Source organism: Nesoenas mayeri, assembly GCF_963082525.1.
Source record: "Nesoenas mayeri genome assembly, chromosome: 1".
Taxonomy (NCBI): Eukaryota; Metazoa; Chordata; class Aves; order Columbiformes; family Columbidae; genus Nesoenas; species Nesoenas mayeri.
In genome coordinates this window covers 195533827-195678005 of record NC_137541.1, presented here as the reverse complement: position 1 = coordinate 195678005, position 144179 = coordinate 195533827, and the positions used below count along the sequence as shown (strand labels likewise).

Genomic DNA, 144179 nt, shown 5'->3' with positions numbered 1-144179 from the left:
TCTGCTTTCTCAGCATCTTCTGGTTTCCATATACTTACACTTTGTCTTTGATAGATATAAACAAAAAGTGTGGATCTTTTTATACTGATTTCAAACAGAGTCGGCATTTCCACGCTAGCATTAGTAATATATCTATTACAAACAATTATTGTTCTTTCTGCCTAGGAGATACAGGAATCTTTGTCTTTATCACAGTGTAAAAACTTCAATTTTCTTACTGTCTGCACCATTGATTTCCCATGATTCATATCCTCTGGTTGTTATGGAAAAAATGAAGCTTTCAGTACCTTTGCATATTTTGCGATACAGCAAATTTTTCCAGACTTTGATGAAGGAAGACAGAGTTCCTTCATTCTTTCCTAGTTTCTCTGGGTCAGCTTCCTTGCTGAAAGAAATATAATTTCTGTTTCCAAATATTGAATGAAAATATATCCTCCACCTTTTTTCTATTACTCTGTTTATTTGCATCTTGTTTTTAATTATTGAGTTATTTGGTTTGCTGCTTTTAGAAATAGCCTGTATTTGTCAGTAACTTTTTGTACTGATTATACCATTGCACTCTTTGAACAAGAAATCAGAAAAAAGAATGCCCTGCCATTAGTAAACTGAAGGTCACTTAGGATGTCCTGCCACAGAAAATCATATCTTCCCTTGGCAAGCTTTACCAAATTATTAGAATACTGGGAGATGTTTTGGTCTTTTTATTGATCAAGGATTAGTGAAATGAAGAGTTGGCCATGCACTAGTTCACTCTGCCCATAAAAAAGTGCAAGCAACAGCAAGGCTAACCCTAATTGTTAATCTTGGCTGTGTAAGAATTTCTTGATTTGTATTTTTGCAAGCTGCATATTTTCCAGTGTGATCAGAGATATACCAGGCATGGATCAGCAGCTCTCGGGCACTCCAGGTAACTTTTATGTCATTGTGCTCCATCTGGGCCATCCCAGAGCTATTGCTATGAGGAGAACTGAAGGTTTGAATCTCTCAGACCAAAGAGGACATGGTCTCTTGTCTCCGTCACCCTAATTGATGACCCTTTTTCCCATAGGGAATGTTATGATTGCCTTGGTCTAGTTTGGGGCTGTAGGCTGTGACACCTGGTCTCCCATACACACCTCACTCAGGGTGCAAGGATGGGGTCTCAGCTCTGGAGAGAACAGAAATACCAGGCCTGGTCCTCAGCAGTATTCCTCTTTGGCTGATTTAGCCATCCCACATGTCAAGTGCTGGCTCATGGGAGTCTCTTGCAGTCTCCTCTACCTCCTCCATTGGTCTCTCCTGACTGCAGATGTCTTGTATTTAGATGTGGCAAAGAGGAATGTGGCAGTGCCAAAGTCCTTCTGTAGGTATAGCCCTTAGAACTTACGTGAGTTTAATTATGTAGGGGTTTTTTTTCCCCATACAGCTTAATTTAAATGCATGATAGCTTTTATTTTTGTGTTCATGTAAATCTGTGCATGTTCAGCTTCTAGTTTGCATCCATTTCCCACAAATCCAGTAGGAAGTGTAGGCAGCTTTCTCCCAGCCACGCTGAATTTCAAGTGTTTCCGTATCATTTGCTTCTACTCATGATAACGATTCAGATTTTTTTTTTTATGTTGATTTATGGCTGTTTTCTGCAAGTAGCCTAGGTGAACTTGAATGGAAGTAAGCTGTTAGATCTTATATTTGATTCTTGGAAATAAAATTGTAATTATCAATTTGGGAAATAAATGGGAATTTTTTTAAATGACTCTCACTGATGACACACTCTCAGCATAAAGTATCCTGCTCTGAGAGAACCTTCAGCCTTGCTGGAACATAGCTCCCCTGTGAACTTGGCCACGAGCACCAGGAACACATAACTAACAAATGAAAGTAACTAAATGTTAAATGGCCATGGCTGCACACTTAGGTGCTGTCATTTCATCTTAGTCAAGAAACAAATGGCCTCGAAATGAGATGCCTGAATCTAGGATCAACACTCACCACTGGCAAACCTTGATTTCTGTCTATAGGCTTGCAGTGTGAGTAATCGGTTAGATTAAAACTGTATTTTTTTTAGGAAATAGAGGGTAAGAAGTTCATGTTAAGACAAGATTTTAAGTGAAAAGGGAAAGTTGAGGTGACATCTGCAGTGGGAAAGCTGTGTTTATTAACTCTGCCACTCTGATTGTAATCTGAAAATACAAAATTGGGGCTGCAGTGACTGTGCTTTTTTTTTTTTTCCCTTTTCACTTTTTGATAGATCTTGGTGAAAAAAGCAAGCAAACAGCTCAAATCATAGAAGCAGGCAGCTGATTGTGAATGTAGTGGTTTCTGAGGGTGAACTGATGGGCTCCACTCAGTACCTTCAGCTTGTTACTATTACCTGTGCTTTACAGACAAGAGGTACAGTGCTGCCATTCCACAATGATTTCTGCCTTTAGTAGGTAATTTGATTTATTTTACTTCTCCTGTCAATTAGGATTTTGACTTTCAGGTGTTGGGCAATCATGTCTTCAAGAATTTCCTAGAAATTATTCTTTTCTTTGGGTTGTAACATAATTCTTAACACTTGGGGGAATTGTAGCATTCTGTAAGCTATTTGACTTACATTTTCCCCTGTAATGTGCTAAACAATAGCCAAGAAAACAGAATCACTGTTTTTCCTTCATGCTTTTCCTTTCCTAGCTATCCAGGCTTTGCCAAGCTCAGTGCACATAGCTGTATTTAATTTAAACACAATGCAAATGCAGATGCACATAAAAGATCAGCAGAATTAATTAGGCTCGGAGTGCTGGGAGAGCCATTGGGAAGGTTCTCACCAGGCTGATACTCCCTGTCAGCATTTCCTACGCACTCTGCTGGGTCTGTAAGCTCTGTATGACATCTGACTCAAGCACTCCTCTAATTTATAGCATTGACAATTAAATGACAGTTCTCCAGACTCTGCCTGAGGGAACAGAGCTATAATAGGGTTTAGAGGTAAAGTTACTGTATTGCAGGATTAATTTTGTATAAAACACTAATGTTAACACATTGATGCCCTTCAGCACATATAGTTATTCAATAAGTTAAAGGTTTTTATGATATTCTCCTTGACATTTAATAGCATCCTTTAATAAGTTAATGTTCCCATGCGGATCTTTTTCTGCTGGCATCTAGCAATTCAAAGTAGCTCTAATTTGCAGGTGTTCTTTGCTGTGTTTGTGATGAACTAATAAAATTAATCCATCAAAGGCTCCAAACACATTGGAGGTTTGAATGGTTTTTTGATTTCTGTAATCACTTATTTTAATGGCCGACAAACCAGAGCTGAAACAACATTTGGTTTTAGTTCAGAGAATAGTGATTATATAACTGTTTTGTTGGTGATTTGAGCAGTAGTCGCTGTTGTTCTTTATGCATCTATAGCTTAGCTAATTCACTGGGACCATTTCAGCCATTACTCTGAACATCCTCTAAAATTTAGTGGACTGAAACAGTTTGGTGTGTACAGAACTGTTACATGATTCTGCAGCTGATAATGGAAGAAGAAGAGTTTAGGACAGAGTGATATTCCTATGATAGTATGGCAAGATCTGCCAAGGTTCTTAACAGAAAGGGAGCCTTGGTGCAAAATTTTATGTATTTATCTGGGAGGAGGGCAGGAGGTGTGAAAGGAAAGCTGTACCTGGGACCTTTTTCTTTATTCATAGAATCATAGAATCATTTCAGTTGGCAGAAACCTCAGGATCATTGAGTCCAAGCACAACCTAACTTAACTCTAGTAATAAACCATATGCCTAAGAACCTCGTCTAGTTGCTTTATTCAGTTAAAAACATGAACAAAAAGTGATATTTGATAAAAAGGTAACATCCCCCATTTGTGTGGCAGACTGCAAGCTGAAAGAGGAAAATGCTGTTACTGCTGCTGCCCCACAGTTCTGTGCAGGAGAGGACAGGTTGAGGTTCTCCTCACGAGCCCCACTGCTCATGTTTGCATCAGGCAAGTATTGCATATTACCTCACTGCTTGCTTTTAAGCAGTCTCTGCCCAGCAGTCAGATTGCAAGTCGCTTTTCTGAGTGACTGGATTGTGCTGCAGTGATGGAGTCTCTGCTAATTTCTTGTGAAAGACACCAGCTCTCAAGCCGGTATTTGTCACTCGACTCATGTCTCAGAAACACTCATCACCACATCGCTGTTGTGTGTCAACATGTGGGGTAAGCTGTCTCCAAGATGCTCTGTCCCCCAGCACTGGTGTGTCTGGTAATAGGAAGTACTGATGAGATGGAACCATACTTTATAGTGGCTGATGGCAAGTATCCAAAGGAAGAGTTAAGGATTTCTCCTTTGTGCTTTTCATGTCCTTTCATCTGGCACAAATGTGACAAAAGGTCCTTGACAGGGTCAGAGGGGCTACTTTTAAGACACCAGACTCTGCAGCCTGGAGAAGTTTGCGGCGGGAATTGGCTAGTGTGTGGTCTGACTGACATTTCTTTGGCCTCTTTCTGCTTAATTCCCACATGCTTTACTTTGATTACACTACGCTGTTCCTGTTCAAATGAAAATGCGTTGAACATCTCTCGTGCCAGCCCAGAGTGACACCCACAAAAAAACTCTGCTATGAGAAGGGGGCAACACCTTTAATAAAAAAAACTTTCCCATTCTGGGGCTTTATCCTGAGGTTCAGATTTGCTTGCCAGATTTAAGCAGCACTAACTCCTGTTTGAGCTATGCAAATGGAATCAGGGCCAAATGATCTTTCCCAGCATTTATTAATTTTTGTTCTATTTCTAACTATTGATTTTTGCAATCAAATACCACGTGTGGCCTTTTGTCCAGTCAGCACTGCCCCATAATCAAGTTGTTCATTAAAATTCATTGTTGCAATGCCAAAAAATGAAATGTAATTCTTTATCTGAAGTCAAACATTTTGGCGATATAACCTTCCCGGTCAAATGAATTCTTCCTGTTGGGGACAGCAGGAATGGGTGCCAACAATTTAAGTCTATTTCAATTTGCTTTAGTTGGATGTATAATTATTTTTATACATCTAATCAATCCCCATACTGTAATTGCAATTATCAAATAATGGAAAGACTGTTCAGAAATTTTGGAAAGCAAGATCTTGTTAAGATTTTGTTAAAGAAAAGTCTCTAAATGGTTTCAATTTGTTTTCATTTCACCCCAGAGGATTTTTACTTCCCACCATCCTAAGTCAAAGGGTAAAATGCACAAAGGCAATTGGTAAAGATAAATATCTTCAGGATGATTCATAACATTCAGGGAAAGGCATATTCTTCTCTGATTCAAAACATTCCCCAATGTCTTTTAGTTGCAGAGTAAGCACAGGCTCTTAGACTGTGACTGCAGCTGTCAGGGCATAAGGAGGGAAAACCTGTTGACTTTGTCAGCAGTGGTTAGAGAGGGAGGTGCACAAGCCAGAGGGAAATGCCTGAGACCAGTTTCAAACAATGTGAGAACTTGCAAACATAAGTCACCTCCATGGGGACATAAAATCTGCTGGATCATAAGAGGACAATGTGTCACTCTCATTCATTGGACCATTGCTTTTACATCTAGACACATTTGAGCACAGACCTTAGGCTTGAATGGCCTGACCAAGAAAAACATTAACAATAAAAACCCAAAGAGGTGGTGCTCAGCATTTTACCTGGTGCAGTAACATCCCACCCAGCTGAAGAAGGAAGCTGGCACCTCTTGGGGCTACTGTGGCAGATGGGGTCAGAACAAGGACTCTGCATTCTTATTTTATTTGTGATCAAGACTGGTTATATGTATATTTACAGGACAGCAGAGCCTCTGGGCTGTAACGTCACCACAGGAACTTCCCAGAGGTGGGTAAGACCAACCAGGGAATGTGAGTGATGCGGAAGACGTGGTAAGAGAGCAGAGGATCAGCTGAGCATTCTCACAGACCCAGAGCAGAACTGCAAAGAAGGGCTGATAACATATTTGCAGCCTCAGACTGGCTGTCATGTGGCTCAGAGCTTCTGCATATCCCTGGTGTGAATTTGGGTTTGGGTAAGTCATAATGCATCAATCGATCCTCTTGTAAAATGAACCCAACTGACTGAAAAGAAGGATGCTAAAAGCATTCAGTCTGTTTCTCTTGAAATATAAGGGAGGCCCAGTAAAGAAAATATCAGATGATATGAAGTGTGATAATACTGTTGTTTTCTGTGTGGTAATAATAACAACGCAGATCACAATCCTGTCATCACCATCTCTATTTGATGTGGAATAATGAAGAAACAGACAGAGAAAAATCCTGTCCATACAATTTGTATCACAGCCAGCAAATCAACTCAGAGATTCAGCCTCCATGACTTGACTACCCTGCAATGCATTTGTTAAAAGCTAGATCTGTCTGCATTTTTTGCTGCTACAAATTGACATTATTTTCCACATTTCTCCATGGATGTTGAGCTTCCAAATGTATCCCAACAAAACAGCAATTAACATCAGCACAGACTGACTAATACCTGCCAAAAATTGCAAGAAGGATAACCTGCATCCAAATGTGTAGATAATAAACCTGTCACCATGGTAATCCTAAGCTCAAACAAGAGTTTTCTTATTCACAGTCAGGAAGACTAGAAAGAGAGTCTTAAAAGACGCGTCATCTGCATGGCAGAACTGAAAGAGAAAAGAGCAGTTAAATGAAGTTCTGTCTGCAGAGCAGAGAAGCCAGTTATCCATAACAATCTCATTGCCTGTAAGACGCAAAAGCAGGATTTGTGATGCTGTGAAATAATAACAAACAAGATGGGAGCAAAGGCAGAATCTGGAGAAGACAAATCCTGCCATTAGACTGTGACTATCAAGTGGAACTGGGGAAAAAAATGAACATGAGAGAAAAAAAATCATCCGTGAAGCCAGCAGCAAACAATCACCACAAATAGCTGCAGATGCTGGAAATGAGCTTCTAAGCAATTACCGAAGTAAATTAAGTGACTGTCAACATTCCTATCAGTGGTCTTAGAGCTTTTTTAGAGGGGGAATGGGAAACAAAAATCTTAGAAATTAAGAAAACCGAAATTTCATTTGAACTCTTTCAAGTATAAGGCCTGGGTATTTCTTCAGAGCTTTGTATCTGGATTTGTCTGGATCTGGCCCCTTCCCCGGGCACTGGCCAACCCTGCTGCTCAGGGAAGCAGTGACACATTTGGGCTGCGGAACTGTGCAGCTGTTTCCCATCTCTATCAGTTCTTTTCACAGTGAGTTAAAATGCAAATGTGAAAAGGCAAGAGATGCTCATAAACAGTATAACCTTGTGGCAGCGTGGTGCCCCAATAGCTACCAATGGAGGAGACTACAGGCATTTTGACTGACTAGCATGCCCTTGGGCCCCAGAAACCTCTTCTAGTCTTCCTACATATCAAAGCACCCTCACATGTTGCCAGTTCCTTCTGGTTTCAGCACAAAGTGAAACAACATGAAAAAAAATTTGATGCTTCGGGTAGATGTCAACTGTATCAAGGGAATTTGGTCTGTTTATTTAAACTGTTTTGCCCCTCCGTCAAAACGTGTGCTTTAGAGCTCCCCATCCCAGTCTATGGCTCATCTTGCAGTGTCCTCTGGGAGGTATGGTGGGGTTCTCAGTTCGGCCATGTGGTGCGGGACAGGTTCCCGCTGGCTGCCAGCAGAGCTGCAGCCTGGGGACATGACATGGTCCCTTGCCTCGTTGTACAGAAGGAGCACCCCAGGAGCCTGCCATCTCTATATCTGTGCTCTGCTCACACCTCGTGGCCACATCTTTTGCTTTGGGATATGCGCCTTTTCACTGCGCCCAAACTTCTTTCTTCAGGTTTCCACCTGAAGGAAAAATTGGGTTCAGAACAGCAGCCCACATACTGAGGAAATAATCTAATCAAAACCAAGACACCACTGCTGCACAGACCTGTGCTGTCTACTTATTAGTTTCCTGGTGTTTACAGTGTTTGGTTTGACCTATGCTATAAATCCTAACTGGCCTGGGGGCTGCCTGCCAGCAGTGCCTCTTTCCATGTGCTGCCTGTAGCAGAAGCACTCTCCAGAAGGTCTTGATACTACTAATCGCTCCTCAAGAGAAATTAAAAAGTCCTAAAGCTTTTCCTTGTCTCTAATCCTTTTGTTGTCTCTCTGTCACTCAATTCACTTTCCATGTGATTTTTGAGCTAGAGCTGACCAGAGCTGAAAGTAGTAGATAATGAAAAGATGCTTTGTTGGTTTACTTAATGGCATTAGGTTACGGAGGCCGTAGAGCGTATGTGTTTATTTTCACTGATGGTCAGAATTGCAAAACCAAACTAAAAAGTCTGCCTGAATTAATCATAATATTTTTTTTCCTGGTATTACAGCCAGGCTATCAACAACCGAGCAACCTCTCCTGTCCTGTATCTCAGCTGATTTGAGATATGATAGAAAACAAGCTTCCAGTATTGCTAATAGTGCATAACATTTTAACAGCTGCTGTGTTTCATCATAAATCTATGTATTTGCAGGAACAAGATAAGAGTCAGTGTGTGTGGTGAAATCCCATAATCACTGTTTCTTTAAAATATTGTGAGGCTTAGAGAGGCAAAATGTGCTGAGGATTAAAAAAAAAAAAAAAAAAAAAAGAAGAAAGCTATTGTGGCTTTTAAAACTTACTTTGCAAAGCATTGTTTTGGTTTTGCTTTCAATAATTTGTTGTGCAGACTATGGAAAGGAATGTCTGGCTTCTACCAGTGAGCCATGACTTGCTCATCCAAACCAAGCAACCGTCTATCGATGTTAGAGCCCAAGAGGAATCATGCAAACCTGGTGACAGCAGCCGGGAAAGTCAAAGTGCTAGAGACAGCCGGGCTGTAGTGGGAGGGCAGCGGTCCCCTGCAACAGTCACTGGTCCCCAGCTTGCCCAGATTCAAGAGGGTTTTACTTTCCATCCCTCGCCTTGCTCATCTCCCATTCTGCTGAGCATGGACAGTGATATTTATCTGCCGTGGATGTTTTATGGAAACAAAACACTGATCCTTGTCCCTCCCAAGTCAATCGGTAGACCTTCCATTGGTTTGGAAAGGAATTGTGCCAAGTCCTGAGCAGCCAGCGTGTGTGGTGCATGCTGAAGAGGAGAACCAGGATGCTTTAAGTCTATTTACTTTTGTTGTCTTACCCCAAGGCACCACAGTGGAGAATCAGTCCCTTTCCAAAGAGTGCTGGAGGTAGGAATGTAATTACTGTTGCCTTCAGAACGAAAAATCTTCTAAAAGCTTTTCCATTTCTGGGAACAATGGTCTGTGTCTCTCTAGGCTGATGATTAATGCATCTCCTTCTACATCCCTGTCACTTGATTCAGTCATTGCTCTTTCCTGGAATGTGTGTGCATTTAGCCGTATGCATAAAAGTACAGAAAGCCTGGGCAGGCTCACCTGGCGCAGGCTGTAGGGGGCACCTCCAGGCTGTGTAAACACCTGAAGAGAACTTGCTCAAAACTGTTCACTTTTGGGATAAAGCTAAGATGATTATTTTATTTTTTTTTTAAGAATTTGACCGAGGGAGAGACATATATTATAGTTATCTGAGGGAATCTCAGAGCCGAGTGGGGCCTGAGCTTTGCTGTGCCTGGAGAAGTAGCATTTTTAATGTGTAAGAAAAAATATTTTTTTCATCACTGAGCTTCTCAGAGAAATTCAAGGCAAAATACATAAAATCCTCAGTATTTTTGGCACCTAATCACTGGCAAGAAGTTTCTCACATTACTCATGTACAAATCTCATTTTGATCAGCTTTATGTTGTCTTTTTCACTGTCTTGCTGTCGATGCCTTCTCCACGTGGATTTGCTTGGGCTCTAGCAGCCTTCCTCTGTCGTCCTTCAGAGATTTTATTTCACAGAACGATCTCAGGATTAAATGCTGGTAATTATGCTTCTGAGGTCCTAGTGGTACTGTGGGACATATGCAGACAGAAAGTCTGTACTGATTTTTCCTATGTCATGTATCTATTAGACCTGTCCTAGGAGCAGATGTTAGCTACAGGTTTGCATGAGGAGGCCATTTGTTGGGCTGTCGAGCCTTGTGAGCCTTTCCCAGGAATAACAACTTTATCACCATGACATTGGATGTGCCAAAAATGTTTATTAACACAATCACCTTCTGTCTGAGCAGTTATGCTCTATGAATAGAGAGAACAAAATTTACATTTTTGGTCTTAAAGCAGCTTTTATTTTATATTAATGAAAGCTGCAACCAGCCCGCTCCCCTCCCATGTGGGAGATGCGTCCTCTGCCTGACAAGCTGCAGTGACGTTTGGGAACAAAATGGCTGCAGTTTCTCTGCTGGGGTCAGAAAGATTGGGAACAGGCAATAAGTACACAGGCATCAAAAGCTTCACAGCATTCCTGGGCGTCCTCCACCACACAGGTATCTGACATGTAAAACAGTGTAATTATGTCCATGAGAGACAGGGCAAATTATACTGCTACTAATTTTCTCTACATGAAGCCAAGTAAATTGCCTGGATGAAAAAAAAATATGTTGTGCACAGTATATTAAAGGTAATTTTCTGTGTAAGCTGTAGCACAATGATTTGACTCTTAAAAATAAAACTGCTATTTGTTTTATTGGGTGTCTTGTACATATGAGAGAAACTAGAGGGATTTGTGATCTTTTATATGTAGAAAATGGCATCTTGGGAAGGGGCCCACAGAGTGAAATCTCTCAGAATTAAATGAAATATCTCATGTGGAAAATCTGACCCTCTCACTCTGAGATCTGCCGTGTCTTCAAAGGCAGTGCTCCCAGGGATGGAAACACACACAGCAAAGCATTAAATAAGCAATCTTCCGAATTTTCAAACATGACAACCACTTTCAGCTGCTTGGCCTAGCATGGAGAAAGGAAAATGGAGAGTGCAAAATCCAGCACCCTAGAACCTCTTTTTACTGTTTTTTTCTCTCTTTTTACTGTTTTTTTCTCTCTTTTTGTCTGTGTGCAAATAGAACATACTTGTCCTCTGAACAGCAGAAGTCTGCAGATACCAACTAGAGTGTTTCTGCTTGAGGCAGTAGACCTTATCATGAGCCGTCTGTTCATTAGGTGGAATTTTCTCTCTCTGCTGAATTAAGTATTGCACATTATCCACAGGTGCCGTATAGTGTCACCTGGTGTTTGTGCTGGCCTAGGTGATGTCCTGCCAGTTCTGGTGGTCACTGGGAGCCGAAACAGTGCTTTCTCTCCAGACTGTTCCAGTGTTCCAAGCTGAGCGGCTTACACATGTACCATGTGGCTCCTAAATTCATATGGCTCCTAGACTCCTAAACAGCACCTAAACTAATTTTCTCTGATTTTTTTTTCTCCTTATGCTTTGTCCACAGTCAAGAATTTTTCCAGGTCACAGCTATCACCTGGAAGTTGTTGTTTCTGTGCAGGCTGCCTTGACTATAATGTTTTTCTTAGAAACCTCACTATGTTGTTAGTCCCTCATGATTCCTGATAGTTTTTTCTTTTAGCAGACATGAACAATTGTTGTTTTATCACATGCTTCTGTTCCTCCAAGTCTTCCTTAAGAAAGGATCTGTTACAGGAATTTTCTCCCCTCAAAGAGTTGTACAAAGATCAAGCAGTGAAGTTTTCATGTTGCAGAAGTTTACCTGGGATGTTCCCAAGAGGTTTGGGACCTGCTTCACTTGTTACCATGAGATTGTATATGTACTCACCAAACTCACCTTCTTCATTTTCGAAGGAAAATATTTCATTTCTACTCTGAGCATGATTTTCCAGCGTATTGGTCTGTTCCACAGCCGATCTCCTTCCTATAGCAAGTCTGCTCCAAATGCTGTTGAAAGAAGCTAATGGAAGTATCTTTTGCTCTACAATTTCTCTGATTTCATTGTAATCTTTTTGTGTCCTTCACATTTTCAAAGTACTGATTCAGATCACAACCTTGGTATCACTCTTAATGTGTTTGCTCAGACCTTGGAGAGGTGCTGTGATTTTTGTGGTAATATGAGCATAAATCTTGACAGGCAGGTCACCAGCAAATTTTTTGGAGGCTTATACTTCTAACTATGTTATTAACTATACTTACAGTGAAAGTTTAGTCTGATGACTCCTTTTCCTGAGGTGTGAATAAAACCAGATGTTTTGTACTAATTTGTATTGTATGTTGCTCATTTTAACTTTTACTCCCATTTCTTGTAAGAATTGACCCAAATTGAGAATAACATATAGTAGACCATAAACTGCAATTCTTAGCGATTTTGCTATTTGACACAAAACTGTCTCCTCACTCTACTGCAAATCACTTCTTTGCCTCAGGTCTTGAAAAAAAAAAACCAACTCTATTAACGCCTTCTACTTATCTGGGTCTCTGCCTATCTCTTGTTCCAAGTCATTGTATATCACTTGCTCCAATACACTGTGTGTTTATAATGCCCATGGGAATGGAAAACCAGACAAGACATCGTAAACCAAATAGTTTCCTAATTAACACATTTAATCTAAAACACTCCAGTATCTCAGCTTAGGGGAAGAAAGAGGAAGGAGGAATGCGCTATCCTTGAAAATGCTCTTCCTGTGTTTATCTTGAAGGCACAATTATTTGAATCTATGATACGAGGGCATAATTGTATCAGAGTAGCTGGTTGGTTTCTCTAACTTATACGTCTAGTCCTCTGCAACAGTTTGAAGTGTGTCTTGCTGTACTCATATCCCTTTCAGTCACAGCTCCTTCTCTTTTCCACTGCACTTTGTTGCTTTCTTTTCAGCCTTTTAAGACCAAGCACTATTGTCCTCTTTGCTGCTGCTGAAGCACAGCAAGACTTTGAAACAGTCTCCATGACAATCAGAGATATGCAGCCTGGATCTTAATGGGGGAGATACATGACTGTGATTGCATCCTGTGGAGCAAGTATGTGTATATGCTGGTGCTGGAGGATATGGGTTAAAATCTGCTCATTCCTCTCTCCTTTTACGATCCTGCATGACGGTCCAGGGAACCGTCTTTGCTCTGTGCATCCACCATAACCTCTTTTCTGGAGATGTTCCCCAGGACTGATTTTATCTGGTATGAGGTTTAGAAAGGGATGATAAATATTAATGGATAAATGATTATAATACCTTAGAAAATGAAGCTGAAAGTGCAGTGCATAGAGATAAAAATGAAACACAGTATCTGATTCTGACATTTTGAGTTGTATCAAAAAGGGAATTTATTCCTGCCTTTTAACTTCTTGTTACTTACGGAGCTGAACTCTGGAAACATTAGTTCCTGCTTATTATGGCAGTATGTTGTGTTTTGTTCAGTGTCTTCATGTAAAATGAAGTTTTAAAATACAAGATGTGCTGGTTTTATGGACATCAATCGTGCATACAGAACAAAGTATTCAAACGCTATGATTTACAAAGTACTAGATGACTGTGGACCATTTTTTTCTTTGTCTTAAGATGTACAAATAAGGACAAATGCTGCAGAATGAAAATGAACATGAATTCTCTCTGATTAGTAGGATGTGACTTTTTTTCAGATTGTCCATGCTAGTGTCTTTGCTCATATAAAAGTGATAAAACAGCTTTAGGCTGTTACTGTTTTAGTTATCACAAAATCTCCTTGTCAAGGCAAACTTCAGTCACATTAGGTTGAGATTCTTCTCATACCAGTTTCTTTGTATCACATTTGAGCCAACAAACATAATCAAAGCTTGTCCTGAATACTGGCCATTTGTATGTCAATTTTTAAAGGACCATGTACAAACAGCCGTCTAAAGTTGTGAAGGTGAGAACTGTATAGCATGGCATATGGTGAATAAAATTGATAATATTGGAACAGTAATGAGAGCTATGTGATGCTCATGTATCTATTAATATCTGTAGCCACATACACCCCCATATATTCTAAATATATGTACAGTAGCTCTAACTTTCAGCAAGTAAAATGAGAAGTCATAATGCAGTAGAATGGAAAGAATGTGAAATTAAAACAAAGGCAAAGCCACAATAAACCTGAAACTATCAGGGGGAACAAAAGGAAAAAAGATACTTATTAAAATTCATTCTATAAAAGGAAGACTGGGAATGTAGAGAGCTATTTCCAGTGAGAAAATGTTAGAGAGAAGCTTCTTGGGTTTTCTGCAGTGGATGAAATATCTGATCCTTCATGTGTCCTGTGACCTTAAGTTTGCCTCTCAAGAGAAAGGGAGCAAGATAGGATATTGTTTTAGCATTTTAGGATGAAAAAAACCCATTTTCTTTATCTTTCTTAACATACTCTGGCAATGTTAGTCCTCACCCTTTAGAAAATTCTCTGTGTCTAATTTGACTCTGGCTCCATCTAGATACTTTGGTCACCTTTTCTCATGTGCCGTCCCTTATGCTTACTGACTTGTGCCAAACACTCTATAGGGTTCCTCTATATGTATAATTTCCCTTTTCCACCAGCACATTCTCTGATAAATGTTAATACCATTCTGAGGTTTCATCCATTTATTTTCACCAGACTCCCATTCCTTATTTCGTTAAGAACACAACTTTACCTGTAAATTCTGCATCTTCTTTCATGCTGGAAATATGTTTAGAGAGAACCTCAATGAGGTCTATGTGAGAAATATCCAGAAAAGCCTCTTGAGAGCTTGAAATAATTCTGATGCAGAAATTACTATAAGTACTGTACTGCTAAGAGGGGAATAGATCCTGTGGAAACAGGTCCTGCCGGGAGTGAGATTTGACCTTCACATTATAGCATAGTATCTCAAATAAAGGATATGCACACCTGGCTCAAAGCCAAGAGAGCTGGCTGGGAGCAAGGCCAGGGCAATTGGAGGAAGAGCCAGGACACTAAGAACTGATGCCAAGGTACAACCAAAAGACTGAAGGAAATAGCAAGACTCAGCAACCCACGACTGGCATGGATCTCTAGCCAAGTCCAAGCTGTGTAGCTGTTATATCTATTATACCTATCATGAGATTGGTCCAGAGATAAAAGGCCTCCAGGTCCTGCTCACAAACCTTTTTGTAATGACTTTTTTTTCCTATTCCTGCCTCTATTTCCATTATTTTCTTGCTTGCTGATTGTACCTTTTCAATGTTTGTGTCACATTCATGGTCACTGCTCACCCTATAGATTTCTAATTTAAGCACTCCCTGGGGGCTAGCTCCTCCAGTGCTCTCATTTGTGCTGTGGTTCTTTGAACTCCCCTGTGATCCGTGAAAATCTCACCAGAAATGAAGCAACAATTCACACATCTCAGTCTCACAGAGAATGGTTCTTGCTGCTCTGTGTTGCTGCATATACACATACAAATTACATCAACCATTTCTGCCACCATATTTTTAGAACCTTGAAAGTATCTTGCTGGGTTTTGTCCTCTTAGTCCTTATCAAGTTTCTGTCATCCAAGAACCTCCCACTTATAGAAACCATTTTCCATGCTAATTTTCCTTTCTCTTGTGCTGATGTCCTTCACTGTATTCTTCCAAGGTGATTCTTGTTTAGCTATTTTTGGCCTGTGTTACTAATTACTCTAATTCTTCTGTCCTGTATCTCTGGCCCCCTGTTTTTCTTGTCTCTTCTCAATTTAGTCAACCTTGAATTTCATTAATATGTTGTTTACTCCTCTTTCTGGCTCATTACTGGAAGTAAAAAATAAGGCAAGACCCAAGACCAATTCTTAAATATTTACCTGTTCTTTCTATAAATAGGTATTCTGCCATGTGTTCATTAGCCTTGTTCTGGTCTTTCATTCCAGACTTCAGACCAAATGAGTTTTTGCATAAGCACATTCAGTTGAGATTTTTTAAGGATATTTTTGTGAAATGCAGGAAGCAACCTTCTATTCCTGCACTTCCAGTTTTATGTCAACGTAGGTGCCTAGCTTTGAGGGAGAGGGTAATCAGACCAATTGTTCAAAAATATGGCTTAAATCCAAGAGTATTACATTTATTCTGCTCCATTCATCCATTAATTCAGTAATTTCATAAAAGCGTGCTAGCTTTGTCAGGCAAGATCTATTCTTTATAAATCTTGCCTCTTATTGCTCATCATTGCCTTATTCTCTGTAAATGGAGTGACTATTTCTTAAGACTTTTCCTATTGTTTTTGCCAGGGTTAGAAGCTAAATGTATAGCATTGTAATTAGTAAGATCTTCTTCCTTTTATGAATTCTGAGACAGTGCCACATTTGCTTTTCTGTTCAGTGTTGGAAGAAGGACAGATAAGGCAGCAGTTGTCTCCTTCCCCTCTTTAGCACCTCTACATGTGGTGTGTGATTCCAGCCACATGATGGTGCAGGCGATGTGGTGCAGTGTGGCCATCACTGCTGCTTCTAAATCTCAAGATTTTGCTAAATAATTTATGTTGAATGTTATAGCAGATTTTGGAGAATCCAGGAAGAATTACTTGTATCACATGTTCATTTCCTTAGTGTCTTTGGTTTCAGTTTGTCATGACCAATTGATTTTTGTCAGATGAAGTGCCAAAGGTCCCCAAAAGGTGTTCTACCAGAGCATGGATGTCTTATGCCTATGGCAGAAGCTGCAGATATAAACGATTAGGGTACACTTAGTTAAACACTGCTAGAGTTGCCCCCTAATTTATTACTGACATATTTTGCAGTGTTGTGCAAATTCAAAACATAAATTAAGTAATGATTCTGACATTACTTTGAATCATATTACCACAAGAGCAACACAACTCATTTTTCAGTTCCTCTGCTACACTGCACATTTGACCACTACCAGGCATCAGCACATAAAAACCTCATTTTCCATGTAAGATCTTAGCCCAGCCATTTAGAAAGTGAAATAAGATTGCCTTGAGGTGGGGAGGTGAGGCTGCCTAAGAGGTACAGTTGAGTCCCCGAACTGGTTTAGACTAGTATGTGCTCCAACACATTTCGGAGAGCACCTTTCTCCTCTCCCAGGAGAAATACTGAAAGGCCTAGAGAGCAAGTTCAGCCAGAGCTACATTTCCTAGAATCCTAATCTGGGATATTATGTACTCATCCGACTACCCCTCTGAAAAAGAAAGGTGTACTTTGGAAAACTAGGTTTATCCCCCACAATAACGGCTGATGTAAGAAACTTAGCCATCTGTTCTGTTGTTCTTACTTGGTGGTGCTGAGTAGAGCTTTACACTGCTGTCTACAGCTGTACAACCTGCAGCTGGGAAAGGATGAGGGCTAAGTTTTTACTGGGGTCCTCTGTCTGCGACTATGTCATATTTTCTTCTGGGTTTGTGGGTTCTAGACATGAGAGATGTTTTCTGAACCATGGCTTCTCATTTACCTCACCATCCAACCTTGAAAACGTACTATTACTAAGTTATTTTTCCTTTCCAGTGTCCCACAAAATAAGAACTGTAACAGCAAAAAATGCAGTTAGCCACTGCTGAGCTCACTGGTAATCTCAGGATGAGAAGTCACATTTGACAGTGGATTTAGCTAGGATGGAGAAGTGATGGCTTTACTTTGCATTATAAAGTTTGATCATTCAGAGGTGGATTTATACCTTGCTCAGTTGTACCCTGATGTGGGAAGGACTGGTTATACAGCTAAGGAAAGTACCCACTGTGACAATGCTATCTAAAAATATCACTGTGAACCAAGGCAGACTAGAGCCTTGGCTTTCAAAAATAATAGAAAATATCCTTTTTGTATCTATGGTCTTTCAAATTGCATATGTTTATTTCCACTCACACCTAAGTATATATTTATTTATCTGAACCAAACTGCTTATTAAATTATCATTATCAAATTAACACATTATCAAATGTGTTGCCCACCTCTTGTTCATTGTGTCTGTTACACCATTCTGCAGTCAAACATTAAATACAAGTGAGTTCATTTTTTTCTGGGAAGTGTATGGTCAAAGGAACATCAAAGGAGAATCTGATTTTAGGCTGTGTAGTTTTTGGCTGATGAGACCCAGGTATTTTCCTCTGTGTTGAAACTCAGGTCAAAGGAAGTTAACCAACTGGCTATAATGTTTCTTTCGCATTTTCAATTGGTAGTTCACAGGTATCCTCCCAAATCAGAAATAAACTCTTTTTGCTACCACAGAGCATATTAACTGCCGGCATCCTCACAAAATAATTTTAGTCAGAAATAGATTCATACACAGACCCTACCTCAATCTGATAGCCTGCCTGGGAGTCTTTTTTCTGGCCCAACTGTGTCATCAGACTCCCAGCTAAGTGGATTGAACAGCAGGGTAGGGGCAAAGAGCAACAAGAGCAGAAGTTGCTTGCACTGCTTCTGTGTTTTTGCATGCACTGCTTTCTCTGAAGAGGTAGCTGGATCCTAGCAAATGGTGGGAAGAGGGATCAGATCTATTGTCAGTCTCCTGCAGTCGGCGGTACAAGGTGATTCAGTTGTAAGCATTATGAACTATGCAGTAGGCAGATCATATGGCCCACACATTTGGTATTATTCTAATCTCTGAAAGCTAGATTGTTTTAAGACATGACATTTAACAATTTAACACTCCCCCCTCCCCCCCCGGTAATGTTTTTAGCATTAACTGTTATAGCTCCGGAAATAGTTCTTGTGCAAATAAAAATCTGATTCCTCCTTTAATCTTGCTGAGTTGCTTGGAGCCCAACAGATATGAGTAATCCTAGCATCGTAAAGCAATATGTATTTTGTAATCAGGAAGAAATGTATTTTGGTCAGCAAATATATTGAAGTTTAGGTTTCCAAAGAGGTTATAAACAAAAACACATAAAACAGGATATATCTTAAGATGAACGTGTAACAGCAGCTTATAAAATGAACATTAGGAAGTATATTCCAAATTATCTTCAGAAGTGGAAACAAAAATGGTAAAAATATTTCAGGCTGCACAAATATGAAGACTGATTCAACCAGTTAAGAAAATACTAGAGGACTGCAAGTAAATGAAGGGCCTCTAGAAGTTGCTTTAAATGTAGACAACTGAGATCACACGTACATATGTATGGTGAGAACCCAAAAATTCTTTAGGGAAAATCAACAGGCAGCATGGTTTCCTGAAAGGATTATATTTCCTGGTAAATCCCATCAAACTTCTGAAATCTAATAGAGGCCAGTGACTAGAAAAAGGATAAAACCTGCTTCATGTAAAAAGACTATCAGAAAGCAGACCAGAGCATCACCAGGAGGGTTAATGTTGTTTGCAGAACAAGGAAGGTGAAAATCCTGTATCTTGGTATATAGTAAATGTCCCACAGCTTAAATTTCCCAGAAATGCTAGTTTGAACTGAGTCAGCAATCATTCAACCATTTGCCCTCTGGTGTAGCTGGAGATGGCGCCCAGGCTCTGTTCTGAGTGGTTGCATCTCACACTTAGATGCCTGAGATCAGGTTTGTCTCCAGCAAGGTCAGACTTGGAGAGGCCAAAAAAGTGTCCTTCTCCCATAGTCTGCTCATGGGCTATGGTCTGACTTGCATTCCCATCATGAAGAGGATCCTGTTTACAGTATATTCTGTAGGCATCCAAAATATGATGATGTGTGTTTCCCAAGCAGTCTCCTTCAGACTGCACTCAGGATGAGCAGGTGCAGAGAGGAAGGATTCCTATATTGTCTGGAGCACTTCTAACAGTTCCTAGGAGTTAAATAAGGCCTCATCTGCAATAGGAGAAAGAAAACATAATGTAAGTACCTGTGTTAATTGACACCCAGTGAATGTGTTTTTTAATACCCTTAAAAACAATCACCTGTGCATTTTTTGACATTTGTAGACAGAAAAAGAAACTAAAGCACTTGCTGTGTTCCTGTGACCTCTGCATCACTGTCAAGCATAGACTTTAGCACTTCAGAGAGGGCATTCATTTGTGCCTTCCAGTAGTCAAAGGTAAAAGATTTTACTAAGAAAACTGCATGAGAACAGTATATCAAAAATAAAGCAAACCAAAGGATTCATGCTGTCTGACATGTGCTTCAAGAAGCCTACAGTGGTTAAAATCTATGAAGACTGAAGGATTAGCAATACAGCCAGGTCAGAGCCAACCTGAACTTCAAGAAGGCACTTGAATACAGGACTTAAATTTCCCAATAGAATTTGAAGAGACAAGAGTACTTTGCTTATAAACTACAGGCTCTAATTGAATGTGATTGGGTCCCGCCACTTAATAAATTACAGTTCATCTGCTGAGCCTTCATAAGTGTGTGTGTGCATGCTCTTAGCCCTCCCTGCCTGTAAGATAAAAAATGTGTTAACTTAAACCACCTTCACAGAATTGGAGCTAGTGCTTGTTGGTTTTCAGCTCAGCAAGAAGCATGTGTATGCTCAGTAACAAGTGGTACCTTGACAAAGTGCTATGAGCTGTTCACAGATCTCAGATTATACAGCGACAGGTGTACTAGAAGCTGAAGATGCAGAAAACTTTCAGTGGGCTAAAACCAGTGCAGGTCTATTGATCTGATGCCAGCTGAAGTTTGAGCCTACTGCACTTAGAGAACAGAGATATCTACTTTGGCTTCTCAAATTAAAAACAGTTCAAAAGAAGTAATAAATACAGATCCCTTTTTTGGCTTTCATTCTGAGACTTGGGAAAGCCAGTAAGGGACAAACAGTGAATACTTGGACAGCAACAGATTAGTTAGAGAGTCTCAGCACAGACAGAGAAAATTAGTTCAGACTTAGCCATCTCTATTAATCTCTCCCAGGTGGAGAAACTGAACAGGGTGAATGTGTGGGCATCCTTCACAAGGACTTCTGGATAGCTTTCAATGCCCACTGAGAGAGTCATCTGTAAGGGTGACAAATGAACACCAATGTTGAAATGCTCAGTTGGTTTGCTAACAGAAACCAGAGATGGTAAATGGGGCAGAGGGGTAGAGAGAGACAGTAGGATAAGAGTGACAAGTGGGAATATGTCGAGCCTGTTCTGTTTCTGCTATATATAGGAAAGAGCAGTTATCATACAGAAGGAAATGTAGAACAAGATGTGCAGATTTGGAGATGATGTGGAACTGACAACCTGAGAAATACCATCCATAGAGGAAATAAGTTGAAGATGCAGATAAATCTGCCGTATGTTTAGGAGATGAGGGATGAGCAGGCAGTGCAAAGCAAGATGGAGAGACCAGAATATGGTGGTGTAAACTCTGTTGATTTGCTCATTTAAAATCTTGATCTTGTTGCAGGTGAGTGACTCGTAAACCAGAGGGGCCACTTGGTATGTACACTGAAGGAAGAAAGCCCATGCCCAAACTGTTCATCAAAAAACATTTGCAAAGAACTGAAAAGAGGAGAAATAATCATAGAATCTCATTTAGGTTGGAAAATACCTTTAAGATCATCAAGTCCAACCATTAAGCTAACACTGCCAAGTCCACCACTAAACCGCGTCACATCTACACGTCTTTTAAACACCTCTAGGGATGATGACTCAACCACTTTCCTGGGCAGCCTCTTCAATGCCTGACAACCCTCTCCATGAAGACCTTTTTCCTAATATCCAATCTAAACCTCCCCTGGTGCAACTTGTGGCCATTACAAGTTAGTTTTCAGAGAATAAAGAAAGTTGTTAGAGTTGAAGAATGAATGAACATCTTTGGAGTTCTTATTTGCTTTGGCAGAAATATGTCAAATGGCTTTTCTGAAGAAGCAGCAATGGCAATTAAAAGTGCAAGAGCAGCACTGCACTGGAGGCTCAGGAGGGCTGCTGGCAGCTGGCATCCATACCTGACAAGAGGCTAAGAAAGCATTTCAGCTGTCCATAAAGGGAATCTGGAATTGTGTAGCTAATTCTTTCAAAGCTTTATTTGGACATCAGCATTTTAGGACATTTTCACCTGCACCAGAACATATATAAAATCCTATGTATGAATTGTTCAGCTGGAAAAACAGTTAATATTCCCTTGAGTGCATATATGCCATTTGGATGAATTGTATGCCCCGGTGTAATTTCATCTGACTCCACTGTCTTGAAATTGCAGCCCTTATTTTTCTACAGCTCAACAAATCTGAATGGTTTCCAAGGCTTCAGATACAAAATTTTCAGACTGGAGAGATTATCACTGAAGCGTGTATGAGATCCAGTGATGGGCACATGACACATCCAGCCTACACAGCTCTCCTATTCATGCTGCAGGGATCTGAGCTCAGATACAAGACCTGGAAACTCCTGGGGAGACTTGACAGTGGCAGTGAGAATGATGATGGGAGCAGTCAGGCCAGCTGCCTGATAAAGACACTTGGAAGAAGGTGAATGAGGCTTGCAACAAGAAGAGCAAAATGACTTAGCTGTGATAAGGTAAAGGAGAGCACCAGCCTGGATAGAAGGGACAGTGAATCTTGTGTATGGTCTTTTTTTTCATAAAATATTGACTATGCTCATTTGGATACTGCCCAGCCATCCTCACAAATGAATGCACTCTATTGACACTGATGCTGTGCCTCCTACTCAGCTTTTCTCAGACAAGGAGGGTCATGGCAAAGTGAGGCTGAAAAATGGAAATTTGCCACCTTCTAAGCTGAGAGGAGCAGTGCCAAGATCAATAAAGCATGAAACAATCATTGGACGTGGCCTAACAGCAGTGTCTGTTGCCTTCATTGCAACCCTTCTCCGTGTTTCTGGATTGCCTCTGGAAGCAGGGAAATTCTTTCCTTATTTTTAGAAGAAATACCCATTAAAGTGATTTTAATGCAAAAAAAAACAAACCCAGCAAAGGGGTTCTGAGCAACAAAGAACACGAACTCTTATCTCAGGTACAAATAAGGGAATTGCTGCTCTTAACAATGTGAATTTGGAGTCCTCAGACGTTGCCATAATCCTCACTGATCCACAGGCAAAAATTCTGGTAAACATCATGCTTAGGACAACATCATGAATGGCTCTCTCTTTTATCCACAAGTTTTGTGCTTTTACATTTCATGTTTAACATTGGTTCTGTGTGGGTTTATCTCATTTGCTGTCCTCAGAAAGCTCTCCCAAGATCCTGCTCCCCAGTAATGTCGCTAACAAATCAGAGACATGCAGTACTTTATGTTCAATTAAGAACAGAAAAACAACCTTCACCCATGCTTTATCTGGCCTGATACTAAAACTGGTGCTGAGCAGTTCATATGGATGTTCAGGAAAGACTACAACAGGCAAATACAGCATAATGTCTCCATGAAATAAATTTCCTCCTCATCTTAGTTATTCAGTGACACATGGTCATTGCCTGACGACATTTGGATATTTTTATTATTTTATTTTATTTTATTTTATTTTATTTTATTTTATTTTATTTTATTTTATTTTATTATTTTATTTTATTTTATTTTATTTTATTTTATTTTATTTTTTTAAGAGGAAAGCTGTTGCAATATATGTATGTTCTCATCTACAAAAACTGGAGCTTTTTTTGGTCTCAGTCACAAAATGAAATCTCTCCCAATGCCTGTTTTAGGTTTGGTTTGGCATACCAATTTATGCTGTTAGGCGTTGTCTTTATATTCCATATTTACATCACAGATGCTGCAATCCAGGGCTCCTCTTCTCCCACTGACCTTTTCTGCAACCTTAACTAAATTGCTTTACCTTGCTGTTTCTTTAATTGAATCGTGTTCTTGCAGAGTATGGTCTCTCTTTAATGTTTCAGTATCATGATGCTGAGTTGATGGGGACTTTTAACATCGTAACATAATTAATAGCAATGAAACGTAAGAAGCTTGGAAGAATCAAGCCATTTTCTTATGGCCTTGACTTAAAACATTTTCCATTCTATGATGGTCTGAGAGTTTACTATGCTTTTGAGGAAAATATAAATGGATTTGTAATGTCATGCTCTGGAAAAGCTTTCAGAATAATGTATGCTTATGCAAACACTTACATCTGCACTCTTCATGCTCCTGTAGTCCACCAGTTTTGCACAAATCTCGTAGAATCATAGAATTGTTTAGGTTGGAAGGGACCTTTAAGTTCATCTAATTCCAACTCCACTGCCATGGGCAGGAACACCTTCCACTACACCAAGTTTCTTAAAGTCCTATCCAGCCTGGCCTTGAACACTCCCAGGGATGGGGCATCCACAGCTTCTCTGGGTAGTCTCTTCCAATGCCTCACCACCCTCATAATGAAGAATTTCTTTCTTATATCTAACCTAAATCTCCCCTCTTTCAGTTTAAAGCCATTACCCCTTGTCCTATCACCACATGCCCTTGTGAAAAATCCTCCTCCAGCTTTCTTGTAGGCCTCCTTTAGGTACTGGAAGGCTGCTGTAAGGTCTCCCTGTAGCCTTCAGGAGTAGCCTTGGCCTGTTCAGCCAAGCTGAACAACCCCAACTCTCTCAGCCTGTCTTCATAGGAGAGGTGTTCCAGCCCTCTAATCATCTTTGTGGCCTCCTCTGGACTTGCTCCAAGAGGTCCATGTCCCTCTTATATTGGGGGCCCCAGAGCTGGACGCGATACTCCAGGTAGGGTCTCATGAGAGCAAAAGCAAAATCATCTCCCTCAAGCCACTGGTTATGCTTTTTTTGATGTAGTCCAGGATATTGTTGGCTTTCTGGGCTGCAAGTGCACATTTCTGGGTCATGTTAAACTTCTCATCAACCAGTATTCCCAGGTCCTTCTCCTCAGGGCAGCTCTCAATCCATTCTTCACTCAGCCTATATTTGTGCTTGGAATTTCCCTGGCTCATGTGCATGACCTTGCACTTGGCCTTGTTGAATTTCATGAGGTTCACACAGGACCACCTCTCAAGCCTGTCAGGGTCCTTCTGGACACAGCTTGGTGTTGTCAGGAAACTTGATGAGGGTGCACTCAATCCCACTCTCCATGTTGCTGACAAAGATGTTAAAAATAGCCAGTCCCAGTACCAACCTGTGGGGAGCGCCACTCAGCACTGCTCTCCGCTTGGACAATGAGTTGTTTACTGCAGCCCTTCGAGTGTGACCTTACAGCCAATTCCTTGTCCACAGAGTGGTCCATCCATTGAATCTATGTCTCTCCAATTTAGAGACAAGGGTAATGTGCAGGACAGTGTCAAATGCTTTGCATAAGTCCAGGAAGATGATGCCAGTTGCTCTTCCTTTATCCACCAATGTTGTAATCTCATTGTAAAAGGCCACCAAATTTGTCAGACGTGAATTGCCCTTTGTGAATCCATGTTGGCTGTCACCAATCACTTCCTTACTTTCCATGTGCCTTAGCATATTTTCCAGGAGGATCTGCTCTATGGTCTTGCTGGGCACAGAGGTGAGACTGACTGGCCTATAGTTCCCTGGGTCTTCCTTTTTTGCCTTTTTAAAAATGAGGGTTATGTTTCCCATTTTCCTCTCAGTGGGAACTTCACTGAACTGCTATGACTTCTCAAATATGATGGATAGTGGCTTAGCAACTTCATCCCTCAGTTCTCTTGGGACCTGCAGATACCTCTCATCAAGTCCCATGGACTTGTGCACCTTCAGGTTCCTTACATGATCTTGAAACTGACCTTCACATGCAGTGGGTAGTTCTTCCTTCTCCCAGTCCCCGCCTTTGCCTTCTGCAACTTCAGTTATGTGGCTAGAGCTCTTGTCATTTTAGACTGAGGCAAAAGGTCTTTAGTACCTCAGCCTTCTCTATTTCCCAAGTAAACAGGTCTCCCATTTTCTTCCAAAGATGGCCCATATTTCCCCTAGTCTTTCCTTTATCACCGATGTACCTAGAGGAGGTTTTCTTGTTAACCTTGATAGCCCTGGCCAGATTTAATTCTATCACAGCTTTAGCTTTCCCAAACTGATCCCTGGCTGCTTGAATGATTTATCTGTATTCCTTTCAGGCTACATGTCCTTGCTTCCACACTCTGTGGGCTTCCTTCTAGCCTGGTCTCTTTTTTTTTTCCTATAAACAAGTTATTAACAGAAGACATTTTTGCTGCTCCTCTGCACTAATCATTTGTTTATGATTAGTGTGAAGCTAATATATATATCATATATCATATATCATATATCATATATATTATAATAATATATATATTATAATATATATTATATAATATTATAATATTATAATAATCATTTGTTTATACACAAAGATTACTTACAGACTGTTCTTTCTACTACTGGCTACTGGCTGGTTGTTCTAAAAAACTGGTTGATTATATAAAAGAAAGAGACCGTTGTACCTTTGCAGATCCCTTTGACCTGTTTTGCAGAACAATATTGTGCTGTGGTCTCCAAAGTTCCGTAATCTGTGCATTTGCTTTTCATTCTTCTTTTGAATTTCATTGTTTATCTTTCCAAAGCTACTGTTTCATTTACCTTTCAGCAAGGGAGACTTCACCTTTCTGAACCATCTTATCCATATTTTTACTAGGTTTCTGTTCTAATGCAATCCATTATTTTTGAAGGCTTTCAAGAAGAAGAATATCACTGTGCTCGGAGTAGACATCTGATCTGGTCAGGAAAATGACTGTTGAGGTTATATTTGACCATTTTCAGAGACTTTGGCTGGATAGATTTATAGTATAAGAAAATCTCTAAGTTCACCCATGCTTCAGAAATTTCGCTCTCACTAAAGCACTGAACCTCTTCTCCTTGTTCACATGCTCATGTTCCTGACTTTCATATAAATGCATTGTTACACATTATCTACAAAGACAAGAATAAAGCAAGGCAAGCTGTAGCCAATAGTCACAGTGACAAGATTATTCTGAACTGCCTTTAACGTTTCTCCTGTTAATGACTGGTGAATAGTTAGGTCTTCTTAAAAGCCTGAGTCTTATATAATGTAATGGCAACTGTGAAACATAATGACTTACCAAATAAGCTTTTAAAACAGAGGAGCTGCAGCCTCTCAGATATACAGAATTCATCTGTCTTTAATTTTAAAAGCCAAATGAATGTACAAACTGTGCAAGCTTGTAGTCCCTGGTTAATTATACTTTGTGTTTATATAGCAGCTCTATCTCAAATTTCTCTCCAAATGTTAAGACTCCTAGCACTTCTTTTGTGTAGGTATTATTATCCCTGTCATTATCATTATCACATTTTCCATTTTATAGGTAGTAAATGAGCAAAATCACACTGTGAGTCAGTAGCTGAATTGGGAATAGAATATTGTAGTCCTGACTTTGTCCATTTCTTTAAGTACTCACTGACATGATTGCTATTTGTAGGTTGAAGTGATACAGACTATGTAAAAATCTCTACCAACAAGCAGGATTCTTTTGATTTGCAAGCTTTTTGTTTTTATGGCTTTCATGCTAATATTTTTTCAACCTTTGGTCTCACTTTAAGTAGCTAATAAAAGATGCTGTCATTTCCATTTAAGTAAGTATCAATAAATTTTGTTTAATATGACACAATTTGCATAATATATTGGAGGAGCTTAAATGAAGCTTTGACTATCAAACAATGTAGTATTTAGGTATTTGTAGAATGCCCTGTGTTGGAAGGGACCCACAAGGATCTTCAAGTCCAACCCCTGTCCCTGCATAAGACAACCTCAAAATTCATACCGGTTTTGTCGTATTCTAGTAACAGTAAAAATCTTCATGGAAATCTATGGAGAGATGTATTTTTTTAAAGCAGCTGTTCTTTAAATGACAGCTGTTATTAATTAGTCTTTTTTTAATGTGAAAATACTGTATGTGATGACTAAATGAAGTTAAAGACACTTGTCAAATTATTTTTTTTTTAGATCAGAACAAATTTTTGCTGATACAAAACATTCAAATGTGCTCAGTTGAAATGCAATGCCATCTTCATGAACTAGACAGTTGATCCCATCCTTTGCCAGGACTGTTTTAATCTGGAAAGGCCATCTAATGACTTTATTGGCTCAAACGTAGGTAGCTTAGCTTCAAAACATCCCGCTATCAGCATCCTATTCCTTTGTTTCTCTGTTATCAAATGTCATAAGAAATAGTCAAATAAAAAAATAAAAGCTATCATAAGTGGTTGCTAAGAAGACCCCAAAGTACAGCCCTGTGAGAAACTGAAGGTGTCCTGAGAACAGAAAACATGATCCTCCCATAAAGAACTGCAAGACACTCAATAAGACATCATGATTATATAGGACTCCAGTCAAGGCCACTACTAGCATAGGACATTTAACATCTCAAGCAAGATTAATGTTAGTGAGCAACTATTGACCTTGTGTAATCAAGCTCCTTCCTTAGCCTCCTCTCCAATGCACCTTGTCGCTGTTATCTGCTGGGAACAGTCCTTGGCCTAAACACTATGGTGGCACATTGTTTGTGAGGGTGCTAGTTGTCACAGGACTAAGCTGTGCTACCAGGCACGCTAGCAACAAAGCTGTATGGATGCCCAAGCCCATATCCTTGTCCCTGCCTACTGCTCTGATGAGTAGATTCACACTCAGAGATGATTCCAGCTGACCTGTTCAAAGAGCACCATGCTTCTCCCACTTCTGGATGCTAATGATCCTGTAAACTAAATGCTAATCTCCAACCTCTCTTCCTGCAACCACCCACCTCCTAAACAGGGCATTCAAGCAGGAGCAAAGTGTCTTTTTTTGGTGGTAGTTTATTTTCCCAGTCATTGTATGAAGGGTGCTGGCAGTTAAAGCTGGCTGCTGCAGTTCTGTTCAAGGGGTTAAGTATCTGAAAGTCAGGAAGCTTAGTCCTTCACAGGGCCAAGCCCTTTGCTTTGAAAGCCATGTTGCCTCTTCACAGGGCTGTAGAAATATTTGGTAGGTATCTATCCCAAGTGTTACCATAAGCACATCTTTCCAGCTTTTATGATACAGTGGCCCTTGTCCTTTTGCCAAATTGCTGTTGCATGATGAGTCATCCTGCTTTTTGAGCATATTCTTCATCCCTGCTGTGTAATTCAGTCACACACTCCTTTTCCAGAGTGTCCCATTCCCAGCTAGACTTGAAAGGTCCACAGACCTTCCCATTTGTTAGACCCTGAACTTGTGGATAGAATGAAGCTCTATTAGCTTTTAAGTTAATACTTTCTTTAATACTTTTTTGATAATTTCCTTGTCAATCATTAATATCTCATGTTTATGTACCAACACTATAACGACACAGGTACAAGACTGAAGAGTAGTCACCCTGAAATAACACTTTCTGTGAAGCTAAATAGTGATACTCCGATCATGTTTAGAAATAGTGGGATTTCCCTTCTCCTTCACCTTTGCCTTCACTTTCCCCTTCTCCTCATTCTTCTGCTTTTAAACAACAAGTTTCTGGAGACCTTTGTCATTTTTTAACTGCACTGTAAAAATCCTATCCTCTGCCCATGGTCTGCTTACCTACAGGTATAAAACTCAGTTCTTAGTGAATCACTGTAGAAATCCATACTTCCTTAAATGTCTGTCTTGCCAAGGAAATACATCCCTCAGATAAACATACAAAGCTCCTTTTTCTACCTTCTACTCATCTCATTTATAAAATGAAAAATGCTCGATCACTTGCAAGGTGACTGCTCAGTGCTACATTTTGTGGATGCAGCAGTCATATGCACAATCTTTATACATCTGACAATTGTGAAGAAAAAAATACTATTAGTGCAATTTATCTCATCAGTTTTCTGTACTAACAAGGTTGCAATTCACATTTTGTCTGTGCCATGTTGGCAGTTTACAAGCTGATCTTTAGTGCATCCTCTTTAATTACATATACATTTACTCATAAAAGAGACATCCAGGTTTTCCTCCCTCCCTCCCTGCCTCCCTCCCTCCTTCCCTCCTTCCCTCGCTCCTTCCTTCCCTCCCTCCTTCCCTCCCACCTTCCCTCTCTCCTTCCCTCCCTACCTCCCTCCTTCGCTCCTTCCTTCCCTCCCTCCTTCCTTCCCTCCTTCCCTCTCTTCTTCCCTCCCTCCTTCCCTCCCTCCTTTGCTCCTTCCCTCCCTCCTTCCCTCCCTCCTTCCCTCCCTCCCTCCTTCCCTCACTCCTTCCTTCCCTCCCTCCCTCCTTCCCTCACTCCTTCCTTCCCTCCTTCCTCCCCTCTCTCTCCTTTAATTTCTTCCCTTTCTTTTGTTTATTTTCTTTGCTTTCCTGCTCTATTCTTCTTTAAATAGAACAGACTAAATACAATACAGCTTCTTATTCAATCATCTCAGCTATGTTTCTACACTTCCCCTCATTAGGAAGACATCCTGTTCTCCTTGTGCCTGTCCCTGGGAGTTTACGATGTTCTTTAACACATACTTCATGGTAAATGTCCAACTCTTTCTTGAACTTGTGGAGTAAATATGACAGTCTGGAAAGGACTTATTGGATTGAGAGTAGCACGTGATATATATATACATATATATATATATATATATATATGAGCAATACTATAGCATTTCTCATTTTTTTCATGCTATAACAGTTTATAGAGTTTTTAAATGTGGATTCTTATATGTCTCTAACCAGAGCAGCTGAAACTGCTTTTAGTATTAGGTCCTTATAGGCCTGTGACAAAGGAAGTTTTTATGCTGCATAATTTTCGGTTATATAATTCCAATTTCCTGTAGTCTCTCATCTCACTGTTATGCATTGCTCCCCAAATAGCAGCTACTTACAATTGTCATCTCTACACTGTATCTCCTATGTTCCACCTGCTCTTCTTTATTCTATAAAATGCACTTTCATGTTCACTTTGGCCTGTTCTTCTGTCTTCTGTTCTGTAGACTCAGTCTTGCCTTCACTTTCCAAGCTTCTCTTTTTTGCATTGTTGCTCTCTAAAGTGACCCACAGAGATGATGAGAGGTGGATTAGTTAAACTACACTCCTGCGCCTCTCAAGGCAATCAAAAATGTTTGTTTCACAGCAATGAATTAAAGACCTAATTTTTACTTCTGGGCCATGAAGTTCAGAAGAAGTAGGAAGCAGTTCTGGCAGGAAAGAATGGCTATATGTAGGATTCCTCCATGTTCTACATGCTATAGGCATGTCTTATATAAGTACACAGAGAAAAGTTCTGGTACCAATATTCTGTGTGGGTGAAAAACTGTTCTTACATTGCCACATCCAAATATGTTCTTTTAGGGCTTAAAAAAAAAAAAAAGGTCAGTCTTATTGAGTGTTTATTCCATTTCTTCTTATTTCCAGCTGCTCCTGCAGTTGTTTTTATTTTATTTTGGAGAGAGTTTTATGTTCTCTCAGAGCATCTCCTGATAAAAATCAGATAATTCAGTTGCTTTCCCAAAGTGTTTCCAGTCTAATTTCAGACATGACATGGCAAAGAGCATAACGAAACTTAGTAGAAGGAGACTGAGAGAGAAAAACAAAGAGTTCAGTAATAAGAGATTACATGGTTCTCCAGTAGATTCTGTGGTGAAGTAAGTTTAAAAGGAAAACGCAGTAAACAACTGCTTTCTTGTTGATATCCCTGGGAAAATAAGCACTTCTAAGACAAATGATGCTATTTTTGTACAAATGGATTATTCACAAGCACATCCTACATGGTATCAGGTAAATACCAGGAATAACGAAGTAAAACCTTGAGCTCATTTGTCTGTCGGAGCATTTTCTCTTTTAAAGTCTGTTCACATCATCGTTCATGAGATGGAGGCCTCTCGCTGCGGAAGGGATCATCCCTTTTGCAGCTAGGCAGCTGCATTTGCCACATGGATTTTTGGGAGAGAGCAGAACAAATGCCTGCAAGGGGCTATGCTGAAAGATGCTTGATCCAATCCAACAAACCATTAGAGACATATTTAGTTTTACCTTTCCTATGGGCAGGTGCTTGTATCCCGAGTTGGATCTGACTACAGGACAGGGCATCTCACAGAGTAAGGCCTTCACATTTCTCATCCTAGTTTAGAAAACACGACCATAAGATATTTTGCACTTAAGAAGTTTACAGGTCATACTGTAATTAAAAATGAATATTCCTTTCCCTCTCCTCCAAATTATCAGAAGAAAAAAGCTGCAGTGGTATAAAACTTGTAAAAAAATAGTTTTATGATTAAGTAAAATTTCTAAAACTAATTCAAATTTCTTTCAGAGGAGTGGAACAGAAGACAGTCACTTCTTGACATCCTGGCTACCAGCAAGGTGACAGACAAGTTGAAAGATCAGGGCTGTCCACAAAGCTATGCAACAATACAAGAAAAAGATATTTCCAGCAGCTGGTATTAGGATTTCTTGTACTATTGTCACAGTGAGAAAGCGGGCACAAAACCAGGGGTCTGTTGGGTACTTGGGGCCCAGGAGATAAGAGCAGAACAGAATAATAACGGATGGAACTAGCTTCCTTCTTCACACAGTAGCTAATAAAAAGAAAAAAAAAAAAAAAGAAAAGGAAAAGAAAAGAAAAAAGGATTATGAAAGGCCCTGGGCAAAATTTGAGCTATGTACTTCGCTGACGAACAGCACAGTGAGCCTGGAGTTGACTGAGCATGGATTTTTTTCTGCTAGAGCTAGAGGTAAATGGGTTTGTCATCCATTACACTTTCGCAACTTTCTTAGATTTCCTCCCTGGAACAAAGCCAGGAAGTAACTGGGAGAGGGAGGAGTTGTTATGTGTGTGGAATGAACAAGAAAATCTCCTGTATCAGGCTGTGCCATGTGCTGCCTGGAGATTAAAGACCCAAATTCAAGTCGCTTCCCTACCAGCCTCCATTCTGCAGACAATGGCCACCAGACTGTTAACCCGTGTGTCCCTTTCACATTGTTGCTGGTCCATTTTGTCCAGTTTATCCAAAGGGATCATATGAGCATCTATCAGGACTGCTGTTTCCTTGGCCATAGGATAACTGTGGAAGGTGTGGTTGTTTCTTTCTCCCCCTTGGAGGTTTCCCCCACATCACCTTCTGGTGTGGTGGGAAAGGGGCCTGGATCACACAATGAGGATGCAGCCTTGAGGCCGCACAAACCCACTGGCCTCTGGGGCTGGATCCAACCCTTCACAAATGGAATTTGACTGAACATGTGCTTAATCCCATATTAAAAGCTGAAGTGAATGATTTCTTGAATTGTCCCTGGAATGCATCCAAACTGTGTTAGCGGAAGCAGGTGAGGGGCTATTAACATGAAATCAGATGTAACTTGTGGATCTTTATGCTTAAAACTCTCTCCAGTCTAACTAAGCAATACAAATTTCTTTTTTATCTCTCGGTGATATCCACTGGTAAGGTCAGTTTATGTTTCACCAACCACTAGCCACTCTATTTTAAAAATATAATTAAAGTCTGCTCCTCTGAATTGTCTGCAAACTCTGTAAACTATTAAGAAGAGCAAAAAGATTAAATCTGAAAGGTCATTACCCTGATTCTACCTTTTTAAAATGTATTGTCTAATGAAAAATTAAATAGCAGTTTTAATGTACAGCTACAGATAAAATCCTGTCCTTCTTTCCTCCCTTTGTATTAATTTTACCCAGATCTGCTACTCATTAGCAGATGTACATATGTTGCAGCTTTAGAATTCTGTTGTCGTAATTAAACTGAAGATCTGTGTACTGGCTCATGCATGTCCAATGTTGTCTATTTATTTCTCCATAGTCTTAGCCCATATTCTATTCCTGGTGCCATTTAATACCCTGTTGAATTCAGCAAAAGCTTAGGAACCTTCCTCAGTCGGCATCACATCCATCCTTTTTTTTTTTTTCTTCTCACCATCCCATGTGGTAGGTTCCTCCTTTACCAGAAAAAGAAAATAATATTTTTCTGAAGTAAGAATAGAAATGGAATATGTAAAATTGTCCTTCAGCTTCATAAGGAATCATCTCCTGAGAATGAAGTAATTATGAGTCCACATCATCCAGACATCCCTCTTCTAGAAGGTGTGGGGGAAGGAAAGCAAGGAAGGAAAGGGAAAGGGAAAGGGAAAGGGAAAGGGAAAGGGAAAGGGAAAGGGAAAGGGAAAGGGAAAGGGAAAGGGAAAGGGAAAGGGAAAGGGAAGGAGAGGAGAGGAGAGGAGAGGAGAGGAGAGGAGAGGAGAGGAGAGGAGAGGAGAGGAGAGGAGAGGAGAGGAGAGGAGAGGAGAGGAGAGGAGAGGAGAGGAGAGGAGAGGAAAGAAGAGGAAAGGAAAGGAAAGGAAAGGAAAGGAAAGGAAAGGAAAGGAAAGGAAAGGAAAGGAAAGGAAAGGAAAGGAAAGGAAAGGAAAGGAAAGGAAAGGAAAGGAGGAAGGAACATTTGCTTCGGAGCTAGGTAGCCATGTTCAAGCTATTTCCAATCAAATATCTCTCAAGGACACAGTATTTTTGTAAGATGAACTTTTACATGTGCAGGATCTCAGTTGACCTACCAGTGCATATGAAATACAAATATATTTTATTTTGTTTTTAAAATTCATTCTATTTACAGTGCTAGGCTTTCAGACCATGTTTAAATCACTGGGCTTCATCTATAGTAGTGGGAGTATGTAGAGTCCTGAAAGACTTCTATACAGATGGCCTTAATCCCATGGGGAGACTGCAAATTCATATGAGGGTCATTGGCATTCATCGAGTACTTGGTCTGTCTGGCAAATGATGACATCAATCTTGGTGCAAAAGGGATCATGCATTATTCTATATGCAATCAATGGCTAAATTTAAACAGTGGTGGGACAATAAATTTTTTTCAAGAAGGGTCATTAATAGCCAGGGGACTGAACAATGAAACTTTTACTTACATGAACAGTCTTCACTCATACAGGTTATCTCATTAGGCAATTGTCTTGGTGAACAAGTGCCTTGTAATACAGGGTTTGAGGAATTAGCTTCTGAAGGCACAACTTTTCTAATTAACAAATTCAAAAAATATCAATGTATGAAAGCTCATTTGGGGGATTTGCAAATATGTATCCTGTCTGGTTCTTAACAATGTGAATCCAGAGAAAACTGGGAGTTATCAAGGTTGTAATGAATACAAACATTGTTGTAAAATACGAAAACTATTCCCTTAATATAATATCCTCTGTTGCACAGCAGCCAATCTTACTTAAGCCAGAAACCTAACCTCTGTAAATCTCATACTGCATATATGCTATGGGGAAATTCACTACAACTAATGAGCAATTTATTCTTGAAAGAGACCACTCTTGAAGGTATTATATCCTTTACTTTCATGCTAAATAAAGGACAGGTTTTTCATTACCACATCTGTTGGAGATATATTGTTTTTTGTATTTTTATATTTAAATCTAATTATATCAGTTAATAAGAACAAAGGAATAATGCACAGCTACTGGTCCATAACAGTATAAATTTTTTCCCCCTGATTTCTGAAACTCCCTGTATTCTGATCATGGGTATTTGAATCCATATACTTTGGTTGGCTGGCAGCCAGTATGAACCAGAATGCCAAGGTATATATAATTGCAGTATTGCTATTTGCCCTCAATGCTTCTCTTCTGACTGTCTCTCATAAAAAAGTATAAAATCAGTTGCCAACGAGAGCAAGAATTACCTCTGCTTTTAATTTCTTCTCGCTGCAGTAGAAATATTCCAAAACTGCACATGAACACAAACAGAAAAAGGGCTTAGACAGTAGGAAAGAGCGAAAAATGTGTTGAGGTCTCAATCCTTTCTGCCCTTCTCCACTCCCTCAACCCATCTTTCTCTCCCCACAGTTTAGGAAAAGCCTTAAACTTGGAATAATTATCATACTAGTGCATAAGACACACTATTTACTAATCCTAAAAGTGAGAAATAATGTGAGTAGCATTTTCAAAATAATAAATAAAACATATATGAAGCATAGTGTGCATTTCAGCCCACAGGTCTGAGTGAAAGTGGATGAGTATGGACAGGGGCAGGAGAATCAGGAAGAGGCAGTTTAGGGTATGAGGAAAGACAACAGTCAGATGGTGAAAGACAGCAGATGAAAATACACAAAGGATTTCAAATTTATTTGAGGAAATTTAACTTTCAGCAGCTTCGTGTTGCCTCTTTTGACAAGTAAAGCCTGAAGACACAGTCAAATATTCTAGTGCAATAACTAAGTAGCCCTATCTATTAACTTTCACAATAACCACATCATGACTTAACAAATTCTTTGGCTTTGAAGTTTATTCAATCCACGGTTTGGTTAATTCTGCCATAAGTAGGGCTAGCAGCCTGAGATACCTTTATAACTATAGTACAGCTGCCAATGCTGTTTTCTGTGCAAAAGGCCATTCTTATGTTGCTTTTTTTCAGGAAAAAAAAGTATATATATTCTGATAATCTGGTAACTTCTGAATGCTGATCTCAAATCAGCTTCTACAACTTCACAAACTCAGCTGTGCTTTTGGGATTAAGTGATATCCTTGCCCCACCTTCAGTTTAGGCTAAAGGACTGGATTGAGCCTGGTCAGGGAGCACTGGTTTATACCACACACTTTGTTGCTTCTGAGTGGGATCAGAGTTGTTCTCAAGTGGCACAGCCCATGATGAGTGGCTCCCATGTTGTCCACCCTGTTTTGCAGCCCCCCCACCCAGCTGCTGCTTTGCGGAGAATAGTCAGAGGTGAGAAGGAATGGCCTGAAGGTTGCTTTGCTGTCTTAGCCTGCGGTGGTTGTTTTCTCCTGTAAGGCAGTGAGCAGAGAGCACAGAGCACACATGAAAGCATCTGCATCCCAGCTGTGCCCAAGGGAGAAAGGTGTGGAGGAAGAAAGGGGTGCGGGAGTAATGTCAGTGAGGATATGGAGAGGTGACTGTTGTGCAAGAGGGGGTGTGCACGTGTGTGAGGAATGCTGGGCTGAGATTGCATGGAGGAGGTGTGTTTTGGGCAACGGCACTGGGTCTGCACCTGAGGGAGCTGAATTGAAGAAGCAGTGGATAAATGAGTGGGCAAGGGCTTGTCTTTCAGCTCTGCACTGAGCTTCTTCTCTGTGCAGCCTCTGCACCATTCCTCTGAAGCACCCAACCATATTATTCTGAGGAGTAATGGGAACATGCATTCCTGTGGTTTTAAAAGAAGCCTTCAGTTGCAGTCCCTTTGCAAATGACTGGGACTACCCTAGCTAGACTGAATGTAATTCATCCCCTGTGGTTGTAAGTCTATCTCTGGAACAACCACAGAGTTAATAGTGACAGGCCAAATTTTACAAGCCGTGGTGCTTCTATCAGAGACATAAGCAGTACAGAAGGAATCTGTCTTGAAACAGCAAAGTGCTTAAATGTGTGACTTACCAGCTCCTACCCACCTCTGAGACAGGTTCTTGGTTATCAAGGTCAACAGATCCAACAGATCTTTGATCCTGAATGAAGAGTTTCTCAACTAATGTCAGATCTCATCTTGTACAAATTTTCCTTCAGGCTTTTCAGGTGGCTTTAGGCCACCAGAGAAGACTGACACTTTCTGTTTTTTCTTAAAGTCCTGTTACTTGCTTTAGGGCTTTACAGTAACTCTGGTCCAGCTTCCAGGGTTAGTCTAGAGCACACAGCTTGGACTGAAGGAATCTCCTGGGCCATCAGGTCTTGTCCCATATTGCCATATACAACCACATAACTTTGCTCACTTTGGAAATGTGAGGAGCTCTATCCTATTATTTTTGCCCTGTTATCTCCGCTGGAAGTGTTTTTAAAATAATGTTATCTCATGTTTAATAATGGTCTTATTTTTAGTTTAAATGTATTAATGGGCAATTCATATCAGTTTTTTTCTTGAAGAAAACACCCATGATACACTTAGCCTTTGTAAGGCAAGTTTTTACAAATATTCCTTGTGCCTGTGGTTTCTGTTACGATTTGATACAAGGGTCTTTGGCATTTCTTGGCTCACACAGATTCACATCTGCCTCACGGTAAATGGTCTGGTGCGCTGGCTGTGAGGAGGGACGGATGCTTGGGTGGCCATGGGGGATTTTGGTGCCGAAAGGGACCTGGCATTCAGGGCATGGTACTGATGCAAATGTGGACTGGCAACGGGTGCACGGAGCAGCTGGGAGGTGAAGGCGCAGGGTGCAGCTGTGGGTGACTAGATGTGAGTGCTCTGGCCGTGGAGTGACTGTGTGGATGGGGGCAAGGGGCTGGCTGAGGCAGATGGGTATGGCCGGTAGGTTGGGTATGTTTGAGGAAGGGAATATGGGTCGGTCTCAGCACCTGGGATGCAAAGAGCATGGTGGCGGAGGCGGGGGGTGAAGTGTGGGGGGCTGGAGGCGTCGGAGCGCTGTGGGGACCAGGAGGACGCGCGGGGTCGGCTGCGCGGGGGGCGCCGAGGGTGCGGGCGGCGGCGGAGCCCCGCGGGACGCCGGTGTCTGCGAGACCCGGGCGGGGGCCGCTCCCACCGCCCCCTCCGCCGCCGCGGGGCCGTGCGGGGCGGCGGCGAGGGCCCGGCCGCGCGGCCTGACGTCACCGGCCGGGGCGGCTATAGGCTGCGGGCGGCGCTCCCCGAAGCGGCGGCGGCTCCGCTCTGCGCGCTCACTCCGCGCTGCCGCAGCCCCCGCGCCCGCGGCGCCCGGGCGCTCCCTCGCTGCCTCCGCCGGCGCAGGTAAGGGGCTCCGGGGCGGGCACCGGCACCGCGGGGCAGGTCCCCGCCCGGCCTCGGCAGCCTGCCCGCGCCGGGGTGCGGGGGTCTGGCAGCCCGGCTGCCGCTCCCTCTCTCCCTTTCCCGCGGCAACTAGTTGGGGTGAGCACCCGGGCGGTGCTGCCCGGGATGCCGGCTAATTCGCGAAGTCGGTGTGGCGGCGCAATGCCCCGTCCCGGTCCCGCCACCCCTGTGCAGCCCCCCGGCAGGGGTAGCTCGGAGGGGTACCCCCGAGGGGTAGGTCGGAGCGCTGCCGTGGCCGGGCGCAGGGAGGAGGCTGCCGCAGCCGCCGGCGCGGTGTTTTGGGGAGGGGGGAGCTGAGAAGGGTGGGTGCCTCGGAGCGCTGATGTGTCCGGCTCCCTTTGCAGGCTGCTCTGTCACTTTAGAGCGAGCGTCGGGCTGAGCCGGCAGGATCCCGGGCATTTCCAGCGAGCGCTTGCCAGCAGCCCGGCACTGATTGAAATTTAGGCATCTTCAGAGAGGGGAGGAAGATCCTCGTCTTCCGAAGCCTCCTCAATGAGTGCCAAGCTCTCCAAGGAGTTGAGGCTGTCCCTGCCACCTTGTCTCTTGAACAGGACATCTGCCACCTTAAACACCAGCAGCACCTGCATCACGCAAGTGGGTCAACTCTTCCAGTCCTTCTCATCCACCCTGGTTTTAATTGTCCTGGTCACCCTCATCTTCTGCCTGATCCTCCTCTCTCTCACCACCTTCCACATCCACAAGAGGAAGATGAAGAAGCGGAAAATGCAAAAGGCTCAGGAGGAGTATGAACGGGACCACTGCACCCGCAGCAGCAATAGCAGCAGCCAGCACCCCGAGACAGGGGTGCAGGTAGAGGCACCCCAAGGAAGAGACAGCCGGCTGGGAAGAACCCCTGAGGACTCGGAGATCCAGCACCCCTCTTCCTCAGCAGCCCCAAGCTCCCAGCAAGCACGGGCTTGTTTGGACACAGCTGGTGCGGGGCTCTTGCAGACGGTGATTTTGTCATGATGATTTGGGGGAGACCTCACCAAGGCACTGGTTGGTGTTTGTAAATACCTGAGTGATTATTCTAGTCCCTGAAAAAGAAGAAAACGTTGCTAATTCAAATGAACGAACAAGCCCACGATCCAAGCGCATGACAGATCACATTGCGTTTCTCATTGACTGTGCAAGGAAAGGATGCGTCTTTTTACTGGAGAAGGAGCTGCACACAGCTAACAAATATCAAGTTTTCCACCTGGAGGAGAGGGTCAGGGGTGGGGAGTCCCTTTTCTCTGGACATCATAACCCCGAGGACCCGGACAATCCCATTCTTCTGGGATTCCTGCTGCACCCTGTGTCAGCTTTGCATGGCGTGGGTTGGGGTGTGGGTGAGTGGTGCAGGGGGGAGAGGCAAGTCTGGTGGGTGCCTTGGGATTCCCTGTCCCCTTGGAGCAGGGTGATAGCCCACTGTGGTCTCTTCTTTTGTGCTAGAACCTATGCCCCAGTCCTACCCCTCTTGCTTCTTTCCAGGACTGGGTATTGTTTTGTGTTGAAGTAGCCACCCTTAGTTGGGCTTAACTGCAAGCGCCCTCTGTCCCCATGGCCCCATGTCCCCCAGCTGCAGTGCTGAGCATCCCACTGTCCAGGGGGTTGGAGCGAGCTGTCTGCACAGAGTGATGCCCGAGCTTTCCTCTCCCCTCAGCTCTCCCAATTTTCAGATGCATCCCCCCATCCCCGTGTCATGAAACCTGAAACCCACCCCCAGTACCATTTGGTGTGTCAGGGTGAGGTGATGTGCAGGAACTTGCCTGTCCTCTCCCAAGGGAGGGTGTCCTTGTACCTCCTGTTGGTCCTGAAACAAATCCAGTTCTGCACCAGCCACCCCGCACTGAGCGCCCGTGTTTACCGCTTCACCTCCCAGCAAGAAATCCTGCAGCACTACAGAGCTGGCTTTGACTTTTTTAGGCTGATACATATTTTTAACCCTCCTAATCTAGTAGACAGTTAGGGACAGACAGCACCTAATTTTCTCCCCTTCCCTTTTTTGGGGAACAGACCACACAGTTGTGCAAAATGTCTGCTCTTAAACCCTGGCAAATATTTATTTCAGGAGTGGCTGGTGTAGTTTCTCCCTGGCAAGCACCAGGAGTTCTTTTGTCTGTGGATGGCAGGTGTGAGTGGCTGCTGGTACTGCATATGTTGGAAGAAGCAGCGCTGGGTACAGAAAATTTGGCTTTGGTTAGTAATTAGTTCAATGACCATTACTTGAAGATGCCTTAACAGAGTGCCATATCCAAACTTTGAAATATCTTGCGTGGAATCACAGCAGAGGCAGCCCTCTACCGTGCATGTTAACATCTGAAAAATCCAGCAAAGTAAAACTGATCCTGAGGGATTTCTTCCTTTTTTCTTTCTATCCCAGCATTCAAAGTGATCTGAGGCAATAGTAATAGTCCACAGTTTTTAGTACTTTGTATCCACTTATTCCCTCCCTGCTGTACTCTACCACCCAGGGTGGCTGTTGAGCTAGAAAAATCCCAGACACATTGGGAGGCCGGGGGCCCTAAGCCTGGAGTGGATGCTGTTAACCAGTTTAAAGTGAGGAAACAGGGCGGCAGAAGTGCTCCATAACCTTCTGGTAGCACCAAAATGCTGAGGTCCTGGGCAGTCTTTCTGTTACCCAGTTTTACTCCTCTCCAGTCTTGCCTGGTCTGATGTGAGATTGCTGTTGGATATGTGCCTCCAGCGTTTTAGGCAAGAACTGTATCCTCCAGCTCGAGGAGCTGCTCCACCAGCTGAGGTTAGTGTGGTGAGTGTCCCTGCGACTGAGTGGTGTTTTGCACGTTGCAATTTGATGGCAGCGATGGCTGACTCTCTCGCCACCTATATGATAGGACGCTAATGACGACTTCGTTGTTGCTGGGCAAGGAAATTGGCTTTGTTTTGTTTCCACTAATAAAGGATGCATGAACTTTTGTGTTTAACCTCCTTATGCAACTGCAGCACAGTATTGCACCACAGGGAGTAGATTTAGGACAATGAAGAGTGTTCAGTGAACAGTAATGGAGCTTCCTGATTGTTGATCTCCACTAAATAGAGAGATATTATTTTCCCTTTTATTTTGTGCCTTTAAAAAACAAAAACAAAACAATGTAGAACTTCAAGTTTTATAAAAGCAATAAGATGTTACAAATCACTCCAGTTCATTTCTGGTTGATGATTCCACTTCTTTAGTGTCTGAAGTCAGATACTCTTCCTTCTGCCTTATGCACTCAAGGCATGCAATAATTCCCCAGAAGTGTACTGCTTGTCACATCTCATTGCAGTTATAAAATTGCCCTATTTTTGAAGAAAAACAGGATGGAGAGATAGATATATATATATCTTTATATATATTATGGATATATAGGTATATATATAATTTATATAATCTCATGATACTAAAAGTAGTCGCAAAAATGTAACTAGAATTAAAATCTGTTATGTAAAACTCTATCATCTGTTAATTAGCATTGACTTAATATTTTAATATCTCTGTATTTATGTAAATTTGTGTAAATTATGTGGTCTATAAGTAAAATTTCATACTGACTTTAATTTTCCCAGAACTGTGAGCTTCTTGTGGTGTCATTTGAGGTTTTACATTTCTAAAGTTAAATTATACAAAATATGAGAAGTCGTAAATTCCTGTTATCACACAGAAATACTGCAATAAAGTTCATGCATACTCCCAATTCACAATCCTATCTTGAAATATTGCAAGCTTATGAGGTTTAATTGAACAGTCTCAGGAGATCTCGCTGATACAAGCAGGACATGTAGATTTTCATTTTCATGAAACAGTAAGCAATCTAGGGAATAAATGTGGATTTTTAAAACAGAGTTTATGCTTGGAGGTTCTGTCAAATCAATTGCTTCAAAACCCTACAGCTACAGCTAAACTTCTGCACTTAGCATTCAGTATTAATAAGGCTGATGCTTCTTTCCCCTCCTCTCTCCTACTTAAACTAGAAAAGTGTAGGAAATTGTTCATATTTCTAAAGCATACATTTTCAGCTAACTGTGAAACAGCCCAAAGGGTTTTGAATATACATATTTTATGCAAGTGTAATATCTATGTATCTGTATTCATATATTTAAATATTTTTGTGTAACCTTTTCTACAATATTTGATAGAGATGCTGGGTAAATGCTTTTACCATTCTCGTACGTGAGGCAGGATTTATACCGTCTTGATGCGAACATTCTTTTTCCTGTGAATTTACACTGATTTTGGCAAGTTATGATGGAGACCGGGCAGCTGAGTGCTGACTGCTGGGAGCACAGACAGCCTCTGCACTGTAATGGGGCACATCCTCTGGCTCTATTTTCCTGGTTCTGAATTGGAGGATTGGAGCTGGTTGCCCACTAACATCCTGCATGTGTAAGAATAGGAGTGCTCTGGTGCTCGACAGTTCCTGTCCAGTCCAGCTGTCATCCCATGGAAGAAGCATGGTAGCAGTGACTTGTTTTGTGGATCCTAGTGACAACTGAGAGCCCACAGGGTGTTGTGGTGTCAGCACCATGGCTGCTTTGGAGCATCAGCGATGCCTCGTCCTGCGTTGCCATCCTTGGAGCCTGCTGCTGCCCTGCGGCTCCGTCCAGCTCACGCTGGCATCAACAGAAGTGGCTTCCACTGACTGCCAAGGGACTGGGGTCCTGTCTGTGGTCCACATGGAAGATGACAGCCCAGCACATCACCATTTCTGGCCCTGCTGTGCACTCGTCCTGGCAGCCTCCACGGGGATGGAAACCACTTCATCCTGGTAGGGCTGAGATGCTTCAGCCTGGTGGCACCGGGGAACGCACACTGCTGCTGTCAGCTCCGCTTCCATGGACTGAGGCATTTAGATTTCTACATGGATCCTATGCATATCATGGACAGGGAATGTCATTTCATTAAAATGTGTCATTCCAGCTTTTTTCTTGTTTTCTGTGGGGGTTTGTCTGCTCCAAATGTAGTCTCAGGTGAAATTTGCAGGTTCTCCATCCAGGTGTGTTTTACCTTTTGATACATCTCTCTCAGACATATATCTGTATATATAGATATATATCTCGAAAGAAATGCTGGACAAAAAGCAAAGAACAGAGACCCCACATAGTAGACAAAACAGTCCTATGACTAAAAACCGGAGGTTTTTTGCTTTTATTTTTAATTAATTTTAAAGTTTACTCTCTTTAATGTAAATAACAAGTTACTCTGTGATTAATGTTTTCCATTGCATTTCTGAATAGTTGCTATCTTGTTTCTGGAAAGTTATGTCCAGTGTTATGAAGCAACTGTGCTTTTCTTCTTCTATTATGAATATGAGTGCAACTTTTATGTAGGGAGGAAAAATAACATGAATTGACTCCTTGGTCAGGACTGAATTATTTAAAATTCCAGTTATATAGGACTTAGTTGCTTTGTTTTCTTTCTAGTGGTTGTTCTCCCTGCACGTTTGTATTTTTTTTTCTATGAGTACTTGAAACCCTGCATTTTAATGAGTATGCAAGATATGAAGAGAAACTGAAAAAATTACATAGGAAACATTATTTTTCCTCTTGTGTAAATAGCAACATTTATTATGACTTAGATACCATTTCATTACGTCTCATCTATATAGAAGTTGGCATGACTCATATATAAACCTTTAATAATGGTTTTATTTATGTTAAATATTATAACTACTTTTATCTTTTATTCAGGACTGACTTTCTCATCCCTTTCTGATATCCAACTCTTTTTTTTTGCCCTGAAGCCAAGTTTCCTATCTGATCGCTAAATAAATTTCTAGTAGAACAGAGCCTCCTTCTGTTTTTAGTCTTTTACATCTAGGTCACTGGTCTGAATCCAGCCAAACTCAATAGTGTAGTAAATGTGTTATGAACTTGCAAGAACCAGGTGGTGTGTGAGCCTTGAGGAGAGAAGGGGACTGTCTGACGAGCAAAGAGGTGAGATGCCTGGCAGTGGTGAGTTAGCTTTCCCATTGGGAGCTGTGGAAGTGAAGCTTCCCCATCCCACTGGATGGACCCGGGTGAAGAGTGACTCATTCCAGCCACAACAGAGGCAAGTCTCAATCTCCTTCCTGATACTGTTGCTCTAAACCATAATTTTCTATATGACACTAGGTCTCATTTCTGTAAATTATATGTAATATATTTCTTATTCAAATCAAAGAAGTTTCCATTGCTTCATTGGTACTATATGTTCTCCGTGAATAACTAGAATTAATTTTCCAACCCTTTTAACCCAATATCTCCACAAGCAATTTTGTATGAGTTAGGAAGTAAATAAATATTTGGATCAGAAAACTGTCAGTAAAAATTGTCTTTATTTATATAATATGGTGTTCCACTTGGCTTTTCTTTGTTGTTTTCTTCCTTGAAATGGTACAAGATAATCTGCTCATTATTTTACTTTGCTGAAGAGGACAAAAAATTTGAAGTAAGCTGTAAAATACACATATACAAACAGGAAAAGATTTCACATTGTACAGCAAAACAAAATCATGTAGGTTTTGTTGGTTTCTCAGTAATTCTTTGTCCTCTGTTTTTCAGACCCTCCTATAATCAAGCAATTTTTTTTACCTCAAATCTTCTGAAAGAACTCACATATAACAGGTAGATTGTTTTTCTTTTATGGTTTTAGCTGACTACACAGTGACAAAGCACAGGTTAAAACTTTTCGAACATCTTGTAATCTAAAAATAATAAAGTATCCTAGGGGATTATGAGTACTGAAAATAGGGGATAAGTATAGAAGGCTAGAAGAGGAAAAATATTAGCTCTATAATACAATAAAAGCAGTATGTGCTGAAGAATGAATTCATTATTATAAACGAGCACCTTTACATTTCATTCCTGGCTCTGTCACTCACATGTTGTGAGGCTCCCAGCTTCCAAGCTATTTATGTAGTACGCGATATATAACTTATCTATTAAACAAAGACATAGAATGTGCAATATACAGCCCTGAAATGAATAAATTAAGTATCATATAAATTAAAAAATGCTGATACCGTAATAGAAATTAAAAGCGTCTCTATGCTAATCACCTGGCTTGGATTATTCAAGTGCTTACATTTGGCAATGAGGTGCAAGTGATGAACTGCACAGCTGGGAGATGGATGGCTGAGCAAGAGTAGTCACACTGAGAGGCTCAGTTTAATTTTTAAGTTGAAATGGAAGATTATGAAGGAGAGCCAAGACAACTAGTGTTTATTTTACAATATCATCACTTTTAGCACTTTTATTTTCAGTGCAGAAAACAGCCTTGTGTGGTTTTGAGCAGAGTGCTGACCAAGGCAATAAGAATATAGAACAAGATAATTCTTGGGAGCAAAGCCATCGCTAATGAAATTCGTGGCAGAATCTCTGTGAATTTGGTGGGGCTTGGACTGTGCTCAAGATCTCAGTCCCTGCTGGCTGGCTGTCCCTCACCAGTGTCGTCAGCCTCTTGGTGGCTGCAGGCAGCATTTCTAGGACACATGGATTTCTCTTGTCTTTTGACTCACAGTCCATACCCAGCTTCTCCTGTGGGGCACAGCGGGGGGTCACATGGGGGTTACCTACATGTGACACACTCATGCTCACTTTCCTGTAGCTTTTATTGTGTCCTACTCTTGTCTCTGATTGCCCACTAGAGAGCCTGTCTGGTTAGTCTTTTCATAGGATGGGCTATATTGGCCTGGCTTGTTTCTTCCTTACAACGGATAATCTCAGCCTATCCCTGACTTTGGAAAATTTCTCTCTTCAAGCGATCAGTTGGTTTGAGTTCTACAAAGATACAACAGGACTTTGCCCTCATCTTGATGCAGCATTGTCACACATTTACTCATAGTCCCAACAGATTGATATAGTATCAAAATTTCTACAACAACACAGAAGCTTTTGAGAAAGTGCTGGACTCAAACATTCTGAGAAATCCCAGCACGCTTCCCGACGTGGCCCATTTGCTCTGGAACAACATTGTGTTTCCTGATTAAGCTGCCAGCCCTAGACCACAGGCTGAAACTGCTGAGAAATTACCATTCTTTCATATCAAGAACTCCACTGTAAGGAAAAATATCAGTTGCTACAGAGGGGAGACTAAATAAATGAGAGGATGTGGTGATAATTTGGGTATTAATATGCAAATATATATGTAAAACCTCTGAGACAGACAAGGCTGACTGAATGTCTAGTAATGGCTGACCACTCCCTTCACATCTTCTTTTAAGTCAGGTTATCACAATCCATTATTTTACTTGTGCTCTCGAATGCTATCAGACATATGCTTTTACTTTGCTGCTCAGCTAGAAAAATCAGCGAGTGAGCCTCTGTTTCTCTATGAACTCCAGCTGAACTGTTCAAAGTCTATTTGTTTTCATTATAGAAATACAGTTTCTATTAAAACATCCTTTTGACAGACCTCAGCAGTAGCATGGGGGCGCCTTCACTTCTAGCACAATTGTTAGGGCTTGTTCAATCTGGCAAGGAGGACAACTGTCCAGATGATCATATCGGCTGACTGAAAAATCCATAAGCAATGATTGCATTTGAACAGAAAACAAGAAACATGTAAACCCTGAGACAGCCCTGACTTTTTATCTATCTACATTGAAGCAAGTTCAAGACATCTCTGCACACCACTTGAGCTATTCTGGATTTATACCTCTAGAACTGAGCTGACTGTATGGGCCATTACCTATCTGACAGAGTTTCTCTGAAGTCAGTTCCTCCTGGGGTAAAGGCGTGATGAGGAACCTAGCAGAGGAGTGGAAAAGGTAGCTGAAATGTGACAGATGGGCTTTAGAATTACTATTTGCATAGTGCTGTAGCCATACTGCAGGGATAAGGGCAGATTCCTCAGGCCATTAAGCTTGCAAGTGAGAAAACATGACAGTACCACACAGCTCCTTTGTTATCAGATCTCATGTGATGTCTTTTATAAATGAAAAGTTCAGATATTGCAGTTTCCAGAGAAACTCTTGAGATTGCTATGCTCCAATTAGGGCTTCTGTGTTTCTTTTCAGAAGATTTCTTTTAATGTTCTTGAACGCAGAATTTCAAATTACGTCAAAATAAAGGGATGTGACGCTGTAATCTGTGTCAGAAAGCTATGCTTCTGAAAGACACCGGGTGGACAAATCCGTATTTGTTCATAGCCTGGGCACTTGAGCATCATAGAGTCATGCTTCTTCTCCGCTGGTGTGTATCAGTTGTTGCAGCAAGGGACCAGGAGAAGGAATTCAGATTCCTCATGTAGCTCCTTCAGAGGCAGTGAACTTGCAATGGCAACAGCTGTCAACAGGAAAATGGAGTGAAAACATGCACCTTCCATCATGCAAGGCATGGAAAAAAGCAAGTTTTGGAAACACTAAGATCTTGTTTGGTTAACACTGGTGATTTGATATGGAAAATCTCCAGGATTTGCTTCACAGTACCTTGGCCTGGGTAACTTCTCAGACTGAGGAGATTCCTGTTTGCCTTTTGCCAGCACTGTTTGCTGCCAGCAATCTTCCAGCCCACTTTACCTGAACTGAGTGTTAGTTCTTCACTGATTTTACTCTGAAGCAAGTTATGGTACACTTGCATGGATGGATAGGGAATGATGGCAATGGAGTAGCATCCAGCAGCAAAGGGAAGGAGGCAAGAGTACTAAACCCTTCAGCACCATTTTGGGAGGAAGGGCTTAGGAGTCCCATTTGCTTAATATCCATATTATGGATGTATACAATTAAAATATGAACAGCCTACTGTGGCCATGGAGCTTCCCCTGGCTTTTGGGTGCTGTCAAAACCACACTGCCACAACGCCTGCAGCCTGCTTCCCACCCCATGGTGTCCAGCTGCATCAATCTGCTCTCTCCCACTACTCCAGGAATAAGTTCTGTTGTGTTTCCCCAGACATCCCCCTGCTCCTCTGTGCATCCAGCCCCAGACAAAGTCTGCAGCTCCCGCTCCTGACCCATCTGGCTTGCACGTGGTGTGAACTGATCAGTGCAGAGAAAGTCCCAGTTATCCCTGCTGTCCTCCCTGCACAGCCACCAACATGGGCTTCACCTCCAGCCCAGCCACCCGTGGATCTCATCAGGAGTCAGCACCATTCAGCTCCCTGCTCTTCTGTCAAACGTAGATGAAATTAGTCAATGGATGCAAAAACTGCTGGGGGAGGACAACTGACAGGCAGTTGGGCAGCGAATGTGCCTGCACAATAATGCAGGCGTTACTGAAATAAGTTATTTTTCACCTCTCATGAATTGTAAGTACATTTCAAGACTTTTCGGTTCCTGACTCATAGTTTTAAAATGTTTAGATTTGGCAATGCTGCGCAACAATATCTTTGAAGCCCATCTGTGCTGTTTATACGCTCTTTTTTCAACCCCCAGGCGTTGTCTGTTTCCTTTGGTTTCCCAGACTGTAATCTTTTGAAGCAAGAAATTAGGGGTTTGTTTGATAATTGTGATGGTTATGTGAAGCATTTTCAGAAGGTGAATCATAGATTTCTATGACTAAAAGGAGATTTGGAGGAATACAGCTACAAAATGATCTACAGTCTGTCACAAACAGGATTTCAATCCAGTAATTCACACGTCTTGCCTGGCAGATCCAGTGGCACAGAAGCATTCCTTTTTCAGAAAGAGAGTTGTAGCTGATTCCCAGCTTGCAAGTGCTGGTGAATGCAATTCATGCTTTCAGAAGTTGTTTCAGTGACTACAAAAGTAGCCTAAAAATAAAGGGTTTGTCACTTCAAGGCATTGTTTTTTAAGACACAGAATGCAGTTAGTATATGCAATAGTTATTAGGACACTGTTAAAAACAGACATCTGTCAAAGAAGGTAAGCCATCTGTGAGATTACAGTTCATATTACATGTAATAACCCAAACAATGCCTCAGCTGTTGCACATTCACAGCACTGGGAGTGTAAACAAAACTTTGTTCTGGGGAAAAACCTGGTCAAGCGTTACATATGCAACCATGTACCTACTTGGGAGATGTCACCTGAAATAAATGAGATGTTTATGGTCGCTCTGGAATTTTGCCTCACAAGTTAAACTATTTGTATGTATTTACCTTTCTGCCCCTTCATTGTTGTGCCCTTATTCCAATGTCTCTTTAGCAAACAAATCTGGTGCTGAATCTCCAAATATTTCTCTGTGACTCACTGAAAGCAAAGCAGACTGAGGTTTTTTTGACCGGACACCGCATTGAATAGATCAAGAGATGGACCAAAACCTTCCTGAGGTTAATGGGGAGCTTAAATCCATTCTGATGGGATTTGGACCATATAAGAAATATTCCTGATAGATATCTTGTAGTTTTTAGGGTCTAGTGTGCAACAGGCCTACCATATTTGCAAGTTGAAATAGCGTTTTACAGTTAAGTATCTGAAAACTATTTTACCTGTAGATTGTACAAATTTATTTTCCAAAGAAGACTTAAGGACATAGATCTGTCTTATTAGATTTCTTAAAATTAAGTCTGCCATTTTTTGATGCTCTTTAGGCTAAAGTTACACTTCAGAGGAGAAACAAATAAAACGTAGTAATATAACCTCCTAAAGCTACAGACAAATCCACTTCATCGAAGTTTCTTAACAGGTTTCTTCTCATCTTTCCTCCTATGAGCAGTGCAGTGGTTGCAGTGTTAGTGACTGCACGTTTTATTCATGGATTTAAAGATTTTTTTGCAAAATAAAAGCACCAGGCCTTTGGTGCAAATGACTGTCCCTTCCTTCCTCACCTCTGAAGACAAAGTCACCTTGGTCTTGGTGACCCGGCAGAGGCCCAGCAGCAGCCAGTTTGAAGGCTTGGGTACAAAGCACAGTGCAGAAATTCAGGGTTCTCCAGGTTGACTGGATGTGGGCTTGTGATTTTGGACTTGAATTATCTTTCCTGAGAGCCATGACACTTATATTGTCCTGATGCACCCGCAAAAAAAACCTAAAGAGTCTTGTTCTTTCAAAGATGACCACAGCTGGAAGTTCTTTAGTGGGCTGCATACAGAGGCCACATATTTCCTACAGTTTTTTGCATTTATATAAATATAAATGTATAAATAGATGTGTATGACATATACATATGTATGTATGTGTATCATCCGTATACATATATATGGATAAATTCTCACACACAGATTTTGGTCTGATGACTTCTTAAAGTCCAAGATTCAACTTGCAAGTTAATGAGGTTTTCAGAAAAGTTTGGTATTATCTGTCTTTCCAGCTGCTTTCATCTGTGTCCTCAAAAAAAGGATAATCAGTTATTGAAACTTCTGGTTATTTGTAAGATTATAAGCAAGTGGCATCAAAACAATTCTATTCCAGCCTAAGCTGAGAAGTAATCTTCATTTCCTTTGTCCTTAGAGAAAAAGAATAGCATTCATGCTTATCAATGAATATTTCCTAGGGTATCCAGGGAGAAACAAGGCAATGTACTGAAGCAAGCTGGCATTTTTCTTTTAATTGATAAATAATTCAGAAAACAGCCAAAAGATAGTGCAAAAACCATGCCTTCTAGTGAGAACCTAAAAAAGTCAGTCTGTTCTGCTTACCCAAGAAAAAGCTGAAAGGTGATTTGAGCACAGTCCTACATAGGAAAGATATTTTTCATGGGGAGTAATTTGTTAGAAAAACATAAAATATCGTCATGTATGTGACTGACTCAAAGTGCTGAAGCTGATGATATATAATATGGAGGATATTTTTGATAGTACAGATAATGAATTGGGCTATGGTAGGTTCTTATAATTGGAACTGTTTAAACCTACATGTTATTCTAAAATGCCATTACTTCTAAGGAAGTTACAAAGGTAATGAATAATATTTTGGTTAATGATATTCCTCAAATGGATTTCTATAGGACACTGGACAAGATGATTATATCACTTTCCTTCAGCCCTCAATCTACTGACCCACAAAATATATTTTTCACCATGAAATGTACTTTTAATGTAAAGGACAAGATTTTATTTTTTTTTTTTTTCAGAGTATGACACAGAAAGTGACCAAAAAATTCCACATTTTTTGTGTCACATGTGTTTTTGTTAGAAGGCTAGCATTTCCCAGAGGCAAGGGTTTCTCTTTGCTTCCTCATAGCATTCTTTCACTACTGCATGACACATTCAGCTGATAGAGGATTTCCAGTCTGCTTGACAAATGCTGTTAGGTGCCTAACAGTAAAGGCTGCCTCAAACAATACTCTGGTCTCCTCTCCTACACATTTCATTTCAAGACATGAATGGAAAGGTTAAAAAATGTGTAAAGAAGTCAGTTTTGGGAAAGATAATACCACTGGATTAACTCAGTCTTTTCAACTATATTTAAGGTTGGTCACAAACTGAAAATATTGTGGGATTCACAAAGAACCTTTTTTCAGATCAAAGACCAAACTTCACAGCTGACCGGGTAGGAACAGGATGGTGGCTCTCTAAAAAGTGCTCTAAAGTGCTCTAAAGATTTCTCTCAGAAATCTCCCAGAGCACAATGAAGTATATCCATACAGCCAGCCTTGAAGTTTGTATGCAAAGTTTTTACCACAGCTGTATGTGCCCAAGGAGTCTGTGTTCTTCCTTTGCATGATCTTTCTTGTACAGAGAGGAAAAAGGCACTACCTAACATCATCCTGGAAGAAAATGGCCATCTTTCCCATCAAAGTGTCCTCGTACATACAGATTTATGGGGACTATATTCAGTAGTGTGAAGAAAGGCAATAAGTACTCTTGAGATTTTTGCTGCATCAGCTGACCTCACGGATGGATGCAGAAGTTGCTCACTAACTCCTGAGTGTTACAGGTCAGATACAAAGAGCTAAATCATGCTGGGGGAAAGGAAGAAGTTGTTGAAAGATTCGAAGCCTTTGTGCAGTGGGGGTGTGGTGATGAGTAGAAAGGAAGATGTGAAATGAAGAACAAAAGCAAAACTGGATGGGAAACATCTTCCAGGCTTTGCTTTTCCTGATCTCTTGGAGCCACTGGTAGTGTCTCATGGCTGTGGGCAGAAGGAGCAGCTGACTGGGTACGTGGGAAGCAGAGCACAGCAGCTGGATTCTTCACGCACATCCAGGGTTAAGCAGCAACTGGGCATGGGAATTTAGATACGCCATTGGGAACACTGCCTGCTTTAGCCAAGTAAATTTTTTGTTGGATGTAGCCCAATTAATACAGCAGGGGACAAGACCCAAAAGTTGCAGTGCCCAGGTCTTTTATTTGATCTGCCTTCAAACATCTCCTCAGAATTTGACCTAGTGAAAAAACACTCCACCCCCACCCAATTCTGTGTAATATCAGAAACACTTATTAAAAGAGCAGCTTATACTCTTGCATAACCTCATATCCTAGTTCAGATTCCCTTGCAAAACAGACGTATTCACTCCCCATGGCTTTGTCTTACTCTGCATCCTTTTTAGATTAAAATCTGTAACAAGTTTATAATGATGTGGATAGCTATCTGTATAATTTAAACTATAAGTTCCTTGGGGTAGTGACTTCGTTCACATGTAGTAGGCACACAAATGGTGCAGTATAAACACAGACGAAATGCCACTAATTAATAACATCTCAGTTCAGCTCCAAGGGTGACTTACACAAGTGGGGCTATTTTAATGCTGTTTTCTCTGAGGACTGTCTTCTACGCAATGCAAAGTGAGAAGATCATTCTAAGTGTATGGGATTGTTTGTGACACTAATTCAGTCCCAGATGTGTTTATTTGTTCCTATTGCTAGACTGAGAAGCTGAAGCCACTGAAAATGAATATGGTGGGTTGTTAATGTGCTTGGTTATAAGGAAATTAGAACACTCGTAGAAATGTTGTCAGCTGAGTTTAATTTTCAGAGGATTTATTGAGCATGAAAATCATGGATGAGATCGTATTGTCCAGGATTTTGCTTTTCCATCAGCATTATATTTCCACTACAATATTACCACTAGAGGTGATATTTTATGCTCACTGAAAACAGAAAAACATTTGTAAATGTCATCATCCATGGGACAGTGATGTGCTCCTTTAAAGGTTCTTTTCTGTAATGAGAGCGACCTCAATATCTGTCACTGCTTATAAATGACGCAGCTCACAAGCTGTCCGTGCTGTTGCAGAGTTGCCAGCAGTGGTAAAACTATCTGTACAAGGATATAGAAGGACATGGTGTGTTGTCCTCCAAGGCACAGGATAATACTGACACTGGTCTGTAAATCACTTAATTAATGTAAAAAACGCTGCATATTTTAGCATGAACTGGAGGCAGGTGATGCTTTCACAGCTCAGTCTCCAGTCAATTCAAACTTGGTAGCTGCATCTTGTAGCTGCTCTGTGGAAACCAGCTGCCAACACATCTGGTATTGTACATGGACAACAATTTGTGTGGGTGAAGAAGTTGTTCAGATCTTCTGCTTTTGGTCAGTTTGGACTAACAGATTTACCTCTGAGACTCTCTGGCCAACAAGTCATCTGCACCCACTATTGACCTGATCTTCAATCAGCTGCAGAGGATTAGTGCCCTAGAGCTCTGGTACTGTTCTGTTTAGCCTCATGTTTTTGCATAGGTTTGCATTGGTCATCTGGCAGAATGGGAAGATGCATAAGAATGGGGGCTGTAAAAGCTATTGGGCTGGATGAGGTTTCCCAAGCTGTCTAGCTGTAAATACTAAGAAGGGTTTAAAGCCAGGTAAAATCAAGTATTTAACCCACATAGGAGTCCTTAGGAAATTAGGAGGCTGATGAATGTCTGTGCCTGGGACCCACAGATGTGGACTTCTCCTTGGATGTTGAAGGGATCTTGGAAGAGATCCATCACCCTTGGATGCTGGAAGAAATCCTTAGAAATTGGAGAGCTGAGTTCAAATCCTTCCTTAGTTTGTTGTAATTTTAACCCTCCAGGCAGAAAAATAACTATAATGGTTAAGAGTATGCTGGAATGAGTCTTTCTTAGCTTTTTTTGACTGATTATTCCTTATTTTGCTTGGATTAATTTAATATTTTCTGACCTGGAACCGGAATTTAAGCAGAGTATATTATTATTTGCATAAGAGTCCTACTTTCTTTTTAGTGCTAGTTCTTCTGAGAGATAATGGATTATGTTAGGTAGGTAGAATGTAGGTAGGTAGAAGGTAGGTAGGAGTACTTTATCTACCTGCATGGAAGTGAAGCAATGGACCAGAGTGTCCCTTATGAAATGTCTGTCAGAAACATTAGGTGGAGATGACAGGTATTAGTACAGCTCCTGTAAGGCAGATATGAAGCGAAAAATGAGGGAAACTATCAGGTTTGGGAGAGGTTGTCAGAGGTATTCTTCCAATATAGTGGTTATCGAGTCATCCAGGGGATCTGAAACAGGCTTGATGGGCTCTATGTTTGGAATACATGGCTACTGTATTATTAATCTATTATAGGTCTTCTAATGCTTGTCTGCATTCTATGAAGACTATCAAGTTTCTCCTTTGATGAATATTTGACTCTTTTTTTGTGTGGGGTTTTTTTTGTTTGTTTTGTTTGTTTGTTTGTTTGTTTGTTTTTTGTTTGTTTTTTTGTGTTTTTGTTTGTTTGTTTGTTTTCTTGTCTCTCTATAGTGCATTTGACATTGATCGCAGCTATAAACAGCTTTTAATACCAAAGGGAACTGACCTCCTGTGGAATATTTTAGGTATGCTGTGTCCTGTGCCCATGAATAAAATAATTACCAGATTGAGGTTAGTGAGGAATTTTTGTTTAGGTTGAGACCATCAGATTGTCAAAGTTGTCCTTGCCCTATTCTGCATAGCTGTTAAAGCCTGGCTGGCAGTCTTATTTAACCACTTCTATGTTGATTTTTTTTTCTCCATTATTCCAGGTCACCGGTGATGTTCTTGATCTCCTGCGTATCTGTAGCTTAAGGCTAATTTAAGGTAATAGGGAGTATTCTGTGGCCTGTGGCATGGGGAGGAGTTTGGCAGACCTTTTTAACCTGTATAATTACTGTGTAGTTTTCTCTGGTTGCAATGGGTGGGACTCACTGAGCCAATCCCATATTCTTCTTTCTTATCCTGATCCAGAAACATGAATTCATATTCTTTAATTTACAGAAGGATATGGACATTATTGTCTTCTTTGCCAGCTGATTGCCTATGAGATGAAATCTGTCTGTAAGGAGTACAGCTGAACAGGTACAGAATGATGCCTTGGCCTACTGGGCTTGTGAAAGAAAAGTCTTGACAAGTAACTGACAGATAACTCAGATGGTTCAGTGCATGCTCTATGGGAGATGCTTGGGGAAACCTACACCACCTAATTCCACTGCACTAAGAGGAAAATATTTCATCGAATCCAATAAAAATTACTTGATTTGGGCAGTCTGTTACTCCTTTTCACTCTTTGCCATCTGCCCAGTCGTACAAAGACAGACCAGGCAGCCTCAGTGAGAGAAAACTACAGTGCCTACCTCAAGAGACTGAGAAAAATGGTGTAGATACTAGAACACTTTGAGAGGAAATAGGTGCAGATCATGTCTATCTTCTTGGTTGCCTCTAGAGGATAGAAAGCTGGTGCATCTCTCTCTTCCGTTGTTTCCTTTGTTCCTTGTTATTTCACTTAGTCATTCACAGCAACTTCTGACTGGGGCAAAAATAAGAAAACCAGTATAATTCCGGTTTCAGAGAACACCCTGCTGTTTGAAACTGCAACTTCATTCCTTGAGTTTGCATGCTGGAGTCATCAGACAAACTTCAGCCATGTGGCAACTCTCTCACCATTAAATCATGTCCCCAAAGGGAGAGGGAGAGAGGTGAAGGCAGTCATAGCGGACACAGGGACAGGAAGAGATGGACATGGGATGAATAAATGGCCAACAAGCTTCTTCTCACAAACACATTGTGATTAAGACCAGAAGCTGATGCAATAATAGTTGCTTATGTAATGCTAAATACTACTATTTTACTCTAATTTTGATGACAATTTTTCTGTTTCACTGAACATTGAGCAGAAAGCTTCTTACAAACGAGCCCTTAAGTGCATCGTGTAAAATTAGAGCATGCCAGAATAATCTACTCATTTCAAAGGATCCAATGTACTGAGGCTTTTTCTTCCTAACTGCCCCTGCAGTGCTTCAGATTGCTTATTAGAGCAGTTAGGCATATAGAATGTTAATAAGAAATACCATTCATTTCTATTATATTAGTTTAAAAAATTCAAATACTTTGTATTATATTCTTGTTTGAATTGTGGGCTGCTAATGAAGGAAATATATTCAAGGTGATATTTGATCATTTTTACAGGAAAACTAATGCTAAAGAACAAGAACTTGAATCACTGCATTTCAGTACAATGTTAATGCAGATACTCTTCTGCATGGTCATAAAATGAGCATATTTATGATGACAAGCTGTAAGATTATGGCACTGCAACTGCCAAAATTAAAATCTGAATGATAAACAAAGGAACTCATTTTAGGCATTTTTAAAAACTGTTTTAAAAAGACAACTGTAATGAGGGCAAGTGTTCATAGACCTGTTCTGTATGCATGCATTTTCCGTATGTGATAGAAGAGTATAACCATGGAATAACAGAAAATAGACTTGGAAGAAATATAATCAGGTCATCAAACCTGAGCACCCCACTCCTGCTATACCTGAATGAGGGACCTGTCTTTCATTGGCAAGCACTTCATTAATCGCTTATCACGTATCATCACACTTGGCCATTATAATATATATAAGTCCTTCAATAATTAACATGGGTAAACTGCAGGGCTTTATAAAAGTTAAGTGTATTTTCATGTGCCTTTTGCAAGGACAACACATCAGTCCCTATTGGGAAGCGGCACTCAGCTTTGACAGAAATGTCCCTGGGGAACTGAAACCAATTTGAGAGGTAAAGTGTTACAGGTTCTTGTCAGAGCTGGTCATTACATCTGTAAGAGTTTCCAATTGTAGTTCTGAGGTCAGTGCAGCTTCCTGCCAACCTGGGGGGGTTTACAAATTATTTCTCATTTCAGTTCCTGAATATCTGAAGCCTGAACAACCTGAAAAGAGGTGTAGATTTTGTATAGCTTTGGAGGGGCAGGAAAACTGGTGGCATCATCTCGCCCTTGTAGGGTGTTGGGACTCACATTTGGGAGTAAGACCTGAGGTCTCCACAGCTATTTACACTAAGAGGACTGAAAATTAGATTTGTGTAATGCCAGACACGTAAAGACTCTCAATGTAAATGGAATTTCTCTGGCCAGGTGTAATGTCTTAGTCTGTGCATGACACAGTCAAAGTGTACATGTGGTTTCTCCATATGTCCCGTGGTGGGCTCTAAAATTCTTAACTGAATCTGAAGACTTGGTACAGCCACTCTTCACAAGTCACTCATTTCTTGACTTTTTCACTGCAGATCAGTGGATTTTGGTCACTTACTGATCATGCTCCATAGGTTCCATCAGACTATATGAAATAATGTGCAATAAAATCCCTTAGACCTCTACAGTATCTTTACCTGAAGCTTGCCTTGTCTCCAAGTCACCTTCAGACTATGGAGAACTTTCAGTCCTGAGTTCCCTCTAACTGTTGTGCTGTTACCACCAAGAACTTTCCCAAACAGCCCTCTCTATCTACATCCCGTAGGCGAAGAGCCTTGGGAAAGGGGAATTCTTATGAAGAGCCCTGGTCCTCAGGGTGCAGATTCTAGTCTCATCATATCTGGTGGTTATATGAAAACACAGTCCTTGTAGCAGAAAGTTCATACTAAGCAGATAGAATTAAAAGGTGGGTAGAGAGAGAGGACATAGAACTGGGAAGTCATCTGTCCGAGGTCACACAAATGATCAGTGGTAGAAGTGGGAATAAAATAATAACATTCTGGGCTCTCTGTCCCACTGTGTAGGTGGTGTTAACTACCTGCCAAGGTTTTTGTAGATGGCTAAACATCAAGTGTATTTTAAAACGAATTTTTACACTAAAAGATAGTTTCCCAGTCTCCTCGGGGTCTTACACTTCTCCCAACCCAGGATTTTCCTTTTCATCACCAAGTTGCAAGATCTAGTCTACCTAACACAAGCACATGAAACAATAGCACAATGCCTAAAAAGAGTACCCAGAGACATTGGTGCCTTCTCCCTAAGGAAGTGCTGCAGTGAGATGTCTTTTGGATTGTTTTTGGCTCAAGATTCGTCTGTAGCCAACAGAAGGAGGTAAGCACCAGAAGGGCAATGTAGCCTAAGACTGGAGACACCTTAGGTAAATGCCACAATTCAGATGAGAAGAGTTTGGGCTCTGCTGTAAGAAGGGTGCTTTGGATCTCTGCACAGTGAAGTGACAACTGCTTCCAAAAAGCAGTAGCTGCTTATCACAACTCAATGTAAATGACTGAGACATACAAAACATATTGTCATTCTTTACAAGGAAAAGAGAAAAATTGAAAAATTGAGGACTGATAACACCTTTCCTTTTTCTTCTTCCTCAAGATTTTGTCCTTCCCCAGTGATGTAAGACAAAACAGCCAATCAGTTCAGATCCACTTGGCCACAAAAAATTTGGGAACTGGTCAGAGCACTCAACTACTGCAAGGATCCTACATAGTTTCCCTTGGTTTTCTTAAAATGTTCAGCATTGTAAATTGATTTAAATGATGATAAAACTGTTCCTGAAGGCTTCAGCATATTGGCTGTAAACCAGACCCAGTGCTGTCTTTTTGTTTCACAAGATGGCTATGTTTCAATGACAAACATAACCAAAGAGAAATATTTTGGTTAAGTATGCTTTAAAAAGTGTATTGTTTCCAGTTAATTGAGATATATTTTAGTGGGGCAAAGTGATTTTTTTAAGTAATGCTTTCTTCTAGTTGTCATCTTTCTTTGGGACTTATGGGGATAGGTTGAAGGAGCCCTTCAGTTGTTGGCTAAACATTTAGAGACAAAATACTGTCAAGTGCTTGGAGCATGTTCAAGTCAACAGAGATAGAAGGATTCGGAGTGTGCTCTGGATTTGTCCTGACTGAGTTTGGCTGTTGGCCAGCATGGCCTGAAGCTGGAAAATGCTGAGTAACCCCAGGCACAGGAGCTTATGGGCTTAGGGGAAGAAGGGGTGAGGACATGGAAATCTTAGGGACACTTCTGGCAAAGGAGAAAATCTTGTACAAGTGGCGAGTGATGGGAAGTATGGGATTATTTGAGAAGGGAGGACAGAGCGTGGCACAGTAGTGCTGCTGGACTGGAGCAGGAGTCAGAAAATGGCACCATCCTGCCTACAGGGGTAGGAGGGCGAGCAGAGCAGGTGAAAGGAAGTCTTCACCACTCCATCCCAAACAGAGGGCTGCTAACTCCCAAGCTTCTCCCCCACTCCAGAATGCTACTGGTGTCCCCTTACTGGTGCTGTCAGTCGCACTTGGGCCTGTGCTCCTGGTGGTGGTGCACAAGGGCACGCAAACACCACAGGTGAGCTCTGGGATGCTCTGATGGGAAGAGTCAAGGCCTCCATGCACTGTGAGGCTTTCGCTCCACCAGCCTGCACTGAACAGCTGTGGCACAGCCAAGACTCCTTTCATTCATTTCTCCCCCAGCTACCCCGAGAACAGCTCTCTTGAAGTGCAATGCAGAGATGCTGGACTTAAGGGTTCAATTTCACGGTCCATTTGATGTGGCAGAGCCATCTACTTAGCTGTTTTTTGGGGTTTTTTTGCTGTTTTTTCCACATTTTCAGCCAGATCAGTTTCCTCATCTGACCCACTCTGCATCCACAGAACACCTTGTGGTGGCACAAGGGAGGGAACGTGGCTGGGGTCAGAGAGCGGGGGTTAAAATTATTCCTTTATGTAACAGCCTAGAGTTAGATCAGCTCAAACCAATTATGAAGCTAGAGCTGGATCTTCAGGGACTCAAAGTTGGCTCCATAGACGCAATATGGGGGTTGACTTTCAAGTGTGAAAATATTGTCCTCAACCACTGCATATTTCAGTTTTGTCACACACATCATGCCGCTACTAACACTTCCCTGTATTAGAGAAATGTCAGGCATCGTTGATTGTGAAATGCCAGATGATACAGCAATCTGGAGTAAGCTGTATCATCTCATCTTACCTTTGAATGAGACACCTAGCAAAGCATCACATTCCTGTGTATTGTATCACTTCAGCTTTTCAAGCATTCCACTTGTGTGACAGGTTATACTTTGCAATGATACTAATGCCAGAAATATTCAAAAGAACCTCTGTCAGGTAGGTGCAGGCTCTCAAACTCCTTTTCAGTGACTTGGCCCCCCAAGTTTACAATCTGTTTTTTTGTATTCCTGGAATGATGAGCACAATGGGCCTGTGATTCAACAGCATAACTTCTGTGTATAAGTTAGTGCAGTAACAGTCATAAATAACAGTAAAAATAAACACAGGTTCCTAATGGCCTGCAGACAATGACATGTTACAGTGTAGTAATACACAGTATGTGAAGTAGGGAAATTAAAGCCCTTCCTTGTCCCTATCTTCCATTTTCCTGATGGGGGAAAAAATACTATTTGATGTAGAAATCTCACCGAGTGAGATTGTTGACTATGCTGTGAGAGAGGTATTGTGATGATGATTATATACTAAAAGTATGAGAGTGATTAGATTACATGAAATACTAGTTTTATATAAAATGTTAAAAATGAAAGGAAACCTCCTTTTGTTCCTACTTTATTTTGTTTCCTGCTGAGCTCAGAATTTAGATGACTTGAAGTGTGAAGGTAGAGTGATTATTGGTATTTAGAGCACAGTATGACAAACTGACATTACCATAGAACAATAATAGAGGAAAGTGCATCTTGGTCTTCAAGTCCAGATCACTCTTACTGCAGGCAAACCCAACATTTTCTCTCTTTTGTAAGCATATCAATCTCAGTTGGTTTGTTGGTGAAAGCAAGGAGGAAAAATAGAAAAGACTGTAGTGTGTAGTGTAGCTGAATGTTCCATTGTTCATTAAACCATCATTCAGAATTTAATGGTAATGATTAGAATGGTTGGTAACAGGTGTTTGGGAAACATGTCAAAATCAAAACGACAGATAAAAGAAAATCTAAACAAAAAGCAAAATGATAGGCTTACTTTTTTGCAATACCACAGAATGACTGTGAGATTTTTGTTCAACTTCTTTCTTGTAGGTAAAATTTCTTAGACCTAAGCACATGAAAAATTGTAAGGCAATTTTTTATTATATTAAAACAGGAATAGAGTTATTGAATATATAGACCTGCTAAAGAAAAACACTTATCTAATCTAACCGATATACTGTATGGTCCTGTAAGACCTCTGTTGGAAAAATAGTTGAAATTTAAATCCAGCAGCTGAGATTCAGGGAAGAAAATTAAGGAGTTGTTTGTGGCCTTCTGTTAGTCCCAACTGTTGCCTGGTAACTGTCTAAAAATTAACTGTGCATCACCTGGCTTCTAAGGACCATGGCATCGCTAAGAAACCTGGCATCTGCTATGTCTTATACTGAAAAGCAGAACTTCATGTCTTGGTTGTGATGATTTTTGTCATATTCAGGGAAATTATTCAGCTACACAGCTGAGATACTTACGGATGCTTATACCAAAGTAATTTAAAATATTGTATAAACTACAAATCAAACTTGTTTTAAAGTACGAGTATTTCACACAATTTCTGCTGTTACAATGTGGCAGTTTCTTCTTTCTTTGGGTGGTGTACATGGTGTCTTTAATTACTTTCCTAATATCTGCTTTGGATGAGACTAGAACCTGAAAACAAAATGAATTGACAGAAGCTGTGGTATGGATATGCCTGAAATGAAAATCTGGCAAGCATACCTAGATCACCAGATGAACCAACCAGATTCGTAAAAGAAAATGGATTAAAAAAACTTCCCAGGCTGCTTGATGCTCCATTTTTAACAGATTTCAGAGGCAGTTCATACCTGCTATTCTAATGGCAGTGCTGAGAAGACTGTGAAGATCAGAATGGATATAGGTAGGAATTCATGTCATAGGTATTTAACTGGGTGAAACCTGTGTTCTGTAAATCATAGAATCATTTAGGATGGAAAAGACCATTGAGATCAAAAAGTCAAACTGTAAACAATTCAATTATATTGAGCAATTAACCTGGGACTGCAACCTTTTATGGTTCTGGCCACTGAACACTGAATCTGAAGGCACTGCTGCAAAACTTATTTCAGTGCATTGGAAAATCTGGTCTGAGGTGAGGGTTTTTTTTTTTTCAAATTGTTCACTTACAGACGCTGTATCAGGTTATTCTATAACAGTCATCCTGACATTAATTTTCCATGTTTTTTACAGTGCTTTCCTTTGCAGAACCTCAGAGTCCTGCACACTTAATTAAGCTTCACAATACCCATGTGTGTGCATTATTTTATTGTCTTAATTGTACAAAAGGGAGAAGAGAATCACAGAGACATTAAGTGACCCAGTCAAGGTCACTTTGTTAATTAACATTAAAAGTTTATTTTTAAAAAGAAGGTAAGCACATCGTGAAGGTAAGTGAAGCAAAGCAAAGGTAAGTTTACCATTGCTTAGCTTTATTTGCCATCACAGAACTACTTAAAAACTCTTAAAATCAAGGGTTTGGTTTAGATAAGCTCCTGAAGGGGGAGCAGAATCAGAGAGTGCTGACTTGCCTCACCACAGATTTTACTCAGCTCTCTTTTTACTGGAAAGATCTTGTCTCCTCTTCTTAAAATGGATGTGGTCTGACTGGAGACAGCAGCCTATATGAAAACCAGATAAACTTACAGGTATGCACTATGTTAGAGTTGTCATTGGGAATAATGACAAGGGAGGGAGTCCCAGTAACCCACTGAGGGACATGAGCATCTCGCCAGCTCCCCTGGGCTGCCACAGGGGACCCTCAGCCACAGGGGCTGGGTGACACCCAAGGGGAGAAGCTCTCCAGAACGCTTTTCAGACTGAGGGGCTCACTGCCTGCCAGGTGGTTATGAGGCAATGTGGGATGCTGGGGAAGAAGATTCTGGGATGGTTCAAGGCTTTTAATGAGATATTCAGGAAAGGAATCCAGGGTGGGAGATGGGAAGGATCAGCATGCTCTGGGGAGGAATTAATGTAGAAAAATAAAGATAAAGCGGATACAAGGAACTGCCTGTGTGTAAACAGTGGCTGGTCAGCACACTTGTCTGGCCATGCCCTGCATCTGCTCAGCACAACATGACCTGACTTCTCATTAAATTCCATTTCTAACTATTTTCTCGATTGAGGGACTGTGTATTCTAGGCACATGTGTGTATATCAGGGTCTCACTGCCAGCTGTCAGTAGGACCATGGGTTAAAGTGTCCATGTGTCTGTGGTGCCATCAATGGGAGTGAGTGAGGGCATGTTTGTCTGCGTGGGATTGCTAGGGAATATCAAACTGGACTAGCTGGTGAGGAGATTGCACAATCCAAGAGCCAGGGGTGTGTGTGCCTGGGAGAGAGCCAGCATGAGGACTTGGCCTCTGGAAAGACCAGAGGGTCCAGACCAACCATGCAAGAGGCCATGGGGTCTGGGTAGACGGAGAGACCCCTTCACATGTGTGTGTGTATCTCTGTGCAGGGTGCAAGGGGGAAAGTGAGGGTCTGGGGGCAGCTATGAGATAGTCTGTATCTAAGCCCAGTTACAGGAAAGATCCACACTCTGTGTGTGTGTCTGTGTGTGCAAGGAGGTCTATATCAGCAGCTGGAGTGGGGTTGCAGTCTCAGAGGCTTGTATGTCCAGGTGCCAGGAATCCAGGGGCTCCTCCTGGGCAGCCTGAGTGCCTGAGCCCAGCTGCTGGAGGGATCCACATCACACTTATTCATATACTTTTCCTGCTAACAGACCTTCCCCCTGACCATCTGGAGAGGGGAACAGCATAAGGCCATTGCTGCTGAATGTGGCTCTGTTTTTCAGTGTGGCTGATAGTATATAAGTACACATGCATCGTATATGTGTGTTTGTGGCTATGGGAATACACAGTCCCACTACTGGCTGGACTTGGGGACATGGAGCTTCAGTGTCCTCACCTCCATTGAGCTACTGATCCAGCAACCCCTGACAATAAATGTATATGTGTATATGTGTATACATATCTCTATGATGTATATGCATGTATATTTGCTTGTGTGTGCATGTGTGAGCCACAGTTTTGCTTGTGAGTATTCCTGTCTCTCAGCTGCATTTTTCCAATAGGAAGAGGGGAGAAAACAGCAAATTAGGGGCATATAGGAAAGCTGATCAGCTGTTGCAGGCAAGGACCTCTATGCAGAGCTCAACTATCTTCTTTCCAAAAAGGTGGCATCAAAGGACGTAGGCAGCAATTTGTTTTAGGAAGGTCGAACACCAGCATGTGTGGTCCTTCAGAAAGATAAAAAAAACCCCTGATTCTGCAGCAGTAGGAACTAATATTTTATATGGCTTACAAAGCTTTCCAAGCACTATTTTCTAGCATCGCAAGTGACACTCATATGTAATGCTTGGAGAGGAAAAACTTCTGTCAGCAAGCTTTTTCTAATATCAAACCTTTAAAAGCAAGAGAAAGGAATAGTTTTGTGTTTTCAGGCTTGCTCTTCATGTACAGGATAGGGAACATGTTGCAAACAAAATGAAGATAATTTTTTTTTCTCTGAAGGAGAACGGAAATCCAAATTGTGCACATTCTTGCATCTTTGAAATTGCTAGCTATAAGGTTGAAACCAAATGATCATTATTGTCTTGAAGTTGGGAATCCCATGTGTAGCAGTAGAAGCTCTTTTTTAACATATTCTTTGCACAAAACCACTGACAACAATCTATGTGATAGATAAATTGCATCCCACTCATTTTGATTACAGCTTTTCATTTCTCTTTTGGAATGACTGCCCCAGTACTTTCATATGAGTAAACTAAAGGGCTGGAAGAGACAAACAGCTAAGGGGAAAATAACAAAGAGACAGAAATGGTGACTGTAAATTGAGGCAGTGGGTGAAGAAGGGTCATTCCCCATCACTGTGTTGGCTGACTTGAAACAGTTCCAGAAGAAAATGACCAGGCTATTTCACACCAGCTCTGTGCTATGGGCAAAATTCTTGTTTAATAAGAAAAACCCTAGGTTTACACCCCCTTCAGGACTTCTGTGTTTTGCCGCAGTCCATAAAGTCCATAGAGTAAGGCCTTTATAACAAATGAAATTTGTGTTACAAATAATTTTCATTCTGAAAATGAGAACGAGAGTTGTTAGAAAATGATTCAGATGAACTGGTTTCTGTTAGAAAGAAATCCTCCTAGAGAAGAGTATCCCAAGGTCACACACCAAATGGTAGGACTGAGCTGTTAGAAAAAAAATTGATTGGTAATAAACTGAGTAGAGCAGATGTACATACAATACAGGTCTGTGGGGCCACGTAGTGCTGTCCTGGAGCACCCCATGCTGAGCACACTGTAAAGGCTGCATGTTGGCTGCTCAGCCTTGCCTTGCTTGGACATTGTTTCTGATTTGGAGCTGGAACTAGGCTGGGTTACCCTTTAGGTCTGGCCCAGGTCCTTAGGAGTATGCTCATGGCACAGCACAGCTATTCGTAGGAATATTCAGTGTGGCTGTAACCAGCCATGCCAAATTCTCTTCTGTTCATCAGCTGGTGGAACTGAAATAAGCCAGGGGGATCTGGAAAACTGGTGCTTGAATTAGCATTAGGGCAATGGGATGTCTTTGAAATTTATGTTTATTCTTGAATTTTTCATGGTTCTCTCCTGCTCTTTTAACACTTGGATGAATTACTGATTAATTTTACAAGTTCTGGTTCTCACTTTGCAGAATTAATATTACCCACCACTAACTCCTGGCAGATTCTTGTAGAACTCTGTTAAAATTTGTCTGGTATTAAACGGGTGGCAAAGTGACGAACTGAGGCCTAACAAAGTTCCTGCACAACTTTTCCTAACTCTAGCTAGCATTTATGGCAACCTGGCACAGAAAAGCAGCCTCTGCCCAAATGCAGCAAAGTTTGAGACTGAATGACAATTTTAAATACATGTGATAAAAGTTTTTTTGGTCTGTTTGGTTTTTGAAACAGGAAAGATGCCATTTTCCTACATAGGTTTTTTGAAATACCGATAAAAAATCTGCACCTACTTAAGGCAAAGTTGCTGCAATGCAATGCTTGAGTGGGATAATTTTCTTAGACATTTACCTATAAACAGTATGCCACAGCTCAGGAGACACAAGGCAGGTATCTGTTGGAAGAATCCACCGTTCCACCTGCCAAGTTTATTTTAAATGTACATGGCGTAACCAAGTTTTCAGTCCAGCTGGAGTGCCACAGTCTGTGTGGCAAAGCAGATGACTTTAATTTCTTAAAGAAGCAATGCATGGAAAATGACTCCAGCGAACTATGGGGAATTTATCAGATCTTGGCCAAAAGAAAAGATTATTTTTGTTTAATATGCTAAACTGTTAGTCATAAAAATGATCGTGTTGATTTGGTGAGAAGCCCATCTTGGGAAATGGCCAAAGAGATTTCTGTTCAGCATAAGCTGGAAGGAACACACAGTCTACGTATCACTTCAGTTTCCCTCAACTTGTTCTCCAGCTCCCCTGCCAGGGAAAGACCCTGGTACAGGTTTGCTCCCCAAAGCACATTTCTAGTATTTCAGTCATACTCAGCCAAAACTAGATTTATGGACAGTGGACAACTAAACACTTAAGTGACACATGGGGTTAGGGCAGCGTCCTGTGTTCATGGCAGTATCTGAGAAGGTGGAAAATCAGAGTGTGAGGTGATTTTGATAACAATGTAAGGAGAAAAACAACTTCTTATTCTCATTAGACATTTCTCAGTGCATCCTGTCTATTATCTGTCATTCAGGTTATACACTTTCTGTCACTGAGATTGTCTTTATTCTGGGTATAATACTGAGTCAAACATATTGCTGGTGTTATAATTTCAACTATACGTATTTAAATGTTCTGTGGGTGCTGCTGATGTGGGAGAATGTCAATGCTCACTGTTAATTTGATAGATGTAACTGATTTAATTGTTTGAATAAATGAGCATGTCAGCAATGAGCTATTCTCTGTCACAGCTCTGTCCTGTAGACCTTCATTTAAGAAATAGAAGGCCTTGTGCTCAAGCCAATACAGTTAAGACCAAGAAGGAAATGGCCAGAATAGTGCCATAAACTGTGCGAAAATATAACTCTTCAGTAGGCTCCGTTGGTTTGGATTGTGTGTAGAGTTACCCACTTAAAAAAAAGTCTTACCCTCCATCTCTGTGGAGATTCACAAAAATGAGAAGTTTATTTCATGAACCTTTCCCTGGGGGCCCTGTCCTTGTGTTATAAAAATAAGAACAGCTACAGTGAGAGCTGAGCTACAGCAAATTGCACTCAAACTGTAGCTGTCAATCATTTACTGTCAAGACAGAAGCAATGTCTTTGGAGACGCTGAGGGTGCTGGTCCTGGATTGTAGATCTATGAAAAATGGCAACAGGAAAATGAAGTGGAAAATGTGCTTATTAAATTCTCAGATAAAAAAGATATAGACCCATAGAATCATAGAATTGTTTTGGATGTGTGAGAATGTGAAAGCATATGGAGATTGGGAATCGAATTCAGGATTATATGGATAACTGGATAAAAGGTCTTAGAATAGATGAGGTTATGTATTCAGAAAGGACTAATCTGCTGCACAAAAACTGAACGGAGTCTGCACATGCTAAGCGCCACTCCCACAGAAAGGAACTTAAGGTTTACCATGCTTTATATGATAACCAGGAATCAATATTTTTAGGCTACGAGAAAAAAAAAAATGTCAGATTGGGATATAAGTAGGGATGCTTGGAAGCAATCCTTCTATTCAGAATGGATATGGTGTTCAGTCTGAGTCTCTGTATTTTGAGAAAGTTGTGGAGAAATTGCAAAAGACTTCTGAATGATTTGTCCCAAGAAAGACAGATGAAGGAACTGTGATTCTTTATTCTAGAGAAGAAAAGGCAAGGAGATGATGTGATAGCAGTCTTCAAGTATGGAAAATACAGTTGTAAAGGAGAAGACAAGTGTTGTCTTTTATGTTCTCTTTATAGACAGAATAAGGAAAAATGGGTTATAACTTCAGTGAAGGGAATTCAAATTAAATAAAGGTCTTCTGAGGCCTTTGCTATGATGAGAATTAATCCCACTTGCAGTAGCGGGTGGCCTGCTAATAATGTTGTCTGGTACAATCCCAGAAGAGAGGCATGGAAAAGCCTAATTTCTGTCAGTGACACTTATTCTTACTAATAACTCTTCATGTCAGGGCTACATCCCAATACAGATAACTCATTTTGGCAACCTTGGACTTTTTTCTTTTCAATTTTAAGCCATTTCACTTTGAAAAAATGACCTATGAAACATTTGGCTAGGCTGACAATGACCACGGTAACCTGGTGTGATTCTAAATTACCATGAACACTGAAGCAGGGATTTCTCAGAGGACAGCCAACTCAACCCTAATTGCAGTGAAGGTAATGATGTCGTGTCCATGCCAGCAGAACATATCCTACATTCTCCACTGAAGTGATGGGTCCAAGGCAGGGAATAGCTGGTCATGGTCAGTAGTTATGGCAGCCTCAGGCTACACTTGCTGTTCAGGGATGATGCAATGCAAAATGCCGTGCTGTATGTGCAGCTGACACTATGCTAAATTGTAACAAATAAGCCATCTTAAATGCCAGTTCCCCATGGAAAATAGCTATTTTTTTGTGAAATCAAGTTGATATAATTTTTATCCGCTAAGTTAGGGCAAATCCTGACTTCATTACTTAACCATAGCTTATCTGTTCCCTTTCTAATGTACAAGTCAACTCAGTAGAGATAAATAACTGTTGTTAATCTCAGCAGTAACAACACAAGGGACTGTGGCTAACAGAGCAGTTAGCAGTCAGCAGCTCCAGGGTGGCTGGATACCAGCAGTCTGGGCAAGTCAGCCTCTCCTCTAAGTCTGGTCTCAAATAATTTACAATTACTTTTAGGGTTTTTTTTGCTTTCCCTGCTAGCAACTGTCTTCAGATACTGCTGGAAAAATATGTAAGGATAATCCACCCTTGAGGCAACGGCATTTTAGGCACAGTATGAACAGGGAGAAGCAGCAAAAAGATTTTTTTATGACCAGGAAAATAATATCAATACATGCATTTTCTTCTCCTTACCTCACTTAATTTTAGGCCTGTTTCAAACTCTGAATTTAATTTTAAGTTCAGCTTTAACTGATCTAATTGATAAAGATTAATAAGGTGCATGATTAATGCTAAGCATTTGCTCGGGCGTTACTCTTAACATTGGCCTGGAGTCCCAAGGCTTTGATCCACCAAAATTTTTAGCATGTGCATTGCTGTTTAGAGGGGCCATTAAATGCAGGACCACTATGATCAGTGTGTCACAGCTACCTGTATATAGTGACCTCCAAAGACTTCACTGGGATTAGCCACTTACTTGAGTCAGAGCTGAAGCATGTCTCTGGAACCACAGTGTCATGGATGTTTTTTTCCTCTCTTCCCTAAAACCGACCTTGGTATTCTTGTCTCTCAAAAACATTGCACCAGGATACTCATGCTGAGACATGGTAGGGATTGATGCAAAGCTTTCTCAGAGCAGGGGGCGGAGGGACAGGGGTAGAGGAAGCCCCCCAAATTGTGCTTCACACTCCCCAACTTGACTAGACAAGTTTTTGCAAAGGTGCATTTTGTTTGCTTCAAAACACTGCCTGCAAAAGGAGCTGAAGAAATTTCAGTAATTCAACAGAAATTAAGATCTCTTTGCTATTCACTGAGGTCATTTCATACATCTGGCAGTATTGCAAAGCTTATGGAGAGTTGAAGTTAATTCAGTGAGAATCAGGCCCATGTATCAAAGAAGTAATTGTTCTGTGTGTTCATTCTCCCTTTGCTCTCAAAGTCTATTTCTTCTCTTATTAATATAAATGATCAGGGTGATGGCTGCAGTATATTTACACTGCCATTCAGAAGTGTGGCTGTAGATCACAGTTGCATATCAGAGATACCTTTACTCTCTTAAACTGGATAACTCCAATCACATAGATACAATAGAACCATCCTCAGCCTCTAAGTACACATCGATAGTCCCAGCTGTCTCTGCACTCTCTTTTCATGTACATGGCAAACACTGCTGGCATGAAAAGATGAAGTAATTGGTAATAAACTTAGAAATGGTAAGGAATAAATATGGTGATATTGTAGCTGTCATTAAATTGTTCCAAGCATGAGACGTCCCATAAAATACCACTGACCCTACAAAGCTATGAATTTTTATTTCCAAACAGCAGCTGTTTTCTGTTATTCCTTCATTACCAAAGGGGACTGTGAAATGCTCAGTATTGTCTTGGGATCAGTTGGCTTCTTTTACAGATCTGAAAAGGGTGTCTGGGAGTAGCAATTAGCATAGATAGCAAATGGATGCTGTATCTTCCTAAAGAAGCTTCTAGCATTCAGTGTCTCAATCTTGAAGTACACTGTGTCTCTTAAAGATATAGAGTAGAAGAAGAAGAAATGTTGTAGGAAACATACCCAAGCCTCATGAAGAAGAGATACACAGGACTTCTGGGGTTAGAAAGCCTTGTCCCTCCCTAAAGAGCATTTAATGACCTTTTCAAACACTAGCCTCTCCACCAGACTGACCTGGCAGCACCAGTGACTTCATGGGAGGTTCCATGCAAATTGCTCAATTGATATTCAGACATTCCAGTTCTTTCTTCAACCTCTTTAAGAATCAGGAGATTCTGGTCTGTCTTTGGATGAACAGCTGCTCTCTTCAGAATATCTCCTTAAGGTGAATAATATCTCAATGGTTCCTTTCTTATTTCTGTGTCTAAGAGTTCACTTTTCTCCGGATAAGCACAGCTAGTTGAATTTAAATAGTCCAGTTCGTTTTGCAAAGTAGCTGAGTGCAGGTGGAGGTCATCCCCAGAGCACTGTTCTTAGCCTGCAATAGGCCCATGTATGTCAGGAGAGCGGTGCAGTGGCTTCAAGAAGATCCTTTCCCCTTTCTGGACAGTGCTGTTCATTGGCTTTTGGTTTCAGCTGGCAAAGCTCCTGGGACACAGAGTGGTAAGTGCCTGGTTCAGAAGGAGCTCAACTTATTCCAGTCTCTGGCTGTTGGGTCATTTTGTGTGCAGAAAATGCTCACATTACAAATAGCACATTGCATACAAAGTGGTGTTACCTATGCATTTTTTCTGTCTTCCAGAAGACTTCATGGGAGGCAGAAAACAAGCAAAAAGAATGAAATCCCCCAAATGGAAACCTAAATGGGAAGGGTTGCATGTGCTTTTACACAAATGCCTACAACATGCTTCTGTTATTTCACTTTAGCGGACGTCTTTCCATGTCCTTCCAAATAGCTGTTGGGGATGAAAGGGCTGGTGGTTTGGCTGCAAGCAATATGGCATTAGCAGCAGCTGCTTTGTGAACACTGTGCTGCTGCTAATCAGGGACATCAACACACATCTGTGAGGGGACAACTTGAGTGGAGTGTCTCTAAACTTCTCGTGGCTGGCCAAAGCATGAGTCAGGTCACTGGGCTGGATGCTAGTCTTTACAAGAAGACGTGCTTCCTCCTGGGCAAACTAGAAGTGCTTGATCCATGCCAGGATGCTACAAAAACTTGATTCTGAGTGGACTGTTCTCCTTCATCAGCAACTATTGCTCCTAATTTTTGAGTCAAATTATTGAAAATCCATGTCTGTTGTAATCCATGGTTAGTATTAATTTGCATGGAACCAAAGGATGACCTGTATTACCTCCCAAGGTCACTTCCAACCCATCTCTGAGACTGCCAGGACTATCTGCTTAAAACACCAGGGTTTTTGGCTGTAATAAATACAAAACTCAGTTATGCTCCTATTCTGTAATCAGCTGAAAATCAACAGTTGCTTTGCCAGAAATAGTCTGTGCCTTGATCATTTAATAAGCACTGCAAACATATATTTTTAAACTTCATTAATCTACATCTGAAATTTATATTTTTACTGGCTGCTTCACAACTTTAAAATACATTGGAATAAATTTGTTGTCTTGCAATTCAGTGATTTTTATTACATGGGCTTCTTATAGAGTGAAATAATTTTTTGTTTTCCTAAGTTTTTTACAAAGATGAGCAAACATTTCCTTTAATGAACAGCAAGATTCACATCATAACTATTCTGCATGCACTGTTTATTTTATGTATGTAGATGTAACTGTGTATTCATTATTTTTTGGACATGTTAAGTCAGTCAAATGAGATGAAAAAATGTTTGGGTTTTCTTAATGGCAATACACATATAAAAAGCTTATGTTAAAATGGAATCAGTGTTCCTACAGTCTATAAATCAACATTTAAGAAAATTTGTTCTGTAAATATTCCTCCTTCTCCTCACAGTTTGAAAATAACAAGCTTTTTTGCCTTCCCTGTTGTTGTGAAAATTTTAACTGAAGGCTGAATAGTACCGTAGATTGTGTAGTTTAACTGTTTACATGCCAGTGTGGGCAGAACTCTGATCCCACCAATATCTGTGGAATAAGAACCACTGACTTTGATAGTGAATAATTTTAATTCTACACAAGTACAACTAAAAAGGGGTGATCCTGTAAAGTGCTGAGTCCCTCAAAATCCTATTGAAGAAAGCCCCATACAAATTTATTTGAATTAACACTTCACAGAGCTTGGCTTTGATTTAATATCTAGAGAGAGCTACCTTGAAATCGCTACTATTTGTCACAACTGGTTTTAAATTTGAAACTATGGTAATAGTCAGTGTTTTAGGCAGCCATGTAAACACCATCTGTGCAAAATATTTGTAATTATTTACAAACAAAAAAAAAAATGAGAGAAGTTTTTTCACAGCACCAAGCTGGCACACTAGTTTAGCGGAATGTGTCCCCTCAGTCCTCTCCATATGGTGATTGCTCTTAGGTCAGTGACATCCACTGCAGTTCCTGGCTCTTTTGTGTGCGTGTATAATTATTTTGGTTTCATGAACAAATGAAGAAGGCTGAAGGACTGTGCCAACTTATATGAAAGGAAATGCCTGGTCATCGCTAAATCAATACTCTTCATTGGTCTGTGGAGATGGTTTTATCACCACAACAGAATTCAATTGAAGGATATGTTTACCTCTGGAGTGGCAAAGTGTGCCCCTTTATCTGAAGTGCTATCTGACTGCCTTTGGGTGACAAGGTGCAGAACTAAGCCAAATGCTGTACTTGCAAAGTCCGTAGAAGGCCATAGGACCAGGTGTCAGCAAAAGAGATTTATGTGCACCACATATGTTGCCTAGAGTTTGTTCTCAAAAGTCAGCAGCAGGACAACATCCCACCCACAGGCACCTTTAAATACGTGTCACTGGATGGCCCTGACAGCATACTCATAACAACATCTCTGTGATAGTCCGGGCATCCCAGTTGACTCGTGATTTGCAGAATTTTATAGATATTTAAAGAAAGTGACCTTCTCTCATGGCTGTTAATAACAGTGAAAAGCATCCACATGCCAAGGCACAAATCTCAACATGTGGTACAGGTAAATCATGAAGCTGCATTTGGCCAGGAATTAATTGCATGGAGCATTTCCAGATGCCGAAGGGCCTGTGACCGGGCTGCTGACCTGGCTGCTTCTGTCAGACTGGCCCTGGATCCAGCAGGAGGTAACAGGTGCCAGCAGGACCAGAGGCACCAGAAGGGCTGAGGGAGGGCTGCAGTGGTCTGTGTTCCTAATACAGTTTGTAGCCCTTCTCATCGTCAGTTTTTTCCTTCACTCTAGGTGTTGCCAGACCTAAGGAGATGTTTGTAATCCTACCAGCCTTTGCCAGTCTCCTCGTTACCAGCTGCCACTCAGGGAAGGGCAGCTGGAGCCTTTGGCTGCAAAATCATTACTGAATTACACAACTGCCTGCAGTAATTGCCCAGAGCTGTGGGCCCCATCCAAAGCTAGCAGAGGTTGATGCTCAGAGCCCCAGAGTGAATCATGCACCATCTGTGCTGTGGGCCGACTGTTTGTGTATGTAAAGTATTGGGTAAATATGTAGCCACAGCACAGAAAGGCAAATCCCCTCACTCATATGTAGAAAGTATTTGTATCCTCTTCATGGATTTGAACAGGTAGGGCAGGTTATGATGGGGCCTATGTTGCTACCCAGAAAGCTCATACTTGCTGCTGATCATGAAGGGATGTATTTGTGATGCTGGCACCAGGTGTTGGTGTTTCTCACTGAAAACCCATAACAAACAGGAAAGAGGTTAGACAAAACCAATGCAACAGCTGGGTCTACTCTCAGAGTAGGTTAGATGTGGCAGCCAGGTAGGGAGGAAACTCTTGTTTCCTTTGGTGCAGAGTATGGAGTAGGAGTAGAGGAAGGCATATCTGTCCCCAACCTCTGATCTGCTTAGCCCACTTTCAAAGCATGGTAATGACTACAATTTGGTTCCCTGGTGTTGGATCTTTGTTTTGACAGAGAAGGCAGAATGATAAGACAGGGAAAAAAAACGAAGGAAAAAGGGGGCTGCAGCCATCTTTATGGTGAGTAGGCTGTGGCAGTCACAGCATGAGCCAGAGAAGTGCTAGGAGGACGTGAGCTCTGCCTGGGCCTGTATTGGATAGATGCAAAGGTACGGGGGGTGGTCTGTGTGGCCACACTGTGTTTTTGCTGAGGCACAGTGTAGAAATGACTTCTGTGCTCCCGAGAGGAACCCAAAGCCTCTTCAGTCTGAAGGTGAGAAGGTACACCTGCAAATCTGTGTGACTGCCAGAGATCATTGGCAAATCTTCCTTAAGAACTTCACTGCCTTTAGCAATATGTAATGGACTTGTCTTCACTAACAGTACTGAAGGTTTCCTTTTATTTCCACCAAACCACAAGTCAGTCACCAAGGGTAAGTGCAGCCAAACAGGAATACCAAAACAAGTAAGTCAGAGCTTTTTGAACATACAAGGAAATTAAAAGTATTATTTTTATTTCTGTCTGGAGTCTTCACCTATTTGTTGTACATGATGACATGAGGGAATGGATGGCTTTCAGGATGAATGACAGATACATGCAATCTACTCTATGTGTACCTGCTTTAGCAGGTGGGTTGGACTAGATGATCTTCAGAGGTCACTTCCAACCCAAACCATTCTGTGATTCTGTGATATAGGGTCTACTATACATGTCACAGGGTTAACTATGACCCTTAATACCCACGTAAATAGGGATTACAAATTACTAACATGTAATAATAACTTTGTGATCTGGTTAAAGTGAACTAATCAGATGGGTTCAGCCCATTTCCTACGTCACTGTCCCCAAAACCAAAGTATGACTTTCATTGAGACAGTCAGAGATGACACCTAGAAATTATGCATTTAAGATAGCTATCATAGGCTGATCAAACTGACTGGGTATGAAAGGATATGTACTGATTTTCTTAGGATGATCTGTTTGAACTCCTTGATATCAAGTATGAGGTGAGAATATGAATATGGGTTTACATGTGATCAGAAAGGACTTTGGTAAATTCTAGGTAGAAAGGCATATTTTATGTTGTTAAATACAGAAAGTTCTACCTGGCTGAGGAAGTAAACCCCTGGAAAGACCACTGGACACACTGGGAAATTATTTTGGGAAAATACCTCTGTATGCTTATCGGTAATTACATCCAAGACAGGCTACTGGTCTCAGTACAACTACTCTTATCTTCTTATGTGGTTAGACATCCTGGAAACAGCAATTCTAGGTTATGGTTAAGGCCAACCAGTGGTAGGCATCCAAGAGAGACAGCAAGTCCTGGTGTTGGCACTGGTACTCACTGTGGTTCCTCAGGTGCCTGCAGGTTTTGATGCAGGAGGAGTGGGTGAAGGGAGCTACCGAATACAGACCAAAGGGGAGGAAGGGAGGGAAAGAGCTGGTTTCCTTTTCTTGTTTTGAGGACAAACCATGCTAGCAGTTGCCTGGCAGAGGAGAGAGTGGAGTGAGTTATCTTCCCCTTCAAGTACCACCATGGGATGCTGGTCACTTGGGACAAAATGTAACGTGTCAGTTGCGTAGCTTCTTTTTCTCTGCTGTCCCCTGGCAGGCTGCAGGAGTAGGTCAAGTTCCTGTGCTACCACAGGCAGTGTAGTCACCAAGGCAGCCATAACCCCTGCTATATGAGACCTCTGTGCAGCCTCCTCCATCTCTTTGGACCCCTACCTTACCAAACTCTCCCATAGGAAAGAGTCCAGGACTGTTTCTCCATACTACCTCCCACCCCTGAGGGCTGGACCCCATGTGCATACCCAGCAGAGCCCCTGCCCACTGCCCAGACACCCCTGGGAAATCCCAGCAGCAGGACTCTTCCAGGTGTGGGTCCCCACCAGAGTCTTGTCAAGAGGCTCCAGCAGCCCCTTCCTGTGCACTGTGGCTACCCGCAGGCCTGGAGACATCGTGCCCTGTGGACCTGCCCTGTGGCAGGCTTTGGGTGCTGAGAGCGGCACCATGTCTCTCTCTTTTCACCAGTGGAAGCAGGGGATGCTGTGGCCAGGGGTAGTATGTGCATCTCCAGTTGTTTGGGGTAATGGATCTGCCAGGTCATGAGGTTTGCAGGATTTCCACAAGCAAGAAGCCATCTCAGATTCTCCCCTCCTTCAAATCTGACTGTTTATGTGGCGAGACCTACCATTGTGCTCCTGATGGGATCCCAGGTGAGTGCCAATCCTAATGTGACTGGGGTTAGGGATTAGGAACGAAGGAACTGGGCTGCCGTCTGCTGTGTCCCACCACAAATAGGACACACTGCCCAGGAAAAACCTCTTTAAACTGACATGAAACGTGTTCCTGTTGTCCTCTCGGGAGTTTCTCAGCTTCTAACTGAATGCACAATTCTTAACTTGTGAAAGATGGAGAACTCTAGCCGCTGGGCTTCTGTCACTAAACTATTAAAAATAAATATACAGTAGAGGAGACAAAACATTAAGGAAAGAGCTAATTGCTTATTCTTGCATCTGGATTCTTTCTATTTTGCTAAGTTGATTTCTTTCTGGCTATAGACAGTAATTATGGAACATAGGATAATGGAAACAATAATACAGAATAATAGAAATACAGTGTGAAAGACCAATTATGTCCTTACATAAAACTGCCTGTACTTCATTCAAGTTCACTTTCAAATCAGTGGAATGAGAGATTATAGGTGTTACTCTCTGAAATTATTCTTCAGTCAGGAAAATTTAATCATTAGGAATCTTTTCCTGATTTTCTTTCTAAAGTCTTGTTTGCTTAATATCCTCTCATTCCTCAGATGCATTCTCTAATCAATTCCTCCTGCTTATCTTTGTTCAAATCCTTTATACTTACAAACGCTGATAATGGTGGGGGCAGATTTGATACCTCACAGCCTTTAAGCACTGTTCGACTGTTTCATTTACATTCACTATTGTTTGTGTATTTTTCCTCATTTATCTTAAAACTGTGACCAACTGTCAAATTCAATACTAATATATAACCTCCCTGCTTTTCTCTAAATAGCAAACCATGTGTTTAAAATCAGAATCTCAAATGTCTAATGTCATAGGAGAAACCAGTAGCTCTGCTCTAGAACATAAGTATTGCTCAGCCATTCATAACACCAGGTTTTGCATTAGAAACTTTAATCACTAGATTTAATCATGTCATAAACTCCCAGAGCTGTTCATAAATACAATACTACTTCAGAACTGTATCGTTTATGTATTTTTGTAATTTCATGAGTCAATGTATACCTGCTACCAATAACAGATGTTTAAAGGTCACTCCTTTCTCATAGATTCAGCTCTCACCTGTCTTCTTTTCCTGGACTAAGTGAACACAATTACAGGAATCAGGACTGTAGAAATTCTGCTTAATGTGGAGATTGTGAAAAGAGCAAAAAAAGGTTATACAGATGATTCCCAGTACCATTATGAGGACTGGCTTTGTAAATCAGCATTTGCACTTTTGGTAATGTCTTACTTTGGTCTTAATTTTAATCTGTAATTCGAAGCTTACATTCCTGGTATTTTTCCATCACTGCAACTTCCTACAACTGCTCAACTCCCCAGTGTAAATGAAAAGGTCATTATTAGATGGGAAGAAACCACTGGCAGCAGAAATAGGTCTCTATCCTTCACTCTGTGTGTAAATTTTATCTCAGTGGACCTCTCTAGAAATCTTAATGCATAATGCAAGATCTAACTAGCAGACAATAATATTACTCAAGCAACAAAGAAGCAGAGAAAAGACAGTCTAAACAAAAATTGAGTGTTTTTTACATGGTGCCTAATTCAGCTGTGGAACTGATGGTTGCAATGAGTTCTGAAGGGGATTGAGCAAACCTGGGGGAAAAAGTCCATTAGGGGTATAAAACAGCCCAGCTGTGTGTTTCTCTGCTGAAAGCAGAGTGCTAAGAGACTTGGGGAAAAAATGAGATGTCTACCTTTTATTAATATTATTTGTTTATGAATTCAGCTGCTTGGATTGTTCGAGCAGATTGCATATAGGTGAATCAAAAAGAAGTGTGGGCTAAACCAAGCCCAGGATGAATCAGTGGGCAGTGATACACCACCGCCAAAGCAAACCCCGCTCCAAAGTACTGAGGTAGCTGAGCCTGGGCCAGGTAGATTTGGACAGCTGATTCACTTAAGACTGAAGGCCTCACATCAAAGATAGAAAATCAGAGATAGAAAATCAAAGACCTCATCCCTTCCCCCCTCTCCAGTCCCGTTTCCTCTCTCCAGGTTTCTTTATCTTATAATTAATTATTTGAATTTGATCCTTGCAAAGAACAATACTGTTAGTACTTCCTTCAAATCGCACCAATGCTGGCTGCAACTCTGTACAATCAGGTGAGAGCACTGCATAATTTATCATGTGAAAGCAGATTTTCTGGCAGCAGCTGTGGTACTGAGACTGGCTTGCATCGGAGGTAGGAATCTGTCCTGGTCTTCTTTTTTTTTCACTTTATAAACTATATCTCAAATTTACTGGAATTAAGTCCCAAGGTGCTGAATATCAGCCTTTGATCACATAAGATGGCACAAATTAAGTTTCTTGTCAAGTTGTTTTCTTTTTTGGCTAGAGCAACTGCTTGTGAGATTAACAAAACCTAAATGATATCCAAATCACACAGACCTGTGAATATCTTGGCACTATGCCAAGAAAATTGAACCTGCATCACAGCACTAAGAAGACCAAAATCTTCAAATATTTGCCCCTTTCTAGGGCCAGATTTTAGCGTCTCATTGCCCTACGCTGGGCACCACAGAAATCTGTCATAGTTTAACCCAAGATAGCAATATAACTGCAACAGCTGTTTGCTCAATCCTTCCTCCCACCCCCTAATAGCGGAGAGAATCGAAAGGGAAGGGAGAAACTCATGGATTGGGACAAATACAATTTAACAGAATAACAAAATAACACTAATATACTACTACTACTGCTAATATATATAAAATAGAAATAGAACATTAAAAAATATATACCCAATATGATTCCTCACTAACTCAGTGCACACCGAGCAGTCAGTCCCAGGAAGCAGCACCTGGTCCTGAACAGCCGATCCCAGAGAGGGAGAGAAAAAGGCAGAAAGGCCCAGGCGTCTCTGCAAATGGCGGGATGGTAGAACAGCAAAAGGCCAGACTAAAGAAAGTCCCAAACAGAGCTTCCCCATCCTGACTCCATCCCAACTCTGATCCTAGCTGGAATATCCCAACTCTCCTTAAATACGAAGCATGATGCTAATGGCACAGAATATTGTTATTGATCAGTCTGAATGTCCGTGAAGCTCTACCTCACCCATGGCCCCCTTCCTCGCTGCCTCACACCTGTGGGCAGAGCGCTCAGAGGCCTTGGCACCCAGACAAGAGCAATTAAAAACATTAATCCTGTCCTGGGGTGTTATCTCCTCATTCCCAAACTAAATCCAAATGATGACCAGGCTAGCTACCAAAAATAAATGTTTCTAACTGTGTGAAGGGCAAATTAACTCATTTTCACTCAAACCAGCACAACAGCAGCTCCTCCTTGCTGCCTATTCTTCTCCAGTTTTACCAGGCATTTACACACTGGGGGAGCAGGTGTGTTGCTGGTGCCAGGAACAGGCACAGGAGCTTGGTCAGGGTAGATGTTGCACAACTAATCCTACAACAACCATGAGACAGCTACATGCAATAGCAGGGGAGTGGCATTGAGTTGCCTGTCAGAATCCAAATTCTGGCAGAGCCACATTGCTGATGAATCAGTCCTCAAGAGCAGCTTGAAGAGGTCTTCGATCTCTCTATACTTTTCCTATAAGTAGATGATAGTAAAGATCTTGCTACAGAACAGAGAAGCCAGGTCACTCGCAAGCAGTGGTAGCATAATTTATTATTTATTGAGTGCAGACATCACACCAATATGCAGCAGTGAAAATAGGACTAGAAAAATTCAGGCGTTATTAAACCTCTTATTCTATGACTGAGTAAAGCTGAAGCCCAGCTTTGATCTGCCCCCTTTCTTTCCCCCAAAATATTTATTTAGTCTAAGCTATTTCAAGAGATCAGAAAATATTTCTTTCCAGATAAATGTGAAATTAGATAATTTTTAGTGTTTTTTAATCTTCAGTAATTCTCATTGGAGAAATGTAATGAGAAGCTCAGTTCAGAAAGGTCAGAAGGAGAACTCATCCCTAGGGTATCAATTGTCTCTGGTTCCATTCAACCATCAGATCTATTGGTGGGACTGCCTATTGGCTTACCAGTTAGTTCCCTTCTAGATGGCAGGAACTTTTGTGTAAACATCTGTTTAGGGAAATTTGACTATCAACTCTTTGCATGGCTGCTGAGTAATGATGCACTAGGGACAAACTCTCCAAGGTGTGTGTAGAGTCCCAGAGCTGCAGACTGGCACCACATGCATTTTCAAGAGCGTGTAGGTCTTTCTAAGTACCACTGTAAAACTGTAGGACATGAAATCAGTATATTGGAATTGAACTAACTACACTAAGAACTTCTCTCTGAGTTTTAGATGCCAAACATCTTGAAAAATTTGACTCCATGTAATTTCTTGGGGGAATTGAATCCAAATATGTAGATATAGAAGATTCACTGGTTTCAAAATAACTCTGCTACAGACCTCAGAACTTTTCTTCAGTCTGGTGTCCTGCCCTTTTTCAAAGTAATCTGTACAGAGTTAATGACATTGCACTTCTTTCTATAGCAACAGCCACTTCTGAGAAAAAAAAAATAGGAAACAGAATAAATTAAATTATCTTCTATGGATGACCATCCACGACATGTCAGGTAAGTTAGTCTTCAAGCAGGGTTGAATGAGGTTTCCTGTCTTTAGGGCAGAATACAGAAAGTGTGAAGAACCTCCCTGCCAATTACAAATAAATACAGGAATATTGAAAGGAACACAAGATGAAATCTGATATAGGTAGTTACTTCCACATGCCTTTATTGGTCTACTATGACAGTTCATGAACACCTCTTTAAAAAGGCATTTCACAGCTGCTTCCACATATGACCCAAACTGTTACAGTGGTTTCATTCACAGTGTCTTCCTTTTCAGCAGTGACCACTGAAAAGAATCCTCAGATAATATGAAGATTCTTTAGAAAATTCTGTGCTGGGATAACTTCTCAGACTTCTCTCTCACTGAAGCAAGAAGTGTGTTTTTAAAAGAACTAGATGGGGAAAGCACATCCTTAGGGTCAACATCTTGGGGTCTGGAGCCACAGTTGAAAATGAGGTGATTCAAGGAGAATTAGGGATTCTGTTTCAAAGATGGTTCTTTCCAAGTCCGTTTCTATTGGTGACTCTCAGCTAGTGTTTCCTAGAACAGTGGAGCCTTCTCTCCTCCGTCCCAGCTTAATAACAAAACAGAGATTTCCACAATCCTTAAAGATGTTTCAGCTCCCAACCTTATCAACTGAAAAGTCAGCAAAGCCCAAAGTAATGTGTGGGTTAAATCTACAGCAAGAGGCTAAGCTAATTTTTTAACCTATAGAGACTTACATTTTGTTTTGATGCTAGAATTTGGAACTTGTTTACATGAGATGTGTGTGGCTGGGAATGGAAAGAGCTTCATTTCCTGATACGGCTTAGAATTATCTCTGAAGCCAGCCAGCCAGCTCAGGTGAGCTTCATCCAGTTGTAGAGAGCCAGCACAGGGAAATATAGCTACAGAAAAATATGATTACATTAAAAAATTATGGAAATCCCACTGATGTCACAAAAATAAATCTTCTGAATATAATGCAAAGGGCTTTACAGGTTGTCCTTTGTACTTTCAGTCTCCAAGGAAAGTTTAACCACCAAGAAGCTTGATTCCTGGTCAAGTGCCATAGCACACATGCAAGCGTGTAGCACTCTATGACTCCAGAAATGACAAGTTGCAAGAACTTTCCTTCCTTTTTCTTTGTATTGCAAAGGAAAACAAAACCAGATTTACTGCAGGTATTGTAGCTGCAAACTTAAATATAGAGGTGTTATTATTTCTCCATAGTAAAGATGAAATATAAAGCTCTAAGCCATTGGATGTTGTTAAATCCTCTTATTCTTTCTTATAAGTTATATGATGATGTTAATTTATTTAGTAATTTTAAGACTTTTTATTCCTTTTTCTACTGCAAATGACTAATTCATCTCTCTGGCTATTAGAACAAGCCTGGGGGTTTTTGTGTGTGTGTATGGTTCTGTTTGTTTGTTTGTTTTTTAAAGTGCAAGGAAACGGATAGCAGCAATTGTATTTGAATGTTCTGCTCTGCATTTGGAAGGACGAATGAGTCAACAAGTTTTTGAATGTTTTATTTAAAGGTTTCTAAAATTTTCATGATCGTTTCCTGGGATTTTAAAATTATTTTTAAATAGTATAGCCTGGGTATTTTAATAAATTGCAAGCCTGTTTGCATACAAGTTTTAATTCTGTAAAACCCCTGTTTCTTTGACTTTTGAGAGAGAGGATAATAAAGAGTTTAAAGAAAAAACAGCACACCAAGAAAACAAGTATTAAGCACTAATGGATGATTTACCAAGATTTTTTTATATCTCAAGACTCAAAGCCAAGGCCCGTCTCTTTTTAATAGTCTCAGTACACTGCAAATTTTGCATGTAGCAGATAGCAATGATGGTAATGAAAATCATTACACCTTAGTGAAGTAATCGGGAGCTCCACAGTCTTCAGTCACAGGAATGTGACGAGTTAGTAAAAGCTGGGCTACAGCATGGGGTGTGAAAAAGTGAAAACAATTCACCGTTTCTTTTTCCACGTTCCTCTCTTTTTTGTTGAAGGTCTGCTCATACCTTAGAGAAATATTCTGAATCATAATAATTGACTGCAATAAATCAGTTCAGCAATTTCAAGTTTTCTCTGAAATGTGCCAAATTGTGTTGCACTGTTAGTTTATTGAGCAGCTTTACAATCTTGGCTAATTTGCGTTTTTGATAAAGAATCGAAGGCTTGTTCTTATAAAACATTGCCTTTAATACTAAGACCTATTTGAACTGCCTGTGAAAGTGCAGGAGATAAATTATCTGCTGACAAGTGTGAGGGGGAATATGATGGATGAACTAGCAGTAAGAAAGAAATAGGGGAACCAAGGGAGGGAGAACTGAGGGGGAAAGAACAACTTACTACACTGATACTCTAAGACTTGGTTAGGTCCACGGGACATCAGGGCTCTTCTCTCTGGTATGGCAGTGACTGAGTGAAAACGCTGGTGGCAGGAGTTCATGGTGTGGTTATCATCTTCTGGTCCAAACCAGTGACTCTGCTTTCTTCAGAGTCCAACTGGCTGGTGAATGGGTGGCAGCTCCTCTCCGTGAGTCTGAGCATTGATCTTACCTGTGTGACAATCGTGATTCCTTTGTGGTCTAGTGTGTGTTACTGTTTATCATCAAGGAGTGTGGGAGAGCCTTATGCCATCCTTCTTTCTTCTTAACATCCCTGTGACAAGGCTATAGAGCAAAACATTAATTTCAACTTTTTAAATTTGTGGACAACTAAACAATTTCCTGGGAAATGTGAGGACCCTGTTCAAGGACTCTGTGTGAGCTGATGGCAGGCTGCCTTTTCTTAGCCCCTGAACCTCCAAAGGGGCTGCAGAACAAAGACTGTAAAGCCAAGATGTAGGTTTTTGATGTGGAGAAGTTTTTGGTTTTACAACTAAAAACTTAGCACAAAGGAACCTGAATGTCTGACTGCAAGTGAATGGTCATTGTTACACAGTCTGTAAATAATCACTCCTAAAGCAAGTGAGAGAAAAACACTGAAGAGAAGAAGCTGAGACAAACAAACCATTCTAACAAAAAGCAAAAGGCAAAGTGCTGCTTTTTACACAAGGAGTCTCTTAGTTTATTATGTTCCTGGTTCAATTAACAGTTATAGCTGACAGTTCAGTTGGCAACAGAAGAAATAAACTCTGCTCAGTAACATGGTGAAGGATGAATCTGTCTGTCTCTGGTGTTTTAAGTGTCGTGAGAGAAGATACACAGGGTTACATTCAAGGAGCCTCTCTCAGGAAGGTGTTGCTGGTTCCTAGTGCTCTTCCCAGGTTTGCTGGTAGGCTGCTTTGCTGCCATTTTACCCTAAGGTTCACCCACAAATGTTTCCAATGAGCTGTCTGTGTGCTCTCCTGAGACATCCATGGGGAAGTATCCAGGTATATGATTATTTTCTGGTGCTGATCTGAATTCTGATCAGATCGCAAAACCAGAAGAAAAAGCATCTCTAATTTGAATTCAAGATCAGATATGTGAGCAGCTAAATCTCTGAGTGCTGTAAGGAATCTGCTGTTGAAAAGTCCTGCATCCAAAGCTGGTAGTTAATAATGACACAAAACTATAATGAAAAGGGGAGAAAAAAAAAATCAATGTTTACAGAGCTGAATTAAATTACAACAAAAAAGTAGAGCTAGCCTATTTTTCCTTTCCCCCTCAAGTATTTCATCAAGTGGAAAGAAATCAGTCATCTACAAATGCACAAGTTTAAAATCTGAATTCAGTTTTTATTCTGAATAATAGAAGTAAAACTTTCTTTGAAATAACTGAAATTCCATTCTATGCTATTAGCACGTCTTGAGTCAATAGGGCCAGACAAAAGCCATGTCAGTCTGTTGTAGCCTTATTTCTTGTATCCTTTCTTTGCCACTTATCAGTGTCATAGACAGGATACTGGGCTGTTTGGATCTTTCAGCCTGACACAGAAGGGTTTCTATGTTTTATTCTTGAGATCCATTTCTTCCTCACCTGGTGTCATGCAAAATATTTCTGTTTGCTTCAAATGACCTAGCTGGTGATCCAAGAAAAGAAATTGTCAGTATGTTCTGGATTCTGGAAACATCGGCATCCTTCACATAGGGAAGCAGCCTCTGCTGAAGCTGAACACACACATATTTCATAGCTGCGCCTTCTGTACAAAGCACAAGCAGTTGCCCAGAAAGGCAAAACACTGCCTGCCAGATTGCACCATGTGCCCACTCAAGATAACCTGACCAACAGGATACTAAGCAGGATTAAATGTTTTCCTCTCCAGCAGAATATTTCTGAACTGAATAGGCTGGGCTCAGTAATTATGGCTAGAGTATATCAACTCCTGTGGTGAGGACTGCAGTCAGGCAGCACTTTGCAGTGGATTATTTGCTCAGAAACTCAACTATTCGCTGACAGCACTTTACTACAACACTTTACACCAGCCTGAACATGTACCTTAACCTCTTAACTCAGTGCAAGAACTTTGTCCATAAATGGCATAAGTTTTTAAAATATACTGATTCTGTTTGACTGTTCATTCATAATCGATCTGTGTCTGTAGCTGCTCTGCAAAGAGACTGTCATGAATGTTTGCACTCTGGGCTGCAATTCCAGTTCCTCTGGCTGGAAACACTGCTCTCCTGGGTTTTGAACGCTGCTTCTTTCATAGCAGTGTTCAATCACTGAAATCAAACAGTAACACAGATGTGAAATTGCTATAAATGAGACGAGAATCCCATGAGTTGGAAAATCCTTTCTTCCTTCTGCCTGGTGTGACTGGTTGGCCTATTCACTGTATGTCTTCTTCTTTTTTACCTAAGTAGAAATAGACTCATTTTTAACAATAATTTAAAAAATCCTACAAACCTTGAACAAGCCTGTAAATATATAAACTGACCCCCAAACTGAGTCACTTTGTGCAAGGAAATAAATAAAACCAAACACAAAATGGACATTTTTGTTGCTGATAAGTGGTTTGGAGACAATATCTGGGTACGTAATTACATGGATATCAGTTTGGTATGGACAGTTTCATTGCTGTTCTATCAAATGAGGTCATCAAAGCGACAAAGAAAACAACACACTTCAGGTCTCACCCATCTGTAGGCATGTCAAAGCACAGTGCACAGGTTAAGCTCCAGTACTCAGCTCTACAGCCAGTCCCTTGCAACTATGATATGAAAGTAAGGTTATGTGAACATTTATCCATGGACCCATTTACTACTGAAGTAGGCAATAAATAACTGGCCAAGCTGGGTCATAGGGAGCTGGATTGATCCTGGCCTCCAGTTACACCACCCAGGGGCTGATACTGTTCACCTGTCCCCAAGCACCAGCTGCAGCATCACTGGAAAGATGCAGCCCCAGAGAAGCAGAAGTGGAAACACCTTAGTGGGAGTTCTACTACCTATAGCTTTACTTTCTGATTTGCCCCATCTCCCTAGTGTTGGAGTTGGTTTCACAGGTGCATGGAGAAAACAGTCTAACATTCTTTTTTGTTTTCTGTAGCCTTCATCCTCTAGATACAGAACATGAATATATGTCATAGCTGCACTTCGAAAGATTATTTTCTGTGTTCAATAATGATAACACCAAAAACACCCTGTGTCGTGGGCTTACCAGAGTTTCACTGTGGTCAAAATGGGGAGACTTGATTAGTGTACACGTTTTGTATTGGGAACTACTCCAGCTTGCAAGTGATGCTTGAAAGAGGTTTTACACACATCGTTACCTGGATGTCCTGACTGAGCCGGATCACTGCAGCCCCTTTGTGTCTTTAGTCTGTCACCAGCAGCCCAAGAGCTCTCAAATAAATAACAACGCTCCTGTCCAGCTAGGTCCAAGTTTTAATGAGCATGGCTTTCTCTCCCTGTGCTTCAGGGTGCTGTAGTAACAGCCATGCAGTAGTTGTAGTTTAAACATAGAGAGTAAATCACTTCCAGGGCATTACACCTCCTTCTATCCTTTGGATTGATGATTTCCTGAGGCTGGCCAGTTGCTGCAGGTCACCACCCTCAGATGAAAGAGGGATTGTAAATAATCTCACTACCCTGGATGTGGTGGGGGAATTGCTTTTGGTGCTGGTGCGCAGGGCTGGGGCTATACTGCTAGAACGGATTATGAAGTCAATATTTTTGTGTTCAATACTTTGTCTTTCTAACGATCTGAATACAGTGGTTCCTTGTGGAAAATAGTGTCATAAGCAGTGAATTCTGATCTTTTCCTTAAAGAAAACCAATAGCAGATTTCAATGTCATTTCTTTCTATTTTTAATGCTTCTTGCATTTGAACCAGCTGTTTTTAAGGGGTATACTCAAATACCAGGCAATGATATATTTTTCTCTGACTATTTGTTGTTCCTTTCAGTGCTGCATAATTTTCAATTTGCCAAGCAACAACATACTGAAAGTTAAGTCAGCTTTATTTGAAGGCCAGATGAAATTGTCTAGGCTGCAACTTTACTGTTTTTTACAATCAACAAGAGTAATAACCATATTGGAAGTAGTACAATACAAAATAGATTGTGTTGTGAGAAATGAGGGCAGATGGCACTCCAGCTGTCACCTTAAAAAACAAAACATTCAAAACCAATTAAAATGTACTTTGGGTTACGTTTCACTAAAAGTTTTGCCATAATTAATTTCAGACTTATACAACTACTATTGCCCTTAATTTATAGCTTCACCCAAAAGTTGTCTTTGTGCTTGGTTTTAAGAAGCAGAAGTAAGAACATCTTACTATATCTGGGCTGCTCCTAAGTGCATTCAACCACAACAGCAGGGTGAAAGTCCTACATAGTATGTTTCTAGATCATGAGTATAGTTTAGAGTGTGTCCACTCACTAGCACAGTGGAAGATACAACAGTATTCACTTCACATGCTTTTTGGCATGAAGGCTTCAGTTTTCTGCTTGGTGTTGGATCCCATGTAGTTCTAGCCAAACAATTTTTTCATGGATATTTTCTGTTGGAAATTTCTGATTCAATCAAGTGATAATTGTTGTTTTCAACATAATTTAAAATATTGTTATTCTATTCTATTTTATGCACATACTAGGGGCAAAATTGAATGGATCCATTTTTTAATTTGATCAAAAGAAATTGTTTTGCTTGATCCAGAGCTACCTTTTTTAGAAAGTATTTAGCTTTAAGTTTTAGATCTTTACACAACCCTCCAGTTGAAACCTGAGATGGGCTTAGGTAATCTCAGAAAACTTTTACTCCCCCTACGGCAGTCCTAAGACAAACTGGTCATCTGAAGACACATCTCATATTTGGTCCATGGCAAATCTCTGTCAGGGTTTTCAGCCGCCCTTGTTCCTGTAACAGTGAAGAACAGATTCACTGTCCAGTTTAATTTTCCAAGAATTTACGTGCTGGGGTTGAGAGGTTCAAGCCTGACTGTTTATATGGAGAGACATGTATATCCACATTTAGTGCTTAAGTAGGTGGCCTAATTTTCTGAAGTACCAACTATTTATCCAGAGGCCATGTTTATTTAATGTTAGGCACTCAAGTGCTGTGTTCCAGCCTTATCTCTTTAAATTTCCTGATAGCAGAAGAAACAACCTACCTTATTGTTTGTGCTAAATTGACATGGAAATCACCCTGAGAACTATACTGTACACAAAAGAGAGAAGAGGAGAACAGACACAAACACATCACTTAGGTATTTTTTTATGTGTTCGTGCTTCTTGGGCTGTCCTCTTGCTCCTGACAGTGAAACACAGAGTGTGATGCTCTGCCTGTGACTGTTGTTTCTGATCACTGCAAGGAATGCACAAGTTAACTACCAGTCTCATATAGACAATATGAAAAATGAATAGAAAGTAAAGACAGAATGACTGATGGAAGACTATATATATATATATACTTATCAAACACAAAGTTGTGTAAAATACTGTAAACCTGAGGATTTTGGCAGAAAAATCAAGGCAATTCTCTTCAGCTGACATCTTGAAATTACATATCTTGTGGAAAAATCCCATTTTTAGCTAAGTTAGTTTTGATTTAGTGTATTTCTGATATTGATTATTTCTGGTATTATTATTTACCATAAAAATTATTATTTCACCTTTATAGAACTCCAGCACTGCAAGTAGCACACAAAAACATTCTTAAAAAAATCTTCCTTGTAGCTATGTTGTATGGCTTAATTTCTTAATGCCTTTGACACTTGACTGAAAGATGAGCAGTTCTTACACATGACAGTCACAATCTGCTTTCTTTGCTTGTGGTTCTGATGAAATGGACTGCATTTTCTTCCTGTAAAAAAACATAGAAGAGCTTTCTTCAGTTTCATCATGGCTTAGTAGCTAATATACAGCTAAAATTAGCAATGCTTACAGTAGTAAAAAATACTGCTGTGGTCTGAAGCCAAGGAAAAGTTAGACGATGCAATGCACATTTAGGTGACTGTCTTTTGCAGCTGTCATCAACAGTTTTCCTGTAAGAAAAGATGATAGAGAAAAGGCAAAATATGTTGGTGAAATGGGAGTGTATCAGCAGTGGAAGGCATGAGGCTTAATTTCAGAGAGGTGTCAAAGTCCCTTTGCCATCTACTGTAACTACTGTGGGTGAGCACTCTAACCATGCCACACAGATTGCTAGAAGCGGCCTGCTATTGCTATACCATCACCTCTCAGCTTGTTACTGCTTTATCTTTCAGCCATAGTGTCACTCCTAAGTCGGGTTTTCCTTCAGGCTCCTGGGTAGACACTGGAACCAGCAGGTCTTGGTGGTCTCAGGGCTGCTCCATGCTGGAGCACTTCTGAAAGCCCTGCAGTACACCGTGCACTTCTTGCCTTCCTCCTAAGAAAGGGAGCTGCTAAGTTTAGTCCAATATTAAAATACTGACTGAAAAAGGTTTTGTTGTTTTGTTCTTGATTCAGGGCGTTGGTGTGCCTCATCTGTCACTGTTTCAAACATGCTGTAGGCATACAAACTGCTAACATCAAAGCTTTAATATTCAGGGCTGTTAGACAGATGAAGCTTTGCAAAGTCCCCAATTAAGCTGGCAAAGGGCTGACCATACATGTATTCATCTACACAAAATTCAGGCTACCAGGAGCAGGGGAATACAGTGCTGCGGCTGTTGGCAGGAGCTAATAGCTTTGTTCCCTGAGAATCAGACACATGGAGTGTCCCCATACAGGGGTTCATTGAGCTTTGTTTCTGAGATGATACAAATGCCAACCTGGAGAAGTTTGTTAATGTTCCTGGCAAATGCATTTGCTTTTCTGCTTTTGCAGAGGAGCTAAACTGGTGATATCAAATCACAGACGCTTCTCAGGTAAATAGAGCAGCAGCTTGCTGAGGCAAGGCAGATGTGGCTGAGACCCTACAGCAGACTGAGGCATCACACAGAATCACAGGATCACAGAATGTTAGGGATTGGAAAGGACCTCAAAAAATAATCTAGTCCAATCCTCCTGCTGGAGAAGGAATGACAAAAGGTTGGTTTTTATTTTTTTTTTAAACAGAGAGAAAAAATGTTTTTCTGATGATTTAGCACAGTATGAGGAAATACAAGCATTCTCTCTTACAGTCATCTGTCAGGCAGGCCAGTCCTGTTCCTACATGATCTCATCACAGATGTCTTTAGAACCCAGTACTTCCAGAGACCTTGTGATGGACACAGGCCCCAATAACTTGTGTTGGACATAAGCCCTGCATCCTTTGATAAAACAGTGGCTCAGACTTGAAGGGTTGATAAATCCTTCTTCACACTTTTTTCCTGCACAGAGATGAGACAGATATGGGATTCTACTGGAGAAGAGAAGTCCTATTAAGCAATGTCTGCAGTTTAGCGATCATCTCCAAGGTGCTCACGTTTATGTGGTGTCAGATGTGAGCTTATCTCTCCCAAAGAATGGAGATGGGAGACTGCCTCAAACTGAAAAGAAAAAAAAAAAAAGAAGCAGTGGAAAACAGAAAGAGAATGAGAAGTTTAGTCAAGCCCAGGGATGTCTTTATTATCTCTAACAATTTGGTGTATTGCCTCCAATACTTCTTCATTATACATACGTATCATTTAAATCCCAGGAAAATAAATGGTTCTTTTTCAGGAAAGCTGCAGCATGGAAGTCTGGTTTACTGTATGTTGTGTCATCTGTAAGTGGTACAATTGGGGAGGGTGCCAAGTTCTTTGCCTCCATTTCTGCTCCTGGAGGCCTTGTGCCTTTGTAATCTCCCATTTGCATCTATAACAAATCAAGGAAACTCTAGGTCCTGTGATTATAAAGAAGCTTTCTCATGATCTGCACAATTGTTTTGATTTCCTCCTGGCTACTTTGAGAAGAGGGGAAAAGAATAAGTGAAAAGTCTTCCGAGCATTGAGGAGTTTGGGCTGGGGCTGAGGCAGACCACAGCATTTGCAGGTGGGTGAGCTGGGGCTTTGCTGCAGGGAGGGACATTCTAGCAGCGCCCTGCTCTTGGCTATTAGAGTACTGGAAACTGGTGCCATTTTACTCTCTGGAGCTGTGTAGTGTCACAGGAGTCTACCACAGAAGTGCCAGAAACTGCTAGACTTGACCAGTTTGGGCACAGAGGCTCCTTTTTGATGTGGATCACAAAACAAGGTAAATATATGCAGCAGAACCTGAACAGCAAGTGGCCCTGTTAAAGAGTTTGGATTTTGGCAACTTGGGTACTGCTAGAGCTGAAAATTTCAGGACCTCATTTGGAGAGGTATAAGAACATCACAAAGATGCCTTGTTATTTGCTCTGGCTATTCCTATTGCAGTCGCTTGTCTGCATCTCACACTAGAAGAAGAAAAAAAATACAAAAAAAAAAGCAAAACCAGACTTTTGAAGTCGGTGTCACAGACAAGAAAAATATAATACATGAAAAGGCCAAATTTGCTAGGAGGTGCCAAGAACAAGGGCAAACAGCTGAAGCTTTTGTTACTGCAGATCACAATTTTGCTGAACATTGCATACACAGAATGTTAAAAGAAGAATTAATAAGAGGCAGAATAATTTTTGGCAAAAGAGACAACGAGTTCATCAGCACGACTTACGCTTAGGCCCAGATCGCTCGCTAACAGTGGCTTGAGCGAAAATTATGCTGACCTACATACTGACAGCACAGAAGAGATTGCAGCAGTCCAGTGAAGAACAGGAACACAAACATGAAAAGAGCAGCTGCAAGCACTTTTAATATCAGAAGTAGTGCTCAGTGAATGAGGGAAAAACAACCACCACCAACAACCAACCAGTCAAACAAACCCAAACCCAATAGAAAACAAACAAAACTAAACTAAATCAGAAACTTTAACAGGAGAGAAGATGGAAAAGTTGTGGGAGACATGGCAAAGAACCATACCATACAGGCTATGAAGTACCTCTGAAGAGTCAGAATATGAGACATGCCACAGGGACATGTTGTCAGAGAAGCTGGAGTAGCAGGGAAATTATCACAAACCCCATGTTTCTACTCCCCAGCCTGAAAGGACACCACTTCGAAATGCATATTAAATAATAAATATCTTGCATTTTAAACAGGAATATTTGGCAGCAGTCCCTACAGTTCCACTGAAAGAGTACAGCAAGAGGATTTGAGATGGATGTATGGGAAGACCAAACAGGATATCAAGTATGGCTTAAAACACTACAGATTATGTTTCTAGTCACTTCTTTGGGAGCCTCAGGAAAGGATGCAAATCTCTTCCACAGATTATTTGCGGTGCTGAGTGTCACATTGTGCCTATCAGAACATTCTTTCTTGGCATCCATCTGGCATATTTTTAGCCCCCGGGCATCTAGAAATGAAGCTATGTTAAGCTGTGGAAACAAATCATTATTCAAAGACCCTTGACCTTGCAATCTGCCCTGCAAGTGCATAACCAAGTTCAGCAAAAGCCTTAATTCTTTCCTGAGGTTTGCATATTGATAAGGAGTGATAACCTATGGCTAGAAATGTGAAAGCCATCTGACCCTCTCAAAACATATCCTGCTGCTCTTCACTAACCAGACTGGCTTTCAAGAAAGCAGGTAGTTTTTGAATCAGTATGTGCCAGATTGTTGGGAAGGAATTCATTTGTCTGGATTCAGTAGACTGATTGTTTTTGCAATATATTTCACCACATTTTAGCAATCAAATTTCCCTCAGGGCTGGAGATCCTCTTTATGAGCTGAAATGGAAACAAATTGGGCTGGTCAGAATATGAGCAAAAATCAGAAATTGCCTAACAGCAATGTAAACACATCATTGAAAAATTCAGTATGAAAAATGTTGCTGTGGGTTTCTAGTCTATACGTATTTTTTTCATGCATTTATTACCTTTTTGTCTGGTCCATGGCTTTAGTCAGTGTTGGGTTTAGAATTATGGTTTGGAAAAAAAGCTACTAATAGCTTCATTTACTACTTTGACTATCAATAATCATCAGTGGTACTAATACTGGGTCCACTCATGCCACTTGTCAGACTCCAGTCTCTATTAATCTTGTGCCCAGAAGGGTTGACCAGAAGCGTGGGCCTGCAGTGTGGGCATGTTCCTGTGGCCCAGCCTGGCAAATGGCCCCAACCACAGCAGCTGCTAAGACACTAACATGAGTGTAAACAGTGTGAGCAAGGATTGTATGCACAAAACTGTGTAAGAGGATGTTCACCCAAAACCAGTCATGTAAAAGAAGAAGGTGATCATCAGCATGATTAAAACACTTATTCTTTCTGAGATTCAGAGACTGATTGTCCAGCACATCTGTGGAAGCTACTGAGGATATGGTCAGTAAATTTTTTTTTCATATTCTTGGCAAATATCCTCCCTGGTAGCAGGACAAGCATTTTAATATGATGATATGACCAAGCCATGGACCATGAACATTGTTGACACAGCTACTCTAAGTTTAAGTCTTGTCTTCTAGTCTGTTTGTGGTGCCTAGTGTAGGTAATGGAGACAGCTCACTCTCAACATCTACAGATATCTCTCTTCCCTTATCTTGACTCCTTGTTGAGAGCAAAGTCTGCAAAGCACACTTTTCTGCAGAAATTTAGGCTTGGTAAATATCTAAACTCTAAACATCCATACCAGACTATAGGATTCATCAAACATTTGCTACTTGCATCCCCGAACAATACTTAGGTGGGATGGGATGCCTTTTCTTTCTAGATCATACGATTTCTTGCACATTCATCATGCCTCATTACCATGACCTTTGGCTTCCTCTTCACCTTGTGTATCACTTGTATACACTCCTGGTGGTCATTCCCAGGTTGTAGAAGATTTTCTGAGTTAGCAAGTCCACGTCAAGGCAAGAAAATGTCGTTTGAGCATATTTCACCTTTCAGCTGGTGATTTTAGGCAGATCCATTTGTGGAAGGAGAGTCCAATCAGCAAGGTTTCTTGTTGAAGGCTTGTACTTTACAAGGAACAAGCTCTGCGCAGAGGTGTGTTTGAATTTCAGGTGAATGGGAATGCAGGTAAGGCTATGCAGGCCTTTCTTTGAGTGGCAGGACCAATGTGGACTGAAGCACAGGCACAACAACACTCAACACTCACAGTCATACTTGTGGGGAAAAAAAACCAACAACAACAACAACATGTGCCCAGAATAAATGAGATTCTGTATCACCATCTCATCCAAACTTAATTTCAACAAGGTCTATCTGATACACAAGTCTTTATTACCTACCAGGTCATATATGGAGTCAAAATCCAGGTCAAGCATGGAGTCACCTTTACTCATGATCCAGAGGTTTTTTTCCTGGCAGGAAGGCCAAGTCTTTGGTGTGTTATCTAACTTGCAAGTAGGAAAGGCAGAATTATGGGGTATCCATTTGCTGAGGGATGGGAGGCAATTAGAGGAAGGAGAAGAAAGGAGAGCAGACCTGCTCTACTGCAGGAAGACCAGCATGTTTTAAGGAATGTAGGTCTCTCTCTCACTCTTCTACCACCAAGAGTTGCTAAACTGGTATGTTTTTTCTAATTTACTTCTTTTCTGGCCCATGGTGTCTCTGCATCTGTGTTTTGACTAGCCTTGAACTATGTATGCACAGAGGTCCTAATTTTGTGTGTCACTTTCAAAGTCAGAGCTACTAAGGGGTGCAGTGCCAAGCTAGATAATGTATGCTGGAGAATAAAGACCTGCAACCACCAGTGCAAGTGAAACAGCTCTCCGGAGGCACTGTCCATGTCAGTCCAGCAGGAAATGACCACTGGGTAAGCTTGCAAATGCCACTTGCTGATCCAGGAGGGTTTAGTGACCCAAGGGAGCAGTGTTTAGGCAATTAAGACCACTCTGACTGCTTGAATGTTGTGTCCTTCTTGTGGAGAGAAGGGTGCAAGCAACCTCCTGTCAGTGGACCTCCAAACTGTGGGAAATGCAATTTACCCAGCCATTATAACTGTGTATTCCACACTGTGGTTACAAGGGCTTGCATGTCAAGAAAGTAGAAAGCATTCCTATTGAGGTAATACAGGAACATTTAATTTGCCTTGCTTATAATTTATTATATGTTGTAACTGAAAGGAATCAATTCTGACTGTGATCATTTAAAAAACCCTCTGGAAATGTGGTCTAGAAACCATTTCAGTGACCAAGCCTAATTATGCTCGCACTGCCACAGCACATAACAACTACCGAGGCCTCATTTTTTTGTTTACTGCAAAAATTTGGAATTAAAAATGAGAAAAACCAAGAACTTTTTAAATTAAAAAAAAAAAAAACAACAAACACCTGCATTTTCCAAATGTTTGAATGTTGATGAAAACACTGCTTTTTGGGTTGGTTTTCTAAAGAAACTGGTTTATTTGGCCACACTCTGTGCATTGTCTGTACATTGATGGTGCGTGTGCAAAGTTTCTTTCTAAAACCTTTGAGGGTGTTGACCAGATTCAATTACACTGAGAAAGGGTTAGAAATCTCAAAGGTATTCAGCATTGGTGAATTAATATACAACATATTTTAACATTATAGCTAGCCGTTCAGTATGTTTTTACAAGTTGTTATGTCAGTATTTGCAAACATCCTAAAGTTGTTATTGGAGCATGGTGCTCCGTAAACCATTAGCCCAATAAAGTCAGGGGCTTGGCAGAAAACTACAGCAAAGATATACAGCAAGACAGTGAAACAGAATATCATAAACAAACAAATGATCACAAGAATGGCACTAAAAAAAATCAGCTGCCTGAACATAGTTTGAAATAAAAATTAGTTTTAAGAAAAATAGAATGCATGGTAGAAGTGAAAGTATTTTGTAATTATTGTTGTTGTGATTGGCAATGATTTTACTCCTACAACTTTAGAAGATTCTCAAAGAATTAACTCTAAACATGTCAGAAGGATATAAAATGCACTATTTCCAAGATTAGATAATAGCAATGTAAAAAAACAAAACAAAAAAAAATAGAAGGAATTGGAAGGGATTGTGTTTGTGGGTGAACTTCCTAGGAAGCCAATGCTGGCGCATTATTTATTCATAATGTTTTCTAACTGGAAGACATTAGGTTTAGAATGAGCTTTCTGTTTTTCACTCCAAAGAGGTTCATTATTTAATAAACCTCTTTTATTCTGTTTGTTTTCTGATTTTGGCCCTTGTTACCCAACACAACAGGACTTTGATGGTTTGTGTGAGGGTGAACCTAACTGCTAAGCTCCAAAGCAAGTTTTTCAAGCTGTGGAAGCTCTTCAACTAGCAGACAATTTGTCACAGTTAACATGAGTCTCATTTATGTGATTGTTCTATTTTAAACAGAATTGGGGCTTAGCAGGTCCTTTCCACACAATTTTCCATTTCTGATTCTGCTAGTTGGAACATACTATATAGAAACTCTCTTAAAATAAAAAAAATGCAACACTGTATTAGAGTGTTGAAGAATGCTTCAGAGCAGCTGACAAATTTTCAAGATGGTAACAGTGCTTATCATTTGTACTACAGCATTGCCTACAGGTCCTGGCACAGTTTGGAGTGGCACTGCACAAAAACTTTTTCAAGGCCAAACTAAGAAGTTTCTTCTCTCAAAAATCCTATGGTCTAAAATATGGACAAAAAAAGACAGGAAATAAATACTTTCTCTAAAAACAAACAACCAAACAAAACAACAACCAAACAAAACACAAACAAAAAAAACCCCAAAACTTATGGGAATTTGAAGCAAGTAAAGAAATTAGATAAATTTATTTAGAAATAATAGACATGCAGTGTTCTCTATGTGCCTTGTAGCCGGGAAGGCCAGTGGTATCTGGGGTGCATCAGGAAAAGTGTGACCAGCAGGTGGAGGAAGGTTCTCCTCCCCCTCTACTCTGTCCTGGTGAGGCCACATCTGGAGTGGAGTCCAGTTTTGGGCTCCCCAGTCTAAGAAGGACAAGGAATTAATGGAGTGAGTCCAGCAAGGGCTATGAAGGTGATTAGGGGTCTGGAGCACCTTTCTTACGAGGAAGGACTGAGAGAGCTGGATCTGTTCAGGCTGGAGAAGAGAAGGCTGAGAGGGGATCTCATCAATGTTTATAAATATCTCAAGGGTGGGTGTCAAGAGGATGGACCAGACTCTTTTCAGGGGTGCCAAATGATAGGATGAAGGGCAATGGGCACAGACTGAAGCACAGGAAGTTCCATCTGAGTATGAGGAGAAACTTCTGTACTTTGAGTGTGCCAGAGCATTGGAACAGGCTGCCCAGAGAGGCTGTGGAGTCTCCTTCTCTGGAGACATTCAAGACCCGCCTGGACACATTCCTGTGCGATTTGCTCTCGTGAACCTGCTTTAGCAGGTGGGTTGGACTAGATGATCTCCAGAGGTCACTTCCAACCCCACCAATTCTGTGATTCTGTGTGATTTATCTCATGTGTTTAAGGTCAAATATAAAGAGCAGTTGCAAGTTAAACAGGGTGGAAGACATGACCTTTCTTTGTCTACCCTCTGCTGCCCCTGGTTGTCTTCCCCTGCTTCCCAGAGGTTTGCTGTCCCTTCAAATTGGTGGCGTCTTCTTGTTTCACCGCTCCTGAAGTTGTTTCTGTCAAAAGAACCTGATTTACCTTAAACACTGCTATGCAGGTTTATAAAACACATCTTTCTGACAGGACGAGCAGAGGAAGTAATTGTGCATGTAGTTATGCTACTACAAGGTAATTGTAACCTTCATGGAGAGAGCTGATAAGCAGTTCAAGATTTGATGAGACCAGCAGTCTATCCAGATAAACTACCTGCAGCCAAAACAGCATGTTTTGCCCATGCCTAACATCCATGACCAAGGGCTGCCCGCAAAAGCAGGCAGGCGCTAGAGAAGGTGTTCAGAAAATGGGAAGCCAAGTTGATGTGCCAGGAGTCTGAGTGTACAAGGCTCCTGAATGGACTTAAAAAGCATTAATGTATTGTCAAGTAAGGTAGTGAGATGAAAAGCAAATAATAATGAAGACAAAGACTGCAAAAGCACAGAGAAGGGTTTGAGAAGGGTTGTTAGCAACAAAACCTCTGCTGGAAGCACTAGCGACTGAGTGGAATATGCATCAGCAGTCAATCTGGTATGCAGAGCCAGTCCTGGAGTTCAAGTCCTGATTTGAAATTCCTTCCACCTTCTCAGATACAGGATGATTAGGATTCTTCTTCCATTCCAGATGGGTGTAAGCATTGCTCTGGAAACCAAATTCTGGCTCCAAAGCAGGGAGCTATCTGTATTTAGTTCTTCCAATCCTAACTGTACTTGTCAGTGACTTTAAAGTTTGCATCTCTTTTTCAGTCTGCTGACTTCAGTTTTGTAATCCACTTTGCACTTTCCTACCTCTCTGTGTGTCACTGCTCATCCGTTGAAAGAGAAACAGATAATGCCTTTGGTTTTCATTTTGTGAAAAATTTTTGATGAGAAATATCTTGTCCCTCTTCTCCACTCCCTCCACCCCTGTGAGCTTACCTACTGATCACTGATCCTCTGTATTTGTTTCTTCAGTTGTTTGAAACTGCAGATCAGAAGTTCTTGAAAGCAGGCTTCTTGAGTGATCAGTTACTGCAGCATGCAAATGTCTGCTGAGGTATTTGACATCCAGCTAACATCTCCAGAGCAGCTAGCCAGTCCATTGGGATGTTTATAAATGTGTGATAATGAATCAGATTCTCAGAGCCAGAGAGCTCTGCAAATCTTGCTACTCTCTAGGTCTCTCAAGTTGAATGTTCCAAAGTCAGAGATATCTGCAGTCAGGAGTAATTTCTGTAAAGCTTCTCAACACCACAGTGTCCTCCACTGGGCCTTAGGTCAAATAGTCTTATTTAACTAGTCAGAAGGAAGGAAAATTAGTCAGGAATAATGCAAAGGAAAAGGTAAGAAGGAGGAATAACAAGCATAAACCATTCTCCCATCAGTCTTCCTCCCAAAATGTGTGCACACAAGATGAATAGCAAAGATACCCAGAGTAGAACCACAAACTCCTTCCTTTTACAGCTCTTCCAGGGGAGAAATAAGGAAGCTCTTTGTCATCCCTGTCACCCAGCTCTTTAACATTCTGGTCCTGCCAGCACTTACAAATTTATTCATAGCCTGGAATATCTTGTCTGGAATTCAAATGCACAGTGAATGATTTACCCGAAAACCTCTATTTAAGAATTTTTTTAAAAACCAAAACAATTCTTAAGGCTTTGATTAAATACAGCTGAGATTAAATTAAAAAGAGTCTCATTTCCCTTGCATTAAACATGGTGGCAGCTGGAAAGTGTGACCCAGCATTGCTTTGTGTGAGCATTGCTCAGTGTACATGCAGAGCATCGGTGTGAGGATATTAAATACAACCAGGAGGCCTCACAATATTTTATGGATATAGAATTAAATTTAAACATAAAAGTAGTAATTAAACTGGGATTTTAGCTGAGTATTATGTTTTATAGAAATCTGATAATTGCAGAAGTATTTAAGGAAATTAATATATTTTCAGCTTAACAAAAACCTCCTTCTGATATGCTGCAAATGCTGTGTTATTCCCCTTTATATTCTCCATTCTTTGGAATACCTTTTAGAAATGGAAAAATCTCACTAATATGGTTTAGGAAATCAAATGTAGACAATAGGCTTGTGGGACACTGAAGGATATATTATGGACATCTACTATGGGTGAGTAATTTTGTCATTAAAATTAGTTCTTCCCATGGTCTGTATCAAGGTTTGGTACTTCAGGGTATAATTGGGTTAAAAGATTGACTGACTTGTGAAAGTAGGGCATATCTGGTCTCTAGCTTAGGCCCAATTAATGGTCTGAGCACCACTTTCTGGCCAGACTAATACTGCAGAACTGGTCCTCCCTAATGTATTTTCCCATACAGTGTGTTATTCAGACTTGTATCTATTTACTAGTGTTTTGGGTCAAATCTAAGTGATTTTTTTCCTTCTTTTCTTTCCCTGATGAAATTAAAAACTAAACCAGGCAAATAATAACTTTAGTTTAACAAAATTACGTGTCTTCCCCTCAGTGAAATGTTTAATTTCATTTTAGATTTCCTTTTTTCCTTTTTTTTTTTTTTTAAATTATTTTGCCTGGAGAACTTTCAGACTTAATCATGAGACTATTACATTTAGAATACCTGAGGAAAAAGCATTTTTCAAATTCATTTGTTTTGATTTTCTTAGTCACAGCCATTCACTAATAGATTTAGTTGCACTCAGTTCGCATTTGTCCAGATCTAGTCTCAAGCACATTGTCTACTCTAGCTTTTAATGACTCAAGAATCAGGATTTCCAGTGGGGCCATTGGTACCTGTCATATCAAAAACAAAGGCATAGAAAATGAGAGTGGTTGCAGGAATGAGCTGAAGAGGAACTCTCTAGCCAAGGCTTGTTGATTTCAGTGACATCTAGGTTGTCCAAGTTGGTTGTCCACTCAGTATTTTTTCAAGAGCTGCACACCATGATCTTCTGGCAGTCACATGGCTGGATCTACATGTACCAGACACAGGGTGTGCACAGACACTGTGGGACCTCTCATTCTTGGGAGACGAGTTGTGTTGCTGATGCATAGGTCCACGCATGGTCCCTGTTTGAAGACGCACCTTGTGAACTCTCGAGAAAGAGAGGGGGCTTCTGCTCACCATTTAGAAAAGCATGCTCTTAGTGGTTCCTTTTCCAAAGGACAACATGGTACCTGCTGGGGAAATGGCTACATAACAAATAACAAAAGTTCTAGGGTGCTGCATTCCAGCTCTCAACTCTCATTTTTCCCATCAGCCTTTCTGTCCTTTTCCTCATCACATGCACAAGTGTGCTCTGAGCCAAGGGAGTTGTCTGCCTGTTCTTTGCCCAGATCTGCAGATGCCAGACTACAAATGGTTATTGGGAGGAAGAAGACTGCAGCTGAGCATCCCAAGACCATATCTAGGTGACTGAGCAAAAGCGTTGCTTCAAATCAGTGGGGAGAAACTATGTATTGCATAAATGGGGAGAAAGGCTGGTTCTACAAGAGAGGATGGGGAACAGAGCCAGGGTCCATGTGCTGTCCACTCCTGCAGGAACACTGCTCTTTTCAGACACCTCTGATATGCCAGTTGCAGCATCTATTTGGATTCTTTCCAATGTAAAATGCAGACACAACAGTATTTAACTTCGTAAATCTCATATGTTCTGGATATAAAGCCAGTTTCAAAAGTTTCAATTTATTAATATCGCTTCAATTTATTAATATCCTAAAATCTTTAGGCATAAGTTATCCTCTTAGTGCTGTGAAGAATTATTAGTTTTGATGCCGACAAATCTGCAAGATATTTAACCCAAGCCTTAAAGACTGGGAAAGGAAATCCAATTAATTTTTCACTGAACCCCCATGAGCCTATTTCCCTATTTGTGAAGGTCAGGTTAAAAATACCCAACCTTTTCAGGCAGTATGTAGCCAGGGGAAAGCCTTCTATTTTGTATGCTTGCTGAGACAAGTCCTTTCATTTAACCCTTTTCTTCTCAGAGGTTGTCCTTTCATTTTCTCTATCCATACTTCCATGGTTGCCCCTTAAGCACAACTCTGCAGGAGATTTGTTTTCCACTCACTAGGCCCTAACATTCATACAGAGAAAGAGAATTCATTAAGCACGAACAGTGGTATGCAGAAGTCATGGTTAAGGATTAATTGCAGCTCCTGGATGTGAGAGGACAAACTGCTAGGCCCAGACAAAACCAGAGTGAGGTGTGACAGCAGTGACAGTGTTGAGACAGATGCCCAGGCCACACAGGTGGCAAAGAGTGGGTATGTGAGAAATACCCAAACTCTGCAGGTCATTGGAGGGGTACTAGGTGGCTTTGGGGTGTAAAGCTGGGTGAAATCAATGGCAGTGCCAAAGGGTGACCATGTCGGCAATGTCATGCAAGGCCAAGACCACCCAGATAAATGAATAAAAAATACCAAATTTGAGTATAGATGTGGCAGAACTGGCACCAAGAGGGGAAAGGGCTTCAGAAACACATTGTCTAACTGGGAGGAAGCTGGAATCTGGGAAAGGAGGTACAAGCAAAAGGAGGGCCAAGGACCAAGTCGGATGGGGCTCTGAGCAACCTGATCTAGTTGAAGATTCTCATTGCAGGGGGGGATTTGAACTAGATGACCTTTAAAGGTTCCTTCCACTATGATTCTATGAAAGGGATGACAAGATGTGCAAATCCCATGATGGATGCTGTCTGGGGGATGTGCTGGGCAGCCCCATGTTTGCTGATGGCAGCTGGAGCAGGACAGCCACCCAAACTCACTGTCCTGACTGTGCCCTAGGGGTCAGGCTGCAGCTGGGGTGGGAGCAGGTGGGTGCATTCCCTGGCTGGTGAGGGGACAGGCAGACAGAGGGAGACATACATGGACAGACGGATCGAGCATCCTGGTTTCACTGTGCCGATGCTCATTTCAGGACTGATGGCATCGGTAACTACCTACCGTTTTGTAGCACCTTCCCTTCACAATTTCTCCTCACAGCTGTGAAACTAGATCTTCTTTCACGGCTGAATGTATCTCACTTAAACTTCCTGGATGCTTTTTTACCTTTATCAAAAGGTTGAAAATTCCATCTCTCTTTTCTTTACCCCCCTTGCCTGCTAGCAGATGTTTTTGAATGTGTAAGAAGCTACCTGCAGGAATTAGGTTAGTTTTGTATTTACAAGAATAAAGAGGCAAACGTACAAACACAGCCATGTCGTTATACTGCATTAAACAGTGAAACAAAGCTTGGGGTTTGAGTACAGGAAGCTCAGTCCTTGAACACTGAAGTACTGTAAGTCTTTTATTACAGATACAGAAAAGAATAAAAATATATTCATTCCATTGATGCTTTATGTAACTCTTTCATTCAAAAAACGCTCCTTTTCTACTTTCAGCTCAAGGAAGTTTTTGTAAGAAAAAAAGTCCTTATTTAACAATATTTTTCACCACACTAAGGCTAGAAACTACTGGACTTCTGGAGAAAAGTCCAAAGGCTAACTGAAATGGGCTTATTTTGATATAATATCCTGCTTCCTTCAAGACAAATTGCAGTAAACATACACAAAAGGGCAGAGAAGAAGGTAGTCATAACATAAGGCAGCTTTCTTCTCTGATACTGTTTCTTTGTTATTTTGGTGGTGGAGAAATACAGCTTCTGCACCCTGTTTTACTTGCATCTCATGCAAATGTCAAGTATCGAACCATGTAGTGACTGCTTTTAGTTTCCTCTCTGGTCCAAGGATCACAACAGTTTTGCAAAAGTTGCAGTTTTAGCTGGCTTAGGCATAACTCTTCCTTTCTTTTTTTTTTTTTTTCTCATCAGAAAGCAGCTGGGGAGAGAAGGAGGCAGGAAGAAGAAATAAAGTGGGGAGATAATAGGATCACAGCAATATACAGGTAGAAGCATTTTCAGACAGTCAGTTAATCCATCCAACTGTCCTGAGGTCACTCAAATACTCTAAGGCCATCTGTTATCTTTTATTAGATACTGAGCTCCCAGTAACTGCTGTGCTCTTATTTAGCTCAGGTTTGCTGTGCTTCACTAGTATTTTTCCACACTGAGTCTCACCTTCAGTCCCATATGCATTTCTAACCTCATGAAATCCTGCTAGAATACTTATTACATTGCTCTTATATATTTATTAGTATGGCTGTATAACTTCCCAGTTCAGACTCCTTTACACACGTGTTAATTTCCTACCTACATTGCCAGGTAGTCAAAAATGTTAAATTAAACAGAACACATGCTGGTCTTGGAGCACTCCAGGCACCTGAGCTGGATCCTCTATTTTCCTTTTGTGTAGTTTTTTTGTCTTTTTGTTGGTTTTCATTTACTGTGATAGAGAGAAACCTCCTTCTCAGTGTCCAGACTTGAGCAATTCAAACTTGAGCAAATCAGGCTGGAGCTTGTAAACACCTTCTTAGACACAGAAAGGTGGTTTCTTTACCCTGATACATTTCCAAGGTCCATTGTGAAGGATAGATTTGCTGTTCCCACATTCTAGCTCTCACATTTGGTATGGACATGTCCCATCACAAAATGTAACCTTGGTTGGACTTCTGTGAAAAGTGCAGTAAACAGTTGGTCAGTGTCCTTTTGGGAGCCAGTAACAAGTGGAGTAACTGGGGGACTATTAATAATGCCCGTATTGTTCAAAACTTCATCAGAGATCTGGATGATAAAATAACATCATAATCTAATAATATAAACTGTAGAATGAAAAAATTGCAGTCTCAGCAAACTTGCAGGTGATACTAAATTAGCTATGTGGCTGATGTTCTCAATGGCAGACATTCAGTCCAGAAAAACCTTGATGATTAGGCCAAGAAAAACTCTACAGAATTTACCAGAAGTGCAATGTGCTGCTGGTGGGCAAAATAACACCATGCATCAGTACAGGTTGAGCACTGGTTGAGTTACTCTCCTACTGAAATGTACTGGGGATTATGGTGGGTGTCAAATTGGGTATGAGACAACAGCATTAATCAGGCAAATCGTGGTCAAGAGACTGTGGCAGTTTATTGTTCCTTTCTATTTATTTAGCACTGTTGAGGCCACACCTGTGTCCATTTCTGGGCTCCCCACTTCAAAGTGGTTGGGGAAAAATTTGAGAAGGTCCATAAAGAGGATACAAAGATAGTAAAGAATGTAGAGTGTATGAAACCAAAGAAGAGATTGTGGTATCTGGTCTATATTACTGAACATGCTACAGTACAGATGGATGCCCAGATAGATGCCCTGGCCTCCCACACCCCATGTAGCTTTGGCCATCATCGAATCACAGAATCACAGAGTAATTCAGGTTGTAAGGGAGTTCAGGAGGTCTCTGGTCCAACTGCTTGGTCACAGCAGGGTCAGTTTGATGTCTGACTAAACTGCCAAAGCCTTTATCCAGCTGGGTCACGAAACGCCTCCAAGGACAGAGAGCTCTGGAGCATTGTCAGGGCTCAGGCCTGTCTGCATGGGCCTTCTCCAAGCCTTTACTGTCTATGGGTTTAGAGGAGTGGTGATTTTGAAAACTCTGGTGATGTGCAAAGGGGACTTTCAGCATATAAAAAGAGCTTTGAGGATGTGGGCTATGAACTCTTGCCCTTGTCCTGTTCAAAACATTGATCCTTCAGCTCTTCCATACATATATCCCAAACAATGCTTGGATCACCACCAAGGATTTTGAGTGTTCCTTGAGCTAAACTGGCATATCCAGTTCCTTAATGCTATGTTACGGGTCAGATGAGCTCCATCTATTCCCACCTTGAGAAGCATTACCCTAGCTAAATACACCTTTTGTGTATTTGTTACTATGTGTTCCAGAGACTGAAAGGAACTTTTTCATTTTGCTCTCTTACACTCAGTAACTAGAGCAGACAGTCATAATTGGTATCTTCTTGAAACAAAAATGACTTAAAGGAATGTGCATCAACTCTAATAACAGTGATTCAAACCTTCACTTTTTATATACTGCAATAACAAATTTTATTTACTTGCATTGATAGCATTATATGGCACACAAATGTCTATATTTTTATGTTTATAGACACTTTTTTCCTCCTCATACCACTATCAGTTGTCTCTGTGCTTTGGAAATGGTACTTCTTTCAAACATGATTGTTACCAGAATGACCTGCTTCCACTTGGAGAAAACAGAACCTTTCTGAGTATTTCCTACTGGCAGTTTAACAGGAAAGATTAAGGTGTAGGTGGGGAAAGGAAAGAAAAGGAAGGAACTCCTCACTCCTTCCATCTGAAACACAGTCCTGCCACATGATGCCCCAGAAAGGAAGATCCATCACCAACCCTGATAGTCCATCTGCAGTGTGATAGGATGGAAGCAGAAAGCACCTTTACCTCTTGACCACTTGGATTATTTTCAAATTTCTTAATTACAGTATTTCAGACACCCTAGTCCAGACATAATGAACAGTTTTGGCTTTTGTAGTATTTCAAGATAGGGGCTAGTTTAGCACTATACCTTTTTAATGGTGAGTTCCCTGAAGCCAGATGAGACTACTAGTTCCCATTTCCACATTTTTGCCTTTAATAAAGCTTTCCAAAGGACATAAGCAGTTGAGTTATTACTGCCAAAACTTCACTTTGACACAGCTTTAACTCAGAGCAAAAACTAAGCAAATCAACCAGGCTAATTGTCTTGATGCAAAACCTGCCTCATGAGTGCTTTTCCCAGGTGCAAACAAGTTTATACAGCCCTGTCGTGCCGGTGCTGAGCAGAGCTCTGCTCCACTCCTGCAGACTCACAGGCAGCCTGGGTGGCTGTCAAAAGGTGGTGCATTTCTCTGTTGGTCTTTAATTTGGGTAAGGTCTAAGTCTGTGAAATAAAGATTTTTCACTCGCAAAGTTGCCTTAGCTTGAAATGACTAAATGGAAATGATATGATTTGTGCACTCATCAGCATTCTTCATGCCTTCACTTGTTGCAAACACTGTCAGCTGCATTTGAACATATTTACTTACTTGTGCATTAAGGAGACCTCAGGCAGTAGAATAAGGTAAATAATTTTCTCCTGCCATTTAAGGTACCCCTCTAATTTTGCTTAATTGACTTAATTAAATTATTACCATAAAATCATTATCACAGTATTTTGGAAAGCAAAAGCAGAGCACAGCAGAGTTATCTAGAGAAGTGTATGTCAGGGCTCTGAGTGTACTAGTATGTTTCAGCAGCCCTGATCCCCTCCCCAGGGCTCCCTGCACCTGCCCAGGCCCCAGGACTCCATTTCAGCTGTCTGGGGCCATCAGTCCCTGCCCCAGTGACGCTGCAGCAGGGCTGGTCTCCAGCTCCCACAATGGTGGCCTGTCCAACTGTGGGCTCTACCGAGTCTTGCCCATCCACATGTCCATGTCCTAGTCCCCAGGGAGGTGCCTGGCAATCCCTGGACCTGATGGTGACTTGCAGGTTGACTTCCAAGCTTGATCTTGGACCTCCCTTATCACCACAAACTGGCAACCTGATTTAGAGTAGTATTTGGTTTAGGGTCAGACTGGAGTAGTGAGCAGAACACTTCTAGAATACAGTGCCTGCTCTGATACTGTAATGACAAGTGACAGGCACAAAACTTCTGAGCTCATATGTCTTTGTAAAGAACAGTATAATACCTAAAATGGTTGGCATTTTGCATGCAGTTTGGAAGTGAGGGAACAGTGGGGTTTGAGCCAGAGAAGCACACTGAGGGCCAGAGCAGCAGATGTGCAGCTAAGCAATGACCAGCTCCATGCTCTCATCTGTGCTCACACCTCAGAGGGCTTCTAGAGGCTGGTGCCAAGGGAAAATCCTGAAGAAATCACCAAGCCTGTGAAATCTAAAGAGTGAAGGAACCTTTCAAGCATTTGAGGAACTGCAACAATAAGAATTACAGTATCTTCTGATTGAAGCTCAGGCCATTAAAATCTGGGTCTACTTTGCAGTTGTATAATACTTTAGATTTTCAAAGAGATTCACAAATATTAATCAGCATACACATCTTTACCAGAACAAAGGCAAGTTGGTATCATCTGCTGGTACCATCTTGAGAATTCATTGTCTTGAAATCAAGGCAAATACACTCCAAGAAAAGACCAAAAACATTGCAAAGAGAAGCTCAAACTGGAAGCCTGCTGCTAGTGCAAAGCTGTTGCCAGTGATGTTAGAGTAAAACCTGTCCTGGAGAACTAACTTTTCCTGTGTCTGAATCCTTCTACTGGCACTAGCCTTTGAGTCCAGCCCATGGTTCACATGTGATATCTCGTTTAGATGAGACAGGTAGAATATGCTGTTCTGGATGCTGCCATGCTTTATCTAGACTCATTGGCTTGCCCATTTTTTTCCTCATACTAACACCCCGTTGTCTGGCTTGGTTTTGGGGTTTTTTTTAAAACTTACATATTAGGGTAAGCAAATTTTCTTAAATAATTTTCTGCAGTCATGTAAGGCCTAGGCACTTTTGGATTATTTGGATCATGCAAATGTGTGGAATAATTTGAATTGCTATATTTCATATATGTGTATATATGTGTGTGTGTATATGTGTATGTGTATATACCAAGGACAAGAAGGTGATTGGGGGTAGTCATCATGCATTAGCAAAGGGGATAACAGGCTTAACTGGCCTAATAGCCTTCTACAGGGACATGGCTTGCTCAATGGATGAGAAGAGAGCAGTGGATATTGTTTATTTTTACTTTAGCAAGACTTCTGGCTCTCCCATAACATCCTCATGGACAAACTGATGAAGCATGGGCTAGATAAATGAACAGTGAAGGGCACTGGAAACTGGCTAAACTGCTGGGCTCAGAGTGTTGCAATCAGCAGCATGAAGTCCAGCTGGAGGCCAATAACTAGCTCTGTACCCCAGAGATCCATACTGGAGTCAACGTTGTTTAACATCTTCATTAATGACCTGTACACTGGGACAGAGCCCAAATTTGCAAACAACACAATACTGGGAAAGCTGGTTGATAGATCAAATAGTTGGCTGCATCAGGAAGAGCATTGCCACCAAGTCAAGGAAGGAGATCCTTGAGATCCTTCCTCTCTACTCAGCCCTGGTGAGGAACATCTGCAGTGCTGAGTTCAGTGCTGAGCCCCCCACTGCAAGAGAGACCTGAATATACTGAAGCAAGTTCAGGAAAGAACCGCAAAAATGAGTAAGGGATTGATGCAAGCAGGGTCTGAGAAAGCTGGGATTGTTCAGCCTGGAGAAGAGAAAGCTGAGGTATTTCTTATCAATATGCAGAGATACCTGGTGGGAGTCAATAAAAAAGGTGGACACAGACAGCGGTGACCAATGATAAGCCAAGAAGCAATGAGCACAAACTGAAATACAATAAATTCTATTTAAACATAATTTTTTTTCTTGTGAGGGTGGTTGAACACATGAACAGGTTGTCCAGAGAGATGGTGGAGTCTCCATACTTGGAGATATTCAAAACCCGGATGTACAATCTCCTGAGAAACCTGCTCGAGGTGAGCAGGAGGATTGGCCTAGACAAACTGCAAAGGTCCCTTCCAACTGCAATAATTCTGTAATTTTATATGTGTGTCCACATATGTAATGTATGTGTGTGTGTACACACAGCATTTTATTTTATAGCAATTCAAATAATTCCTTTTTGTGGACATTATGGTGCTAGTATAAACACTGAATTTTGCTGCCATTTGTTTCCTTTGGTTCCACCCAGTCCTAGGCAGAACCTTGTAGGGAAGAGTCTCCTGGAGGGAAAAAACTGTGTCCTCATAAGTGCTGTAGAAATAGTTGTACAATTCTTGTGAACACTATAGCAAATATCGGGCATTGTGGCTTGTGGGAATAGTATTTCCTTTACCCTGGCTTGGGATAATACTACATAGAGAAGGGGGAAACTGGGCAAAATTCAATTAACATCTGCTGACCTTCAGGCAGACCAGTGACTGATAGGCTCAAAACTTTATTGCAAGGTAACATTTCCAGCATGCTGAGTTATAATGTCACACTAAGATTGATATGGAGTGAATTAATTGCAAGATCTGATGTTGTGGTTAGGCGTGACTCATCCCTGTTCACGGACTTCACTGAAACTTGGTGGACAGCTTTAGAATAGCCGTATTGCTCCCATCAGCATGTCCTGGTACACTTGCTTCTCCAAGAGACCTCTCTTCTCCACAGGTCTTCCACAGCTACAGCTGGATGTGGAGACAAGTTGTACAGTAAAGAAGGGTGCCCACAGGTCTGTCCATTCCTGCACTGGAGCAGTCAGGAAGAGGATTCTACTGTCTAAGCAGATCACTAATCCTCGCAGTCCTGAAGAACCTACCCCTGTTGCATAAGGACTTGTTCTGGGCAGGAGCCAGCAGGAATGGCAGTGTAGACAGCAGCTCCCTAGAGCTGCGCAGCCCCAGTAGACATATAATGAAGGTATGGAAAAACCAAGACATTGCAAAGTATGGAAATTCTCAAATTTAAAGTGTGCAGCTTTGTTTCAGGCTCATTCTGTACAGGCATTGTGATGCTTCATTGGATCACATACTTTTTTTGCTGCAAGGACTTGGCCTCATTCACTAGGTAGAAATTATGTATGTAATTTATTATGTTGTGTTTTCTGAAGCTCCTAAAAAATTAAAATCACATCGTGCCACACTGTCTTGATCTCAGTAGATATTTTCATAATTTTAATTCCAAAAAGTCTAGTGGGACCAAATGCACTCAGGTTTTTCAGAGGTTTTAAACCCTACCCAATCTGGGCTTGTTTTCATGGTGATGGCAGAAGATGTGATTCTGGCAGTGTGTCAGGTGGCACCCAAGACTTCATGGCTCAGAGGTGGAGCTCCAAAGACAAGCTTCTCTCAGCCACACCTTTGAGAGCCAGGTATGTCTCTTCACTGAAGTGCACAGATGAATCTGCCAAACACTGTAACACTTACCAGCTGTTCACTGTAACCATCCTCCTCCTCTTCAGGTCCTTCCCTGGTCTGTGTTGTGGCTTATCCCACAAAACATTACAGTTTCCTCAGTTGGCACTGACTGCCAAACCATGTTCATAATCTATGAAATGGGCCACACTGCTTTCCCTTGTAGTGTCGCTGAAGTTTATAGTGCTAGTAGGGAAACTGACAATCTGTGTTAACTACAGAACTTTAGAAACAGAGGAGAAAGGATAATGGCTTGGGTGGGATGAAATCTTGCGCTAGAGAATGCATAAAACCTATTCCTTCAGCAGATCCCATTGCCATCCTTATGCCAGGATGGAAACTGTCATTTGCTAAAATAAATACTAAGTATTGCTCTTTCATATGGAAGGTCTAGACTTTGACTCAGACACACACTACTGTGTTCGTTTCTTTGTCTTTGGATTTATTGCTGTGAAGACAGTTGGCAAAACTGGGGATGTGAACCTCTGTCTGCAACCTTGACTGTCACCTCCTCATCCCAACCCAGGGCCAAGCAGGTGTGCCCAAGACCCCAAAACCGAGCTTTGATACAGCCCTTGTGGCTGTGCAGCCACAGCTCAGGCAAGTGCGGGTGTTGCACAGTTCTTAGGAGGAGCCATGAGACATTTATAGAGCAGAGCCATAAATCCATGGGTCCGGATGAGATGAACCCGTGGGTGCTGAGGGAGCTGGCTGAGGTCATTGCTGGACCGCTCTCCATCATCTTTGACAAGTATTTGGAAATGGGAAAGGTCTCTGAGGACTGGAGGAAAGCAAATGTCACTCCAGTCTTCAAAAAGGGCAATAAGGAGGACCTGGGTAACTATAGACCAGTCAGCCTCATCTCCATCCCTGGGAAACTGATGGAATGACTTATCCTTGGTGCCATCTCAAGGCATCTCAAGTGTAAGAGGGTCATTAGGGGCAGTCAACATGGCTTCACCAAGGGGAAGTTGTGCTTGACCAACCTCATTGACTTTTATGAGGACATAACAAGATGGATGGATGATGGCGAAGCAGTGGATGTGGTCTACCTTGACTTCAGTAAAGCATTTGACACAGTCTCCCACAGCATCATCGCTGCTAAACTGAGGAAGTACAGTCTGGCTGATTGGGTAGTGAGTTGGACTGTGAACTGGCTGAAGGAAAGAAGCCAGAGAGTCATGGTCAATGGGGTGGAGTTCAGTTGGAGGCCAGTATCTAGTGGAGTGCCTCAGGGGTCAGTACTGGGACCTGTATAATTCAATATATTCATCAACGATTTGGATGAGGGAATAGAGTGTACTATCAGCAAGTTTGCTGATGACACCAAGCTGGGAGGAGTGGCTGACACACTAGAAGGCTGTGCTGCCATCCAGAGACCTGGACAGGCTGGAGAGCTGGGCGGGGAAAAATTTAATTAAATATAAGAAGGGAAAGTGTAGAGTTTTGCATTTGGGTAGGAACAACCCCAGGTTATAGTATAAGTTGGGGAATGACCACTGGGAGAGCAGTGTAGGGGAAAGGTACCTGGAGGTCCTGGTGGACAGCAGGATGATCGTGAGCCAGCACTGTGCCCTTGTGGCCAGGAAGGCCAATGGCATCCTGGGGTGTATTAGAAGGGGAGTGGTTAGTAGGTCGAGAGAGGTTCTCCTTCCCCTCTACTCTGCCCTGGTGAAACCACACCTGGAATATTGCGTCCAGTTCTGGGCCCCTCAGTTCAAGGAGAACAGGGAACTGCTGGAGAGACTCCAGCACAGGGCAACAAAGATGATGGAGTGGAGCCTCTCCCTTGTGAGGAAAGGCTGAGGGAGCTGGGTCTCTTTAGCTTGGAGAAGAGGAGACTGAGGGGCGACCTCATTAATGTTTACAGATATATAAAGGGTGAGTGTCATGAGGATGGAGCCAGGCTCTTCTCTGTGACAACCAATGGTAGGACAAGGGGTAATGGGTTCAAACTGGAACACAAGAGGTTCCACTTAAATATGAGAAGAAGCTTCTTCTCAGTGAGAGTAACAGAACACTGGAACAGGCTGCCCAGGGGGGTTGTGGAGTCTCCTACTCTGGAGACAATCAAAACCTGCCTGGACACCTTCCTGTGTAGCCAGCTAAGTGTTCCTGCTCCAGCAGGAGGATTGGACTAGATGATCTCTTGAGGTCCCTTCCCATCCCTGACATTCTGTGATTCTGCGGTTACACTATAGGCAGAGGTAGGGTGATTGAGATGACATCACTACCAGCTCAGGAATTCATGAGAAAAACCCCATCACGGGAAGGTATAAAACCCTCAAGAAGCAAACCAGTGAGGTGAAACAGAGACACTCAGCACCATCGAGGATGGGAACTGGGGCTGCAGAGAGTAACTCTTCTTCTTTGAGGTGATGTCTGAGCAGCCAGCAACTCTGTTGGGTACTGTATGGGTGATGAGCTCCCAGTGCTCAGCTGGGAAGCTCATTAAGCCACAGCTATCCTGTGTGTGGATGTGCTTTGATCTTTTAACTCTTCATATCCTCCTTGCAGAATCTCTTTCACACAGCTAAAGATGGCCGACAGACAGGGATGGAAAGAGGAGGGGAGGTGTTTCTATTGCTATTTGTCCCTTTTGCTTTCAAATCAAGGTGCTTACAAAGTATTTAAAAATCAGGAAGCTGGTGTATCCTAATGGTTAATCTCCTGTGAACAGGACCAACTGTTTAACACAACTTCAGCTGGCAAAAGTGTATGAGAGTGCACACCCACTCCTGTCTGTCTGTCCAGGACAGTGAAGCCCAGGTTGGCACTCGGTTAATGTGCTGATGTGATCACATTGATGAGACTGCCCTGCCATGAGGTCAGTCATTCTGGAGAGGGTATTTCCAATGGGAGGTCACAGGACTGTGGCAGGGACATCGGTGGCAGTAGCTCTGTCTCTTGGGGGAGGAACTCAAGCACAGAGGAAAGAGAGAAGGATATGTCTGGATATTTTTCAATATTTCATGTTTGGCTTGATGCCTTGAAAAAAAAAGAACTCAGATCATTTTAATTTATGGGCCAAACAAAAGGTTCCTTTAATTAAAATTTAGGAGCCAATTTCAACAAGCAGCATCTGGAAGGCAGCCCAGAAGAAAGAAGACATTATGCTATGACAAAAGAAACTTCAGAAAGTCAAAATCTGCTGGGAAAATGAAACTAAAATAAAATAAGGAGCAGACCGAGGAGCAATGGAGGACACAGTAAGAATCTTAATTTAATCCCAAGAGAAGTGTATGAAATTGCACAAAGTTAGAGCAACAAGTCAGATCTTCAGCTGCTCTGGGACAGATTTGGGAGACAGAAGCAAGCTCTGTCTTTGGAGACACTCTCATCCATAGCACAGAATTAGCCCAGCCCTTAGCACATTTTTGCTCACAAATATACTGTTTGCTGTGATTCACCTCTCCAGAAAAGGACTGGATACTTCACAGCAGGAGAGAGACACAGAACAGGGTTGTTTCAGAAAGAATTTATCCCTCTTGTAAAACTTATAGGGTAGAGTAATGGGTAAGCATTCATAGAATCATAGAATAGTTTGGGTTGGAAGGGAACTTCAAAGCTCGTCTAGTCCAAAACCCGTGTGATGAGAGGGGACATCTTCTACTGGATCAGGTTGCTCAGAGCTCCATCCAGCCTGGCCTTGAATGTCATCTACCACCTCTCTGAGCAACCAGTGCCAGTGTTTTATCACCCTCATTGTAAACGATTTCTTCCTCATGTCCTTTCTGAATCTCCCGTCCTTCAGTTTAAAACCGTTACCCCTTGTCTTGTTGCGACAGGCCCTGCTAAAAAGTCTGTCCCCATCTTTCTTATAGGCCCATTTTTAGTACTGAAAGGCCACAGTAAGGTCTCCCTGGAGACTTCTCCAGGCTGAACAACCCAACTCTCTCATCCTGTCCTCATAGGAGAGCTGTTCCAGCCCTCTGATCATTTCTGTGGCTCCTCTGGCCCCTCTCCAACAGGTCCGTGTCTTTCCTATACTGAGGCTCCAGAGCTGGATGCTGGACTCCAGGTGGGGTCTCACCAGAGCAGAGTAGAGTAGAGGGACAGAATCACCTCCCTTGACCTGCTGGCCATGCTCCTTTTGATGCAGTCCAAGATACAATTGGCCTTCTGGGCTGCAAGTGCACATTGCTGGCTCATGTCCAATTTTTCATCCACCAGTACCCCTGAGTCCTTCTCTGCAGGGCTGCTCTCAATCCCTTCATCCTCCAGCCTGTGTTGATACCAGGGTTTGCCCCAGCCAAGGTGCAGGACCTTGCACTTGGCCTTGTTGAAGCCCATGAGGTTCACATAGGCTCAAATCTTGAGCCTGGAGCTTGTCTAGGTCACTCTGGATGGCATCCTGTCCCTCAGTCATGTCAACTGCACTGGTTAGCTTGGTGTCATCTGCAAACTTGCTGAGGTTACACTTGGTCCCACTGCCTATGTCATTGCTGAAGGTATTAAACAGTACTGGTCCATTACAGACCCCTGAGGGAGACCTCTTGTTACTGGTGTCCATCTAGACATTGTGTCGTTGACCACTATTGTCTGGGTGCAACCATCCAGACAGTTCCTCATCTACCGAAGAGTCCACCCATCAAATCCACATTTCTCAAATTTAGAGAGAAGGATGTTGTTGGGACACTGTCAAAGGCTTTACAGAAGTCCAGATAGATGACATCTGCAACCCTTTCTTTGTCCACTGAAGTAATTACTCCATTGTAGAAGACCACTAGGTTGGTTAGGTATGACTTGCCATTGGTGAAGCCATGCTGCCTGTCTCAAGTCACCTCCCTGTCCCCCATGTGCCTTAGCGGAGCTTCTAGGAGGATCTGTTCCATGATCTTCCCAGGCACACATAAGTGAGGCTGACAGGTCGGTAGTTCCCCAGGGTCCTCCTTCCTGCCCTTTTTAAAAATGAGTGCAATGTTTCCCCTTTTCCAGTCACCAGGAACTACCATGACTTTTCAAATATCATGGAGAGTGGCTTGGCAACCGCATCAGTCAATTGCCTCAGGACTCTGGGATGTACCTCATCGGGTTCCATAGACTTATGTATGTTCACATTCCTCAAGTGGTTACAAACCTTATCCTTACTTACAGTGGGAGGGATTTTGCTTCCCCAGTCCCTGTCTCGCAATTCATCCATTCAAGAAGTGTGGGAAGAGACATTGTCAGTGAAGACTGTGTCTGTGATACGGGGCTGCTCAAGATATTTTAGTGTATACCTGTTCTGTGCTTCCAGCGTAACTATAAATAGAAGAAACAGAAATGCCAGAATTTAGGAATGAATCAATGGAAAATAATGAATGTTTGGCTGAAGCAACATTTTGTTAGTTGTGTGAAGATTTCTGGGTAACTGAAACCCCTTTGGGCAATACCCATGTTTTTCCTGCATCATCACCCTTCCTTTTTTCTGTGCTCTGCTAGATACTGTTTTATCCTGTCAGTACCCCATCACCATGGAGTTAAAAAAGATATAATTTGACAGGCTACTACAGAAAACTGAGCCTACTTATCTTCTTTTCTGACTTCTTTAATGGACCACTTTCACGCTTTTTTTGAAAGGTCAGTTCTGCATCCCATCTCAGTTACCACTAGACCCTTCATTCCTGCAAGCACCCTTTCCACACCTGGATACCTTTCAAATATGTGTTTTCCTACGTTTATCCCTGCTGTCCTTTGCATTTAGGAGCGGTCATGCTGTAATGTAAGTGTGCCTCCAGCATCGTTCTCTTATGCCTTCATAACCTCTTTCCCATTAGGCCTGTAATAACTTCACACTGGCTACTGATGTGCTTCAGCCACCTGGCCACAGGCATGATCAATTCTTCTTCCTATTCACCAATATGTTTTTTCATCCCCTGTTGACTCAGTGCCATTTCTGAGTGCCTTGGAGATATCTTTATGTCCTATGTTTGCACAGCACCTGGCACTGTGAGCTCCTGATTCATTGCTAGACTCTCAGGCACTGTAACAAGATTAACAAGAATAACGATGATGAGGAGGATTGGGTTATGTGGAAACCAGTTTGGCCTATCAGTGTCATTTCATAGACTGACTCTCATGAATACAATGCATTTCGCACCATTAATAACTTTCTCAGGAAAGATAAAACTTGAATACTTGGAGAAATGTATGAAAAGCTTCTCAGAGGGCGAGTTTTCTTTCAAGTGAGGTGGATATGTGAGCTGATGTGAGGTGACATTTCACTCAGCAGCTGAGCAACGTGTTGCCTCTGGGTAGATGGTATTGGATTCCCGTGCTCCAAGTTTCTCACCTGTAATGAAACAGGAAGTAAGAAAAAGGGAAATAGTTTTCACATCTTCTGCAGTATATTTACTAGAAGACCTGGGGGAAAACAAAACAAAACAAACAAATGAACTAAAACAAAACAACAACTACAAAAACCCCAAACAAGCAAACAAACAAACAAAACCAGTTTCTGTTCTAGAGGGAAGAAGGCAATTTATGGCTTTTCTGCTGGTTTAATCAAGACATGGTGTCCTGTCCCACCCAAACCTTTTAATCAAGACACGCTGTCTTGTCTCACCCATACCTTTTACTCTTGCACTATGATGAATTTTGCCATATCTCTGATGTATGGCTCACACAGAGCTGAAGGTCAGAGACTAATTCCTGCTCACAGCCATCTGTATATTTTAACCTGATTCTTACCCATGAGCTGCTCATAGATTTCAGAGACTGTTAAGGTCAAATGGAATCGTTATGATTATCTAGTCTGACCTCCTGCATGACACACTGAATGCCACCTAGTAATTCCTGCATCAAGCACTTCATGTCCTGTTGAGCTAAGCACATTTTTAAGAAAAAAGGTCATTTTGGCCTGTACATAAGGGTGTCAGAAATGACAGTGGATCACTGCATCTCTTAGGAGGCTGTTCAAATAGTTAATGACATCTCTGCTAAACACCGGTACCATTCCTAACTGGGACAGCAGCAACTTTATAGTGTGCTTACTCAGAGATGGTCAGTCAGTTACCAACAATTTGTTCCATCCTTATTGAAGCCATTAAATGTTGTTTCTGTTTTACTCCAGCTTGGGAAGCATTACGTGTGCACAAAGACAGCATGAAGCCAGAGGAAGTATTATAGAATGGATAAATGAAGCCTAAGCATTGGCTGATGCCCCCCTTTTGTCATGTATTTAAACTTAAGACCTGAAATGACTGGCATGATTCTCACAGGGCTGACAGATAAGGTACAGGACATCAGGGAGGCCTTGCCTTTCAGGAGTGGCAGCTGGACGTCGGATGGGTACTCTACAGTGCTTAAAAGATGCTCAATACCTATGTGCAGGCAACCATTACCTCTTCTTCTAGGGGATGACTGAATCATTGTCTGGGCCTTGCTATTGACTAGGTGTCTGTTGTCTAGAATGGTGCACATGTAGTTTTCTAAATTTGAGTGTCTCTCTGTTGAACTGTATACCTAGCATGAATTCAGTCCAGGATTGGGAGTAGTCAAGGTCTAGCACTGACAGAACTGAAAAATTTCTGGGTATGGTAGTAATGGACTTTCAGGGCTTCAGAGAAACTCAGTGATAACAGATAAGGTACTTGCAGGTCTTACAGAAAGGATCTATCTCACCAGACTTCAAGTGTCTCCATCTGAACTAGCTAGCTGATGTCCATTGTCAATGGAGAGATATAGAACACTCTGGAGCAACTCATGCTTAGATTTCTTCATGAAGAATTGTTCTTTCAAAGACTACAGAAAAATCTCAGTGTGATTACTTGAGGTGAATATTTGTACACCACAACTGTTTGTGTATGACCAGATTAATTGCATGCTTTGATCCCCAAGAATGAAAAAACAACTAAAAGTGGACTTTATTTTTTATTTCATTTTACATAGGAAAATGCAGTTAAGCTCTCGCTAGGTGTTCACATTCTCCTACAGACTTAAACTAGTGTTGCTTACTTTTAGTTAGTGTAGCTTTAAACACCGTAAAATCACCTCATTTTCAGAAACTCACGAACATTCATTAGCAGGGCTCCTTTGGTTTCCTTAGAAACATTAAAAACCCTCAATTTTGGTTTCAGATAAGAGGTGAAATTGTTAGGCTTCAGATTTTAACACTGAATTCTGAAACCCTTGGAAATGCAGAGGGATCATCTTGACGAGCTTGGGTAAATAGCGCCATGGGGTTGCAGTACTTCTTATCAGAAAGGATATTGTTCACATTTACTCAAGCTCATCTTCTGATTCATTCAGAGTACTTGCCATTTCTTCAGGTTTTGTTTCACCTGCAAATATCTGCAGTTTGGGAGTACAAATTCAGAAGATGTCCCTAATACAAGGCAGATACGTTCATTGCTGACTCTCATGCTGTCCATATGTATTGGAGGGTACCAAAGCATGTTGCAGTGCACATTTTTCAATCACAACATGCCAAAAAGAGTTATATGTAATGCAACTTTCATAATTTCATTTGATTCTGTGCAAAATTCCATGTATTAATCATTCAGGACTCCAGGAATTAATGGCATTTTCTCATTTCTTGTAATTCATAAAGCCTCTAATAGATTTCTCCCTTGCATGATTTCGAACAGTAAAACTGCATATCTGTCATACTTAATCAAGGAGAAATATTAGGGCTAATTTAAGTTAAAGAAGAACTACTTGTGTAGATTTTACTTAACTTTACTGATATATAGCACAAAACGACTGCTGAAATAAATTCCTGGGAATAAAAACCTAAAATAGTATAATAAAATCAATATGAATCTTCAGTCCAAGAACTTTCATGAATTTAGGATATATGAGATGGTCATTGCATACAAATTGATTTTTCCAGCTGCTAGGCTGCTAAATGTAAGTATCTGGCCGGTGAATGCTCATACTTTCTCTTACATGTACACACGTATGGTGTTTTACAGAAGTAAAGGCATAATTGCTTTATGAATTAATTCATGCTACATATTAGTATTTGTCTCATGAAAATTAAAATTCATGAACTCTCACCATTATGTTTTTTGGAACTGGAAAAATCCAAAAGCAAAATTCAGAACTGGTGCAGATGAACACAATTTGCTGATTTCCATCTTGTCAGTGTGATTTGTCTGTTTATAGCAGGGCTGAGTTCTACCTTTGTAACCAGAAGTTTTTGAAAATTAGAAGCTGTGAAATTCTGGATGTGCCGATGTCAATTCAACCTGCCAGTAGCTTCAGTAGAGCCAGGATTTATGCCAATATGGCTCCTCAGCTGCATGATTGAAGTACATCGTTCACACTGGTCTGCAGGACCACGTTGGGCTTGAGAATCAGCACAGCTGAGGGCTGTGGCGACTTTCTCCAGAGAACATACCTCTGCTCTCATCAGGGCTATTTTGCTCCAACACTAGAGCAGCAAGACTGCTTCTGGTACCGTATCTAAAAACTGCACCCAGGAGTTTATCATGCCATGTATACCTGGATATTTATCCCAATACCAGGCTGGGAGTCCTGACTCTTAGAAAGTGTTTTCCCAGCCATACTGGGATCTCTGTCTCATTCATGCTGCTGTGGTGTCATAACACAGCAACAAAACAAAGTATTCCCTATAATGAAGTTGCATGGCTCTGGTTTTCTACATAAACTGAAATGGCAGATGACATCACACTCTTGAGTATGGTAAACGGCACCTTTCCTTGTAAACATGATAACCCAAAACCGTGGCTCTGCTGATCGCAGTTCAGCCCATAAGAACTGAAGTACACAAGGACTTTGGATGACAAATTAACTGCCCTGAAACTCAGTACATCTTTTTCACCACGGGGACAGAATGCCAGGGTTAGAACGATTTACTGCACTATCCATATTTTAGTTGAAAAAAGCTGCAAATGGCCTTTTGGAAACTTGTTTCTATTTCCACTTTTAGTTGGAGTCTCAAAATATTTTGTTTATGAATTAATCCCTCCAGCTGTGTCGTTCTGCAGTGGATTGTGCACCATTTTCAAAGGTCCTTTTTTGCCACTCTATGAGACATTGTAGCCCTTCATATGTCCAGAAAGTATATAAAACCATAAGCATTCACTCTCATTTCCCAAAAGCATGGCTCAAGTAAGGACATGAGGACCAGTGGGAGTTGTAGAAGAAAAGGCTGCTCGCCTTCTGCTCCAGCATGTGATTGCCAGACTGCTGCACAAAGCAGCACTCACTGGAATGGGGCTGCAGACCCTAGAGATTCCCAGTGAATCCATTTCTGAGCATCCTATTTGTTTAGTTCAAGTGAATTAGCAAAATTGTGGAAAATAGAGTCAAGGAGATGAAGACCTGTAAAACAGTGGTTTTACCTTTTGTGCATAGTCTTTTCGTTTTCATATGATTTGACTCTTCCCACTGTTCTCTACCCAGCCTTTGCTATAGGGCTTGTTTTAGCTTGATCCTTCTCTTTCAGAAAGACACTTTATTTTAAAAAATAAGCAGAGAGCTCCTGCACTTCCAAAATTACCACGACCTCAGAGATGGAATAACTTTAAATGATGAGCACTGAAGCTATCCTCATGAGTAGAGATGAAATATTTAGGATCTGAGGAAACTTCCATTTTAGCTGTTCATCTTTTCAATGTGACATTTCTATCCAGCTTCCATACACACACCTCATTTCAACTACTGACTTAAAAGAAGTCAAGCTGTGCATAGCGACTCATAATAGTGAAGAGACAGGTTTCAGAGTTTTATATTTACCTAAGCATCTGTAACAATGTTTACAAGTTCAATCCTTGCAAATATATCCCCAGTGTTTGCAGACATTTTATTTCTGGATCTTGATCTGTTGAAAAAAGAACCTGGTTTTCACATTTCTCTGGTGGTAGCTCTAATGCATTTTGACTAGTGGGAATCTCAACATAAAATTTCTTAGTAGGTTTTTATGTGTGCATGCGTTTGTATAACACAAGGGAGGTTTAAGACAGCAATATAATACAAAGCAAGAATGGTACAGGTTATTCATTATCAAGTCAATACTAGCAAGACTAAAATATTTAGTTATTACACTTCAGAAAGCAGAAAGATTTCCATTACCTTGTAAATGACCTTTTAAGCTTTCTCCTGAACATCACTTCTTATCATGCTCAGTCCAAACTGATACATGCCCATCTCCTCAAGCCTGGGGACAGCCAGGAAAATCCCTGCAGGGGTCTACTATACAAGTATGTGAATAGATAAGAACTACCTCTCACCTCTTAGTGTTAGTTAAAAAAAAAACAACTCTGGAAAGTTGTTACATGTTTTAAGAAGTTTACATGTGACGGCTCCAGCTGAGCACAAAAGTGGTTCCTGTTGCATTATGTTACCACTGCATACCACAGTTAAAACAGAAGGATAAAGAAAGATGCCAGTGAGGTTTGTAAAGTTCTGGTGCAGATGGACCAATCTGTCCCTAAGGTAAGAGCCACGCCTGCATTTCTGGCCATTGCAAGACAGAAAACCGAATATGAATTCATCGTGGGAATCTCTATTTAGTTTCTTCACATCAGTCTCAAATCATAGGTGGGTTGAAAGAAGAATATTCCTCTGGGTGAAAGATAATTTGAAGGAGAAATCATCAGGAGTGAATTGTCAAGTGTGAATAAAGACCTGGGGACAAAATTAGCATAAGCATTTGAGAAAAGTTGCAAACATGACCAAATTCAGATTGTTTCTCAGACTGACAATAGGATAGGATAGGATAGGATAGGATAGGATAGGATAGGATAGGATAGGATAGGATAGGATGGGATAGGATGGGATAGGATAGGATAGGATAGGATAGGATAGGATAGGATAGGATAGGATAGGATAGGATAGGACTGGAATTTGTTCCCTTGGTCTTCAAAGAAGGATATCTACTATAGCAATGTTGGTGGAGGTCACTTGGTCAACCTTTCACCAAAGTGGGACTAATGCATCACCAGGCCAGGCTTGCCACAGCTCTGTCTAACCAAGTCTTGAACATCTCCAAGAATGGAGATTTTTATTACCCCTCTGGATACCTTGTTCCTCTGCTAAGCAATCCCTGCATTGAAAAGTGTTTTGTTAAAGCCCAGTCTGTACCTCCCACACTGTAGTTCGTGGCTGTTGTCCCTCTTTACCTCATCCACCACTAGAGAGAAGATTTTATGTTATTGTCTTTACAACTACATTTTGAGTAGTCGTCAGGTGCCATGGTTTCTCTCCTTAGCCTTCTCTTCCCCAGGCTAAATAAAGTTGTCTCTCACAACTTCCCCTTGGGATTCATTCACTCTAAGTCACTGACCATTTCAGTAGCACCTTTCAGGACCCTCTCCAGTTTCTCTCCACCCTTCTTGAACTGGACTGAGTATTCCATTGCCAAGTAGAGGGGAATAATAATTTCTCTGGATCTGCTGGTTGTGCTTCTCTCAATGTTGTATCTTTAATCCAGACACCTACGTCTGAGCTGTTGCTTTTGATTTTGTTGGCAGACAACTGGAGAGAAGGAAGCACCTCAAAGCATGATTTGTCTCATTTTTAAATAGATATCTATACAGGTCAAATAAATAATGTCCTGCTAGTGCTTTTTATTTTCCATTGGAGTGGGGACTGACCTTGCTGATGAAACCTACAGTTGGAACATCTATTGTCCAGGTCCCTCTGGATGGCATCCTGTCCCTCAGGCATGTCAACTGCACCACTCAGCTTGGTGTCATCTGTGAACTTGCTGAGGGTGGAAGCTGATAATGGACTTTTAAGTTGCTTTGTTACTTTTGGAGATCAGACTCAGAAAGCCTACATTTCCTGAGTGTCAGCCAGAAAAGCATATGATTACATCTGGTACATCAATTTCCAGATTCTGCTTGGGCAATATCAGTTCGCTGCGCATCTTCATAAAAACCACAGCACTGTGTTCTCTACTCACCTATAAAATATGTAATCAGAATATATCTAGATGCAAATAGGTCTTGATGCTAATGCATTTGCACTGCAATTCCTTTCACAGTCTGAATGTCTTTAGTTCCCTTTACCAGATGCAATTCCTGCAAAGAATTGGCAAAATAGTTGCAATTAAAAAGACTCTCTCTAAGCTACTAGGATGAAAAATCAATCTTCCCTGACTGTCATCTGTAATTCCCAGCTTGCAGGTGGGCAGCCATGAAATTATATATCCATGTCACACACACACATGCACACATTCACACTTTCTATATCAGGATTGATTACTTATAATGACGAAAATATTCTTTTCAGATTATATGAAACTCAACATTTGTTTCACATTAAACTAACAAACAAGCCCTGTGACGCCTTAAAATCATTATTTGCCAGAGGAGGACTGTGTGTGTTTGAAAATAATTACAAGAATGAACTCCAGATGGTCCTGCTGTCAAGGTACAGTAGGTTTTTGTTTGGCTTAGCTAGCGTGAACTGTGGCAGAGAGACATCAGATAGTCACAAAACTGAACAAAGCACATATTCAGTGACTTGTCTCTTCTTTTCTAGGCCATTTGAGTAGCATACTTTGAACTTGAGAGAGAGAAAATAAACCTGTGTGAGCATGAAAACAAGCAGCAAAACACATAAATGCTGCGTTGGGTGTCACATCTTCGAATTATACATCTATACAGTATGGTGTAGCATTGAACATGAGTATAACCATTAATATATGTATTCCATTATATATATATATACGTGTGTATATATATATATATATATATAAATGGAATACACAGAAATCTGGGAAAAAAAAAAAACAAACAAACACAAAGCTACAACATAGAGAATGAGAGTAAGAGCCAGGACAACCTTCGTAAATCAAAACAGCTGTCTGCTGCCACCAGAATCATGATTGTCTGCCTGTTACTGCTGCCCCTGCTGACTCCTCACAAAGTTCAGCTGAAGGAGCTCCATAGCCTGGTGTACCCATCCCTGACAATGTGGTTCCTCTGTGACCAGCGTGTTGCTCCTCCTGCCCGTTCCCCTGCCTCTTCTCCACTGCTGCCTCACTGGCTGTGGAGCAGCAGCTTCCTCAGGCAGGTCTGTCCCGGAGCCAACTCACTGGGTGTGCTGGCCATGGCGTGTCTCACTGGTTCTGAAGGGCCCTCCTGGCCACTGCCCAGGTGGCTAAAAGGCAGTCAAGTGTTGAGCGTGGCCTCGGCAGTGCCCTTCCCATTCAGCGTGGAGGTACCCCTGGGGCAATGAGGATTTTTAATGGTGCACAGGGAATGCTGTAACAAAAGAGTCCTGAAACATTCCTTGGTGTTGTCAGAAGGCTGATGTGATACATGCCATAATAATTATAAATCAGAGAAGTAAAAGTATTTTTGGTATTGATAAAACTACAATCAAGAGTTGTAAAAACCCACCAACATCAAAAGAGAAAAAATTAATCCTCAAATAGGATGTAGCTCTTCTCAGTCCCCGAATATCATCATGTAGAAAAGCTGAGTTTAGTCTGACAGAGTTTTGGTTTTTGTTTTTTTGTTGTTTTGGGTTTTTTTTTTAAATCCACCCTGTATTTCCATAATATATTTGGGAATCTATTTGTGAGCCTGCATAGTTCCACAGATTTTTGACACATCATTTTGGACAATGTAAAAATATTCTAGGAAGCCACCAATCATGGGCTTTTAGCTATCGGAAGGTGCAACCATCCACTCATTTGTCACATGACTGAAGGTCATGAAAATAACCCATGAATGTTCAGCAACCCATCTTGTCATCCCTTCGCAGCTATCAATCTGCAGTGATGGCGGTCCCTATTGTACCAGACCAAAGCTGCTGGGCTCCTTTGATTGTTTAGCTGAAGTTTTTCTACACCTCTACAATAGGTTTACAACATGGTCCTTTATGAACTATTTTGGTGACCAAACCTGCAGGTGACACGATTTGGCTTATGCTTCAGCCAGCCTCTTCTGAGGTGTTCCACCCAGGCTGGGCATCACACGCCGAAATAAGGTCTGATGAACTGAAAACATAGCTTCCTAGGGGGGATCTACAGCTCTTTTAGCTGCCCATCCCAGAAATCTGTGTGAGACCACAGGGGAGGATACTGGGCGTTGCCCTGACCCGGGTGCAGGACCTTGCACTTTGTCTTATTGAACTTCACGAGTTCTGTATTATCCACCCCTCAAGCCTGTCAAGCTCCCTCTGGATGGTATCCCTTCCCTCAAGCATATCAACTGCACTACTCAACCTGGTGTCATCGGCAGACTTCCTAAGGGTGCACTCAGTCCCACTGTCTATGTTGTTGATGAAGATATTAAACAATACTGGTGCCAGTATGGACTCTTTAGGGACACTAGTCATTGCTGGTTTCCACTTGGACACTGAGCCATTGACTATAACTCTTAGGACATGAGCATCCAGCAAATTCCTTATTTATCTAACAGTCTATCCATTGAACCTGTATCTCATCAATTTAGAGGCAAGAACGTTGTGGCGGCCTGTATCAAAGGCTTTACAGAAATTTAGATAGATGATATCTGTAGCTCTTCACTTGTTCACTGATGCAGTCACTCCATTTTAAAAGGCCACTAGATTAGTCGGGATGCTAACTCTTGAGGCAAATGCAATATTAATAACACCTGAGAACAAATGCAAGCTAAACATCTTCCTTGGTACCGAAAAAACTTGAAAACCTGCAAAGGTGAAAACCTTTGAGTAGAGGTGAACACCTCATGAACAGTCAATATCCTGAAAATAAGTTATCTGAACAATCTATAAGGACATTATTAAAGCCCTTATAAAGGAGGTGAAGGAGAGGTCAAAAAGGAAAAAAAAAAAGTATAATGAGATCATTTATGTTACGGAGAGAATAAGCTGGAAAAATGTGACTTTCAATAAAATTAAATGGTGGGAGCTTGAAGATCAGTTAAAGGAAATACTTCACAGAACCAGTAAGCCAGCTATAGAACTTCTTGTCAAAGGAAGTTGTTGAGACAATAAACTAAGATGTTTTTGTTGGTGTGTCAGAATTACCATAAATTGATTATGCACATTAACCAGATCCTTCAGAGCTGATTATGAACTTCTGTACATCTCAAATGAGAAGAGGAAGGGGAGGAAAAACAGATTATCTAATACCCGACTACTGCAACATCTTAATGGCTTACTCTAAAAATTATCTGTCAGAGACAGACAACAACCCACAGACTTCAGGTTCAACCTTACAAGCCAGCCTCTGTTTTGCACGGCAGTTGCTGGCCACAGTCTTCACAGAATCACAGAATGGTTGGGGTTGGAAGAGACCTCTGGAGATCATCTAGTGCAAGTCACCTGCTAAAGCATGTTCACCAGAGCAGATCACACAGGAATGTGTCCAGGTGGGTCTTGAATGTCTCCAGAGAAGGAGACTCCACAGCCCCTCTGGGTAGCTTGTTCCAATGCTCTGGCATTCTCAAAGTAAAGAAGTTTCTCCTTGTATTTAGAAGGAACCTCCTGTGCCCGTTGCCCCTAATCCTACTGTTGGACACCACTGAAAAGAGTCTGGTCCATCCTCTTGACACCCACCCTTGAGTGTTTATTTATAAACACTGATGAGATCCCCTCTCAGCCTTCTCTTCTTCAAGCTGAACAGACCCAGCTCTCTCAGCCTTTCCTCATAAGAAAGGTGCTCCAGACCTCTAATCACCTTCATAGCCCTTGCTGGACTCTCTCCATTAATTCCTTGTCCTTCTTAGACTGGGGAGCCCAAAACTGGACTCCACTCCAGATGTGGCCTCACCAGGACAGAGTAGAGGGGAAGGAGAACCTCCTGGTCACACTTCTGTCTTCTGAAAGACTGATTGTTGAAGTGTCATTTGAATCACAGAACCATACAACAGTTTGTGTTGAAAGGGACCTTTAGAGGTCATCCAGTCCAGCTCCCCTGCAATGAGCAGAATGTTGAGGAAATTAGGGTATTAAGAAGGTCTAGCAACACTGGAGGATGAGTGACCAGAATACTGTCTTCTACTGGATGTGCACAAAGACTTTATTTTATTTCTCATCAGCTGTGACTGGGTCATCTAAATACGTCCTAACACAGACCAACCTAATGTTTTAAACCTTTCAGGATCTACAAATTTCCTTGCTCTTCAATGTCCCTTTTTCTGACATTACCAGTATAGATACCCTATCATTTCTGTGATGATAACTGCCTTTTCACTTCTCTCCATTTTGAAGTTGTATGGTGTGGTGTCCCACTTGTTGCCAAAAAAGACCCTCTTATGAACATTGTTGAGTATAAGCCTGAAAAGGCTGCTGATGTCCTTCAGTCCGTGGTTGGTGCCTTTGAAATCAGTGGGCAACTGGGGTGGGCCTAGCAACACTAGATGTCTAGTTTTGTTAGGCTTTGCTTGTAGCAAAGGTAACTTTCTAGGACATAATAATAATCAAAGAAATATTTTGTGTTTTCTCATTTTCATTTTCTGATTATTCATATAATTACGCACTCTCTGCTGGATTCAGATTCATTTCTAAATTGCATCTGGGACAGACGGCAGTTGAAGGATAATTGGGTAGTTTACATAAATTAGATCCCTTAGGTATAGCCAGACAAAGTCAAGATATTGAAGCAGAAGAAAAGAGATATAAAAAATACAGGAAAAGCTGGAATTAATTAAAAGACACCCTACTTAATCACATTCAGAGCACATAGTTTACTAAAACATACAACAGACCTAAAGGGCAGTAATCTATTTTTGGTTCTTGATATAACTGCAATCAAATGACTATGAAATTTGTCTTCTGCGCATTATCTGTATTATCTTTTTTAATAATAAGGTGGTGAATGATTGTAGGTGGGTTGTCATATTTTAGAAAAAAAATTCCTCTTGAATCCCACCTCCACCATACAATTTTCTTCTCGCGCTCGTTCTGCACTGAGCTATTTGAGTTTCACATGAAGTCTTCTTTAGTTTATTTATTGTGTTTTCCATAACCCTTTTTGCATATTGATTTCTATCAAGTTTTTTTGACATATGCATTGCCTTCCTACAGAATAAGCATAAGCAAAGGTTATGTCAGGTTATAAAGCTCGATATTGCCAAAGACTAGACAGGATATCCTTTCCTTGCCAAAGCTGATGATACAGGTTTGAGACATAACAGCTGGGAGTAGGAGACACATAAAATGTTATTTGAGGTGGCTGCAAATAAAGAACATATTTGGACAGAATAACTACGTGTTCATTTATTTCACTGACTCTAGCCAGGAACAAATAGCAAATAAGAAATAAGAGATATCAAATGTATTAGAAAAAGAGGGAGGTGCTCTGCAGCTATTTGGTGTTTCTATTTAGCAAACCAATTTATTTTTAAATTATAAGACATATTTTTATTAGCAATGTTTGTCTTGCACAGCTGGGGAGCAACTGCTTAACAAGCCTAGATAGTGTGATTCTATAATAATGGGGAAAAAAAAAAAAAGACTTTCTTTCAGTTTCTTGGAGACAAATGAGGAGGATGAAAAAAAATAGCTCTCTCTCCAGTCAGCAAGTATGAGGCTGTGGTGGAGAATAGATTTTCAGAGGGTCATCTGCTTAAGTGACTGTGTAAGTGCTGAGATACCACAATGATGGATGTTTTATAAATGCCTATGTAGGTAGATAGATATGACAACCAAAATAGTTCTAGGTTTAAACTGAAATGAGGCACTCCATCACCATGTCAGCTCCGGAAAGTCACTTGACCTTCTTGTTCCTGAATCAGACCAGCTGTAAGAGCTGATAAAAAGCTGATTTTCTCAAAAACCGAGAGCTTAATCTAAACTTAAGGCTTTCCAGGGAAGCCTTTCAGTTGATTTGAGTGGACCTGGGCTCAGGTCTTAAATACTTCACATCAACTGAAGAAGTCTTCTTTGCTGTGCCTCATCTTGCTCTTCTCCCCTCCTCTTCCTCACTCCCTTTTGGGTAAGCACTGACCATTAGCCCCTAGAGACAGCTGAAAGGCTTGAGAGCCTGCTAGCCTGGGCTCTCCCCTTCCCTCTCCTTCTGCTCACTTTCTTCTTGTTGTACACGACTTTGTTTATCAAGACTTCATTATGTCAATATTTTATAAATATATTGTGGGACAATGCAGTTTATGCTACAAGGATGAAGCTCTAAGAATGGTAATTAAGAATACAATAAATGCAAAGGGTGAGAGCAGATTGCGGTGAATGAATGATTATTTTTGATAAAGCAATTGCTCTGTTGGTAACAAAATCCACAGTATTTAAGAGCTGAATGAAGATGTCAGAAAGAAATACAATCAAATAATATCTTCATCAGTATAAATATACTACCTATGCTGTTCATCTGCAACAGATAGTGTAGTTCTGCCAGTAACTTTCAACAAGTGTGCACCATCAATAGAAACTTATTATTTGTGCATAGATAAATTGATTGGTAAATTCAGAACCTGCATACTTATTGTGTGACTGGAAAGTGAATTTCGTTGTCATCGGCACTGCAGCAAGACAAAGCATGGACTCCCCCAGAATTAGAGATCTGATTCAAAACGATTTGTGTAAATAATGATGTCTGACATTGCTGCTTGGTAAGGATCCTGGAAGGTTTTTGAGGCATAAATGCCCCAGAAGTCCTTGTCAAGTAATAGTTACTCCCATTTTACAAATGAGTGAACCACAGTAGAATGCCAAGGAGATGGCATGTTTGTGACAGGGCTGAGAACAGCTTTCTGGAGCAGCAAGTTCTCACATAGGGAAGGATGTGGACAAGACAGGTGATAGAAATGGCATCTGGAACTGTTTTTTCCAGCTAACTGATATTGAATTTACCCCAGCTGAGATCAGACTACACAAAATTATCCATACATCTCTGTTAGTCATGCAGACCTGTGAGAAAAGGGGCAATGATCTTCAGTTCAAACAGTAGCCTGTACAACACAGTTGCCATCCTGTGTCCTTTAGTGTTCTACAAGTGCAAATTTTATGCCAGGGCTGCATCCCATGAGTGATAGCAGAAGCATGTTTGTCTATAAGATGTTGCCATGCATCTTTAACAATAGGTTGCCCAGAGAGGTGGTAGATGCCCCATCCCTAGAGACATTCAAGGCCAGGCTGGATGGGATTCTGAGCAACCTGATCTAGTTGAAGATGTCCCTGCTCATTGCAGGGGGATTGGACTAAATGACCTTTAAAAGACTCTTCCAACCCAAACCATTCTATGATTCTATGCAGATTCTTGGCTTTTGGAATATGCTGGGAAGTGTGAGCCATCAGAGAGTCCTGAGTCCAGTGTTACTGAGACACCCTGTAGCCCAGCAGCACACATCTATATCAACAACCAAAAAACTGTTCTCCTTCTAAGGGCAACATTGTCTGCTCTCACCTGCGAACTGCTCCTCCTTCCCCAGCCCTTCAAAATGTGTGATATATCTTGTGGCTCTTGGCCAGGGAAGCTTTTAGGATGCAGCTTGTAGGATCAGGAAAGGTGGCCAGTCTGCTTCTGGCAGAGCCATTAACACCTGCTATCATCACTGAAGATTTTGTATCTTTTTGATTAACAGGAGGACTGTGAAGTAGATTCTAACAATCACTGCTAATTCTGGCTATATTACACTATCTTTGTCAATCTCCCCTAAAATCTATCTGTTCTATTTCTCTTCCTCTCTTAAGGGAAGAGAAGAAAGAAAAATCGATTTGCTGAAAGTACAGAGGGAAAACAGAAACCCTTTTCTCCAACAAATCACACATTCCTAGTAGCAGCATTGTGTGGCTTTCAATTTCACTGAAGGAGAGCCAGTAATTATTTAGAGTTTATCACAATCGGGAAAAGGTTTCCTGAGGTACAAACTAATTATGTTTTTAAATAAACTGATTGTCCATGTAATAAATGATCACATTTTCTAATCACTGGGAGATTTATGTTACTGTATTCAATCATCTGTGCATAGAATTGAAATCTTACTAAATCAACTGGAAAGAAAATGTCTAGATTAAACAGAGAGCTCTGCAACTATGAGGCATTATGAAATGAATCTGCTAGAAGGGAATAGGCTGGGTGCACAAAGGCCCCCTACACGTATGGTTTCATAGATTAAAAGAATGGGAGTAGTTGACAGCCAAATCATAATTTATATTCATTTAAGGTCAAGTGTTAGCCTGTGCTACACAGATTTGTCACGTATGAAAGGATGAAGGTGAAGACAGTGCTGTTGTCTGCAGGTTATCTCAGTCATAGTCATTTGTTTAAGGACAGTAATTAGGATGAATTCAAGAATGTAGAATAGGTGACTGCATAGGACATTTCATTTATGGCAGGCAATAAGTGACATGATCTTATCATGAAATAAGTCATCATCATAGACTTCTCTTGTTGATCTATAAAATGAAATGCCACGGAGAGCAGCATATTTTTCATTGTTATGCCAACATGGCTTTGTCATAATGTACATCATTAAAATAAGCCTGGGAACTCGAACATGCAATCATAGTAATAGCATTAATAATGTTTACTTCCTGTGTTATCTGCACAAAAACCTTCTGGTGCTTGAAACAAAAATGACCTGAAAATACAATTTATCCTTAGCAAGGCAGCATGCAGTGCTGCAAAGCATCTGTAGAGCTAGAAAATAATCAAGGTGTGGGCTGCTGAACAGCACTGAAGTGAAGCAGCACAGATGTATGTTGTGAATGGCAGAAATATGGGCAGAGACCTACTGCAATAGGTGCAGATTCTCAATTGGTTGACGGACCTTTTTGCAGTCCTTAGCTAGGTACTGTAGAGCAGAGAGGTGCTGGTAACATTTCCAGGAGGGTATGCCAGGTTTTACTTTTCTCTTCCACATTCAAAATGAACCATACTGGAAGAAAGTCAGTGGGAACCTGGAAGATTTTATCAAAATCACCTCATATAGGTAATTAGCCATAGAAAACACAAGTTCAGCTTTTCCTTACCCTGAATTATTTTGGGCAAAAAAACGTGAGCACAGAATGACCACACATGCATATGTGCTGGGAGATCTGAAAAGGGCAGGAAGCCCCAGCAGGGACTTGATGATGACCTGGGTCAGGACATAGGACTGCAGTGATGTGTAGTCATCCAGGCCACAGGACCCTCCCCAGTGTGTTGCAACAGAGATAAAGAGGCTGAATTCTCCACTAAACTTCCATGTTCCTGCAAGTATATTGCTCATCAATTCCACATACAGCCATCAGTCTGCCTTTGATTACATGAGCAGGACATGCTGGTCACGTACCTGAGAAATTTCAATTAGACTTGGAGTACTGGCACACTTCCAAATTACTCATGAATCTGGATTGCCAGACATTGGCAACAGCTATTTGAAGGTCTTGTTGAAGAGCTGATGGGCTGAACTTCCTCCTTGCACTGATTCAAAGTGAAAGACCAGTTTATACCCCCTTCATGAGTCAAAGCTAAAACAGAGAGTACCCACCCAAAACAGAGACCAGTGTGACAGGGCACATGGGAAGAATTGGTGAGACTGAGTGAAATTGCAGGACTGGAGCATTGTCTGAAGAGATTGTGTTTGTGAGGATCAGAAGTGAAGTTACTGAGGAGGTGAGAAGAGCCTTGGGTGACTGAGCCATGAGAAATTCCCTGTTGAGGGAGGGAAGGTGCCAGTTCACTTCCTGGGACTGTTCTCTCCATCATCCTCTGTCACATCCTGTCTGTGACACAGAGCACTGGGACTCTCTCAAAGACTACTGCTACCTGACAGCTCTGAGCTGTCCCTTAGCTCCCTAAGGAAGACACTGGTAGGTACAATGGGACCAGATGGGACAGTTCCTCAGCTCTGGGGTATGTGACATTAGCCCTGTGACACTTGCCATAAGCAGATTTTGCTCACAAGCTTAGGATGGATGGATGGCTGAAAGGTAACTACTCACTGAGAAGGCCTGGCTCTTCTCTGTTTTTGAGAGGGAGAGACAAAGGGCAGATTCAAACATAAGCAGATTATTACAAAATTCGCTCTCAAAACCCAAGCCAGGAGCCTAGGAAAGTTATGCTAAGCTTTATTGCACTGAAGGAACTACTCTTCATGCTCACAAACATGAATTAAATGGCTAATAAGTAGCAGTTTTATTAAAGATCAGAAATTAATTAGACCAATAAATAAGTCAACAGTAACTAATTCCTGGAGCATTATCATAACAACAGCAGTTTTCTCTCTTTCTCTCCAGAGAGGTGCCTGCTACTTCTCATGGCTGTCTGCCAGCCCCACGTGGGGCTGCCTCTTGTGCTGGTTGTCATGGTCCTGCTTCCTGCGCAGGGCTCTCAGGCAGTTTACTGTCACTCTCAGCAGAGGACAAGGGCACTGGGAGCTTGAGGGGTAGTGTGGGGAGATCAGCTACCACATGGGGACACCAGACTTGTGCAGGTGGCCAGGGGACCCAACCCTTCACAGCCCACCCTGACTTCAGATTGGTCCTGCCAAGGCTGAATTGACGAGCAAAGGGGCTCCAGGATCTCAGCTTGAGCCCTGGGCAACAACTGCACTACTTGTCTGGTGATACATTCCCTGGCTCTGTCTTCCACACTCTCACCAGCTCTCCCTGAGACAGGCCACAGGGTCGGTGCAGGATGTCCTGTGTCACTTGGCCTCCAGGTCCAGGGTTGGGCCCTGACTCCTTGTTTAGCAGCAGAGATGCAGGTATAGGGTACCATGAAGACCCACATGAAGGGCCGGGTGTCACTGAGAGGTTGCTTAGACTCAGATGAATCTGGGGTTTGTGCAAACCTGTGCAAGTTTCCAGCTCAGACTTCAGCTGATACAACATTTGTTAGGTAGAAGGTACAGTGCTAGCTACGTCTACCCTGATTATACTAAACTGCAAGGCATATTGAAGTCATTAGAAAGCAAAAGAAATTGCTCTGATGTGCATCACATTATTTGTATCACACAGTATTTCCAAGGGGGACACTTTCAAGGAGAGTAAGAATATCAGCATAATTTCAAAGCACACACTTAATTTCTGAGGGGCTGAAAAAGGACTTGTATTAGATAAAGTGTCACCTTTCAATCAGTGGAAGCTTGTATATCTTCTGTGCACAAGGATAATATGATCAGAAAAAAAAAAAAAGAAGTGTATTTGGTCAATGCTTTCCTTTGCAAGGAAATGTCTTGGGTAAGGACAGTGAGAAGTATTTAAATAAGTTTGCTTGACCATCACTGGGGGTGCAAATTCATCTTAATGTCTAAAAATTCAATGATACTGTACTCTGCAATGCTAACATACAAAGCCGCCATCTGACAGGCGGCTGTCATTGTATAAAAATTTCTCACATCTCTTCTCCTGCCCAACTGTGAGCCGGTTAGTGGGTCTTGATATGATCCTTCAGTAATTTAAACTTTAAGAGCTAACTCTGCTAGAACAGACTAGAAGGGCACATGTTTGATACGTGAAGGCAGTTGTGTCCACCTGTGGGTGAGAAAGAAGACAAGGAGGGAGAGAACAATAGGCATTTGGAGGTTATTAATGTCTCAAACCATTGCTACTGGATCCATGAGCCCATGGTCCCATGATGTCCCGTCATTGAGATAGGGGCAGGTGTTTGAAGTTCTGTGTTCCTGTCCTGGTTGTGATGATTGTTTAGCAATCATCTGTTGATCTGTAAATTATTTGTTAGGTTTAATGTATACTTTGCTGTCTTTATTTTAAAATACATTCTAGAATAGACTGACAGTAGTGCTATTCAAAACCCAAAAAATCTGGAAGCACAACTTCATTTAAATAGAAGATTTTTCTGACTAAACCCCTGCCTGACAACAGCTAACCTCTCAAATCAGTTAAGCTAGCTGTTGACTCATGTTGGTTCATTTGTTTATTTTGTCATACACAAAATCTATTTACTATTGTCTCATTTAAACAAAAGTGCAGATTTGTACCCAGGGGGAACCAGGGAAGGAAAGACTATATGGATGTATTTGAATTACTACAAATGTGTTCAGGTTCCTTCCCCAGGTGTACAATGCCAATGGTCCTCAGCAGATGTAAATCAGTAGAGCTCCAATTACTCCAGCAGAGCTGAACTCAGATGATTTACATCCACAGGGGATTTTTCCAGCTGAGTCTGTGGATAGAACAGCTCAGTGCTCGGCTTTACATTCTGAAAAGGGTTGTTGGCAAGAAAGCTTTGCAAAGCATGGAAAGAATATTTTTCCTACCAAGGACATTTCTGTAATAATATCTGTTATTTACTCAATACAATCTGGTCTATTCCAAAAGCCATGGACTTGCTCTTTGGAGCTATTTGTATAATTTCTTTCTGGTTGACAAGAAGCAGAACTGTTCCAGGGAGAAATAAGTGCCCAAACCACCTGCAGAGCTGGGCTGTAAGGTCATGTCACTGGATGCCCAGGAATCTCCCTGTGCCTCTGTGCTGCAGAGGTTGAATTTACTCATGAAGCCCATTCTTGACAGTTTTGTAGGCTAAGGTGATTTGAGGAAGGTTTGACACAAGAAGATAACTGTTAAGGGTTGCAGTGGGCATAGCAAATATTTTCTTCCCTTCCTTCAAGAACAGTATTCAATGGATCTGAGCAAAAAGGTGTTACACAAAACAGAGCTCCTGGTCAATTTAGTGAATAATGCAGTATCAGCAAATGTCAAAGGTCCAGAGGAGAATGTAAGGCTCGAAATAATCTTCTGTTGTATCTGATGACCATTAGCTGATCTCTGACCTTCTGACATTTCCTTGCATACTAAAACAAACCTAGATATTTCTGCTAGTCCACCTCTGAGTCACTAAGTGTCCACCAGCTTCCTGGCAAAGCTGGGGACAACCATTGCTTGTGTTTGTTAAACCTCCAAGCTTATTGAAATGGCTTCATTTTCACCAAGCATTCAAGAAGGGGACAGAGATGAGACTGTGTAGGGAAAAATGAGGAATAACCAAGAGTTATTCAAGACACATGAATGAAATGGATTGGTAAGCTCTAAAGGTTCTTTCTATCACTTCTGAATTCAGGATAATATTAACTCACTTCCCTGGCACAGTGGAAATCTGCATTAGAAGAACATAACAAAAATACACCTGACAGTCTATTACAGTGAGAGAGAGTCAGATGCTACAGAGATGGATGATATCTGCTACTTATAGCATGACAAAAAGGCACCAAAATCTGTGTCAGGGGAATCTGTGTGTGGGAATAACCTACCAAAAACTGTGAGAGTCTAATTAAACACTTAAAGAAACAGGTAACAAATGAGTGGAATATCTGAGCAGAAACATTGTAAAGGTTTTAAGGATGGAGTATTTCATATAAGTACAGCAGAGAAGATTGCACTGTTTGCAGGGGCATATCAATGCTCTTTCACAGACTTCTGCCTGATCATCAGCTGGAGAGCCTTCGTGAGGTCCAGCTTTAATGTTTATGTGATGATGGAAGTAAACTTAAAGTGGGAAGATAGTGACTGAGGCAATGCAGAAAAGCAATAGACTTTATTGTCCACCAATGTGAACAAGTAAAACCAAATTTTTGTCTGATAAATGTCTTCTAAAGGAAATGCTTTGGGTAAGCATGATGGGAATTTTTTGAGTGGAATTACCACTCACTGCAGGCAAAAATTAATTTCACTGAAACTCAGCAACCCAAATGTTAGGTCAAAGCTAGTCGTGCTGAACTCTTCTGCAGTCAATGGAGAAAGGTAGGCACCCCTATAGGGTAACTCCCACATATTAAGGAAGTTACTGGTGCAGACTGAATTCAAAACACTGCATAATAAATGTAGACTGTTTTGTTTTGTGGATTGATGCTGTGAAAGGTTCACATTATCAACAGAGCAGCTTGGTTGATCATTCTTTGCCTCAGGAGGTATCTGCAGAATTGTTAGCTGACATGGTCCTCACTGACAGCTCTGATGGGTAGCTGGTGACCAGACACACTCACTCAGCAGGAGTTCTGGTCTTGTATTGAAGACACTTCTTTAAACAATAACAGGAGCAACCCCTATTGAGAAGAGAACAACAAATACCTTGCTCCTCAGCCAGTGAGGGCATTCATATAAATAACAGCTTCTCTAAAATACTAGAGCAGGCAAGAAGCAGCTAACATGGACATACCTGAATAGCACAATGTGCTTGGACTAAAGCGGGGAAAATCTTCCTGAGCTCAGTTTGTGCAGTGCTTTACCAGATACAGACACTGCTTCGTTCTTCAGAGCTGTGGTTTCCTCAGCCTCTGGGTGACCAGCTGTATGCTGCAGTAGCTCCTTCCTGCAGTCCTTCAGGTACCTTTCTTCAACCTTTCGTTGATTCAGGCATCCCTGTGCTTCACAAGAAGATCTACCACTTCAGTGCTATTATTTCTCTCCACAAAGAGAAACTCAGAATCTTCTGGAAAGAAAGAAAGATGCTACACATTCAGATAAACACTTTGAGGAGTTTACAGAAAGTCATTATAAGAAAAGCAAAACAACCCATGTAGTGACTCGTCCCCTGGTTGCTGCTGGCTGAAGAACCAAAATTTCCCTCCTTTTAGAACTACTGTTTTTTTTTTTCTTTAATTAGTGTCAAATATAGTATCTCATTAGGCAAGCCTTAGGAAGTCAAGACCTGAATCACCTAAGTGACCCTGAGAGTGGAGCACAGAGCTGAAGAAGTGCTCCCAGAGACTGCTCAGATCTGTTTGCCAGAGGTCCTCGTTTCCCACATCTCCTGAAAACCAAACGTATTTTCTAGACAAAGACACTGGGGCAGGATTATCAGGCAGATATTTAAGTAACAATAAAAAATGGAGCAACTGTAGCCAGGTAGAAACAATCCGGGCTCAGCTGTGCTCAGTTCGGAGTAAGCAGAGAAAAGAGTTTTGTCAGAAAGCCAAAATTTGGGGTTATTGTGTGGTATTTGAGACATCACAGCTAATACCATAAGTAATAGGAATAACTATGCAGCACCTGCCAGAAAATGCTTATTTTCTAGAACCCACCACTGGAAGTGATTTGCTGATTCATGATTTATTAATTTCCTATATGTATTCTTTCCTTGGAGTTGACAGTGTTACCTGAGGAGGTTACCAACGTCATGTGCTCACCTCCATTAACCCTTCAGGACCTCTGCTGCCTTGAGGCAAATACCCACAAGACAGAGTCACTGCAGGAGCATCAAGTTGCCCCTTACCAGCCACACTCTCCCAGCCCTGAGTGCATTTCAGTTATTACTAAAATGTGCAGGGAACTCAGAAGTCCCACACATATGTTGTTGTTATTGTATGACCCATCTCAGTTGTTTATATTGTCCTATGAGAAACACGCTGGGCTGGACTTCAAGGCTGGACAAGGATATGTAAGAAATTAATATGCTGGGAAAAATAAGTTCCATAAAAGTAGAGCTGAAGACCAAGGAGGTCTGGCATTTGCTTTTGGCAACTCTGCATCTGCTGGGATGTGCTGACAGCAGACATGCTGCTGTGCTTCAGAAATTATCACTACACACTGATCAAAGCTCCCTTGCTCATTAAAATCCCAATGTTCCCTCCTATTTGTTGTGTAAGCTGCATTTAAGTCATCTGATTCACAATTTTTCTTTTACTCTTTCATATAACAAATAATCTTTGAAATGTAGAAGAAAGTTAGTAGCAGGTAAGAGCTTCTTTGTAATGGTACCGAGATCAAATCAACCTGTAAATTAAAATATGTATTTTCCTTCAAATCTCCTATAATTCAGTACTGACATTAATTATAGTTTTTCTTATCTATCTTAGCGTCTCTCCACTGCTGTCTTTTAATACCATTTCTCATTTTCCCCACTTTGCTCATCACCTGACACAAATAAATGATACACAGGCAATTATTGGGATTTTCAAGGCAAATTTGGCAGCCTCTTTATTTACTTTGATTCAGATGACAGTCATATCTGACAGTTTTTTTCAGGAACAGTGTTTGTTATCTGAATAAATGTAAATTGGCAGTGTTAGCAGAGCATTTCCATTTTGGCTAAAACCCCTGAAAATCAACTTTGATTCAGTATTGAACATCGCTTATCTTTACAAAAACACAGAGAATGAAAAATACCTGGAATCCAAAGCATTTGTCTGTACACCATGTTTTTGCGTGTGATCCATTGAGGCAGTGGAAGTTACCCTGCGGTTTGCTGCTGGCTGCGGTGATTGACTGACACACCTCAGCTAACCGGTGTCTTTGTGACCTATACTTTTCCTTGCTCTGTTGAAACAAACAAACAAACAAACCAACCACCACCAACAACAAAACAAAACAACAGGCACTGAAATCACTGTTTTCAAAGACAACTGCAATTGCTCGGTCTTCCATGTTGACGGGCAATTAATAAAGAGCGAAATGATGGTGGAACAAACTCTTTCATTGCAAGTATGCCAAAAGTGGTGGTGTGGATCAGCATCACTGTATATTTTGACTGTGTAGGTGCAGGTCCTTTTGGTTGTTAGTAGATAAGTAGAGAGCATGTTTTGTGCGTAATGGCTAGGCTGGTTTGTGGTCCTGTGCTAAGCAACCACAAGGACTCCTCCCTTTCTACTTCCTTTGGGCTATTAGTGGGGACTCCCCAGGAACAAGTTGGGACTGGGCTGGTTAGCAGCAGAGGTGTAAGAAAGGGCTGGCCATAAGATCAGAGTGTCTTCTACACCTGGCTGAGTGTCAGCAGAATGTGATGTTTGCAGTCTTCCTCACCACTTCCCTCTCCCTTTCTTCCCCCGTGATGTGCACACCCAGCTCCCGCACGCCCGACACCAGCAAGCATGGTCTAAGGTAGAGGCAGGACTTGTGTCTGTCTGTGTACAGACTGGGCTGCCCTCAGTCAGCCCTCTGCCACGACCCCCTGGAGTGTGGGCGAGGAGCGAGGGGCTGCCCACTGTTTCCCCACATCCTTGGTCCTTCACCAAAACTGATCCCAAGCAGCTGAAACAGGACCCAGTGGGAAAACAGCAGCAGGGCAGCACCCAATCTCCAGGGATTCATTTTTTTCCTCCTCCTGTGTTACTTGCAGGCAAACAGGGCCAGGAGAAGGACCTCAGCCCCAGCTCACAACCAACCATACTGCTGAGCTGTCTCATGCTCCCTGGGGTGATTTGACCCTGGTCACAGCCTTGGGTTAGCATTGGCCAGGAACGGCTCTCAGTAAACAGTTTGGATGTGGCCACCAGGGATGGTGACAGGAAAGGTCAGCGGCACTGGCATGAGCTGTGCTCTGCCAGCTGGCCTTTGGCCAGAGCTTGGTAGCTGGCTCATCTGATTTATTAGTAGAGAGAAACCTGCCTAAAGTCAAGCATGTTTGATAAGGTCAAGAAGAGGGTCAAAGCTGATAAAGTGAGGGAAAGGGCTGGGTAGAAACTTGCTAAGGGCTGTAGCTGTCCTTTCACTGGCCTCTATATATATAGCTCAGTGATGTCAGTGGGTGGTAATGGGGTAAAAAGGATGTCCAGTGGACTCACCTTGCAATCATCTTTCATAATTCCTTATAGAGGTGCAACCCACGGGAGTCTGAGACAGCCACCCCTCAGCTCTGCACTTGAGACCCACACTGGATGTCTGTACCCCGAGGTTACCCACACACAGTTCCCACCACACAAGGCATGACTCTGTACTCCCTCAGGAGCATCCCTAGTGGATCCACTGCCCCATGACAGGGGATTAGGCATCCTTGTGTAGATTGGATTAAACTGAAACGTCAAATGCTCACAAGTGTTCTTGTCTTTTCCACTGGGGAAGCTGTCAGCCAAGACTTTCTGATGTTTGAGCTATAAAAACTGGAAGATGTTCGACAAAGTGGCTGTGAGATGCAGATGCTCCACAATTACAGCATGCCCAAAAGTGAACCTGGTCTCACAAGACAGACACAGCCTTTATCACAAAGAAGTCCTGAAGAGTGACTGAATACACATGAGACTGAAGGAAAGACATGTGTGAGTTGCTCTTTCTAAATGCCATGCTCTAAAGACAATCTCTGGGACTACAGGTTCCTCAGGACCGTCCTTTTCCAGTAGCTACATGATAAGATCCTACACCACAGCATTCTCTCACAAACAGCTGGTGAACTGAACTCCAGAAGTTCAGGCTCATTTCAGAGGTCTCCAACATGACTTGTGTGGGAGAGATTGGATTTCCACCCAGGGTGCTTGCTATGGCACTAGTAGGACAGACAATGGCTGCACATCTAACACAGGATGGGTAAAACATCACTGATGGAACTGATGGCCCAGCAGGAAGGGTGCTAGATTAACACAAAATAACCTCATTCTATAATCACAGTTGCTGACATGAATCAGGAATAACTTCATTGGTGCAAATGAGGTTACTCAACAAATCTTATTTTTTAAAGTAAGAGAAGAAGATGATGTGCCGAGTCTCTACAAGTTTTTTTGCTGCAGGAGAAAAGACACCTGTGGAAGAGCTCTTGACACTTTTAAGTCTGTGCATAAGTCACCACACATACCACAAATCAGTAGGAAAAAAAAACCAAACAGATCCTATTTCCTTCAGCAAATTGTCAAGACACAGTTTCATTTTTGAATACTTCTCAGGATCTCCAAGGTGGGGAAAAAAAATCCAAACCCAAGTGCTTTCTAAGCTTGATTAGTTTCGTAGTTTCGTGTCTGTAGGTGGCATCTACCTGCAAACTTCCGGAAGCTGCCTCCTGGACTTAGATGCTACACAATGTTGAAGGGAGGCAGGGCAGAATTTCTAATTACTGCTTGCCATCACCTCTAACTATACATTTATCTGTCAAAGCTTTTTGACAAATTACAGGCAAGTGTGTGGCCTGTCCTATCAGCTGCAGAAAAACAAACCCCATGTTTCATCTAAGTGAAGGGATACTCTGAGTAACTCCTCCTTACCCAGCTATGGGACAACCCTTGGAAAAGGAAGATAAGAAAAGTAATTGTTTTCTTCTACAAAGAACGTGACAATGATTAGATGGATTGAACTACATAGAAGCATTTTAAAAGGATCATATTACAGTCTTTTATATTAAAAGCTTAACAATGCTTTTGTGTCTTCTGATCCTCAGATGCCTTCATCATGGATCCTCATGCTATAATGACACAGAAAACCTTGCAATACTTTAAAATATTATTTGGCACAGCTGAACTCCCTTTCAAACAGGTTTTTTAAAGCTATGTATTAGAGAGATGCCATTGCCTGGTCTCCATCACATACAACAAGGGCAGAATTGTGGACTGAATCAACTGCCACTCTCCTGCTACTAGATTTAGACCGGTTTTGATTCAAAACCAAGAAAGTGCAATGCATGAAGAGATTAAGAATTAAGTGGGATCAGGCTTCATATGGCTGTGTTTTCTGAGGCCATCTGCTTAGCAGCATGTATTAAGATTGCAAAACAGCTGCTCTAAGTATAACCGTAAAGTTGATGAATGTGGATTAAAACCACCAAGAGTTTAGCATTTGATGATATCAGCCTGGAGAGACACTGCACATGCCCTGGTAAACAGTCCAATGTCATCACCTGAAATATTCTCCATACATTGACTCGTGGAATTGGATCTTTTATATAATATCTCACGGTTTGTCCAGGCCATCTGGAATACAAGCTGCCAAAAGCCATAAGAAGTTTGCTGCTAGCTTGCTTCAGTATAAAGAGTTGTGAGTTTTTTTAAAGGACAAGAGAAATGCAAATAACAAGATGTCAAAATATTGGAGGAGAATTTTGCTAAAACTTCACCCTGGAAACAGGTGGCCTTTTTTTCTTAAACATTAACAAATTGAAATATACACATTGGAGCAAGAAGACTGTCTTGCCGTTTCTATTAATTGTAAGTAAAATTATCTCTCTTCAGGCTACATTGTCACCCTTCTTCCCCATAAGCTTCTGCAATTCAGTCAAGGGAGTAAGCTCATGCTTTTCTGAAGCGCACTGGGATAAGTTGTACACTTCAATTTAGGTGTGTTCAGAAATATTTCACTAGATTTTGGACACAGTACCCTTCTCCACAAAGCTGTTGCTTTTATTTTCTTCTTCTGAATTATGGACCTCACAAAGGCAGGAGACCAGATGGTGAAGACCTGATGCAGACTGAAAAGTCATTATTACCAGTTGTGTAACACAGCTCTGTGGCTGCTTACCTAGAGCTAGCAACAGAACAGAAGTGGCTGAGGTTGGGACTCTGTTGGTCCAGCTGTCCACCCACCCAGCTGGAGCTGTGAGTCTGCATTGGACTGACCTGGAGCCTGAGAGAATCCAGGAAAAGGGAGCCTGTGCCCATCAGTGTTGACATAGCTGAAGAGGTGTTAGAAGGCAAAGTAGATAT

The 144179-nt window shown here is 41.4% G+C and overlaps 1 protein-coding gene across 1 annotated transcript; it reads left to right on the top strand.

Annotated features, from left to right (window-relative positions):
• Positions 1-38726: 38726 nt before the first annotated feature.
• On the top strand, positions 38727-39203 carry LOC308051200 (uncharacterized protein C11orf87 homolog; the record flags this gene model as incomplete). The annotated part of the gene is made up of 1 exon (XM_080361552.1): positions 38727-39203. The coding sequence occupies one exon, from the start codon at positions 38727-38729 to the stop codon at positions 39201-39203; it is 477 nt and encodes a 158-aa protein (XP_080217678.1).
• Between the last annotated feature and the right edge of the window lie 104976 nt (positions 39204-144179).